We start from the raw sequence: 144,179 nt of genomic DNA, 5'->3' as shown, positions 1-144,179 counted from the left end.
ATAGTGATTGTTTTGCATCCGACAGTGTCGTTTCATCCGATATTTCGTTTTATGCATCCCAATTTACAATATCATGATAATAATATGATATAATATGATATGGTATGATATGATATGGACATTATAATATTGTGTAACATAATTGCATAATATAAGTGTACAATATGTTATGAGTTTCTGCTGAGACCGCTGGATGATTTCTATCGTGTTAACCAATTTCGTAAAAATAGTAAATATAATCATCATAACATATGTGCAGCTAGAAGAGGGTTTGGGGAGAATATTCAAATTTTCATCAAATATATAGTATATTAGATACTTATATCACAGTAAATCTTTTTTTCAATGATCTGATTTAAAAATTAGCTAAGAACCATAAAATTGGTTTACTGCAAAACCATTTCTCTCAAGCAAATTCATCAATTAAGCATAAAAGTAGAACGATTTTAAATTTTAAAATAATTTAAAGTATTTAAGGTTATTAGTTTTTACGTTTGACCAAAAACAAAATCTATTTTGTTAAAAAATTTAAGTGAAAATTCTAATTTTTCCTTTTCTTTATGTTTTTCATTAGAGATTTAAAAATTACTGGACATTTCTTACTTTTGACCCCCAAAGTACCAACTAAATTCACTTTCTACTATAAAAATTCTGAAGCAAGAGATCAGAAAATTCAACTAAAAGGAGATAACAGACAGAAAAAATAACAAAAAAATAAAATAATAATAAAACACACATCACTGAAAAACCAATATCTAAATTTATTTTTGCTCCGTTGATACCCAAAATCATTCCGTCTTATCATATTATATTATTAATAATATATATTTTATACAATTATGTGTGTACAATGAGCTAATTATTTTACATAGATTTAAATGTATTACAACTTCGTGATACACACTGTATATAAATATAAATACACGATTAATTTAGAACGCCTACTAGAAATATTATTGATTGAAAAATCAATCGAATTCCCGCCCACCACGTAGTTTATAGACTATAGATGATCTATTTAATTAGTGGTAGCATATTTAATTATAAAAGGGGATAAACAACAAAACAAGAATTTCGATTTCATTTTAAATTGCAATTGGACTATGGGATTATGATATTTTTTGAGCATCATATGCATTAGTCATAAAAAATGTGCAAAAACATATAATATTACAATATTATTATTAATTTAATTTTTGTACGTTTACATAAAAACATAGGTAGGTAATGAATAAAATTAAAAAATATTTTATAATGGGTAGGTAGAATAGTGTTTTTTTTATTTTAGTTGGCCAAATTTTTTCATTGTTTCATTTAGATAATAGGTAGGTACACAACAATCAAACATACCTAATGATACACATAAAGCTATAACACATCACAGCTCTCATTGGTTATTATCTCAGTTAAATCGATCGTTTGAAATTCTATATTACTTATTACAAATGTACAGCTCTATAATATTATAACTATACTTATACTGCTTAAATAGATAAATGTATGAAATTACCAATCACAGAGAAAAATGCTTTAAAAGTAAAATAAACTATAAAAAAAAGCCATAAATGTTAAAAACATCATGAATTGATTATATATTTTAAGTACAAATTTCAAATTATTTCGAATTATTTAATTTAAAAACTCTAAAGTTTAAGATAGGTAATAAAAATATAAATCACTGGGGGAAGTCGTTCTGCTGTATAGTAGGTGTCGAGTGTTGCTCTTCATTGAGTAGGTCACTGTCATGGAAATGTTAAATTTGAATTCAACGATAAATCATTGTACCCGAAATAAAGAATAAATAATTTAATTTAATAAATATGATTTATTTTCCAGTTGACAAGGTTAAACGAAAAAATCTTACTCCGAGCAAAGATTTTTCTTTTCTATATTGTCAATATACAGAATAACAATTTATATGGCCTGTTAAACTAAACCATTCGAGTGTCCACCATTGGGCGATTGAAAAAAAACCAAAATTTCTTATCCGTTAATGATCGATATTTTTACCAGGAAAATATTATTTTAATTCTTATTTGGTCTTATTGAATGCAGACCAAATGTTGACTACAAATAAAAGTTCACATCACAACAATGTCCCTTTAGATCCGACAATCGAAATGTATACCTAAAGTCTCGATTAAAATATCTTTTAAACATGAGAACAGTCTGATGATACATTGGACTACAACGCAAACGAGTAAGCTTTGCATTGTCACCTTATTTTTTAACATTGAACTCTTATTGTTGTCAGATGCCATTGCAAACAAGACATTTTGTAGATTTCCTCATCAGGTGTCTGCGTCGTGGAGATTAACTTGGAGTATTGCCTTTATTCAATGGTGCATAAAAACCCTGTACCTAAGTATGTTTTATGTGATGAGGGTAACTTATTTAAACCGTTTGCAGAAAAAAAAATTATGTAGACCATACTCTCGTGACAGCCAATAAAGGCAAAACAATCGTACACGTTTCCACCACGAATTGAAGTGATCACCATAATATTATCTCCCATCTATTTTTTTATAGACATCGTAATAATAACAATAACAAGTAGGAGTACGAAATTATAATTTTACATAATATATATTTCAAATGTTTATTATTATTATTATATCTTATTCACGATTGTACGAAGATTCTTCATTGAAAAATACATGAATAATTATCTGGATATACTGCGAATGCAATATTACCAAATTTGTTCAAGTTAAAATTAAACTGTACTACTGTAGAAACATCTTTGGCCTACAGTTAAAAGTGTCTGATAAAGCTTTAAAGTTCAACTGAAAGATTTTTCAGTGTGTAATTTGTAACTAGTACTAGGCAGTAGGCACAAAATATTATGTTTTTCGTCTGCTCATATCAGGTAACGGCGGTTTTTGCGGTCATCAATTTTCAAGCATTCGAAAAATAGTCATTATTATTTATTTTAGTTCCTATACCTATTATTATCATAACATGAATCGTAATATCTTATAATCTAAAGGTGCGAATTAATCTCCACCCTTAACCTAACCTACTCTAACTTAACCACTCGTTTTGGCTGTATTATAGAGTATTAATTTTATTTTTTGTAAATAAAGTATACCTGTACCCATGTTTTTTTTTACCTTACAGGTAGAGCGCGGATTTATATGCATTAAAAATACACTAAAAATCTTAAATATACATAAATATATGCACTGAAATTTTGAAATATGCATGAAAGATAAAAATTATGCATACAAAATAAGCAAAAAATTATATTTTTTGTACATATTTTAATTAAATCAATGTATTTGAAATTATATAACACTATGTACTATAAATACTTTTCTTCGTTTTTGTCTGAAATAATGTCAATGGTCAATGGTCGTAATCGATATTTTCTTATCTTGGTATACGTTTTTTATTTTACCGATTATTGATCTAAGGTCATCTTTGGTAAAACCGATTATACCTACAAGTGTATCTATTAGTTTATTTTTACATGAACCGAAACAATAAAAGTATAATATTTTTTTCTTATATTACAATAGTACATATTTGAAAAATGTATAATAAAATATCGAAATATGCACTAAAAGATGATATATGCAATTAAAATTGTAAAATAAGCCATTAAAATAGAAAAAATGGGTTAATTAAATTGATTCGTAAAAATTTAATATATTAGATTTTTTATGAATCAATTTGACTATTGGATCTATTTTGTGCACGTTATTGAATAATTAGAAAAAAATGTGTTATATTATATTAAAATTGTGCTAATATTTCATAAAAATATTATCATTCACATAGTCTCAATAATAATTGTTCTTCACAGACCCAAGTCTGAAATTACTAATTAGATGTACCTATATTTGTTGTAAGCCGTTACATCACAATATATCTGTGCGTGGTTTTCTAAAACTATATAATTATATAATAATATATTGGCACATGTTTATTAATTTTATATTTTTATATATTCTAATATAAAATAAAAATTAAGTTATTGACGAATGACGAGCACAAAAATGACACACTGTATATTATGTGAAGTGATCGATTTAGCGTTCAACGAGACTATCGTAGGTAATGGCACTCGAATAATGATTGCGTTAAATCGATAACTCTGTATAGGTAGTGTATAACATATTATATACATGACAATGTGTGACTCGTTTTATTTACATTTTGCAAACTGTCAATATCATCGAAGACACGTACTATAATGTTATTATTATTATATTCTATGACACAATGCGTACAGACGCAGTCACAGAGTTTTTCCTAACCGCGCCCGGTTATTCGTTGTGATACAGACGTTTCCGCCGATATCGAAATGCAATTTAAACGATAGAAATATACACTTTACATATATCGTCACTATATTATATTTTATTTGTACCGCTTCGTTCCGAGGACTCGCCGATGAGTTAAGGTTGTAGGTTCATATCTGATGGTCGTGGTAAGCATAATGTTTTTTCGGTGCCTATTTAGTATATTACTCTCGTCTGTAGGTTGTATATTATATTAGATAATATTATTACATTAGTAATTTTATTTTTATAATTTTATACATATAACTTTAAAATTGGTAAATATTTATTTTTCAGCGATTGTCTGAGTTCTGACGAGTTTTACGTTGACAGAAAACGTCTTGTTTGAAGGAACTGCAAGGTGTTACGTTTAGGTTACTATGTATTATACTATACTATAGTACATTCGACTATTATTAGGATCGAAAGTTATTGAATTTGCTAGTTTTTTTTTTTTTATTAGTGTATTTAAATTTATAAGTATAAATGCACGTCACGACACAATGAGTAAAATTAAAAAAGGTATTATCTATAATTTTGTGTATAGATCGTATTGGTAATATGGTAAATTTTTTTTTATTCTTAGTGTATATCTTTTCTAGTATTTAAATTCCTAACCATCATTGTTGTAAATTAAAAGCCCGTACTCATTATGTTGCATGTATTGAACATTTGTAAACAATTTGAAATATTTAAATTAAAAATCTAACAATTATATTATTGTTTTTATTTAAAACTAATAAACATTTATCATGTACAAGTTTCAATATTATATTTTATCGTTACTGAGATGGAATTTTTTTTTTAAATTTTAGTTTCTATGTAATATTATGTTAAATATTCTCATAGTTTAAATAAACAATAATTAAGTATAGTATCAGAGCATTAATAATTTCGAACCCTAATAGTTTATAGACAATATGTACATAAACGTTCACCGAGGCACTGACTTGGTTAATGTCATTCAATTTTTATTCGCGACGAGTTGAACATAATGGTCTTTTATATTTAAAATATGTACGTACGGAAAACGATTACTAAACCATGCGATGATAATGTGTATAGATTTTGTTCCCCAGACCAACGTGTACACTGCCATTCGCATAGACAATACTTAAAGCTGACAATAGCTGATTCAGACGTCATCGGTACATAAGATATAATATTACCGTACAATAATCATTATTATTATTATGAGTTATAACAATACGCGTAAAAGCACGTTTCGGAATCAGACAATCAAAGTTCGAGATATGAATACATAACATATATAATAAAAGTAATAATATGACGTCGTAGGAAGGCTAAACGGTAGACGACCAAAAATTCAGGGATAAAAAAATCCAAGTAAAAATATTTGGTGCATAAAAATGTCCGTTACACATAATCGGGTAAAAGAGAAAATGTTCACTCAAATGCATTTAATAAATAAAATAGGTATTATATTAGTATGTTGAACAACTAATATTCCAATTAGTTCTTACTTCTAATACAACTTAGATTTATTAAAATACATAATAAAACGTTATATTATGCAAATTAGGAAAACATAACACTAAAACTTGAAAAATAGCACTAAAAAGTTAAAATATGCAAAATATGCAAAAAAAAATAGAAGTATAACATTTCATATTTGAAGTATTTTAGGTAGACCCTGGTGCGTAATAAAACAAATTTATAGCTGACTGTGCTATTTTTATTGGTATCCTATAATAATTAGCAAATACTATAAAATCCGAACCCTGGTTATTAGTATACATTTTAATTGAATAATATACATAACAAAATAAACAACTAGGTAATCATGTAATTGTCAATATAATAACTTGTTAAGCGAAAATATTACTATAACTACTTTCTTTGGACTTGGGACGTTTTTGAGAGCAAGCAACACTGTCTATATTTAACTAATAAAATTTGAAATCTGTTTGAAAGCCGATCATAGCTGCAGTCGATAAACGGTCTAGTCCACACTCACAATGTACATACACAGCCGTTAAAACCCACTTAGTGTTTTTGTGAATAAATATCAAAATGAGTCTGACTCAAAACGAGAAAAATGAAAAAAAAACTAAGATACAAAAAAAGTAGGAAAAGCATAAAATGTACATTTTATAATTGATAAAGAATTGTAGTAAATCCAATAAATAATCGGAAAAATATTAAATTAAAATTTTCTCTATTGAATTTTGTGTGATATAAATCAAATGTCTATAAATACGACCAACGAATAGCATAAAAGCATAAAAGCATAAAAATGCAAGTACGTCAAGTCTCCGTCTCTAAAAATAAGTCCACTAAACATATTTGTATTTGTATTTATTTCTTTTCACCATCAAGCTTAGAGGTGGATAAAAACGACGAGTTTCAACAATGTAATTTGGAAATATTTCTTTGATTACTTCGTGAGCTCCTTCATCAAAGTCAAAATGCAATATTTGAACATTAAAAGGTTGAAATATTTTCAAAAGATACTTCTTAATATCGTTGCATGAATTTGATTTGCTTGGTTTGGTATGAAAAACAAACAGTAAGCACATGAAAACCGTTTACGAATATTTGTAATGTGGAAAAGCTGTAAAAAAAATATTCTGGAGCATAATCAGAGGTGCAATCTCCAAAGAATTCGGTTTGTTTAGCCATAAGAATTTAAATTTTGGATTGTCATTATGCAAACAAACTAATCGGTTTCAGAAACAAAAACCAATTTAAAACACACGGTTCCACCGGCATAGGTGTACGTGTATTGACTATTGACACGTGTATTTTATCACAAGTCACCGATAAGTTCGGATATATTATATTTACAGAGGGAGCGGGTCACATGTTCGAATTGCATGTGTTCAATTTCGAATAAAATGTATTTGAAATATAATTTTTTTTTCAAATAGTTATGTATTCGAAGGTTATACATTTGAATCATAAAATAATAATAGAAGTAAGCCAAACGTAAATAGTTTGAGCCTAATTGGTTATTTTTCAATGGTGAGAAAGCTAATGGCACAAATTAACTTGTGTTAGTTAAATTAATTATTCAGTAACATGAACGTTAAGTAATAAGACATGATTTAATAGTAAACGAACAATTTACTTAACTCTTAAAGTTTTAAGTTAATATAGAGACGAATATAGTGGCGTACATACAAATTATTTCCACTATGGGCCAATGTATCACTAGTCAAGCATAGCACGACTATACATTTTTAGGGAGCTGGGTGGTTATAATATTATGACACAGACAATACGAATAAAAATTGCGCAATTTAGTTTTATAATTATTATGTAAAATTAATTTTTTAATTCTATTTTTAAAAATATTGATAATTTTATATATATATTTTAATGTTATATTTCTGTGAATTTAACATCAAAGTCATCAAAGCAATTCCTGACAATCTAACATTTCCTTGTTGATTCCTTAAAAACAATTTTAATCAACCGGCTAAATTAATCATGAAATGCTTTAATTGAACCTGCAATTTCACTATGGGCTCTGGCCTAGGGGGCCTCCCCACTATTTACGCCATTGACGAATATTAACTTTACTCAGTTAAAGAAGGGAATTTTTCATTATTACCACCCGAATCACAAATAGTGATTTTTAATTTTTTCAATAAATTAATTAAACAGTTTTTTTTTTTAATGCATCCTATTATTCCTTTTTATTTCACACCAATTGTAATGGTTTAGGCCATAACGTGTATTCATTAAATCAATTATTTCTATTTAAGATCACTGTTTGCAGCGTGATAATACAAAAAAAATAATCAATAATTTTGTTTTAACTACAACTTATTGTAAGTATCAACATGTTTTTAACTTCCGTATAATTTTTCCAAATTAACTATAAAAGCTAATAGTATAACAATGGATACATCAACTAGTTAAGTTATTAAGTTAGTTAAAAATTAACTAACTGATTAGGATTGTTGAATGTTTTTGACATGTTTAAACTTGCATTAATGCTATCTTTTATTATTTTTATTATAAAACGATTTTTAATATTTTTTAAATATTACCTGAAGTTTAATTTTTTTAAATATTTTCAAATATATTATTAAATTCTTCGAATTCAATTTTTTTTCCATCATCTTGTCTTTTTAAACACCCGAACTGACGCAATTTGAATTGATGTACGTCCCCACCCCCTAAATATATAGCTATATTTTGGGTACCTGTAATACGTGGAACGACCTACGAGAATAAAATGTACTTTGTATGATATATATGGGCAAACGTGAAATTTCGTAATTAAATCAAAAATCCGTTTTAAAATGTATATTCAAAATAATTGCAATAGGTTGGATTATTGATATACACTCGACGGTTTATGCTTACTTTTCGGCCTAGGGGATTTATTGTGGCACCGCGTCGTAATAACACACATGTCGTACGTAATAGTACACAGACACAGACACACACACACACACACACACACACACACACACGTCACACATAATATATAAATAAAATCCGAGGAAAACATTTGTATCGTATATACCTATACGTAAGTATTATGTAATGCTCAAGTCAAAGACTTATCCTGGCGCTGGTTTACGGGTGCAGGCAGGTACAGGGGTAAGCTTGTGCACTCATATAGTAGTATGACCGAGACGAAAGAAGATTTATCGAAAACTCATTACCTTTTCATACACGGCGTCTGCCTACATAGCTCAATAGCTGTATATAAATGTACCTATACATACGTACGATAACAGTCGTACCTCGCGCGATTCGTCACTATACACTGTGCAATAATACATAATACATGTACATAATGTCGTGTAGTCCCGCAGTCCCTTTAAAAGGCGTTAAATCTGGGCTTTATACTTTGAGTATTGTCGAAGACGAATTCGATGTTTTGTACATTATATGCAATAATATATTATGTATAATATTATACCTTGTTATACCTGGCAAGTAACAAAAGTGGATGGTTACATACTTCCATAATATAATTCCGGAAGGGTCGCGCTAAGTATAAAAAGAAAATTGCGCCTTAAAATACACCCGAAAACTGATAGACCATAATTTACAAAAGGCAACACGATTCACGAAAAAAATTTCTTGAGAAAACATGGCAAATTCGTAGTTGAATAATGAAGTTTGAAATACAGTAATCTAAGTGGAAATTTTACGTAGAAGTGCATGGCGTGTAGTTTTGAAATCATTTCGAACAATATCAACAGAATTATAACCAATTTAACTAGAAACTATTGTAGCGTATTTTCAACATTTTATTAGATAATATTCCTCGCGGCCCGCATTAAAATGCACTATCTGACACCTATGGCAACCAACAAAGAAAAAAAAAAGAAAAAAGATCATTGTAAAACCAATATGTTTCCGAAATAATGGGGTAACAACAAACAATGAGTGATATCCCAACTAAAACACTCCGCCATATTCCATGTAAAAAAATGCTCTAAAAGTTCAAGTTGTGATATCATTTTATAGGTACGTACCTATAAGTCTTTGAACAATAGTCTATAAATACCATTTATGTTAAAATAATCTGCTAAAAATTGAACTTAGCTTGATTTTACTATACATTATTTAGCAGATAATTTTATCATAAATGATATCTATAGTTTTAAAGACTTAGCCATACCTATAAAATGATACTTTTAGAACCGTTTTTTTATATGAAGTATGGTGTAGTGTTTTCGTTGGGATACATTGTAATTATACGAACAACAATATCGGAAAAATGAATCCATGTTGATAAATTGCCTATACAAGACGCCGTGTTACTACGGTTAATTACATCAATGTAATAAAAATACAATGTATATAAATATCAGCATATTATTATAATAGTCATAACTCATACAATTATTATTATTATTTTGTTTATCAAATACATACATAGTTAAAAATAAATATATAATACAATTTGATTAATTTAGCCCAATAAGCGTAGCTATACAATTATATTACCTTTAACTCTTTAAGTGGTTAATACGCCGATTTTATACAAAATAAAATAAACCACAGTTACTCGATAACTGTACAATATTATTTATATAGATCAGCATTTTCCAAACTGTGATCCACTGACCCCTAGGGGTCCTTCGGGGGCCGAAGGGTGTCCGCGAATTATTATTCGATTATTATATTGTTAGGTTAGGTTATTTTTATTACGGAGTCCACAATTATTTTTACTATACTCTAAGGTGTCCGGTGGAGGAATATTTTGGGAAACGCTGATATAGAGCAAAGACGTGTGAACAGATGTCGCCAACCAATCCTACAACTCATCATTAGCGCCACACAATTAATTAATTGTGCAGCATAAAATGTACTCTATATGCATAATAATAATATATCAACTACTGAAATAATAGTTACTAAATGGATACTACCATGGTCGTATAATCAACGATGAAAAAAATACGAGTAAAAATATTATATCCATTTTCATTTTTAGTTATTACATGCTCCAAAAAATCGTATTTGAGTGCAAACACTTATAAGTTGTAGATACGTTTTATGAAGCAGTCAGTCTGTAATATAGTCGTTTAAGCGTGGATATGTTTTTCATCGTTTTCAATATTGTTGGTCGTTGATGAAGACGTTATTCACGTAATAGACGCACACACATCAAATAGGAGTAGATACGCAACATACGTGTCATTTAATATTATAGCTGCGTCGTTATCCACACATATTATTTATCACTTTGTTGCTGTTATTTCTATATAATAACGGGCCAAATGAATAATTTATATTATAATATACGTAATACCTGTTGTAATATTTTTGCTCAATCTATTCGAGTCCGTCGCAAATCGCAATGCCCTTGTATCTGTTGTAGTTTATTCAGCCATATATGAGGAGTTCTTACATCGTTATTTATTTCTGATTTCATGCCACCGCCGACCACCATGTGTGTACATGACATGTTAAAAGAGCTCGCGATTGTCTTGAAATCTGATATTATATTTTAAGCTTATTTAAAAAAAAACCAATTATCTTTTGTTTAACTGTGGTACATAAAGGCAAAAGTGCTGTTTTAATATTGAGTACGAAATCTAGAATAAATAATCATAAGTTCGAACAATTTGTTAAATACAATATTATAATAATATCGATTGTCGAATTCGTTTGCATATACTATACAGAACGCGGCGCGCAGTACGATAGTAAATAATACTATATATAGTTGTTTTTAATATAATAAAGTCACGTAGTTTTTAAATTAACGCCATAATCAATGTTAATACTAAACGACTCGCAATTTATTTTAAACGCATTCGAAACTTTTAACCGCAGAATAACAAATCTTCAACGCCGCACCTTCCTGACTGTAATTTATGTTAATTGACAATCATACTTTTGAATCCCCCGTAAAAATATACATAGAACTCAGACGTGACGTTTATTATGCCCTGAGGTGTAAATTTGTAGGGGAAACCAATGTGTAAAACTGTAAACGTCGTATTAAGTGGCACAATTAAGAGGTACTTTAGAGATTCCAAGCCGCCCTCCACTGCAAAAAAAAAAAAAATCAATTTTAAACAATTATTTTTACTATCATTGTAATAATATTATTAAAAAAACAAATAGATAAAATAATATTTAGAAATTTAATACGCGTACCTAATAAGTACCTATAATAAATTGGCTTTGAAACACGATTTTACTCAATACCCCTGTGTATACTTGTTTGATTTGTGTTTAGATCATTTTTCAAAACAACAATAAAAATCTTATATCATCCAGTGAAATTTACCTGTATCGTTTATACATAGGTATTTCACTGGATGATATAAAATTTTTATTATTTGTTGTATATATGGTGAAGTATATGCATTTTATCGTTTAATATATTGCGTTTATTGAGAACTGGATATACTCGCAAAGGTAGATAATAAATGAAAAATGAGCAGTTCCTATTTGTTAAATATTGATATCCTTAAGTATTTTAAAATTTACTTAGAACTAGTTGTCACTTTTTATAATTTTTTCTCACATTTATATATATTTAAACGAGAACGTAAACGGTTTTTCGAACTACTAATTCACTGAATTGTTTAGATGTTAACTCGGTTAGTAATATCTTAAGAATAAATATTATAAATTTAAAATAAATACTAGTTTGCGTCAAAAGATTAAACATAAACTTAAAGAGCAGTACAGTACAATGAACATCTCTCATAACTAGAATTGCCATCGGATATAATATACTCAATTCGCAAATAATTTATGCGACTGGGTCATACGAGTATTATTGTTATAGTTCTTTGTACATTATATTATTATAATCCTGCATTTGAGGATGTGGAGTAGGGAAAAAACTTTCATTTTGAAAGATATTGGATTATGAAAACGTCTTTTGAATTGCGAGAAAATAATTATAATATATAATTATATAATATGTATTTGAATCTGTATAATATTTTTCTACTATTATAAGAAACACATGAGTTCACGCCATAATATATTATGTAATACGTAGAGATTATACCTACTTATATTTGAAATTTAAGACTTTTAGTATTTCTTGTTGACTTATAACTCACATGATCAATACTTTGTTGGTAAATCAATTGCAAATTGTACTGTTTGCGAAAACAAGTGGTGGGAGGGGGAGGGAAATCCTTAATTCGCCGATGCACATAAAGTGATTAAAACACATTCCAAATAATTATTATTCATAACTATAATATTCATGCATACGTCTCGATTCAGGCACATATGGTTAGAAAAATATTAATATTGTTGTTTATATTTAGTACGAATTCAATCCTATCGCTCCGTATATACGAGTATTTATTTAATTCAACGAATCGTTATCAAAAAAAAATAGTATATGAAGACTTTGCTTTCCATCTGGCGGCTTTCATTTCCTGTCGTCGGTCTCATAGAAAAATTTAATTCGATTTGCGAATTACATCGCAGTCGTATATTTCCAGCAAATAATGTCAGAGATATAATATATAGCAATATTGTAGCATAATATATATTATTATATATTTGACGCGTATACGACAAGACATTTGCAACGTTTTATTTTATATAAAATAATAATATGTTTGCGTACCTACCACTTAAATACAGGGACGATGTAGAATTAGATGTCCACTGCCAACGGTATATATTGTTCACTATAGCTACTTTAGCATTATTGTAGATATTATATTGTATATTTTGTATCCAATATTGATGACAACAATAATATATGTACATTTAATTTACGACTGAATAATCATATTTTAAAACTCGTAAAATGTCGAGTTTTTGAATACTGATGCACCCCATTTGGATCATTCAAACATTATGAGTACTATCATCTAACTAATAATTGATTATAACTACTTCAAAATCCAATGCATCAAAATTGTATTTAATTTCGTAAACACAAATTTACAGAATATATATTATACGTGTAATATACTATACCTATATATATGTGGAATTTAAAACTAATACACCGTTCATTTTTATTTTTTGTTTATATTTTATAAATATTATAAAAAGGTAAAAATCAATGATGAATGGCGAATATAATTTAGAACGCACTCAATTGTCGTTATCAATTTTCTTATATTATCTACTAAACATTTTTAATATAATTTAGACCGGCTTTTCAGTTGTACTAGCTATATTCGTTTTTATATATTATTATTGTGTTTATCGATACACAAAACCTTTGGTGCCGACTCGGTTTTTTTGCGTTTACCGTCAAGGTAATTCATGGGATATTAAAAATATTATTTCCACAAAAACCATTTACATTTTTAGATGCGATCGTATAATATGTATATTACTGTTATTTACATAATACATTTACAATATTGTTATAATATTTGTGCATAATGCTAACGGTATGGAATTACGATATTATTTCTCTTTGAAAACGATATTATGTTTAAATTTTTTATGTGGCTGGTTTTCTCCAAGCCATTAATAATATTATAATATTAAATATATTAGGCGCATTTTCCAGGTATTCAGACCCAACCAGTGTCATTATATACCAATCATATTATTATTTACGTGTATTCTACAATAGCGTTTGGTTTAGAGGAAAATCGATGAATCAAATAAACACCAACGATCTAATCTTGTAAGATAACACGCCGGTATTTCAATATTTCTTCGCAGGTAGCTGTAAATATTTTTATAATATTATATTTGATGTGTTTTGTATTATAACTATAAATATTTATGAGCATGACCTATAAATACAATGTTCGAAATGAATGTTTCATTTTCTTTTTCTTCCAATTGAAGTTGTTTCGGCGTTTAAAAAATTATTTTTATGATTCACCGATCGACAAAACATTTAAACTACACGAAAGTAAGTCAATATAGTTATACAGTATTACTTACCAAATTAATTAAATTATATTTAACGAATTTCTGTGTAATGCAAATTTTTTTTGTTATCAATGAGACTTCGTAATACATGGAAGTTTCACAATATGGTAGAGACACTGCACGAACGCATAATATTAATTGCCTATTGTACCTACCTAAGTCGTATTATGTGTATATTAAATATTAATAAGCCCAGTATAATTATAATATGCAATAATATTATGTACCTAATAATTATGGTACCTAAGTCGTGTGTATATTGAAGTTCGCAATAATACCATAAATGCATCACCACTGTAGTATGAAACTCAAACACTTGTTATATTATAATATGACGTATAAATACCAATGCATAATATTCCTAAAACTATAGTTGTACGTATATAATATTATATCCGTCGTCGAATTACATTTTCTGAATTCCATCTGAATTAGTCTGTGTAGTATCGCAATTTGTACATATTATTGAAATACCACTAAAATACACCTATACAATGTCTAATAATTGGCATGACCTATGAACCGTTGCCTAGTCGACGGTGCAATTATGATTGTTTAAAAAAAATCATCTACCCGTAGGTATACCACCCCGCCCCATTCAATGTTTATTATTTTTTTTTTTTGGTTCAATTTATTAAAGATTTAGTTTTAAACTATCATGATAAGAATCTAATAGATAACAATCCATATTCTGTGTTTGACGACTATTTGTGTTAAAATAAAATTAAAGAAATTGTATGTGTTGATAAATTGCATTACGAAAAATGTTGTATTAATAAGCGATTTTAATGTAGTTATAAGTATTTTCTGTTGATACTAGTTTCTCTCAATTTTTCAGAAAAATGTAAATCTTTTTATCTGCATCACATCATTCTAATCCAAAAACTCAATAGCAATATCAACCTATCCTGTGAAATGTTTAGTTTTTTTCTAAACCATCTAAAATCGACCTGAATACCTTACCAGGTGAAGTAATATTACTATGTATTGTTTAAAGTTCAAACTACAGGTATAATAGCATAATATTATAATATATATTTTGTGGATACGTATTAAACTATAACGTACGGAATGTGACAATATTGATAATTAACATGTTGATATTATCGAAAGCCAGGCATATCACGATGATAATATGATATATCCACAAAACGTATTGATATATCGTTTTTATAAATCCCCCAGTACTGTGTGATGCAATATAATATATTATAATATATTATTTAGGTATAATAGTGTGTGTAAGGTATACTTCGATAGTTCGATGGTATACGCACAGCGCGTTTAACTGTTTGCAATAATGCTGATACGCTACCGTCTGGTATTAATGCTACAGTACTTACCTCTGTAAAACGATGGCCTAAATAGCATTTAGCTAAATTCACACCCACCGGTCATCACACACCCTCCACGTGTTTTCATACCCGCACGCAATGCTGAATATAATATAATATTATATTAGATTATTAACATACGATATAAATGATATTATGAGTGAGTGTAGTTTAAAATTTCGTAGGTCCCCGTGGGTAAATAACAAAAATAAATTTTTCGATTACAAGACGTATACTTTCAATTTGTAGAATGTAGGTATAATATGTGCGTTCTAAGTTGAAAAACTTTTTCACACATTTTCTTGCTTTCTTAAAACCATATACTCTAAAACGAAACATTAAAATCAGAACTCTACTGAATTAAAAATAAAATTCTGGTCTATTTGCAAAAGTAAGTTTAAATTTTCTCAGTTACCTCGAAAAACAATAAATCATGGACATAATATATTCATATTAAAAAAAAAACAGTAAAGTAGATATTATGCATAATATTATTTTTCAAAGTTTAAATAGTTGTCAATCTTACAGTGATCGTTGTTCCGCGGCAAAAACTTAAGATTCTACAATATTATTGTAATAGGTAATGCGTTATGTATCAATTCGTAGTTCCTTTTAATTTATGATTTTGAATTTTATTTTATTGAATAGCAATATTAATTATTATTATTATTGTAATTTAATCATAATAATATTATCTATGTAATAAAACTCTAGCATTTTTTTTTTTTTTTTGTCATTCCAATAACTCCTCCTGTATCCATAGAAAAGGGGAAATAAATATAACATTGGAAAGGTCTAGTCGAGCAGAGTTGCACAAAAAAATTCTACACATAATATTATGTAAAATATGAAAATAGAAATACAACAGTGGTGTCAATGGCCATTTTTCCAGTAAAATGACATTTAAAAATGATTAAAAAAAAATTGTCCTGATCAAAGTCGGGTAGTATACGAAATATAAAAAGCAGTAACCTATATCCAATTTATATAATAAAAAAACAAATAGTCCACTGTTAGTTATTCGGATGTACATCAAAAGACTAAAATAAGAAATACCGCTATTCCAATAAAAAAACGTTCATACGAATAAAAAAAGAAGAAGCACAAACGCCGAACAGTGTGTGCGATAAGAAAGGCAATATTTCATACCTTGTTGATTTTCCTATTAAAATGGTTTTTCTCGTCGAATTTCGACCAATGGACGATGCTATAGTAATCATTATTCTCCGAACCAAAAGTGTTACATAATATATAAAATTGCAAGACATACCAGACTGCGCAAATTAACAATTGGTCCCTTCACCAATCTTATAACAGATATAATACTACATATATTATGATGTATCTGTCTCTGACCTCCAATTTCGCGGTTATCTTTGTTTTTGTTTTTTCATTTAATTTTTACGAGTAAGTTGATACAATTTTCCGTCGAATAACGACGAGATTAATTATTTGGATAATATTTGCAGTTCAGCGACATCTGAGCACCCGCTGAAAACAAGAAACCGCAAATGCCTTTGAAACCAATCATTTCTGCACACAGTCCACAATGTATTAATACATACATATATATATATACATACCATACCACACCACAAGACAAGGGCAACCTCGACGAATTGGTCGATGAAAGGGAGATGGATCACAATATATTTACGAAAAAGCTATTGTCTCTATATATATTATTATATACGTATTACGTTTACTCGCGTCATTGTCACCTCGCTTTATTTGTTATTATATACATTTCAAAGGGAATCGCGTTAAACCGTTATGGAAATATTGTCGCCACACGTCATAATAATAATATTTATATTGCGAGACACGTTTTTAATGTTTTGAAGTTTTTTCGGTCCAGCTCAATACTTTTATAGTACCTATAATCTATATACACATACAACGTTAGAATATGGGACGATTCTTCTACCAATAGATTGTGTGATTAAATCATAAATGTATTAATATTCCGATTCTTCGACAATATTCTAAAATAGTGTTCGGATGTATATTATATAGGTAAGTCGTTATAGTATATTTAAGATAGATTAGTCTATCGAATATTTTAATATGTTAGTATTAAATAATAGTAGCCATTCGCGGTACAACATAAAATTTGTATTTGTAATATTTTTATGATAAACGTCAATAAAGGACTTAACGTCTTGTAGAGTGTCATCAATCATATTTCGAATAAATGCATGACTTTAACATAAAAATGGGGGTGAACGCGGTTAAAAACATCAGCTTGTGTATATATTTATACCTTATGTCTGATTTACCATGCATGTGCACCCCCATTTTATCGTTTAACAATGCACTTATTCAATTACAATAACTATTATAAGTATTTGAATTTTTATGTATACCTACAACATTAGGGACCATATTTTAAAATAATCAGAAATTTATACATTTTAAGGAGTAATACTGTGGTGATACAAAATTCTTAATTTTTAAATTATCACCGCCCTTCTTTACTATAATTTGAAAACTAATAGTTTCAGTTTTAATTCAGATGCCTAAACATCAAAAAACAAACTGCAGCTTAATCATTTACAGTAAAAAAGCTGGTGCTTGTTATTTGAAAAAAATAATTTTATAACGCCACAGGAGTACAAGACACTTCTTAAATAGTGTAACATAATGATAATAATATTGTACAATAATTTAAATACATTAATTGTCAAAAAATAAAAAGGGGTGAGCATACCGGGTTATAATCACCCTGTATATTATTTTTAAATGTGTGTTTGTGTGTGCGTGTAAGGCAGTAGCTCTTCGCTATATCGCCTTAAACAAAACCTCAATCGATGTAATTGAAAAAAACACTAACGTCTAATCAATTTTTAATATAATTTATTTATTAGCGTGCTACCCACTCTGCGGGTCGGCCGTTGCTCTTGCAAGCCAAGATTTGGTAAACGCCACAGGAATCTCAGTTTACTTTTCAATCTATTTTCGGAACATAGTCAGGATAAGGGGGTGGGGGGGCGAGTCTTTGGCTGTCGTTTGCCGGTTGGGTTTATTTTTGAATAGTAGAAGACTGTAGCTCAGAAAAATCGACTGGACCCGATCAATGAGCGGAAAAAGAGACGAAAATATGTCGCAAATAATTACCAAATTATATTAAATGTGCTGTTCCGCAGTTCCACCGTGTTCGTATATACATATTAATTATTATGTACCAATGTATACAAGTTACGAGTTTACTACTCTCCAAAAATCTGCACCAGTGCGTCTTTATACTGATCATACATTAGTTTAATTATTATGTATACGTATTATGATCGGTGATGGAAATCAGATGATTTTATTTTTTTTTAACGTAAAACACACTCAATCAATTGTACTTGTATTTTGAAAAAATTCTATCACTCGTCGGTTTTTTACTGTATAGTGCATTTTTTAGTACCTTACTTACTCAAACCACTGATTTATATTTTTTTTCTAAATCGAAATAATTTTTCTGAAAATGTATATGCTTCAATATCGAACGTCAGACCCTCGACGATGCCTTATTATTTATAAGCATTTAAAGTTTACAGATAAGAGGAGTGGAATGGCTACAACAGCTGATACCCTAAACTTTAAATGCATATAAATAATAAACTATCAGTTTGGTGTAATATTTTACTATGTATATATTATATTGAAGTTTTCATGACTACCCTTTTCCGGAGTATAAAATTAAAAACAAGCAGTAACGGCGATAGCCTTTAAAGAAAGTTTAATAGAAACCTAAAAAGAATCATCGTCTTAAGATACCATAAGACAAATTCGATTAGTTTATATTTTTCAAATAAGTATACTTTATCATATTACTTGGTAATAGTTTGCTGCTATATTGTACAGTATGTACCTGGATGTCCTAATTTAGGGTTACAGCGCGCAGCTTTAACTATGCGTACAATTAGAATATTATGCCCGCCTACAGTGGCATAACTATAAATATAAAAAAAGTGGGAGGGACACACTGATAAAAGCCCAAATTCCTTGGGAAGTGTCTGTTATATGATATGAATTTTCACGTCGTGTGTCTGATCAGTTATATTTTTTTATTTTTTTTTTTTTGGGGGGGGGGCTTACACATATTATGTTATATTGTATTATACAAACACGGATCAATGGTGGACTGGCCCCTTCGCAATCACCTAATCCCCACAATTTACAGTACTATTGTAACGCAAAACTTGAAACACCCTGGTATATAGCTGGTTAGTACCGTCTGCAACTATATAGATAATTAATACGGTTACATGGTGACGTTAAAACCATTTAAATGGACGGGTAGGTACTCTCTTTCTTACTTATTTTATTAACCAGTAAAAATCCAATTCTCAGTGGATTTAAAACCGTTTTAACGTTGTCGTGTGAATGTAGTAATTATTATTTATTACACAAATACATCTCCGGACGACGATGTACTATGCAATAATAAGTGGTTCGTTATAAACTTATAAGTGTCGTAAAAGTATAGAAGAAAAATAAAATAAAAGAACGATATACACACCTACTGTTGCTATATACGAGGCCACGAACCTATTGCACCGCTTAAGTGCAAATAGTATCTTCTTCGTAATATAACGATTTAATATTGATAATTTTTCCAAAATAAATTTGTATAATAAGCGACTATACCTTACAATATAAATAATTACTATTAGAAATACTCAACGTATTTTGTGAGAGTAATAAAACACGCGTTTCTATTATATAACAATTTCTGGGTAATATAACATACGGGCTCGGATGCAGTGCTTACATAGTAGTGTAATATAATATGTTGTATTGTAATAGGTATTTAGGTAATATTTTAAAGCCAAATACTAATGCTTTTATGAATAATTTTTCAATGGAATAATAAAATTTTGATCTCACGGCGTCTTGGATAGGCAATTTGGCTACATCGATGTCGAGAGTCCATTAATTAATGGTAGGTAAGGACCTAATACAGTAATATTGTTGAATTTCAGATCTTGTAAGTTTTTTAATAAATTATAATTTGTTATATACCACGAGGCATGAATGGATTATTCATTTGTTGCTCGTTGGAGGCATGAGTTCAATTTTGGTATCTTATAGAGTCATAAGTAATAAGTCGCACTTTTAAATATTTTATTTTAGATTCTGAATGGAGCGATAAGTGTATTATTTTTACAATATTGTAATATGAAATTGGTTTATAAATATTTTCATAACTATAAGGCTTGAAAATGTAATATAACATAGTTATCAACATTACGTTCTTGTGTTAAACAACGAAATCATCATATTTTATAAAACTGTTTTATTAAGATAAATACAATACCTATAAGTATAATGTAATACACAGTACCTACTAAATATGATCATCGAATCGTGTTATAACTTATAAGTTACAATAGCGTAATATCAGCTATCAACAATACATACTTAAACGACTAAACCTTCTTTCATCCTCGCTACTCAAAGTATATAGTAACGTCACAGTATAATCATGGCCATCGGACATTTCAAAATGTACATTGTATATAGATGTAATCTTAGAAAAAAATTTCATATAAAAATGTTTCATATTTCTTATACGGTTTACATAATAACAGCTGAATCTATTTTCGATTTGATTAATTTTATCTTTGTCGGTATCATCATTGTTGGTCCCCTTAGGGTTCTCTGGATTCGTTTCAACAGTAGTTTGAATTCAATTTGTATTCAAATCACAGTCGTGAAGTCTATACAGGATCCAACGCAGACGCTTTCCATAAGACCTGGTTTTATGTATCGATGTAATTATAGTTCTATGACTATTATATCTGTATGGAGTATTTTCCATACAACTATCGGTTTTAATATCGCATCAATTTATCGATATACGCAGCTGTTGGCTATCACTATAGTAACTATTATAGTAACAATGCAATAATAATTTATAATTTTGAATCATGTTTCAAGGATTTTTTTTTTTTTTTTTGTTATTTTTTATATTATACAGACATTTGTGTACATCATAAACTAACGCAACCATGCAGCCGCAGGGAAGAGCTTTGCTCTTTTTACTTAAAAAAAAATGATCATACACAATATTTTGTTTAACCTCTACACAGCCTTGTTTACATTTTTAATTAGTTTAAATAAGATTAGTGATAACACATGTACAACGTACATATTTGTTAAAAATTATACATAAGTCCATAACCGATAAATTATTCGCACTGACTCGCATCCATAGTAAAAACATCAAAATTTCTCAAATTTTATTTATGTTATTAGAAAAAAAATGGACTCAAATTTTATTTTTTTTTTATTTATTAAGATACTGTAAATACAGCCACTAAGTAGTGGTTTCACGCTATTTTTAACTCAATACTACCCATAACCATTGACGCAAATAGGGTCCCTCCAAATGTCGGTCAAGTCCCCCCAGTCCAAAATCTCGTAATTAGTACTAATTTTTATATTCTGTGGTACTAAGCAATATGGTCTATGGGGAGGGGGCTTGAGTCCCCCTCCAAAAAATTTAGTCAATTTGCGCCTATGCCCATAGGCAACAAATATTGTATTAAACACTACACACAGTGTGTAATGCACACTTAAAAATAGGCACCCGAGTCGTGTTTTATGATAATTTGTTGTCTTCTGTCGGTCATCATCATAGGTATCTTTTCCGGTTTCCGTAGGTTCCAGCGTATAAGCCGCGGACCGCGATGAGAAAAATATTACTAACGAATAACAACTTCCAACGGTGGCTGCTGTTATAGACCATCTACCATCGTTCACTAATAACAGTAAAATTAGTACGTGAGTTCTGGAGAGCTCGGAAATATTACAAAAAACGCGAAACATCATAAAATCCCCCGTCGACTATTTTTATCGAGAAATTTCCTTACATTTTTTCTCATCGTGAACCACTCCGTAGACGTCACCTTCGCCATCGTCGTCATCGGCGCATACCTCCCAACAATTATAATTATTGAGTTGTGCGCCCTATTTTTGACGTTCTAATTGCGTTTTAATTGGATTTCGACCTTTGCAGGACGAGGCGAGCCCGCGGACAGAAACGCAGCGAGATAGATTATATAATAGTGTGTGCTTACGAGAGTAAGATGCTGTAGAGTCCCAGACTGGATGGCTGGTCGACAGACAACGCGATAATTATTTATTTTACGACGGTCGTGAATCGTGATAGTATACGTGCACACAATTTCGTCCGTTGGAGAGTACATTATAATAATAATAATAATAATAATAACTCGCACAAAACACAATATGATAATATAATATTATAAACTGGATGACCGCTAGTAGGTATAGGTGATTCTAGTAAAAACTATATAATTTATATCGAAAAGTACTAAAGGTTATACTAAGAACATTTTTTTTTACTTAATTTTAACCGTAAAAACAACATTTAAAATACATATTATATATTTTTAATCGTTATTATTTTTTAAATTTTTACATTCTGAATGAAATCACGTAATTTTAATTGCATAATATGCCAAAACAAAATATTATATATTTGAGTAAGTTTAGATACATTCAAATTTAATTACCTTTACAGGTGAATAATTATTGTAACTTGTAGTTAATTAGTTATTTATTTTTTACAATAAAAGATTTGTTTGAAATGATTATACATGAATCAATTATTTATTAAAATTAAATGTCTTAACTTATAATATTTTATTATAAGTAAAATTGAAGGGACTTGTAATAAAAAAATATTTTTACGATGTTTTTTAGTAACATTTAATTATTTTTAACCATAAAAAGTATTTTATTAAAAAATCCTATAACCCGTTTCATCCTGTGAAATGTTTTGATTATTCTGGTTTATTCGTCTAAAGCACCGCCTGGCCACCAAATATATGTGTGAGGAAAGAATAGTTTCTTTATGTTATGTAGGATTTTTTTTATTTGACACTTTTATTAAAAAATAACAATTCAAAAAGAGGCTTTTTCTAACTTAAGCTAGTCAAATTGCAGTTACAATTCCAATAAGTTCTGTAACACGTGAACGCAGTTTTCAATTATGCAATAGGGCATATTAAAAATTGGTTGAGTATTACAGCTACAGTTTACAGACTTGTCCATTTTAAATATTAAGAGAAATGTTGGCATTTTGCAAATTACATAAAAACAGAATCAATGTTGGATATTTACAAAAACAAGAAAAATAGTTTTAAAATAATACATTATATTCTTATTAACCAGTATCAAACATAATATATTAGTATTAGTATATATATTAGTATACTTATTAGTATTAGTTATAACTTATAATATAGGTAGATAATATTGTTAAATTGTAATAATAAGACAATTCTCTGTTTTTTATGTACCTATAACAATTTATTAGTTAGTATACAAATAAATAATAATGTTAAAGTTGTGTTACAACAATAAGTTATTAATGGCTTTGAAGTGTATAGGTGGTGTGGTGGGCAAAGCCTCTAACGGGTTAGTGAGATAGGTCATAGCCATTATGGGTATACAATATACACAATTTTAGCAACTCCTAAAATTTAGGTCTAGTTATGACCATGCCTATGCATGTGTAAACCCCCCACAAGGTACATTATTTATATTTTATTATTATAGTGCACCTCTACCTGCATATAATATTATGTTATATAACTAGCTGGTCCTGTATGACGTTGCCAGTGACAAATTAAATTCCCGTGGATTTACAACTTCTTGAAATTTGTAATATGAATTCTCCACAGATTTTTAATGCAGATTTCGGGTTGTTTTAATAAAAAATAAAAACGGGGTTGATTTTGTTCGTCTTTTATAGCAACTTTAAGAAGTGGAAAATCGTACAATTATATTCATTGTATTTTGTTTGTATTATATAATACATTTCAACTGAAGGAAAACGGAAAACCGTATTGAAAGATCAATTAATTTTAACCCGGGGAAAGTCGAGTAATACAGCTGTAAAGTAATTTATAAATTCTGTGTAGGCGTATATATAATATGAAGAACATATAATATTATAATATATGAAAATGTACATCGTCGCTTCCTGGAAATGACACTCTGATAGTGTGTTACAACAAAGGATATTATACAACTCGCGGCAAGTGCTTATTTCGACGGGTAAACCGTTAAAAAAAAAATTACAAGAATGTATAATGTACTGTAAATAGTCTGTAATGGTTTACAGAGAATAACTGACTCGTTGTTTATGTCACACTTAGCGAATTTCCTTAGGTTTACCGGGACGTCGAGCTCATACCAATATATTATTCACATATTATACCGCGGTATATTCACGCTTGGATCGCGAACTAGACTGACGCAATCCGCGCATTAGTTTACAATCGATTTACTTTGGGCTGTTTAATAACCGACCTTAAATAGAGAAATAATAATAAACATCGACGTCTTAATAATATATTATTTATAAATAGAATTGTTCAACTCGTATACCACCTATCATCCCGCTATACCTACTCCTGCGCTGTTCGCAATACCACTACCGCAAGACCGTACGGTTACTGTGCAGGTAACAGTGTACCACATTATCGCATTACCATGTCAGACATCAAATAAAATATCTATGCATAAGCTGCAATATCGCGGTATTCGACTGTGTTATAGTTTGAACGCGGGTCATAAGTTTCTGTACGACTACTATTTGAACTCGTAAAATATATAATTTTCTTTATATCGGCCCCAACAACCTGCGCAGGTTCGTTTAGTGTGAAATAGCCGACCAACTATTATAAGTATTATACTGCTTACCTGGTTAGGATCAGTCACAGATATCGACAGCCACCTGTGGTTCGAAGGAACGAGGGAGACGCGTCACAATATATAAACGTCATAAATAATGGTTAATTTTTCGCTCAGATTATACCATAGCCGGTATAGCTGGTACAGCCCGTGCTACATATTATTTTAAATAAAATGTTTACTTTATTTTTAAGTGAGTGTCATTAGTGGATGGTTTCTCACCTCAACTGTAGCCTGCTGTAATTTACTCTAACCACATAAACTTATTGTGCCCCTAAGGTACAGATTGTTTATCTCAAATAAAAAAAAAACAAACTTTATTTTTAATAACGGTGATTTTAAAAGTCGTTTTTGATCCTGACTTTCCGTTAGTAATTTATATTTTCAACCCCATTCATTCTGAAGCAGAATAGATTAATCAAAACGTTAATGTTCTCGCCTATATAATATTATAGGTATAATATTTAATAATTAATGACTCGTCGAATATTGAACAGATATGGGTATTTGGTTTATTATTTATACGCCTTTAGGGTACCAGATGTTGCCACTCCGCTAGCCTCGACTCGGTAAACTTCAAAGTTTGCACGCAAATATAAATAATAAAATATAATAAATAAAATAAAAATGCAGATGCGAGTTTTCGATATTGGCCCAAGTCCATCTAGGACACGTCTCGTTAGCCGTTTGTACAAAATACGTACAGTGATATTATTACATAATATAATGTATAATATGTATGCAAAAGCGTCTCGACGTCGTCATAAAAAAATTTAGCTATGATAATAAAATAAATATATTTCATTTCATGATTATTTACACAATAATTATTATAAACGAAGCCAAATACGAATGGAAGTATTATGCCAAAGCGCCAGACAAAATATGATAACCAGCTGCCATATATTATATTATATTTAGTCCTGTATAATACGTGACGTCATCGAGTTCAAAATAAGTGTACCTATATAGACTATATAATATGATATGTATTTTCGTGCACGTCGTGCATATTATTATTATTAAGAATATTGTAAAGATACCTAACCTTGCCCAAACTTATGCTGATCATCTTTAGCAAAAATATGCGTTTGCACGTTACGGCAAAACAAATAGATATATTTACTTAGGTGCCTATAATAATATACAATGATATTATACGTCTAAAAAACTATTTTCAAAGTATACCAACCTGGCTAATGGCTACCCACCTACTTTAAAAATAATTTGGATCATGACTATTATTAAAGTCAATGCTAAAAAATTATACACAATATTTTTAGGTTGTAACACGATTGCTTCCGTCCTGCCTATTTTTACATGCAGAAAACGCAACACGATTGCGCTCCGTGAAATATATGTCTTGCCCTTATGAATATAGGTCTTTGCCCAATACACTTTTTAAAAATACAGTCGAAGTGGTAAACTCCAAGTTGAAGTTAAGACTTCGAGTTGACCAGGTTCGACTGTTCGACAATCGTGTTGCGGTTTTTGCATGTAAAAAGGTAGGACGGGCGCAATCGTATTTCACCAATATTTTTAATAATTATAAATAATCTATTTAAAAAGAAAAAAATTATACTTCGTTTAAGCTTAAAAATGTTTTTTAGACCACATTCATAAATTCATAATCTTCGATGGGCATTGGGGTGGTACATATGGGCCTAAGTGTTATGCTACTTATAGTATTAAAAATACCAAATAGTCTTATTAAATACTTTATAAATTAAGTATTTAGAAAGTATTTTGAATACTGTCTTGAACGTATTTGTATTAAATATCAAAATATTTTACGGAAATACTTTTAAAAAGAATTACTATTCACATTTATTGTTTTTTTTTTTTTTAATCATTAGGTATATTATAACAAAGTAATTAAACATTTACTTGAGTATAATATTTATTTATTTTATATTTAATTAACAACCATTTATTGTTCAGTTAATATTTAAGTAGGTACATCAGAGTTAAAATATAACAATTTTTTATTTATTTTCATTTTTCAGTATAAAATGAAATAACTGAAGTAGGTAGTATAAAGTTATTCTAAGTTCTAAACTTCTAATGATACTTAAATGTGACATTACAATTTTAAATTAGTATTTACTAATTACAAAATTAATTTTCTTACCATCTTGTAGACAATAAATAAATACAATTTCAAAAGTATTCAAGTACAATACGACTGAACATACCAGTAGCCAGTAGATATTTCAAGTATTAATTGTATATTATTTGCTCTTAAATACTTTCTGAATGGATGTAGTTAAATACAATAATTATTCTAAAAGCAATTTTTACAAAACTGCTATTATATTGTCGTTAAATTATGAACATAGGACAAGTTTAGAAAATAATATATATAAATATTGTAATAATATATTTTATAGGCGTACTTGCGGGTGACTTTATAGTATAACTATGTAATATTATAACGATGTGCTTTTATACGCCTGAAACTTTATCTCGGTTTATCTAAAGAGTTTAGGCGTACGTGGTATTATAATATAATAATTAATAATATATTCAAAGTAATTTTGCCACGGAGATGATATTTTATTTAAGGCAAAACCCGTAATTATATACATAGGTATAGGTACTATAATACAAGCAGGCGATCGGTTTTTAAACAGTCCATTATGCTCGACCGCCTCTTCTGTAGTATTATTATATTATAGGTACTTGGGCACGTGACGTACAAATAACTTAGGTATTACATAATTACTGGATACATACCTACGCGAATAATAAAATGCCAGATGAATTTTGAACATAAATAATGTATAATTAATTATTCCCGAATAAAATGAGTATACGCTTATTGGATGTTGCTGATATCCTAAGATTACAAATTATGGCTACTAAGCATAAGTGAAAACATTGTGGACTTGAATGAACCTATAATGAACCTCCCTCGTGGCGTCATCCCGTAAAATAAATTACTCGTTTCTCATATATTTATCCATAATGCAATTTATGCGCGTCATTTTGCTTCTATTAACTGGTTGATTCCGTAAAAGACCTTTTTTGTTTATCATCATACCTGCCGTTTACCTTCTTATAAATTTAATACAAATCATAAACTTTTCACAAATATTGAAAATAAATGCACAATTAACAATAAAAACTATCAATAGATGGATTGCACTTGAGGGTCGCGTAATTTATTTTACGTACTTGCTATTTTTCCATATATTACCTATGTTTTAATTAGCTCTGATTTCGAATACTTAGAGCCATTTGAGTCATAAAGTGATTATGAATAATTTAGAATAATTTAGAATAATCGGACATTTGTTCTTAACCCACGCATGCATTCCTAATTACCCACCTAGTAAGGATTCAATAGCACCCATATTATGCACTATAATCTTAATTCCTAGTTTACTAATAAGCTATAACCATACAACATAATATCAATTTAAGGATGCCCAGAATTTCAAAATATACGAAATACTAATTATCGAGACCATTTACCAGACAACTTAGAAGAAGCTTTCAATGAGGACAATCACACAAAAATCCAACCAAAATTAATATTTTAAACTTATTTTGAAACATGCGTTTTTAAATTATATCTTAGACCCAAATTTAAAACCATATAATAAACCCACTAATATGAACAAGGACGTAGCCAAGGGGGTCTGGGGCGAGCAATTTCCCCCCTCCCTGCAGTCCATGGCTGACAAATATATTTATGTTTAACGACATTTTAAATTGGGGAACTGAATGGACTTTAAAATACATGTCTTGATAATTGTTCCCCCCCCCCATCTGATGAAATTTCTAACTACGCCATTGAATATTATTAATATGTAATAGTACCCCTACCTATGTATATATATATATATATATAATGTACACACGACTTATAACCTTAGATGCTACAGACTAATAATTAATAAAAAAAATATATAAAAAATATGATTTGGTTAAATAATATTTTTTGATTCTATGAACCAGTGATCCACATTAACTCACTGTATACTTAATATCTATTATAGTATAGTGGTATAAATTGGTACCTGTCTATAGTTTAAATATTATTTCATAAATATTTTGAGTTATATTTATATCATGTCTAGGAAACGTTAGGATAAAAATTACATGTTAAAAATATCGAATTCCTAATGTTATTAATTTTTTAATCATAACAAGAAAAAAACAACTTTGATTTTGCTTATAACTGCAGGGTGCGCGTAAATATTCCCATTTTTTCCTATTATTTTAAATAGTAGGGGACTTACCAAACCTACCTACTTATGACGGGATTTGACATTGTGGTATCATATTAGCATTTGTGACATATTATTACTTTAAAGCGATAAAAAAAGATGGGAAAGCTTTGTTAATCGTCGATTTGTTTTATAAAATTCCATTTATTTTTATTTCCGAACAAACTATATTTTAATTGAAAGTTATTTTATGTTTATTGTTTAGTGTGACTAGTGACCACTCAACCACTGAGTTCTTTGAGGGAGGCTAATATTTCTCTGTGACTCTGTTAGTAAGTTTTGAGCAAGCTTAGCCCCCTAAATTTTCGATAAATATACGACAATATATGAATGTATGAACGCAACTCTAGTTTTTGACAAAATTGATTATGTTTAAAAATATATAAAATAATAAATTCCTAGTAGGGACATGACTACCTAAATGTGAAAATAAATTATTAAAATTGACTTTCAAGTAAATAACAATTTTTTTTTTTTATTAATTAATTTATAGGGATACAGAAAATAGAAAAATAAATTACTAATAGTACCTACCTAGATAATAAAAATATATCATTAGAATAAAATAGGTAGGTAATTATAGACGTTGACACAAATACACAATGACACACCGTTTCACACCGCTCAGAACTGTTTATAATTTATTTTCTTAATAGGTTACCACTTGTTATTGTAGTAGTGTTGTAGTACCAACCTATCTGTTTTACCTACTAATACAGTACACAACAGAACAAATTCCCAGTTTGTTTCACAATTAGCACCTACATAATATATTAGTCAAAAGTTAAGTCGAGTGAATAGTGATACAAATCATTTAATAAAAATAAATGCATTAATATTTCATACTAAATATTGTAAAATGTAAAATGTCTCAATCAGGGCAGGCGAAAGACAATTATTTTGCATTTCTGCATATCGATGAATTTCCTTATGAATTCAAAAATATAAGTGGGATACAAATTTGAATCAAGAAATTGACATTCCAAGAACAAAAAAAAAATTAAAAAAACACATTATTGTAAAATCAATACATTTGTCACTCCGCTCAGAATCTAAAATGTACATACCTATTTCTCATATTATAGATGTTACTATATTATATAAATTATAAATTCATAGACAACAGAGCTGGTTTTTTGTGAAAAATCATGTATTATGTATAATTTGTAAGTCATTTATAATACCTATAATCTATATACCTATTAACTATTTGAATAATTTGATGGGTAATAGGTAAATATAAAATGATTATTTTGCATAAATTACTTCAATACCTAATGGCAAATACATACATTAACTTTAACTACACAGTTACCTATAATAGACTATTAATGTTGAGGTTTTTTAAAACTCCATCAAATAGTCCGGCAGTCTATAATATAAGGTTGTGATAATATGCAAGATAAATGTACATATTCAATAAATTTTTATGCTGACTGCATATCTACTATCTAGCATGAAAATTGTGCTGAATGAATAGATAAACAATGAGAATTCCATTGCAATGACATAATGTATAAATGTAAAATCAAATTAAATACAAACAGCTTTGTCATATACATTTTTTTATTTTATATTTTATGAGCTATTAGTAGGGACTATGACAGCTCGACAATTAAATATGTTATCTACATTCTACATAGTTAATAAATAAATATGGTTTATTATTATATGGTCAATTTATTTTAATTTATCATGTTTAACTTTAACAATTAATCATCTTGAATTGTTACAGTGGTGCATTTAATGTTTTTTATAAGCAGTGATTCATTATTCTATTTTATTTCAACACTATGTTATTATAGTTTGAATATGGACTCCACTAGTTTTATTTGGTCGGTAGTTGATATTCTCTAAGGGAACTTTAAAAAATACTTTATACAGTTATTAATTTAAAACATTTTAAGAAAAAAAAAATAACCAGTAACTAAATTATTATATATTTTATTTTTGTGTGCATTCATCTTTCTGCCAATAGGCGGTTCTAGATTAAGGGTCAATGCCATGGACTTAACAATTTTTGCCACTACCCCGACACAAAACAATAGTAATGTTTAAATTTAAGAGCATAAAAGTTATTATTTAAACAATTTAAGGTCATGATATTCATATTTTATAAATTATTTTTAAAAATCATATAGTAAATGTTTCTTTTGCACCTAGGTTATACGGCCCAGCCAACAGGATGCACAAAAGAATTATTTTTAAAAATGACACCAGTCTGCACCTTAAACTATACCAATAGTTTGTTTGAAGTTCTACAATCATTTTGAATTCATAACTGAAAATTAGTCTATAAGTTATCTAATTTCTATTATTAGTACTTATGAAAACAATATTTGATAGATAGAACTCATATAACATTTTATACTATAGGTACCCAACAAAAGCACTTTTGGGTGTATACACAATTTATTATGTAATATACTATAATGTCATAAATTTTGATTTTTACATTATCTTTATAATTTTGCTAATACCTACACCAAAGACAATACTTGTTCTACCTCCTGTACAATTTAATCGTAAAAACTTATAAACATATAACAAATAGCCATTAGGGAATAAATAAAACAATAAGTGCATTATCATAATAATTTTAGAAATATCTATTTTCGGTTCCAAATTCTATGATGCTAAACTTAAAAACATATATGTACACAATTCAATAATAGTAATAATAATATCTTTATAAATTTAAACAACATAATCAACACCATCGATAGATAACTAATAAAGTTGAAACAGTCATATAATAGTATTAAGACAAATTTCAAGGTAAATTTTAGATAAAAAAAAAATCTGTAACAATATTCTATTTACAATAAAAAAAAATTAATAATAATAAACATTAACAATATTGGTTAATAATATGAATATAATATAATATACGATGAAATTAGTCATGTAAGTGTATTATACTTGTCTACAGCAACACATAATAAGCCTACGATTTTTTTCTATACAACGTAGCTCATCTAGACATTCTATATTACAATAATTGTATTATTAATGTATTTATTTGCTGTTCAATTTTAAATACATGTATATTTTATCCATACTCGATGTAAATACGATATGATTGATAAAAAAAAAAATTATAATAATTAGGATGATCAATTTCATTAAACTAATTTTTCTTTTCTTTTTGAAAACATTTTTGATTTGTTTGTGCAAAACGTTTCAGCAAACAAACACAAGTGCTTTTAGTCAAACATGATAGGTAGCTGCACCGAATAGAATAACAAGCGACATTGCAAATCGACATTTAACATATAGAAAGGAATGTAGGCTAATTTTTTAAATATTATAAAATACTAGGTTAGGACATTTTATAACAAATTTGTAAACCCCAATAAAATGTCATCTGTTAAATCTAGGTCCTTTTTAAATGATTTTCATCAATTGAATACCATTTAAACAAAACCACAAAGTTGCAAACATGCCGTGCAAAAAAATAATGTTACATTATATTATATAAGTTTCATTTCCTGACATTTTAGTATGTGCAAGGAATGAAAATATATACAAATACCGTACACTTTTTTTTTTGCTTTCTATGAGAGTAAATTTATAAATTAAGGAATTTAAAAATATGTACTTATTCATAAACAAAATTAACGCAAATCTGGAGTGTCATTTACCAGTTTCTTAATGCGCAATAGTATTGTTGTGTACCATTGGTCCAACCGTGATATGGAATCGTAATCTTTAACAGCTTCAGTAAAACCATCAGCATTTTGCTCTTGAATATGATTTAACAACACCTTAAGGAAAAAAAATGAATTTAAAAACAAATCTTAAGGTGTACTATAACATAAGCTAAGTTTTAATTTTTTTTTTTTACAACTTTATTATATTTTCCTTAATTAACACGCATAAAGTCTTTCTATCTAATATTATGTATACATGGAACAGACTTAAATACTTTATTATGCTCTTTGTCAGCCCTATGAAAATAGCAATAGGAGATTATTATTCAAAATACCAAACAAATTTTTATAGTTCAAAACAGTATTATAAAGATAGAATAAGGTTTTCAACTTTTAATAGAATGTCTAATAGTTTTTGAAAATAAAAACCATTGTTATGAGTTAAGTGATAACATAATACATATTATTATAGTTGTAAAAATATTTAATACCTATATGGCTATATTTAAAATAAGAAGACGTTGTTTTGTAAAAGTTATATGTATGAATGTACATTGTATTAGGCATCAGTTAGTTATTCTAAAATAATTATTTACAGAAACAAAATATAATTTTCAATATTATTATTTACCTGTAGTAATTTGTATTCTCTACTATCTTGGAATGCCGGGTATCGTTCAGTGTATTGATTCATGGCCAGTTGAGCATTAAGCACGTCAACACACAAATGACACAAAGCTGCTCGGAAGTAATATTCTTTTGCGCTGTACTTCAACAAAGAACTGTCCAATGATGTCCCAGCAACCTATAACAGCACATTGATATAAAATAATATAATATACATTAACCAATTGAGACCAATGTTCCACATCAGCTACAATATTATACCTCTTCGTATATCTGAATAGCTCGGTCATAGTCTTCCAGTTGTGCAGCATACTGTGCCACCTTAAGTTTGCACTTGTTAGCTGAACTCTTGCTTTCTTCAGCCATAAAATAATCTGAGGCCTTTTCATAGTTGGTTATAGCACGTTCTAGATCAACAGCTTCAGTCTCATACATTTCCGCTATATTTTGATGTTGTTTCGCAGCCATCGTAAAACGACCCATATCAGTATAGATGTCGATAGCTTTTTCTAGACATGTTGCCGCTTCTATAACAAAAAAAAAAAAATAACAAACAATTTAATATCATATAATTATAGCAGTTGTATGCAAAATAAAGATATAAAAGACAGTAACAACCATTACTAGTAATACCTATATAAAAACAGTAATTTAACATTTTAGTGCTCACATAAAATAAAATATAAGTATAAACTTCATAAGGAGATCCAATTGTATATGTGATTAGGTACCTACTTAGATATGGTTCTTTTTTAAGACTTAAATTAATAACATAAAATCCGTAATAAGCTTATAGAATATTTAAATAGTTTAGAATGTTTGAGTTATACTCGAATAAAAGCAAAAATAAAAAATATATAACTATAATACTTTAATTTATGTTCATGAGTCACACTATCAAAAATGAAATACTTAGGATTAAATATACAATCATACCATTTGGATCAGTTTTTTTAAAGCAGTTTGCAGAGTCTACATAATTTGTAGCAGCATCATGTTTACGGCCCGATTTAGAGTTGAGATCAGCAGCCAAAATAAATGCTCTACCAGCTTGTGACCATTTTTTTGCCATCTTAAATAAATTTGCAGCACGTTGATAGCAATCAATGGCATCTTCTACCTTAGAAACATTCCTAAACAAAAAATTTAAAAAAATAACAATTAGATAACAATTTATAATTACCTAATCATAGTAGGCATAAAAGTACATATATTTTATATAAAACTGATTTGAATGTTAACTATCAATTGATAGATATTAAAAATATAAATGTTTGTTAGGTACATACTGTCCAAAAATTGTTTTCATTTTTCTACAGGTCATTAAAAAAAATTATATTATATAAAATGTATCATTTTTCCTATACTATAGGTAGTACTCAATTTGGAATAGACCAGAGATAGTTAAAATATAATATATTAGGTACATGTAGAAAACGAGTACCTACCCATGGTGAGTAATTGGAAGTTTTTCAACTTTGGAGCACTAAGTACCTCGGTAAGTACACTAAGATACTTCTTTTTTTTATAAACAATTCACGACAATTCATTTACCATAGATATTATTTGAATTACTTTATTTTAATATAATAACAATTTTAAATTTTGATTGCCTAATTTTTGTTTTATAATTCAAAATGTTGATAACTTTATACAAAGTAAAAAGACTCTGACATTGTGGGCAGTTGAAGTACATTTAATTTAGGTTATCAAAATTAGTTATAGTTGTAATTGCTACAAGGGCAAATACATTTTTCATACTATAACAGATGGACACTTTCAAGTTTTACTTTGGTGTTCAAACTATTTATATAATAAGCCTAGGTATATAGCACAATAAATATTAAACTGTAGATACCTACATTCTAACACAACATTATTCTTCATCTCACCTTGCTTATAGTGTTTATCCAGTGACATAATGTATTTTTAAGTGTTTCAATTACAAAGTCCAATTATAAATTATGTTTTAGATGAAAGTTAACAATATTAACATTGTATAGGTATTTTAATAGAAATTAAAACAACAATACGTGCATACAGGTAGTGAATCAAACGGAGTGAAAACCAGTAGATATACCAAAAACATGAGAACTTTCTGATCACAAATTATCGTTGGTATAAAATCTACGAAGTGTCGGCGTTTAAGGAAATTAGCACAGCGTGTGATTTTGACTCTGTAGGTAGGAATAATCAGAATTTTCAGTTTCTCAAAAAATACCTAACCGTGATGGATTTTATCCGACAATCAAAATGATTGAAAACAGATTGGAAGCGCTGTGATATCTGCAATTGAAAAATACGGACGGAAAGTGGCATTTTGATGGCTCCTCGCCTCCCTTTCACCAGATAAGAGAAGAAAAAAACATATGCATACTCGTCGCCACGCCACGATAACTTTCCAAAACAGTTACGACTCGAAAACTTCGACACCTGAAACCCCCACCCCACGGCAAACTAGATCGAAAATCGAGTTTTGCGATGTACGACCACCCTTTACCGAAATAGAGAACACTCACCCGAATAACGAGGAAAACAGTCCTTTTGACGAGTTGAGTTTCTTGTCCGCTTCGGTCAACAGGGCGATGGCTTTTTCCTCGTTGCTCGACATGTCGACTTGTGGACGGTGAGAAAAAAATTGAAGAAAACGCAAACGGTAGACCGACGCGACCTTTCCGTTGGTTGTATTAACTGTGTAATACGCGCGGGCAATCGGTAGTTCGTATTTATTTATCTTTAAAGCACGTTTTTTTCACCACAAGGTAGATCTGATCGTACTGCAATCCAAGAAAACAGATCGATCGCTTTCGCTTTGTACTTATTAGTTGTAACGAAACGGCGACCAAATAAAGCGCACTATAATTCACCCAACAGACACTGACTCAGAGCTGACTGTCGTCGACTATCCGCGAAAATATTGATAAAATGATTGTGTTGCAACGTCACAAGAGAGCGCTACCACTGATACGGCGGGCACACAGCCATACAAACCTTTTGTTCCACTCGTTTTTTTTCCAAGTCAACTTATTCCAACGACATTAATGTTTTCCATGTTTCAGTGTTTCACCTTTGTTCCTATTTACAAATTATTTTGTTTCAATGCACATTAGTTGTTAAAAGAAATTTTTTGCATTGACAATTTGTAGCATGGACATTTTTTCCCGATTACCAATGTTCTATCTTCTATGAATAATAATTTTTCACGTACACGTCCTTAATTTAGTTTGTTCTAGACATTGAACTATATGATAACATATATCTAGTTCAATGGTTCTAGAGAGCTTATATAGTTTGTTCCGATGAACATTTGTTACAAATTTACGATAGTTTATTTGTACCACAGGATTTAGTATATATAACACATTATGGAACAAATGTTCATTCGCATATAAGAGTTTTGGAGTAAAAATTAATCAGAAAATAAATGCGCGGAAAAACATTTGAACTTCATTTTTGGTTTGTGCAATTACGTGATACTCAATGAGGTACTTACAAGTTACCTATATGGGCTTATTGCTGGGTAATCTCAAAAAGGGCCAAGGGGGGCTTAATCACACAATGATATTCTACCGCCCCCCCCCCACAAAAAAAAAATAATAAAAATATTGTCTATGTCCGTATGTTTGTTATATTTATCTGTTTCTTATAATTTTTCAGTAATAAAAACTATACCAACATTATCGCCAGTCGTGTTTGAGTATGACACGTCAAGTTTCGCATATTTTTGGTATTTATAAGAGGAGGCAACGCATAATAATATATTGTCTCCGCCTTACAAACGCACAACATAGAAAATGTGTGTTCAGAAGTTCCAATTTAGCGTAGTGACATTTAATAGTGGTACAGTGAATTTATCTACTATAAAACTTTAAGGTAAAAACATTATACTTGCTTTCATACGGTTATTTTACAATATTTTAATTGTTAAGCAAGATGGTATGATAATTTTTAAATTGTTATATTTTACAAGTTCACATAACTTTTGCTTAAAAATTAAAATATCGCCAAAAACCCTTTTTTTTAAGTTAAAACACATATAATGTTTTTACCTTTAAGCTCGGTGTTATATTGTCATTCGCTCTATTAATAAAGATTACGAAATACACAAAAATCTGAACACAATTATTTTGAGAACACACTGTGACCACACGTGCGGGTCATCCTCATTGCTGAAAGAAAAATAAACGGTTGCTGTGGCCGTTTGAAACATTTTGTACCGGAATTTGGTGCAGATTTTTTTCAACCGATAACCAAGTGTCGGTGAGAAAATATTTTTTTACATTATGCACATATTTTGAGTGCATAAATTAAAAATGTTAGTGCATATAAAATGCTTATTAATTCTAAATTTGTTAGTGCATATTTGTTCAATGTTTAGTGCATTAATTCATGCATAGTAGCTAATTTATGTATTTTTTAGGGTATGAACTTACGAGGCCATGGATCTATGTAGTTACATCGTAAAACGATAATTAAGATAAAATTACACTACACCATAGGCGCAATTAGAGGTGGCTTGGGCCGCTTGGGGGCCACAGTTTTTAATCATATTTTAATAAGAAGTCTGCGGAGTCTAGCATTTACGAACTAAAATAGTAATACGATAATATAATATACCTTAGTACATCAGCTAGTTCATGCTATTACGTACCATATACCTTATACTTACTTTATAATATGGTATTATGGTCATTATTAATTATAATAATCAATGAATAAGGTAAAAACTTTATGTTACGTAGTAATACGTACCTACATATATTTATCAGTTCATTCAGTTCCATAAAGTATTAAAGTACTGGGGTATAGTGGGTCGTCGGGCAGACATGGACAGATCACAGACGTAAGTTGATAGCGTATTCGATTTAGCCAATATTCTGTGAACTGGTGTCACCAGTCTGGTGCAATGTTTTGTATTCAATTTATTGCACTGGCAATAATCGTGCGCACTTTCTGCAACTCTGCACCGCCTATTTTGTCAGTGTAATTATACTGCAATGGGTGGATTTTATAAATATGAACAGTTTTTCAGAATTATCATCTAATTTCCTATTTATCATATTATAGTTAAATTTATAATTATACTATTTATTATTTATATCTGATAATAATGTTTTTTTCTTATTCGATTTATAGAACATTTTATAGCATTAGACTAGTGCGACACGCGCGTAGTACTAGTGGAATTTCAGTGCACTATATTTTCACTATTCTGTCAAATCGAAAACGCGGCTATTAGGTGGAACCGTATTTACCATAGACCTATAAACTATTTATTTTTTATGGGTTTTTTAAATAGGTTTATTGGTTTATGATATTCTGTGGTATTTACGTCTTGTACGTGTTATCACCATAGATAAGAAATATTCATATAATATTATCTATTATCTATCGCGCCACAGTATTATTTTTTGTAGTCTAGCGCGTTATCAGCGTATTGCGTCAAAGTGCCCAAAAAAATTAATTAGTACGCAGCGAGACGAACGCTGAAGCTCTCTGAAGTCCAAGTCTGGACTCTGGATACTTCGTCGACCTTACCCACTCCGTCAACGTCTTCATCCGGAATTCCTGAGCAGCAAGCATAACCTGGTCGCTCGTCCGCCATGAGCACCAACAAGGTGCAAAAGCAGGACGTGCTGCAGGCCGTGGTGGTGGCCAGCTTCTTCCACAAGAACTTCTGGCCGGCCGCCGACGGGGACAGCGCGTGCCTGATGCCGCTCGTCAACCGGCCGCTGCTCCACTACACGCTCGACATGCTCGAGTCTTCGGGTATCGTGGACGTTGTCGTGTTCTGCTCCAGTGGAAGCGTAGACCGCATCAAAGATTCCGTACAGCTCGCGACCGGCGCCCGTCGGCTGAACGTCGTCTACACCACATCGGACACCTGCCGGTCGTTTGGGGACGTGCTCCGGCACTTGGACTCATGTGCGCTTATACGAAACGACTTTGTGCTGCTGTGGGGCAACGTCGTGGGCCAACTGCCTCTGTTGCCGCTCGTCAAGCGTTTCAAGACCCTGCGGCAAAGTGGTGACAGGGGCGCCGTCATGACCATTATCTACCAACGGTCCGGTGACCCGAACGCCGCCTCGGTCGGGGACCAGACGATCGTGTTGGCCGCCGACACGGGCAGGGTGCTGTTTCACAACAGGGCCCGAGGTAAGATCAGCCTGCCACTGGAGCTGGTGCTCGACAGCACGGTGGACATCAGGCGAGACCTGGTCGACACGAACGTTGTCATCTGTTCGACGGCCGTGCCGCCGCTGTTCGCCGACAACTTTGACTTCCAGACCAAGGACGACTTCGTCAAGGGGTTGCTCATCAACGAGGAGATATTGAACAGCACGCTCTACGCCCATGTGGTGGACGGAGATGGGTACGCTGGCGAGGTGTTCGACTGGCCGTCGTACCAGCGGGTCACCCGGGACGTGTTGCACCGGTGGACATACCCCCAGGTTCCGGAAGTGGTTGACAAATACAGCCTCAGGTACGGAAACGTCTACATAGGCGAGAACTTGAAGCTGGCCCTGACCTGTAATTTGGGTAACGACACGGTCGTGGGATCTGACTCGAAATTTGGTAGCGGCACACGCATATCCAACACGGTCATTGGCAAAAATTGTACAATCGGCAATAATGTCACAATAGAAAACTCTTATATTTTTAATGGCGTCACCATCAAGGACAGATCAGTCATACGGTTTTCAGTCGTTGGAGATAACAGTATGATCAAAGAGAACAGCCACATCACGGACAGCTGTATTCTTGGAAGTGGAGTCGTGATCGAACCGAACATAGATATGAAGCAGTTACGAATACTCAGTTCCGACTCAACTAACAAGTCCAAAAAGTTAAGTGCTAAAGCTTATGCGTACAACGCTGAAGATGATTCTGATTCGGAAGACGATCAAGATGTGAAAGGCCTGACGTTTCGCAAGAGGACTTGGTCAATTAATAGTTGCTCTTCGTCGGACGATGACACGGCATCAGTGGCAGCGTCCATACCCGATGACACGTGCATGTTCTACTCTGAAGTTGTGGATTCGTTGATCAGAGGTTTTGAAGATCACGTACACTGCGATAATCTAATATTAGAAATTAATTCATCGCGATACGCCTACAATATCAATTATAGAGAAGCAAACTTTCAAGTAATTCGAGCGATGTTGACGCTGAACAGCAAAGCTGAGCTTGAGGCTCTGAACCAAGTACGGTATTATACACAACTGCAGTCTAAATTAGACTACTTTCTGCCAGTACTGAGAAATTACATCAAATCTACGGATTCGTGTGAAGACTGTCTGTCTGCAATCGAAGACATTGCCAAAGGTGAGGAGCTGCTCAACACAGTTATAGTCAAGGTAATACATCATCTATATAACATGAACATACTGAGCGAAGAGTCAATTCTCAAGTGGCATGAAAAAGAAGAGGACACTCAGTTTGCAAAAACCATAAGAGAAAAAGCAAACAAACTAATTGATTGGTTAAAAGACGCAGAAGAAGAAACAGATTCTGATGATGATGATAGTTCGTAATATTTTTTATAAAACTTTTGTTTAACGTGGCATATACATATAAATATATATATATTTACAAAAATAAATACAAATCTTTTTTGTTCTTAAAGCAAGAAATCGACAGAATACATTTTTAAGTAGTAAAATTAAATAGTTAATGTTAGTTGTACATAATTTTTGATAACATATAAATATTTACATAAATAACTTAAATATAATATGGCTTGGTAATGAAAATAAATTGTGTTAAACTTAAAAAAAAATATATCAAAACAATGCAGTATTGACAACAAAAAAAAATCAACAATGCACAGCCATAAATAAAACCAATTAATTTCTGAAGATGTGATTTTTTTAATATAAATAGTAATGCTGGCCTGTGTCTTATGGTAACATTATAAAGAACTTGGTTCAGAAATCTGTAGTATTTTATGAACAATACAAATACAGTACATAACTAACTTAAATTGACTAAACAAGTAGTAGGTGGTACAATAATGTGATTATACAGTAAAAATGTCAAATAATAATAATAATAATATTAAATTATAGTCTTTTGTAAATGGGATACATGGTGGGAGAAAGGGACAAGGAAAAAATGTATGGTTTATCATTCGAACAGATGAGACATGACAAACATAACTGTTATTCCAGCAACTATCAACGTAAACTGTTTGATTGATTCTCTTGGGTTCTCTTCGAGTAGAAGCTCGGGCAACACTGTAACCAAAGAAATGTGAAGAAAACCGCCAGCTGTAAACGGCATAATCCAAGATGTCTTTGCCTCTGAAAAATAAAGTATTCGTCATTCTTAAGTTCTAATCATTTATAATACAATTAGTACAATAAAAAAAGCTTTGTCAATCATGAATTCAAGTAGTAAATAGATATTTTTCCATTAACATTATACTCTGTGTCACGAGAGAATGCAACCGCTCGTTGACCAAATTATGTTCAGTCCGCACATTTTCCGCTGAAAACCAGTCTAAAGCACACCGCGGCGGCCACTAGTTAGTCGTGACATATTGTACAGTGACTAGTGACCGCTTGGAGGTGGAAAATTGGCCTTGTGGCTGCTCGAGTGAATCATTCGGTTACGTAAAGCAGTTGTGTTCTCTCACGAAGAGGAGTATAATTCTAGTTTATATAATAGTGCAATATAATGTAAGAATCCAAGTACAAAGTGTCAGACTAAAAAAATTGTTTAGAGTAGGCATAGAGATAAGAGTAGTTATTTTATTACAATAGTACCTACAAAGCTTATAATTTAAATCTTGGGACATTTTCTTAGTAATGCAGTATACATAAATATTTTGTTTGTTTAACAATCAAATTTTTTTCCATAGAACCATGAGGCTGCCCATAATTAGCTTGTATAAGGATACAGGATAATCCAAAGTTTACTTTTCACAAATATGAATTATTTTGTAACATATATAGTTACATATATTAGTTTAAAAAAATATCTAACGGACACTACCTAACATTTTTAAGTTAAATTATAACAAGAAAAATCCGATTTACTTACCAACATCATCAGAAACTCCACTACAGTATATGGCCGTAAGGGCTCCAAATATGCCAGCAGAAGCAGTATATACTTGAGCACATGCAGCTTGCCAACGACTAAACCCAGACTTCAAAAGAATAGCAAAATCACCAACTTCATGCGGAATCTCGTGAACTATAGAGAAAAAACAAAGAACATTTTTATATCAATTCTATTCAATAATTATTGATAAGACTGTTAGATAATAAATATTTTTCGCATTACCTAATATTGCCAATGTGGTGAACATACCAACTCTTGGGGATATGAGGAAACTTCCTCCTAATGCCAAACCATGAGTGAAATTGTCGATGCAATTGGCTAACAAGTTTAAATAACCACTTATCTAAAAAAAAAAAATACATCAAATGATTATATTTTTGTCTTGGGATGTTGATTCAACATAAATACTAATTATAACTCACTTGAATGTGATTTTTTCCTTTGGTCACCACATCAATACATTTAGTTATTTTCCCTAGATCCTTATGGTTGTTATTGACTGAGTTTATGTCAGTAGACACTTTTTTATGAATGGCTTCATCAGTGTCTTCATTATCTGACAATGAAAACAATTTTTCAACTATAATGAATACTAATAAACCAGCCAGAACCCACCAGCCATCCCGTATCCAGTCTTTATGTCTATCTATGAAAAATAAACAAATAAAATGTGATTATCAGATACCAATAGCAGATATTTATTATGAAACATACCTTTAGAAGAAATCCACACTTCAGGTAAAACGTGTAAAAATACATCACCCAGCATACCACCAACGGAAAAACTCAATAACAGACGTAAATGTTTACTGCCAGCTAAAAAAAGTTTCATTATTCATGTAGGTATATTCTAATTTAAATTTTAAAATAATTATAAATGTATTTATTTTTTAATACATTTCAACAAAAATTCAAAACCTAACATTTTAACTAAAAATTTAACTTTTATTAATTGTTCTATTTGTATGAAACAGTTGAATGCAGCTTTATCTATTTAATTATCATATTTCTATAATAACTACTTATGTATCATTGATATTTTAATGTAACCTCAGTAATAAATACAGTAAAATCCACTTAAAGGGGATACCTGCTTAATGGGGACATTAATGACAGTCTCGAATGAATTTATTGTATGTAAAATTATTCGGTTTATCGGGACAGTCGGATAATGGGGACAAATAGGTCACCGCCTGATGTGTCCCAAAAGTGGATTCGACTGTATTAAGTTATGGAAATTTATGAAACCCAAAGATATTATCATTGATTATAAATATAACAGGTAATTATATCTGACCACAGCCAGGGGCGGACTTAGAATAAAAATTGGCCCCGGAGAAACAGAAAATTTGGCCCAATTTTGGGCTAATAATAAAATATTTATAAGTTATTGGCCCAAATTTATTCAAGCAGTCCAAATTTTTGGGCGGGGTTTCAAATCGCTCACCTGCCACTCTAACCATACAGCCCCTGACTGCAGCGGTTTATAGTGGCAAACATGTAGAGAATTTTACCCGGTTGCCGGCAATGAGTAATCCATAGTATTTATAATCAATGATATTAATTAACAAATAAAAAATAGCCGCAGCCAATAAAATTAAAAAAAATCCTATTGTTATTTCTTTATTTGTTTACTAATAAATATTAAATTATAATAATTGTATAAATAAATGAGTCATTAAAAACTATTATTAAAGCCCCATGTTAAAACTTTCGAAATAAAAACCAGTATGCCAATAATTATAATTCAAACAAACAAACTCTTTAGGATACATATTCTAATAATATATATGATTAATGAATGTCTTTTGATCACAGCCATATAAAATGAAACTCAGAAAGACAATGAAATAAAATCAGTATAGTATGATGTAAGTACCAACTATAACACGTGTAAAAATATTTTATAATTTTATTTTTAATTAATTACCTTTTAATAAACACAAACTGTAACACATGTTCAATTACAGCTGTAATCTACTAAATTTACTAGTTAGTACTTGCGTCAATAAAGGCAATATTTAATGTGGAAATTATAATAGTTAATAGTTTGAATAGCACCTAATTATGAATCCAAAAGTTGATTTCAATAGTTGAAACATGCCAGATATTTGCAATAGTCAAAAATTAGAAAAATTATCTTGTTATTTGAATAACCTTGTAAAAATGTAGACAGCGTAAATTGCATAAATAGTTCACTAGTATTAAGTTAATGCAGGGGTTTTATGAAAAGAAAAATAACAATCTATTCAAACAAAATGTTAAGACTAAATAAATGTATTCTAACTTTATATAAAACCATAAAATAATATTAGACTTATATTGTATTATTTAATCCTATTTAGTATTGTATTTATTTAGCAATTTATCCTCATAAGTAGAATCATGATTTTTATGCTCCCAAAAAGATGGTGAATGGTGCTAATTGCTAATAATACCTATATGCTCTAAAATATTCTCTAAAATTAGAAAAATTAGGTTTTTATAGATAAATGAACATCAAAATATGGTTTAAATGAAAATTTTAAATATATAATTTTTTAATAAAAATATGAACATAAAAACAGTCTGGCGACCTGACAATTCTGCGATAATATTGAAGTGTCAAATTTTTAGGATATACCAAAATATGCAAAAGCGCTCCACTTATAAGTTATAATATTTATTATTTATTATAACAAATCAACAAATTTTAAGCAAAAAAAAATTAAATATATACTTATATAGTAGTACATTACTGTATATTTTCTAGACTAAGAGTTTGTGTACCTTGTTAAAACTCAAACATACTTTTAATATAAAACATGAAACAATGCACATGTATTCTGCAAATATTTTAAATACAGCTGTCTAAGTAATTAATATACGCATGAACTAGTTGATTTTTTTCTTAAAGCTAGTTTGATGATTGCTACTGACATTATCATGTAATTAAGTACAATGCACCATAAAATAGATTACAACACAGTTACTCGCATAGACATAGATTCAACTAGGTTTCAATTCTTTCCTCACTTACTCAAAACCACTACGTTAATTGTATGGCTGGATGCACACATTATTGACTAATATTATTTAGTTATTCAATGCCAAAATTGTTCATTTGTGTTACTACCACAACTAATAAGTTTTTTACTGAATTTGTAGGTACACAATATTTTATAACATAATCAACGTGAAAGTGTCTATTGAATATGATGTTTATTAATAATAATGAACAATTAATTTGCTAAAAGTCTATACCTCAAACAGGATGTATTTAATCGAAAGTGTATCTAATCTGTAGACATGCACAACTGTCAATCATCTTCAAGGCCAACTAGAGGATCTTGGACATTTATGCTAAGTTTATTTGTAAGGTTGTAAGGCCATTATAGATTTCTTTGTTGAAACAATATTTGTATTCTGATTTGTAAGAACAGCATCAAAAATATACCTAACTTAATTTATATAAAATGTATCTAATATTTCATTTGTAATAAGATGACTTTTTATAAATATTTAAAAAAAAATCATAATTGGGTATATGGTCATTAGTTGTTAAAATACAATATTCTACTTCTCACAGAACTATGTTGCAAATTGTATTAACAATTTATTTTGAACCAAATGTATAAACCACTATAATATAAGAATATAGCAAGTAATAGAAATTGTATACATATTATATGAAGTGAAATAACTAATAAATTGTTTGAAATAATGTATCATTTTTATTTTTTATATGTATAGCACAATAATTATTGTACAATACTGGTAGACAAAGACTGGCCTAGAAAACATAACAATTTACCTATAGAAAAATAGCACAACTTGAACAATGAACATTCAAATAGTAATTTGGATTAGTATTTGCGCATGTGAATATTATAATATGTGTCAGAAATTCAATAAATCAAACAGCCATACCAAATCTACGTAAATAAAAAGATAAAATAATTATTATTAGGTAACTAAGTACTATATTCTTTCAAGTATAATTATTTTCCCGTTTTTGCTAATATCTAAAACCTAACCACCAAGTTAGTTTATTGTTATACTGTTGAGTGCACACCACCAGTAGAGTAGGGTATACTAATTATAAATTATTTAAATTAATTATACCTATTCAAGCATTTATTACAAAATTATATTGGTAAACTAAAAGCACCTTTATCTTATTATTACTTTTGAGATAACAGTTAATATTATATTATGTCAATGAGAACAACTAAACATCACTATCTAGTTTAGAACGAAAACATTGATTAAAACAGAAACTATTCAGTTTGATTAGAAACCTAGTTAGTAATGATTTCATAACAGTCATTTCCTCGGTCGTTTCACTATGAATTAATAGAAAATAAGTTTTTATCATAGAATATGAATACTTACGACCAGTTTTTAGAGAAATTGAGTCATTGACTGGCAATATGAGCAGAGGGAAAAGTCCGCTGAGGCCCACGACAATGGACCCAATCACGGACATAAGGATCGGCTGATACTGGGTGGACAGGAACATTGTTGCAGCCGTTTCCATGATATTTGAGTAACAATCGCCAAACAATCCGTGACCAAACAGCGTAGAGTTCTGGACGTTGTATACAACGGGAGCGGTATTCATGTGATATGCACTCATAACGTTACAACTTTGATATGTGCAGTTTTAAATTAAAATAAAATCCACGTGTAAGTGTGTGTTGGACGGGGAGGTGGATGTCCAAGACTGCTATGAATGCTTCTGACACCGCACAGCAATCTCAACAACAGAGAATAGGTTGTCGAGTTGTTTTTTATTTTTATCAGCTCACTTCACCTGAAAAAAAAAAAGTACCCAATAATAATAAACATGAGAAGAGCAGCAACATTAATCTAAAACGCAAATAAATGATTTATAATCGTCTCTAATAGACTCTCACACATGCCACTCTCTTCTCTCTCTCTGTGTACCTATATATACCTACATATTATATATATATTTCGCAGCAGTTGTATAGGTATCTCTCCTAAACACCGTGTTTACTACTCGATACGACAATACGCAATATTTACATAAATGAGCATAAGTGTAGATAGTAATTAGAGTAGTTATTAATATTACTATTTATTACTGCCTAGTCGGTTTTTGTCTTGCACCTACGACCTACCTATTCGCACTTCGCGTCCGGCCGATGATGATTAAGCCGGCTAATTATAATATTATTATTATTATACCTGCCTACTTATTACTTATTATTATTATTATTACCAATGACCGGGTTATCAGCTCGCCGCGCAGCACTCGTCCGCCGATTAGGCGGGCGATTTGTCGTCGCTGCCGGCACGTCCGCCACAGGCGATTCCCATGTCCTTAACAATATTGTTGTTTTCGCTTGAAGGCGTTTCGGACACTAAAAGGTTCTTCGGGCGCGAGCGCGTCTTTCCCGGTCGGCTCCGGGTGGATAATTGGATTTTATGATGTACTTTACCGCGACAACCGTGGTTATCGGTCCGCGTACAATATATTACCGGACGGTCACGACAGAATATTATACGTCTTAATACGCGAACGACGGAATTAGGCGAAAGGAGTACAATCAGTGGCGGTGCATCGGCGGATGGTACACACGGCGCGGCTGCTGCAGACTGCTGTGTTATTGCTTATTGTTGTTGTTGTGCTGTCGGTGGTGGCCGGCGGGGATGGCGGGGTGGTGATAGGAGCCAAGGTCGCGACGACGATCGACCAACCGCGACGCGAGACGGGCAGAGCTCGCCGCGCCGCAGCGACAGGAAATGAACGGACAAAAGCGAGACGGCCCTTCCTCTTTCGCTCGGACCATAACGACGACTTCTATTATATTTTATATTATTATTATTGTTGCGAACATATTATTATGTGATAAAAATATATAATATTATTGTAAATTAGATTTTATTTTGAAAATTATCTAAAGTTCGGACCGCCGTCGTGGTCGCTCTATCTAGCGGTCGTCAATCTGATCTTGTGCACATTCCCCAGTCCCCACACACGATCGAATCGCTCACTATAATAGAACATTAATCGTGGTCCAGGACGACTATAATAATATATTTTTTATCTAGATAACGTCTTAGAAAATAGTTGTGAGAGATTCACATTTTTTTACTCAACAGGTTTTAGGAACAAAATATATAACCTACCACGGTGCACTGCAGAAGACAGATTGTATGTCTGTAGTAGTAATGTAGTGTAGTTTACCTGTATAGTTAATATTGTAATTTTTAATAATTCTACCTATGATAGTATATTATGATAGCAAAAAATAACAATCAAATTGTATGTTTTTTTTTTTAAATTTTTAATACAAAAAAAAACATTAGATACGTCATTTGTATTAACATACAACTCATTAAGACTTACATGTAAGTCAATAGTACCCACATATAAGTCTGATCAACTATCATGGTAATACCTAATAATTTCCTTTTAGCCCTTGAGAGTTTTAGTTTAACAAATTGTTAAAAAATGCGTGTTTTTTATTTGTATAGGCACCTAATAAAATAAATACTTCAATCATTAACTTTGGATGTTGTTTCTGCATTCTGTTTGTACTTAAGGTCAAAAGTAAAAAATCCCTCTATTATTAATAAAATATTTAAAAAAAACTAATAGAAAAGTGAAATATTTACAAAACAACAATTTTTTCATTAAATTGATTTTTTCATTTGACTTATTTAGTTGTAAATAAAAACGAATAATATTGTAGATATAGGTACTTAAAACTTTCGTCAAATATTATAATGGCATTCTCTAGAGTTTAGACATGGTATAATTTTCAAAATATTTTGGTTCTTTTTTAGCTACCTACGCGTATTTATAGACATTTGAAATTTTCCACTTTCTTTAATGGTACCTACTTACTCTTTTTTCATAAATATGGTCTATTGATAAAAAAAATTTAAGCTCTGTCAAAAAGATTGAAAATGTAATGCTCTGTTTTTATTGGAATTAAAAAATAAGTTGAAAATAAATACATATTAACAGCCCCGGCTCAAGGGGTAAGCGACATAGGCCCACGCTTAGGCTGGAACTTTATTGAGAGGTGGCATTTACAAAACTGTGAAAATATTATTATTTCTGGGGTGACAAAATTTGATTTAGCCTAGTTCACTATTTTCGCTTGAGTCGGCCCTGCATTTCAAGTATTCACGAGCATTTTATGTCAGAATTATGCCAAAAGACGTAAAAATCGTAAAAATGTGCTCATTATTTTGTAGTTCCAATTCATAGCTATAATATTTTGACTAGTACGACTTGACAATTTAATAAAAAAACTATTCAATACTCATAATACGTTCTGCTTATTAGAATTTAAAAGAAAGTTTAGACAGTATACATATAAGTCGCATTCATTTTTTATTAATTATGAGCGTTTGGATGTTCTAATTTTTATGAAATTGCAGGATATTCAAAACATATAACAACCATTTATCCTTAAACAGTTTATGTTATAATTCTAAAAATATTAATCGTAAAAATTTGAAAAATTCAACTATTACTTAAATTATCTTTTTTTTTACACAATGACATAATTTTAAAAATATTGCCATTAATTTACCACGAACCTATAAACACAGTCCTTCGGTAGGTATATCGAGATTGACTTTGTGAAATAAATAAAGCTTTATAGTTTATATACGCTACGCTCAGAATCATTTTTCGTGTAGCTACCAAAAGAAATTTTAAAAATGTATCTGTAACTCGGTAACCGAATGTCAAATTGTCGACTGCAGTTTAACGAAACACAAAGAAAATAAAACAATATTCCCGATCAAACTCATTTAGAAATTAATAATTAGAAATTTTAAATCAATCGAATTAATAATAATAACTGTAAATAATATGTAGATGCATTACCTATATACTTTACAGCTAATAACCATTTTTTTAAGAGCCATTGATGAATAAAAAAAAATTAGATAGGTATGAGTTTAAAAAAATGTAATTATACTGGGAGATAACACGTAAAATGACACTTATTACCTGGCGACTGGTGGGATAATGTTGCACAGTACTATAAATATAATAATATAATATAAACACCGATATAGCGATACGCCACTACATACATATAGTGTAGTATAATATGTTATGTATTTTATTATTTATTAATTATTATCATCATATTATGCACATTGTGATTTCGAAAACTCATTTTTAATTGATTTTATTATGTAATATAATATAGGTAAGTACTTAATGGAAATTAATGATAGTAACATTGTATAATTTAACAGAAAAAAAATCACATTTATCATTATTAGAAACTGTAGTAGGTACAAAATGTCTTTAAAATAATACAAGTGCATGCCTAGACCAAACTGTTATTTTGGTATATTTAACGGCCGTTTGGGAAGCACTCGCTGCTTAAAGTCTATTGTCTGTAGAGTGAAGTTGATCGTTGAAATCTGCTGGATATATAACGTAGTTGTAGGTAGTAGGTATATAATAATAAGAATAATAATAATATATTATAATATTATTCTCCAGCATTAAAATAAAATATGTTAAGTTTCAAGATCAAGAAATAGAAACCGGTGCCCGGTAGGTTCAAACCCGGTTTTGTATAACCCGAAATATTTCGTAACATGCGCGTGAACCTACCTATAATATATTATGTAGTCATAGTATAGGTGTATAGAAATAGTGGTGAATGAAGAGAATCCATTTAAATTTTAGAGTCAACGAAAACTGAAAAGAATTAACATGCATTCCTATGCACATCATAGGACATACCCACCTACAGGACGAACCTATACTGCTGCACTATGCTATAGAACACAGCAATATGGCGCATATATTATGTAAAAATTAAAAAGTGGATTTGAATAGTTTTTTTTTATATTCCTGGAAATACGAAAGCAAGAGAAATATTGTATATTCATAGTATATCTATATTACTTTAAACCTATGTGGCTTCATATGTATAATTGTATAAACACGTAGGCACAAAACATTTAATAATTTGGTACGTTTAAATTTTTGAGTACCGAAAATTAACTATTTTAAAATAAATGTTTTATATAATATGATTTTGGGCACGATGAAAATATTATATTTCTGACCGATTTTTCGAAAGGGTTTCGTTGTCATCGTTACTTATATTAATAAAAACATATATTAGGATTCAAAGATTTTCCTTGTAGAGGAAAAATTTATCGAGCAGAGTTCTATGGTTTTTTTTTCATTGGGTAGATAATAGATATCTTTATGACTGAGTTTATAGGACGCCTCTAGTCTCAAGTATTTAATTTCGAAAACTTTAGACTAACATGCAGCGCACAAAATATACATGCAGCAAGTACTTGGCATTTGTAAGACCAAACCCTCAGAATCACAAAATGTATTACCTATTAATAGTTAAAAGGTATTAATAGATTTAGATATAAAGGTTCTTACGCAATATATATAAGTAATATAATATATCAAAATAAATATTATGTATAGGTACCTATATTTAATATTTATACATATTTGAGGTACTCATCAATGAATTTTATATATTTTTATTACATACCATTTTTGAAATTTAAATTTCCTTTTCTTTTCATCCGTGACCCACGATAAGACTAAAAAATAATTCAAAAATTAAAATTAACACTTATTGGTAAATTAAAACATTTAAGACTTTGTATATTATATTATTATTAATATTTTCTTAAACTCACGAGTAAGTTCCACAAATAGCTAACAAATCGCGATTGACATTAGTTTTAATTTTCTAATTAAAAATGTAGTTCAATGATCCAATATTGACCAAGAGACTGGGTTTTTATATCCTTGGTTTATTTTCCCCGGCTACCATTATAGATTACGAAGTTAACAATAATGCATAATATTATTATAATATGACAATTGACAACAACGTTCTTTATAATATCCATTAACCTCAATAATAGGGGACTACCTACTAACCACATTACAAATTACGAATTCTTGACTTAATATATAATTTATATAGTTATCTCTATTTCAATGCATTTATGCACTTCATTCTAATTTGCAATTTTATCAACACTGGTCGTCATGGACAATGTATGCTTATATAGGTATTGGTAAAAACTTGAGCGTTCCACACTTCCACGGCTGGTATACATTGGCGCAACTAGGGGGGCTAGAAGGGGCTTAGCCCCCCCCCCCCCAAAAAAAAAAATATTCCCTATTGATTTAGATATAAGCCTCCTATAGGTTATTTTTAATAAATAGTTTTGTTAGCCCCCCCCCCCAAAAATTTTAACCCTAGTTGCGCTTATGCTGGTATACCTGTGTATACCTAAATGTTACAGGCAAAATAGGAAATTCTGGTATTGTATTACAATTCCCGAACATTTTGGGAAATGTAAGAATGATCATTTTAATAATCTAATTATTCTTACATTAACCGAGTATTGTACGAGAGATCCCGTGCAAAAATTACGGGCCTGTCCAGATTCAAGTGGGCAAAGTGAATTAAATATTATAGTGTACAGCGCACACTTCAAATGGTATTCATACGACGTAACAAGTACCTACAGCTATATACATACTTTATTTGTTGGATACCACAACTTGAGAGATACCTATCTAATGTAAGAACAAATTAAATATACTTGCATGTATACTATTATGTAACATTACGTTGTATTATGAATTAATTAAAATAACTATAATTTAATATAGGTAATAGTAAACAATATTAATTTTATTTGTATATAGAACCACCTTTAGATAATCATAAAAGTCCTTCAATAGTAGGAGGTACTAGGTATCTAACAATGATTCAACGGATTATATATTTAAAATGAATAGTTAGGTGACTAATGTTTGAGGCATCTATTTTCAAGTAATTTTATGTTCATTAAGATGTTTTGCTTGGTTTTCAATATTTAATCGACAATGCCCAAATGTAATTTGGCACTGTCTGTCTGTCTACAATTCTCTGACAATGTAAACGGTTTCTTACTTTGTCCTAGAAAATCGGACATTGTGATACAATATCCGACTTTCTACTTTACCCGTAACATATTATATGTATATGACTATGAATAGATCAGTGCGACCGCCACCAATCATAGTAATTGTAGTGCCTATATTTAAAATTATTGTTAACACATTATTTGTAATAGGTAACAAACACTTTGGATTAAAAAATAATTAAATTAATAATTCAAACAAATTCTTGAAAAACTTTTAAATTACATTAATTTGGTCATGGAATCATTGAGATTAGTCATTGGATGTATCTACATAAAAAATATGATTTCGTATAGTTTTATCCTAATAACGATCTAAACTATTCAAACTGAAATAGATTTTTTCTAGAAAATTTTTTAATTCGATTATTAAAGAAGATACGTAGTAAACATTTATATAAGAACTGCAGGTACATATACTTTTACAATTACTAATTATCATGGGTAAATTACTGTGGAAAATATAAATTATTCAGTACTTTAGTAGTTTTCGGAGTGTGAAACATTGGAACGATAAATATAATAGCCAAAATAAAATTGCTTCCGTTCAACGCCGCTTATTATAGTATGTGTATAACAACAGCTATTAATATTTTTCTCTGTGTTGAAAAATTCATATTGAAAATTGTATTGCTTATCGAATAATAGGTATTTACTATTCACTGTTTATGTACATAATTACTATGAATAAAATGTAATCAATTTATAAATCCAGCACATTATTGATAAATCAAAATAAATTATAGGTAGGTAGGTACGTCTTATTAATCCTCCAACTGATTGTTTTTTTTTCAATTTTTTATAAGTCAAAATATAGTCAATCAACAATTTATTTAAAACAAGATAGTATAAAATTATATACAGAATGTAACAGAAATATAACTGATGGATGTAATTAACTAACTACCTACATATGTACCTAATAAGTAAGAACTTTTATTCTTATCAATTTAAAAAAAAATCATTTATTAAATGACTATTGTTAGTTATTATACCTATGAATAAAATTAAAATCGATACTGCTAAAACAAAGGTTATTACATGTTTACTTAATTTCTGTAGGTATATAGGAACTTTATGTCTATAGCCCAAAGGTATATATGCACGGCGAACACAATGTGCAGTAGCTATATAAGTCTAACATCTATAACGCTAAAATATTGTCACACATTAAGTATACATTTATTTTCTTAGAAAATTCTATTTAAAAAAAATCTTTTATTGTTTAGTATTTTTCTGTTGTTATAATGATTAATCATATAATAAAATGCTTAGATTACTTAACAAGTGCTCTAAGTAGGTAGGTACCCATTTTAATGAATCGTGTATTAGTGTATCCACTTATTTATTAATACGATTTTTTTGTTTGATGGTTGGTATTTTTATTCATAGTCTTACAAACAAATGAATGATAACAAGTATAATAATATAGGTAGGTACCTATACTAAGAATAAATGTGCAAAAAACATTTCTCAACATTAATTATTATTGTATACTATCCGTCTATACATATTTTATAGTTTGTAAGATAGGTATGTATTAAATTCGTTATCAAAAAACATTATACAAATAACAAATGACAAAAACGTTAACACTTAATAGTAATAATAAATATTAAATTACACACATATTTACACTATATTATATACATTATAAATGTAATATTTATACCTGCTATTTTATGTATTACAAAAATTGTATTTTTAATTGATAAATTAATTACTATCAATTCACTCAACTCGCAAGACCACTTATTTACATAAATATAATAGTTATCACTTATCAGTGATAAGAATGTATACCTTCGTCCTTCCTAATTTACATATATTTTTCGATTTAAATTCAAAGTCAAATAATTCCCATAACTAATTACCTACCAAGTACCTATACATAGGTACCTACCTAATTTATAAAGAAATGGTAATTTCCATTGATATTCATACTATTAGGTGTTTATTATAATATAGTATGTACAATATATACCGATTATACCTAAATAAAATGGTTATAAAGTTATAATTGAGTAAGATATATTTTGATGAACACATTTAGAATTTTAAACCTAAAAATATTTTTTATAAATAAGTTAATAGTTTAAATTAATTTTAATTTGTATAAATCAAAGTTAATAGTTAGGTATGTCCAAAATAATTACAATACAAATAAGCTATTGATATAACTGATATAAGTAATGCTAGATAAAAATAAATTACACTACGTTAAACTCATCATACATTTTTATTTAATATTATTAATAATATTTTTTCATCATTTGTGGTAAAGCACATTATTATATTAATATATTATAATGTGGGTACCTACATGGCTACATCGTAGATGTAAATTGTTTAATACGCATGAAAAAATACTAGTTGAAGTTTTTGTGTTTGAAAATGGCTTAGTTCCAAAGAATTTAACAAAACATTTTAAGAACTTGATAATTTGATATAAGTACTACCATGTAGATATAGTGTGGTTAAAAATATAAAATTATACATCTATATGAGAATATAAAACAAGATAAACTATAAAAACGATAAAAGATTATCTATAATAATTAATATTATTAATTATAATATCTAAACGATTAAGCAACTAGAGATCGATCGTATTTTAATAATATAATATTGTATTCGTACCTATACTGTTCACAAATTAAATAATGTAACCAACTGCTTAAAATGTATTCAAACTTGAAATGTAAGAACAGACACAATGAAAACGTTCACAATTAATATTTTCCTTCTCACTAGATGATTTATTTATTTTTATATTACCATTTTAATAGTTGAGAATGTGAATAACATACGAGGAATTAATATTATAATGTTAATGGTACAAAGAGTGAAGGTAACGTGAGAATTATTATTGTTTTTAATTTAATTACATACTATAAATATAGTCAATAGGCAAGTAGATTGAGTAGGTATATTGACTATTGAATACCTATACGATATTTCAATATTGATACGTTCTAGCACATCAATATTGTTATGTTATGTGCTTCCAGCTTGCAAGGAAAAAATGTGTGTTTTTAGAAAAAGTATAATCGCAAACTGTTATAAAGTGTATATTTTTTACGAGTTAAAAAGAATATTTAATAACATTTTGCGAAAACACTATAAATAATAACTAAAGTTGGACATTTCTATTACTTCCCATTTCCCACCCAACACGTCTACTAATAATTATATACTAATATACGATACCTATAATATATTATATGATAATTGATCACAATAGTCAATTATGATGGTAAAATAATTATAAGTAATAAATATATTGTAAATTTGTAACAGTTTAATTCGTCCTCTTAACAGATCGGAAACCGACCACAGTTTCAATTCAAACGAATATAATTTCTCGATTGTTTTTCAGTTTTAGTTTGAGTTTTCAGTTGTTCAGAAAATTGTAGAAAACATCGTTGGAATTACAGTTACAATCGTACATTATACATAGACATAGTGTAGGCATCGACACCAGTCTTTACTAAAATTTTACATTTATTATTTATTTTTTCATAAGAACTAAATACTTATACTATGATATTATATTATAAGCTGCAGCACAAAATCCAAATTAAAATTAAAATTATTTACCTTGGTAAAGTGCTACGTTAAATAATTTTATAAATATTATATTAATAATTTATATTTTAGTTTAACTATATTTCTGTACATCTTATATACTTCTTTATTCATATTCATAAAAGGATTGCGACCCACTTTCGCACTCGCAGATACGATAATCTTCCACTTATATTAGCTGTTAGCGCCTTAATTTAATTGTTTATATTTTTTTTAACTTACTATTCATCCCATTATTTCAAGTGACCCCTGATGACGTACAAAACGAAAATGGTGTAGTTTCTTCTAACTGAACCTTCTAATTGAATAAAAAATAATAACGCAACAGTAATGCCATGACTTCTGTCAACGTATAACTCGGCCATCGGTCATCAGTCATCACAAACATTTATTATAAAAATAAATATTCACAGATTGTATGAATTTACTATATTATTATCTAAAATGTTATGAGTATACTATTATTGTGTAGTAATATTCGCTGACTATATGATGTTAAAACCATGGTGGGAGAGGTTTGAATACCCCCACCCACACCAAACGAGTGTACGCCACTGATTAAAATATCAAATATATCAATATTTTTTTTTGTACGAGTTAATGACCAATCAAATCAGTGGTTACGATGAACGACAATATTAGTGAATTATTAAACATACAACATACTTGTATGGTTATATACTTTATTGCGTGTTTACTGTGCATTATAATTTAAGTATGACAATCAATATATCATATAATTTATGTAAGCTATATTATCATTTGAAAAGAAAGACAGTAAGATAACTAATAAGTATAGGTACTTATATTTGTATAATATGTTATAGTTAATATTAATTATATTACCTATTAGTTGATACACGACATTACGCCTATAGAATTTACTTATTTGTATGTGTAATTGCCACCGTGTGACTTGTGTCAGGCGCCGTGATAAAGAGGAAGCTATAACACCTGTCATTTTCAGCTGCAAAACACGTTCACGAAAAACAAAAGAAGCCGCATTAAAAAGTGATCTTAGAATAAAACATCTGTTATTACATTTAAAGAAAATAATATTTAGGAGGGATCTTCATCGTTGTTTTTTTTGAAACATTAACTATTCAAAAAGTTACGTGTATAACTTAATCTAAGGAAACCACTGTATTGTTTATACATAGGTTACTAATATTTTATTATTTTATAATCTGATAACCCAGAATTTGATGCTGCACCACAAATAAAAAAAAAAAGTTACAGATTTTTAAAATGTGTAAAATTAAAGATTTTTGTACCTGTCATATCGCTTTCATTATACTTTTCTAAAAACAGGTATTAGTTATTCATTGACCGATTCGGGTTATTTAAGAGGGCCAAGCCCCCCTCCGATCACCGTCTATGTGTGTATAAATAATATTATTAACTTAGCAAGAGTAAAAATATATTATATTTCAAATAAAATTATATACTTTTAAACTTTATTCGGAAGTTTGTTGGTTTTTCAGTGACTTGCAATAAATTTGAAATTTCTATGTGGGAAAGGAGTGCGGCGGAATTGGGTAAATATTATTTGAATCTATTTTTAAACGATCATACCTTTGCCTATGCTATACAATATTTTTTAGGACTGGTAGGAGGATATGAAGGCAAATTTCGCCTTACCATCTGCCAAGTCGTTAAACGTACATAATAATAAGCTTTCTCGTACAGGTAGAATGTGTTTATTTGGATTATATTATGAACTGCGTCATGACATACGCGTAGTTATGATTATATAACGCTAAAGTTCTTTTTTTCTTAGTCACTTAATCAAGGTAAAAAAACACCGTGGATTGCTTCATAAGCACTAAGATTTTCCGGGTCAATAGAAAAAAAAATTGGTGGTGAGTGTCTATATTAAATTTATAATTTTGCTACATATATCTTGGAATGAACCTCGGCGCCACTGTATTACTTTGTTAGGTTCCATATTATGTGATACTGTAATTTTTTAAATACCTAATTAATAAGCTACTAATATTTTAATTTAAAAATAATATTAATAATCTTATTGTATGCATATTTTTAACGTAAAATCAAAGCAATAAAAAATATATGGAATGACTAATTTGTTTTTACCAATGAACAGTTCTAAACTACGAATAATAATAATTGAACATGTATAAGTAAATGTTACGGAAATACAGCATGTTGCCTATATCACCTAATACGTTCGAGTAACAGTCATCTCGTAAACGCTATTTCAATATTAAAAATATATCCATAGTATATCAATGTATAAATTGTTTATATTTTCATTATCAGTATTATAATATATCAAATCACGGTAGATAGATGACAGACGAAATATTTTGCTAGGCGGTACCCACTCTGTTGGGAAAACAGTTGATAATTTTACTATTTTTTATTTTATTATTAGTACATAATAGTATATTGCATGTACAAATACCCTAAATGAATAAACAATACACAGTGAATTGTTCAACAACTTTCATTGTTCGTAAATCTATAACTGCACGTTAATACTAATTATTATAAAGCAGCAAGGCACTTATATGACGTAAAGATACCTAATATGTATTTGTTTATTTTATTTCCTTAACTTACAGAGAAATACTCTCGCGGAAACTCATGGACTGTTATAATATAGTCGCTGTTTGTAATTCAAATTATATTATTATTACCACCTATAATATTATTTATAAGTTGAGCAATGATAAGCATCCAATTATATAGTATTTTGGAAACTTCATAATATTTTTATTTCAATGTAGTTGTGTATGTATACCAAGTAAAACGTATATAAGTATGGGTACTATGCAACTACGGAATAGTATTCCGGGCCACTTGGTTATAGTAATTCAAAAATTAGATGACTTTTCAATTATTTCATTATACCACTAGTTATATACTTTTAAAATAATAAGTTATAAAACACTAAATGCTCGGACTTTTATATTTTATTTGATGTTTTTATACAACGCGTGGTTAAATATCATTGTAGACATTTGTCTATACTCTGTAATTTACATTGGTAATTATATAATTTCACACTCAAATACAATTTGTCAAATTATATTTTGTATTTTACTTAATATGTTTTATATTGCCGAATCGTGTAAATTGCCACCTATCGAGTAGGTAGACCTTACCGTATGGAAAAGCATTAAAGCAGTGCTAATAACGCGCAGTTCCCCCTCGTTAGCGGTTCTAAACAGATAAAAAAACATATCCTATGGACGTTTAATTATGCTATTATATAATATATATTATATAGTTTAAAGTTTTACACTTATTTAGTTTTTTTTTATTCATAATAACCACTTAAAAATATGTTTTTTTTTTCTTACGATATAATATAATATGAAATGTAATATACATAATACACAATATAATTAATCATTATAAGTACAGAAAATATTGTAAAATTAGTTTTTTAAAACATTTATTTCATACTATAATACTATATTATCTTCTATTAAGGATTTAACCGTAATTTATAATCCTATTACAATATAAAATCTGCTGCAGTAGACTCATACTATACCGAATATAGCCATTTAGGACGTAGGGCGGCTACCTATATTATAGTTTAAAATTTTAAAATATGGGATGAATTATTATTTTTATATTTATTAAATTAAAAACATTTTTTAAAATTTTTTTTTTTATAAAATAATATAATATCATTCTATACGAATTAGTATTTAAAAATGTATATTAATACTGAGTGATCCGTTTTACACAAGACATCACTCATTATTTAAAAAAGTATTAATGTTTTTGAAAATATAATTTTTACATGGTTTCAAGTAGTTTTTTTAAAAATTATATTTTTAAATATTTTCTATCCTTATAATTTATTATTGTTTAAGATTTTTACTTCTTTGAATGACAACATACTGTTTTAATTTCCATCTTCCGAAGTAAAATATTATTTTGGTATTTTGATACTTTCGATTTCGAAAAAAAATTACGAGTAGTTGAGTTATAAGTATTTAAAGTTTAGATGAGCGGAGTTGATTGCACGGTTACCCTGCAAAAAGTTGGTCCACTACTCCGCACATCAAAACTTTAAATATTTATAAGTTTATAACTCATAAAATAAACTACGAGTACTAAATTAGAATTTTATGTATCGGAATTCTGCTTTGTAATATGAAATTAAAACTGTATGTTTTCATTCAAAAAAGTAAAAATTTAAAAAAATGTATTTTTTTTAAAGAATGTTGTTTATAATGACTAGAAACAATATATCTAAATATTTTTTTTTCATAAACGTTAGTACTTTTCGAAATAATAAATGTCTTACTTTAATAAATGGATCACCTGTATAGGTTATAACCGCTGGCGGAAATTGATGTATTTTTGGCGTCTAATACTGTATAATAAGGTTGCAATTTTTTTCACATATTTTTTATAAGTATGACAATCTTTTAAAATAAGGAACTGTCCCGTATAAAACAGGACGTCTGGCCAACCTACATAATATATATGTTTACCCAGTATATATTTCTTATTTTATTTTATATTTCTAAAGTAGTTTTTTTTTTTCTCATATAGTCCATTATAATCGTTTACGGATAGGACATTCATTATTACCTAGTCACTCATTTAAACTTGGACTAAACGACTCGCCACTTTGTACACTTTGCTCACTTCATCCTAATGAGTATATATGTGACCTTCCTCATATTTTATTTAACTGCCCTGCACTCCGACTTAAAAGACTAATTCTTTTCAACACTCTTATGTCTCTTAATATTCCCATCAATCTTTTTTCCATCTTAAACTCTAATTCTGAAACAGCTATCAAAACAATAATTGCCTTCATACAGGCTTTATTATATAGTATATATAAGTACTTAATTTTTTGTTAATCTCAATTCTATATTGTTTTATTCTTACTATGTAATTGTTAAGCTATCATAGTCTATACTAGCGGCTTTTAAATAAATAAAAAAAAAAAAATCATATATTCATAATTTTTAAAATCATTGGTTTGCGTTTATTCTTGTCCTTATACGTTTTATACATGTACGAATATTTTCTGAAAATTGTACCTAGTCCTATACCTGGCTATATCTGTAATTAATATCGTAGTCTGCACTCGGTACCTATATTATACCCTGCAGCACACGTGTAAAAATCAACTAACAGTGACACAGTGGTGTTGTGTGCAAAATTTAAAATTTGAACTACGTATTTAAAAAGTGTAGGTAAAAGTTTACTGAACCAAAAAGAGATAATGCATTGTGGCTTTTTTCTACTTTATAAGTTTCAACTTTAGTCCGTCATCCGACAGTTGGTTGGGATTTCGTTAGTTGACAATAATTGTCGTACGGATTGTATTCTTGTATCTCGAGGCAGTGATGGGGCAAAACGTGCATAGTTGGATGTTTAACAGACAAAATAGCGAGTGAAAAGTTGCACTCAACGGCTCCCGCCAATAACGACTGACGAGTAATGGGTCGATAAATTAATCAATTATAGCGAGGTAATTGTATTTGGCGCTGCTTCTCGGGATCGATACAACTTAAGCATATAGGCATTTAATAAAGTTTAATCGGGGACCTATTGTACCGGGGGCTATATACGTTTATGTAGGTATATTATTAAGCTATATATTATACCATATCTGTAGCTAAACTATATTATTATGTTATTATAATATACTATTCTCCGATGTGTCCTGCGTACGTCACAATAATCGGCACCTCGTCGTATTTATAGTGTTCTAGTATATTCTACCGGTGCTCGCGTCCATCTGTTAATCTATTTTCAGACGTCTCCGAGGCGGTCACAGTCGATGGGATTCGATTGTTCGATACCGTGGGCCCATATTCACGACACCCGAAAATCGGCGATCAGTGTTTCCGGCACAGGCACATTGATCGGACACGACCATCGCGTGCAATGACACAACAACTGCAATGACAGTATAATTATTTTATCTTATTTTATGTACCACGCGGTGATAAATAATTGGTTTGCCATATACCTACTATAGTATTATAACCACAAGAGGAGCCAAATCGCTCACATCCCATAGCCGTGTCAAGTGTCGACTCAACTGCGTAATAGTCCACACTTATTGTAATGGATTCGTGGCTGTCGGTGGACGTGACAACGGCCAATGTCCTGTCCAGAGACAATCGAGGATCCGTCCGCGGAGTCAAGACGGTAAAATATTATAAATAATATTATTATATAATATACATCTATGCGTAGGCTGGCGGAGTTTTCTCTCCGTTCGCTCGCTGTTTTATACAAAAAAAAAAAAACTAACAATAATCGCCGCACACGCGCACAGTTTTACACGGGTCCCCCGATCATTGGCGTGGGTACCCGGTTTTGCGTGTATTTATAGTGTGTAGCACGAATAAAACGAGATTTTTCCTCTTAAAAATCAGTGGCGGCTGGGTCTTTAAAAATAACTTAGCCCGCCAGTTCACCGCGCCATTACGTAAGTACGACGGTATATACGCGACCGGCTGCCCGTCTATCCGATCCGTTTGCCATATTTCTCGTTTTTCGTAAAAGCGCGTTGTATTTCATATTTTACCAGGCATACGATATAATATTATATTATAGTAATATTATTTTTTTGTTTCCAATTCGCCAGCGTACATATTTTCTTCGACTCGACCGCAGACAATGGATATATCGTCAGACGTCAGTATTAAATATTTTTATCAATAATAATAATAATAATAATAACAACAATGATATAATCGAGTCGTATCACATATACATATTATATAGGTCTGGGGGCAGTTAGCATTAGAGGCTTCTCAGGTGTATATCGATGACGGTACAGGAGGACCCGCCAAGAGCCCGTACGCCGGAACGGTAAGACGATGATGAGATGTCTGCATCGCGCCGAACATCGTATTTATAATAATAAATTATTAATTATTATAAATTATTAATTATAATAATTGTAATATAATATTATTAACTGTGATTGTGACCTGCAAATATTTAATGTTGTAAAAAAGGGAGAACATATTAAAATTAACACCGTATACGTTTACTCATATGTTGAAACTATTTTAGCTTAACATACCTAGTATAGCCAAAAATTGAATTTAAAAGACCGTAACATTGTACAAAAAATCAGAAAAACATAAAATAGCAAATATGCAAGTCATAGGAACGACATCTAGACTAGACTTATTATTACAGTTAAATTAAAAAAAAACATAATGTGTAACAGTTTATCAATTTATGGGGTACTCATTCCTAAAAGTGTGTACATTACACATTATCATAGGTGGAGTTTGTGGAGGGGGTCACGAGGGCTCTAACTCCCTCCCCCCAGAAAAAATATTGAGAGGGTAAACTTATCATTTTAAACGGGTCAGTAAATTGTTATGCCACCTATGTTGGCCACCTATAACATTATTGTATTATTTTATGTCATACATTATATATCTACCTATATGTTTGTACAATATTAACTATCCAATATCTATGGAGGGTTTCTGTTCCTTATGGATAAGTTTTTCGTAACCGGGGGTAAAGGGGTTTGATTACTATTGCTAGAGATTTGTATCATTGAGTAGAAAAATTTGGTTTAAAACAATTATCATTTATATAATATTTTAATTAGTAGTTTACTGTATGATCTGAAATGGTTGTAAATAAAATATGTTCCTCTGAATTCGCTCATGTCGATGGTGAATGTCAAACTAACTGTAATGTGTCGTTTTAATAATATTATAGTAATTTAGAAAGAGCCGAATATTGTCGAGTGTGTATATTAATTTGTGTCGGTCAGTTCTGCGCTGTTTAATTAGTGTCTAATTTATATAATATAGAATGTATCGTATTGAATATTAAACGCCACACTGTTTTGTAGTATTATGTACATACCCAGCTTCTGGTGAGGTCTACGCGTTGGCTTCGTATTTTTTGACGATGACGATTTTAACAAAATAAACATTTGAAAGCTTTTGTTAGTGTACAGTAGATAGATGCAGCCCAGCAGGTGCCCTAGATTTTATATCGAGTTTTTAATTAATCCACGAATTTGATGAAATTCAACAAACACTACACTTTTTGTAAGGATAGTGAATAATTTATCAACAACAACTTAATGATTTGGTTTATACGATTGGTAAAACTAAGATAACAAATCAGGAAACTAGCTCGGCTTTGAAATAGATGTAGAGTGAACCTCGCCATTGAATAAGGTCACTGACCACTGTAATTGATGTGCTCAATTTGAGTTCAATGATAAATTAAACGATTGTATTACGATTCTGGTCTGTCAGTATATATTACTATGTATATTTTATTGTGTATAAATATGATATATTATAAAGTGCTATTAGTAATTTATTTTACATTTTGATATTAGAACTTACTGTTCAATTCATTTTTGCCGAAAACATAGCGTTTATTAAATTGTTAATATTATTATAATAATATATATGAATTATTGTTAATAACTTTTGAGTCAATACAGGAATAAGTTCGTGGTATAAATAGGCAATAGCTTAAAATAATTAATCTAAATATTTTGAAAACATGATTGTGTAGTCAAACATTTATAATATACCTGCGTAAAAGTGTCAAGTCTTCATCAATATTTTTATTTTCATTACAAAAAAATAACAAAAATTATTAGTATCTACCTAACTATTTAAAAATACCAAATTTCGTAAACATTTTATGTCTATAAAATACAATTGTATATTTGTATTTTTTTTTAGATTTGTTTGTTTTTGTAAGAACGAAAATTATGAAAAAACTTGTATTACATTTTCAAGCCTAAGTAATTAAAGTTGAAATTTTATACAATTTTGATAATACAAAATAATTTGCAAATTGACGAATTTTATCAAAAATTGAACTTCTAGAAAAATGAACATATGTATATTAAAATTTAATGAATATGTATTGGAACAACTTATGTGGTTATTTGTATTAAATCATCAAACATTTTACCAAGCATAAAATGTTTTATCAACACTTTTAAAAAAATCGAAAAATTCAAAAATACAATTTTAAATCCTTAAATGCTTAGATGCACAATAAAGAACCAATATATTTTGAAAATTATATCACTTATTTTAAATGCTAATATGTAAATTTGGTGAAAAGTAATAGTTCATTCACAAAAAAATAAAATAATATAGGTACATCATTGTTAAACAAATTCATTCAACATTCCGTTCTGTCAAAAATGATTGATGAAAAAATATAACAAAGCTCTAAGAAAGAGTTTGTTTGTATAAAACGATGTTGTTCAGAATAAAATATATTATTTTATACCGCGATGAATTAAAACTATTTTAGTTGACGATCTGTATAAAATAATATGTAAATAATAACATTAAATTAGTAAATTATTTTACTGAAAAGAAAACATAAATAAATACATAATATTTCATATTCAGGTGAATATATTTTGCATATAAGGATGTGTTATTATTTTAAATTTAATTTTTGAAGGTGAGCAAGTTATTACTATTAAATATAAATGGATGAGCTCTATAACATAATCATTGAGTAAACACATTTTTCCCCTTTCTAAAATTATAAAAAAGTTATGATAATAATTATCATAGTAATTACTAACTATATGCAATCCATAGTATAATAAATGTGTTTATCATTAAATTTGACGTTTCCCCATGAAAAATTTAAAAAAAAAACTCGAATAAAATTCAACTAGTTTAATTGTAAAGATTAATTTGAGAACGTGATGTCCTGACAAAAATACATTAATCATTATTATTTACAATTCAGTTGGTTGAAAGTTTAACAATTATTATAGTATTGTAGTCGTGCTTACGTGAATGTATGTTGGAATAATATAATGTGTTGTATCGTTGCCGAGTGTTTAACAAAATTACCTACTTATTTCTTTTCTTATATAGACGATCGAAAAATTGCCGGATAAAGTTTTGCTGAACATATTTTCGTACCTGAGCCACAAAGAAATATGTAGTATGTCAAGAGTGTGTAAAAAGTGGCGCACGATTGCGTATAACACGTCCCTGTGGTACAGCGTATCTCTGAGACCGGAAATATCAGGACTCCACGTCACGTCTCTGGACTTTTTGTTGTCTTTGATCAGGTGACTATAGTGCTTCGGCCGTAGAATAAAAAATATACTATACATCTATTATATTCAAGGTGTAACGGAAAGAAGTGACAAAATATGTATTCAAATAACTGCAGCCTACCAACATGTGATTAAAAATATTTGTCCTAATAACCAATATTTTAAAACTAAACTTTTTTTAAATTTTAATCAGAACAATTGGTATTTCATACAGTGAATGTTAGTGACATTTCTCTGCTGTTCTTTCTGTTATAACCTGTATATTGTGTATAGTGTATACTTTACACAATATACATGTACCTACAACTATAATATTGTGCCCGCGTTGTTCGCCTAACATTGTCAACGTGCGTGTGTGTAATAATATTATTCAGTGTGAGATTCGGCTCTTCGTTGCGCTACATCGAGCTGCCCATCGAGCTTATAACGCACACAGTCTTGCACGAACTGGCCAATAGGTGTCCAAATCTCACTCACATGCTACTCGACTTCTCGACCGCCATGCAACTACACGATTTCAGCGAGCTCCAAGCGTTCCCCACCAAGTTGAAATACCTCTGCGTGTGCCTGTCGGAAGTGATCTTCATGGAAGGGTTCATGAGAAAAATCTACAACTTCATCAACGGACTGGAAATACTTCACCTGATAGGCAAGTCGGGTGCCGCGATATTATATTGTATACGTGGATATTAATTATACACTCACGGCCCGCAGGTACTTACGAAAAAGTCGAGGAGGAAGAAGAAGAGATTTACGAAGTGATAAACGTGCACAAACTCAAATCGGCGACGCCAAACTTGAGGGTCATAAACTTGTACGGGATAAACTTCATCGACGACAGTCACATTGACGCGTTCAGCTCCAATTGTATACAACTTGAGTGTCTGGCCGTGAACTATTGTTCCAAGGTCACGGGATCTACAATGAAAACGTTATTTCAGAGAAGCAAAAGGCTCAGGTGCCTCTTAATGAATCAAACGAGTAATTACAATATTGTACTTAACGGCACAACAACGCACAATTAAAAATCGTTTGACGAATGCAATTTACTTTAGATCTCATCAGCGAGTATTTAATGCAAGTGGAATGGGAAAAATCTTCGATTCAAGAATTAGACATATCTGGGACCGATCTCTCTACCGAATGTCTAATCGATATGTTAGTTCGGATACCGAATTTGAAGTTTCTGAGCGCAGGCCAGATGAACGGATTCAACGACACTGTGTTAAGTTCGTTCATGGAACAGGGTAACGTCAGGAATCTGATCGCGCTAAACTTGGACTATTCGGACAATTTGTCGGACGAGGGACTTTATAAATTTTTGTCCCGTTATGGACATCAGCTACAGGGGCTTTCTTTGGCCGGCATGCCACATATTACCGATCAACTGTGGAACACAGTCCTACCGGTTCTCAACAATGTCATGTAAATATAATTATTATCATTCACGTAAAGTGTATATATATAATATAAGTATATAGGTATACAATATACAAATGGTTGATTTAAATATCAAAAATAAAAAAATACAATACATTTGGTTAATTATCATGCAAATATCTTATAAATATATATATGACTATTAATTAGTAATATCTTGACAAAAATATTTCGAAAATAAAGAAAATTCCAAAAAAATACAAAATCTCGAAAGACGAAAAATTAATATAAGTACGCAATGTTGATTTATTTCAGAATTATGGTTATGGGCACTCAAGAGAGACTATCTGGTAACGTATTAGTAGATCAACTTATGGACGGTATAGCTACAAATTGTCCGAGATTAGAAAGACTCGAATTGAAATGGGATCCGGATAATTTAAGATTTTCGGATAAAAGCCAAAAAGCGATTGATATTTTTCGAGTGAAATGTTTGAAACTCAAATGCTTGGTTTTAAGGTAACGCGCAATAACAATATTAAATTGTGCAATCAAAACAAATTATTTTTTATTTTCCAACACGAATGTACTTTTTTTTGTACTTATGTTTGTTTTCTTTTTCAGCGATGGAAGGTATTACGAAATAGTGAAAGCAAACTTCGAAAGAGCAGATAGACTAACGGTGGTTAGAACCACTACATGTTGTAGTGTCTCCAATTATTACCTACTACAAAATTACAAAGATTTAATATTTAATTGATTCCAGATCATTTATAATTTATAAAATTAATTAAGTTATCAAAATGTAAATAATTATGTTTCCGACGGTATATAATATTATTATAGTGTCAACCATATATTATAGTCTAAGCACCTTAAACAATAATAAAGTATACATATTTCATAACGTATCGGTCTTCGTAATTACGCAAGAGAAAGTGAATTAGTTTACACATTACTTTCACTTCCCCCAAGAACAAGTTTAGGAGAAAGTATAGTTTAAAAGAAGAAAACGATCATACTGATCAAATTCAATTCAGTCGAGTCGCACTTCACAACTGGACTACAACGTTGTCTGCTTGCTTTATAGAAAAACAAATTTAACATTTATTTCATATTATAGTATATACATTTTTAAAGATGTATATAAAGTACGAAAATCTTGAGGATAAAATCGCTAAGAGACTGGACGATTTGTTCGGCGTCAAAGACTGTCTGATCGAAGTCAACCCAGGAAAATGTATACTTCCGCCCAAGTACAAGGATTTGGGCCAGAGAATTAAAAACATGGAGGTCAGACCTGATGATGTGTGGCTTGTATCGTATCCAAGAACAGGTAATAGTTTTAGTAATTTACTTCCGGATGTTTAACGAGATGTGAACAACGACACTGCATTTTACAACAATAGTGCGGAGTTGTTTGTGGGCATGACTAATACTTTGACACTGATTACAATTTTTTTGTCTCTATTAAATTTATCATAGGAAGTACCTGGGCTCAAGAAATGGTTTGGTGTATTTGCAATGACTTGGATTTTGTAAAAGCCAAGAGCATGATTGGACAACTAAGGACACCGTTATTAGAGTGAGATACACCTTCAACAAATTCTATACTTATTAGTTATTACTATGCTTATATTTTACTATAAAACAAACTTTTCATTGACATCTATTAAAATATATTATATTATATCCTATTATAAATACGGAAATAACATTGATATATAATATATAAATTATTGACCATATTTTAATAAAATATAATATGCTATAACTATTTACCATATAAAAACGATTTAATTATAACACCGTCTACACTGCGATTAACTATAATGTATATACTTAGTTAAATATGTCGTTGATTTATTATTATAAAATGTGTTGTGGATAAAAAATGTAAAAACATATAAACGTATTTTTTATGAAATCAAATTTACTGCTTTATCTTAAAAACCAAAATATTTTAATTATTTTTGTGGAGATAAATAATTACATATTGTATTTATTTATTTACCTACATAATCGGTTTAATCAAAAATAATGGTCAAAGGCAACCGACCTATTAATAAAATATGACTCCTTATTTTAACGAGGATAATAATATTTTGCACCAAAATAATTAATGACACAAAATCGAATATCGCGGCGCGTTAATCACAAATCGCACAGGTTGTCGGAACCGGCTCAATCCGACTTAACTACAGCAATTACCGTATTCCGTAATCGTATGATAATATACTTACGCCAGTTTTCGATACGTTTGTCGTCTTACAGTACGATATAATTTATATTATACCTATACCTACCTACATCGATTCGATATATGATTTAGGTTAACAGCTCTTATGGGCAACGACACGAGCAAATTGAAAGACGAACTGGGCAACTCGGTGGAACAGGTGGAGAACATGGCGTCGCCCAGGTTCATAAAAACACATTTGCCAGTCCCGTTGTTGCCCGAACAGTTGGACAACGTGAAACCGAAAATCGTCTACGTGACACGCAACCCAAAGGACATGTGCGTGTCTTATTACCACTATTGCAAACTAATACACGGCTTACACGGGTCGTTCGAAGAGTTTTGCGATCTCTTCATACAGGGCAAGACACCGATCGGTCCCATTTGGGATCACATACTGGGCTTCTGGGAGCAAAGAGACGAGCCCAACGTGCTGTTCATCAAGTACGAGGACATGAAAAAGGTGAGATCGAGGGTCGTGCAGGTGGTTATTGTCTATGATGTCGAAATTACTGACTGTGCCTACTATAGGCAGTCGTCATAAGCTGGGCTCACTAATGGATTCGCATAAACCTACTAATATGTAGCTCGGAATGTAAATAAAAGAAATCTGATTTGATAAAAAAAACCGTGTCTCGAATCTCGAAAAATTTAAAAATATTTAATGCTTATTTTTTGGGGGGGTTTTATTTTTAATGAATATAATTTTGTGTGTACCTATTGGTTTTATTGCATGGTAGGTATTTTATAACTTTTTAATAATTTAAAGGATAAATACATTTTACCATTTTAAATACCATTGATTTTATTGTCATGATATAATATATAAATCATCAATATTTAGTAATATTTTTATAAAAAGATTATAAATGTATAAATTTACTTTAAAAAATAAATTTTATTCTTTAAATTTTTAGCAAAAAATAATTTTCATATTTCTCTTATATAATAATATTTAAATAGAAAATTTTTAAAACATTGGCTTACTTCACTACACTACTAGTCTACATGTATTATTAATGGTGCATGTTTAGTTGCATATCACCACTTTTTTAGGTGTCTATATCATTAATTTATATGTAGAAAATTTAATTTAATTATATTTTTATTGATCCTCAATTATATGTATTAAAAATATCTAATAATAATAACGTCTTGGTTGTACAATATTATAGGACCTGAAAGGAGCCATCAGACAGGTATCAGATTTTCTCGACAAACACTTGACTGATGAACAGGTTTCTGCTCTGGAAGATCATTTGAGCTTCAACAGCATGAAGAAGAACCCTGCTTTGAATTTGGAACCAATACTTGCTATGATGGAAAAACAACCATCGAAAGAGACGAATCCCGACGAAACATTTATTAGGAAGGGAAAAGTTGGGGACTGGAAAAACTACATGTCGGAAGAGCTATCGGCAAAATTCGACAAATTCACAGAGGAAAATTTGAAAGGGACTGACCTAGCTTTTGAGACAAATTGATATAATTGACACTATTTATATATATGAAAATTATTTTTGTATCACTCTTAGTTTATAAGCATCCAGACAATAAGAACTACGTATAATAAACATGTATAAAACGTTAAATGTACAAATTATATTATTAAATAACAATTTAAAGTTTTAATGAAAATTCTAAATTCTTCTTTGCTATTTTTGAAAGATTTTACTGATTATCATCGCTCAGTTCAAAATGTTAAATCCTATATAATAGTTTTCCTGAATTTATATCCATCCACTTAAAGAGAATTAAAGTAAATTAAAACGAAAATATAAGTCATTATAGGCTTACCGGCGTAGGTACCTACTAACTCTTTTTCATAGATTTGGAATCAGTTCCAAATAACAGACATTTTTTTACTAAATTATCCATGCTACAAAAAAATCAAAATCTTACAGCCTAAAATACGTTACACCGACTTTACATTAAAATACATACAATTTAAATATTTTAAAAGAGAAACATCTTATAGACGCACAAACCTTCAACTAAAAATAATTTGGTGTTATTTTAATAATGCCGATCAACAATTTAAACTCACACAATGACCTATCATATTAATTATTATAATATACTATTAAGTTTGTATTTAACCAAAGAGTGTTTTTAATGAATGACTGCTTTCCTCAAACATTGACACGCATCATTTTTATAATATAATTATTTTAATTATATTTAATTAATTTAATATCAATATGTTTATTGTACTACGGTCTTAAAGGTATATAGAGATATTATATTGCAAATAATAAATATTTATTCTTTTTTTCAATCCAATTTTAATAAAAAAATATTATATTATAAAACTACATATTGTCATATTAATAAATTCTTGTTCTAATTTCAAGTAGTTAAAATATATAGATATTAACAAGACTCATACCTCCAACCATTGGTTATAATCAGCTAGTAATTTATACTAGTTATAGTCAATAGGACTCACTAATTTTCTAGTAAACATTTTAAATATTTTAGTTTATTGCTTAATATTATGAACTATATGATAATATATTTATATTATATATAGCGAGTTCCGAATAATGTGAAAAGTGATGACAGTAGTGCAGGTAATTTGGTGCTCCTAACTAAAGGTTGATTCCATATAACATATTTATTTTTTTAACTATTCTTTATTATCATACTTAAAAATATAACAAAATTAAACCACATTACACATACAGGGTAATGGAAACAGTTAACTATATAGAAAAAACGCTATCAATAATAGATTGCATTTGAGCATCGCGTATTTTTAAATACTCGCCTAAAATTACATAAATATTAAAATGTTATTTAATAAATGTTAAAAATGAATATGAATTTATGATAATATTGTAATCAGCTTTGATTTTGACGACCTGTTGATCATAAAGATGATTAATTTATCCAGTAATGACTCTCAAAAAATGTAATTTTAACATTATAAACTTATAACTAGAATAGTATTAGTATAATATTAATATTATAGTATTATTTTAATTTAATTTTAGTTTTAATTATTAGGTATTTATCACATTAAACTGAGTTTAAACTGTTTTGAATGCATAAATATTACATTATACATACATATTATAATGATATAAGTTATAATGGTGTATAACACATATTTTAAAATTTAAAATTTAAGTATAACTCTGGACGCTGGTAGGAATTTAAGTATTTAGTAACCTTTACTTTGAAATACAAATAAACTGCGATACACTATATATATTATACCCACCCATAAAAAATTGATATTATGTTGGCTATATAGTAAATAAATATAAGTGTAATACAGTGCTGGCTAAAAAGAGACTATATTGTTTTGTGCCTATACGTAAATGTTTAATCGAATAGAATTTATTTGTTTATTTGTACCGTAATATTTTCAACGGTGAATTGTTTCAAATGTATCCAATTAGTTTTATTTTTATTTTTTATTTTTTAATTTTAGATTTAATATCGAGTGTTTAAACTTAAAAGTAAAGTTATAAATGAATTTAATTGTTTTCCCTCTACTTAAAACAATCAAAATTAAACACTGCAGGCCGTACGGAAGTTGTCAAAGTAATTCGCAAGAAGTTCCAGCTACGTCGTCGATACCGAAAAAAGAAAAGGTCGTACGGAAGTCCTTATTTTAATGCTCTCTCCCATATCGCTGGTTATGATTAGAAAATGCATGAGTGAGAATTTTAATTTTTAATTTTTTACGCATTATTAGTAGTTCTCAATGGGAATGAAATTAATAATAATGCATTAATGGTTTAAAAATATTTCACAATAATACATATAAATGAAAATAGTTGATGACGAGGATAGTATTTTAAATGTTATAATTAGGGCTCAGAAGTTGTAGGACTGAAGGAGTTGTATATTATTCTATATTGTCGATTTATAGAACACTAAGCTAAAAAAATCCAAGCTATACAATGGTCAGTCTAAAAATTGAATATTGAAAATGCATATTTCGCAAATTTCGTTAATTTTTAATTTTTATTAGTTTAAAGTGTTCCTGACACACAAGGTCATCTAACTTAATGATAAAATAGTAACGATAATTAACATTTAGACAGTTGATAAGCGTAATTAATTACAATTATTTTCAACAAATTTCGGGCATTTACATCGATAAATATATATAATGATACAATAAAAAGAATTGTAAATTTAAAGGTGAAGTATTTTTTTTAATATTATTGGAGTTGAGATAGGGCGTCATGAGGACGTCCGCGTTTGAAACGCCGGAGGGTAGGCTTATCACTTAGTTTGAAATGTTTTGCGCTACTGGCGTTGTTTAGTTGGCTAAAAAAATTGATCGTAGATCTTGTATGTAGTCTTTGATTGATGGGAGTTTGAAGTCTGTGCGGAGTGCTTCGTTTCTGATGAACCAAGGGGCGTTGGATATTGTGCGTAATATCTTGGATTGGAATACTTGGATCTTATTGATGTGAGTTTTGGCACAGTTTCCCCAGATAGGGGCAGCATAGAGAACTAAAGGTCGTAGAATTTGCTTGTAAAGAAGCAGGGAGCAATTCCAGCTTAAGGCGGTTTGACGGTTGATTGAGGGGTAAAGAATTTTAAGACGTTGGTAACCTTGTTGTAGTTTCAAAGAAATGTGCGGGTTCCAAGTTAGTTTTTTATCTAGGATTACCTATTTGAAAAAAAATTAACTGATTTTTTTCTTTTTTAAGCTGTGTATTTTAATAATAATATTGAATATATAACTCCATATTATGAATGTAGGTAGGTATTTATTGTTATCACCACAATATATCGACTATTCGTTTAAGTTCTAACGAAAACGGTGCGATACGCATTTTATTCCGATATACTATCTTTACGAATATATTTTTTTCAGTTCAATAAAATGTCAAAATTCCATGCAGTTTTTCACCATATTTTAAATATTATAAATGTATTTTTTCAAATTTTACTTTTCTTTTAGTACAATTTAATAACAACAGAAAATGGATTTTTTGGAGTTTAAAATTTTATCAAACTATTTTGCATATTTGACATTTTTTTCATGCATATTTTACAATTTTTTTGTGCATATTTTTCTTTATTTAGCTCCGACAACTTCCGAGCACTATTGTTATAACTTATACCTTATAATATACATATTTTTACAGGCAGCTCCTTTACAAGAGTTTAAGTGCAAATTAAGTGTCAATTTAATTTATTTAAAATTACTTGAATGGTTTATATATTTATTGCCACTATTCTAACGTTGGTTTATTGTAACTGTTACATTTTTCACCAATATCCATATGGGTGTATTAAAAAAAGTCAAGTTCCTAATTTAAATGAACCCGTGTAACTTATAAATTTACGAGTGTTGGCAGAAAAAATTAACAGTACCTATTAAAATAAATTATTTTCAATAATAATTCACCAGTGCGTGTGTTTAATAATTTAAATAATTAAAGTCTAGTAATGTTGCCTATTGATTTAAAATGAAATCCACAGATTCGCCATATAAAAAAAAACTCAAGCTGCATCCATCGAATTCCCAAATGTCTAATCCAATCATGGACAGACTTTTGCAAATTTTACCATCATTACATAATTATTTTTCTTATTATTGTCAATCGTGATGATCTTTCGTCAAAACACATACCTATAAAACATTTCTTATATAGATACATTAAAAACAAACTTATCCACCATTGATCATTAACAGTAAATTACTTTGTGGTGAAAGTGTGGATAAAATTTGAAGCTTTATTTGTACGTGTGGATTAGGCCTTAACGGGGATACCACAATAAAAAAAACGTGCCATGTGTAATACCTCATGCATTTAAACGGACTTCATTATTCCAATGTTGCCGTTTTTCGCAAAGGTGGTGTGGAAATTTGCACACAACTTCCTGTTGAATAAATAAGGATAATACTGGAGTCTTTAAACTCCCCTTAAGATTACCGTCACCCTCAGTGCCAAATGAATGTGCACATAATATAGTTATAAAGTTATATCAAACTAACTACCTATATTCATTCAGCATTTAATTTTAGATTTTGATGAGCGGAGCAATTAGATAATATTAATCCTTTGAAATCAGTACCTAAATGCGCTCGTACAGGCAGGGTGGCTATGTCGTTGTTACGACGTTTATACCTACGTTGGAACAATATTATTCACTCGTGGTTCAATATAATATAATATGTGATTGTCTCTTTCTAGACCTTGAGTAGCTTATGGAGAAAGTGGAGCTGAAAACGTTTGGTTTCGATTGTTTTGAATCAAATGTATGTGTATAATATGATTATAATCATTTTTACATTTTCGAGGCATATGAATAGAGGACGCCACACGTCCATATTTCTATAGTCAAAATACCGCAGGAACCTAGAACAGACATCATTTAGTATATTATGTACATTTTTTATAGTAGAAAATTCAAATTTTGTGGCATTCATAAATTATAATATTATATTTTTATGTGAGATTTTTTTTTTTTTTTTTAAACTGCCAATGGCATCTTTATTTAAACGACCGAAAGTCTTTATAAATACAATACATAAAGGGTAGTATACGATAATATTATGAGTAAGTGACAATGATTACTTATATATTATGCGTTAACATGTTTGGGGTTGTACCTCCGGTGAGATAGTCCCTTACCTTAGCTTACGTTACTTAAACTAGGTCATATGGCTTTAAGCGTTTGAGTCGTCTAATGTCTTGCGAGTTGTCAAGAAGTTGTTTTGCACTTGCATTGGGATGCAGCTCGAGTTTTTTCGCATGTTTGTTGGCAAACTTTTTGATTTCATCTTGGATGGATGATATATTCAAGTCTCGATGGATGATTTCATTCCTGTCGTACCGGTATGCTGCAACAATGGTACGAAGGGCGATATTCTGACAGCGTTGGATGACTTCGATGTTGGATTTGCTGGCACAACCCCACAGTTGTATGCCATAAGTCCATATCGGTTTGATAATAGCTATATATAAAAGCCGTTTGCTCGTCAGGTCTAGTGTGGAACGTCTTCCAACTAACCAGTATAGTTTGCGCATTTTTTCTTGAATTTGTAGTTTTTTTTGACGGACGTGATGCTTCCAGTTAAGGCGAGAATCAAGGTGCATACCCAGATATTTCACTGAGTCTTTTTGTGGAATTGACGTGTCATCCAGCAAAATTCGGAGATTTTCAGTTTTACGTAGTGTATAATTTACGTGCATTGACTTATCTTTATTAATCTTGATTTTCCATTTCCTTGTCCAATTAGAGATGTGATTGATTGAGGCCTGTACGTTTTCGGTCGCAGTCTGTTGATTACTGCTTGTTGCTAAAATTGCAGTGTCGTCAGCAAACATAGCTGTCATTGAGTTACCATTGGTTGGGATGTCAGCTGTGTAGAGTAGATAAAGGATTGGTCCCAGTACACTACCTTGTGGAACTCCTGCTAGTGTGTTTTTCCAACTTGTGATCGCTTCTTCGTGTACAACTCTAAATTGTCTTTCGGTCAAATAAGATTCTAAGAGTGCACACCATGTGTGTGGTAGTTGCTCTCGTAGTTTTATAAGTAGTCCTTTGTGCCAAACCTTATCAAAGGCTTGGGCTACATCTAGAAACACTCCGCAGCAGTATTTTTTTTCCTCAAAAGCCTTGCTTATTACATTGGTGACTCGATGAACTTGTTCAATAGTAGAATGTTTGTTCCTAAATCCAAACTGATGGTCTGGTATAAGGTGTCTTGCTTCTATAAGAGGTTTTAAGCGTTTAAGAAGTAGTTTTTCAAAGAGCTTTGACATGCTTGGGAGAAGCGATATTGGTCTGTACGAGGTAGCTTGTTCTGGTGGCTTACCTGGTTTTAGTAGCATGATCACTTGCGCCTTTTTCCATTGCATAGGGAAACTTTCGAGTCGTAAGATTGCGTTGTAAATATGTGTCAAAAGGATAATCGTCTTCTTTGGTAACTCTTTAAGTATGCGTGGGCTGATCTCGTCGAAACCAGGTGCCTTTTTTGGGTTGATGTTGTTATCGATTTCATGGGCGACTTCTAGAGGTGTGAAAAACCGTATTTTTTCTCTTATTTCGTTGAGTGGTGGGCATTGTATTACATCGAGTTCGGATGCGATATCATTTGGTTGAAATACATTCTCAAGGTATTGGGCGTATACTTCAGCTTTGTCTTGCTCACTGCGTGCCCAAGTACCATCTATTTTTCGAATAGGTGGCACGTGGGTATGAGGTCTTTTAATGCGTCTTGTGGCTTTCCATAATGAGTAATCGGTATCATCCGTTGCAGATAGGCCACTCAAGTACGATTTAAATGTTTCGTTTTTCATTTCGTTAATTTTGTCACGTAATATTTTACTAATACGGTTCCAATTAGTTTTATCCTCTGGATGTCGAGTTCTATGCCAGGTTCTTCTCGCCTTACGCTTTTGTTGAACTAGTTCTCTAATTTCAAGCGGGTAGGTGATCTCTCGGTTATTTCCTCCTGGAATTATTGGTGTTGCCACTTTTATTGCTTCCGTGATATCCTTAGTTAGTTTTTGTACTACCACTTCAATGTCTGATGGTGTTTTTAACTTCACTGAAAGCGTGGTGGTTTCTTCGAGGGTAGTCCTAAAGAGGTCCCAATCTGTTCTTTTGTTTGTGAGAAAGATTTTCCGTTCTTTCATAATGACATTTGAACTTAGTGAAAGTAACACAGGAATATGGTCGGACGATAATTCTATTAGTCCCTCAACTTCAACGTAGTTAGGTGAGATATTTTTAACCACGAAAAAATCTAATAGGTCAGGTATCTTATTCGGGTCGGTTGGCCAGTAAGTTGGTTTTCTGGTGGAGATAGTTCCAGCGTTGATAGTATTAATTGTCTTGAACAGGGCACGTCCTTTCTGGGTGATTAGTCTTGATCCCCAGTGAGTGTGTTTTGCATTGTAGTCTCCACCAACAATGAATCTATTTCCTAGCTTGCGGAAGAAGTCAGTGAATTTAGTTTCATCTGCACCTCCCTGTGGTGGGCAGTAGATAGCCGTAACCGTAAGGTCATTGTTTCCATCATTGACCCTAACGGTTGTGGCTTGCAAATATAATTGCGAGTGTTCTTCTAACTCGAAATGTTTAATGGATTCTTTTATAAATATCGCTGTACCTCCACGAGCTTTACCGCTAGGATGGAGAGTGGTATAGATATTATAATTTCTGATTTTTAGAACAGTCCAAGGTGTAAAATGTATTTCTGATACTAGAGCAATATCAATGTTTTCATTGTGCAAGAAGTCATCGAGTTCTTGTTTGCGCTGAACAAGCCCATTGGCGTTCCATGCTATGATTCGCAATATGCGATTCATTACTTTTTCTTTTGACTTTTGTTGTTAGACTTAGATTGATTACTTTCTAATCTATCCAGTCTAGATGTGACTTTTTCTAGCGATTTTGTTATATTAGTAAGTGCAGATAAAATATCTAATAACGAGGGGTCGTTTACGTTGGACTGTTGTTGCTGATTGGACGTTTGAGGCGTTGTATTAATATTAGGAGAGCTTGTCATCTGTGCATAAGAGATGGCCGCTGTGACAGTTTTCGTTGGTTTTTGTTGAATGCGTTGTACTGCAGTGATCTTTTTTGGGTGTACTCTTTCTTCTGCCTTTTTGTAGGCAGAGCAGCCCTTCCAGTTTGCTGTGTGAGCTTCACCACAATTAGCACATTTAGCTTTTGATTTTTTTGACTTTTGGCAGTCTTCTGTTCTATGATCTTCACTACATTTTACACACACTGGTTTTTTGTGGCAGTAATTTTGTGTATGGCCAAAAGACTGACAGTTTTTACACTGTGGCACATCTTTTTTCTTCCTTGGTGGTTCTATTTTGATTTTATGATAACATAGACTATCTAACTTGTAAATATCTTTATTATTTCCTTGTGGAACTAGGTCTACGAAAAATAAAGGCAATCTTATACGCTTGGTTTCACTGTTTTTATCATTGGGATTGAGTTTTTTTTTAATTTGAATGTTTGAGACATCACAAGCGGGAAACCCTTTGTCGAGTAGGTCTCTTTTGATTTCACATATGTCAGTTTCTGGGTGCAATCCACGTATTACGACCCGGAATTTTTTTTCAGCTTTCAATTGAAATCTATGAAACTCGATTTTGTTGATTTCAAGAGCTTTTAGTGTTCGTCTAAACTGCTGTTCGTCCTCTGTAGAGATTTTTATGTCACCGTTAGCGAAAGTTTTTAGTTGCTGTTCGTGGCCGGCGACTTCTTCGCGAGTTAAAATAGTAACTAAGTTTTGTATATCGTTAACACCACATGCTGTGATTGGTGGTGGTTTGTATATTTTTGGTACTGATTGAATGACATCATTATCTGTTAGTTGGGTGTGTTTTGTCTGCGCGTTTGAACTAATCACTGAGCTGTGGCCAGCTCCATTATGTACGTTTTTACTTATAGCAGTGGTAGTATTAGTATTATTGGTAATAGTATTACTCACTTGGATGTCTAGTAGTTGGCTCTGTAATTGTGCATTACTCGCTTGTAATTCCATTACAAGTTTATGCAATGTTTCATTTTCATTTTGCATACGTACCAGTATTGCTTGGTCGACGGAAATTAATGTTGTCGCCGTAGTAGTGTTGTTCGTCGAATCCATTGCTGGACGACGGTCTGAGCCGCCACGATAAGATATCGAATAACGCAGCGATGTATAATAACATGTATTAATTAAGATAAGCGGAACGACCCGCGATAGCGCACAATAACGACGACACGAAGCACACGCGTGTGTTCGCGACGACTGTCGGCACAATACTATGTGAGATTTAGAGTTTTATTTTTTCAATAGTTTACATATCTACAATAATATTATACTATAAACTATTAATCTGCCAAAAATGAATGATTTTATAATTTTTTATTTTACAGTATACAATTATTGAGTTGAAAAAATAAAACCACTATTGGTACATACCTGATAAAATTCTTATTTATTAACTCTGAAAATTTGAATACTCTACAATAGGAATTTATTTATGAATGGTGTCTGTTCGCGCATATCCTTTTACCTGTCTAAATAACGATAACCACTTTGGAACAACCGTGTCACCGTGATGATAACCTAAAGAAGGGTTTACTCTATTATTATACTACAACTACCTTGGACTATTTTAGTTCATATGCGGAATGCTAGAATCGAGCGCCGTTGGAAGTTGGAAGTCAAAACCAAGTAAGTCCTGTTTACTGGCATGCATTTCCATATTTCATTCAACGATACAGTTGGATTTTACCATTTTATCATTCTGTTTTATGTTATTTGTTTTATGTCTTCTCGTACATTAACCATAATATAATGATAATGGTATAATTATGGTAGAGGTACCCATAATCTATATTCTATAAGTACCTATATATGTATTTAAAATTTATCCGAAATAATGTATCATTTATTATTTGTTCAGTGTTTACACGGACTCTCAAAACTAATATTTTGTTTTTATTATGGTTACGGTCATATTATAACCCTGCACACCCCCGTTTCCGTGTGCGTACTTCAGGCAATGTAATTATCCTGATCATGTAGCAATTTTACTCAGAGAACAACCGTTTTTACGAGCATATTTCAGACACTCTAAGTGTCAATTAGCCAAAGTCTTGGCACATATGTTTTCATCATATGAAAAAACTAGCTATGGGATAAACGTTTGTGTGCCAACGCTGGGGAATTTAGACTGCTATTGAAGTATGCTTATAAAAATGTCTGGCTTTGTCATAAACTAAGATCATAGGTGCCACTATTTCAGAACAATTAGATCATCTGCAATATGTACATGAAAACAGATGCTTCTTGAAATACAATTATCAGCTGGCCTAACCAATAAATGAATAAAGATATTAAAGATATATTAAATATGTTATTTAATAAATGTTAAGAATTAATATGGATTTATAATATTGTAATCAGCTATGATTTTGACTACCTATTTAAAGTCATAAAAAAAATTAATTTAGTAGTGACTCTCAAAAAAGGTCAATTTAACAATACAAACTACAAACTACAAAGATATAACTTATAGATAGGTAACCAAATCGGTTAGGTTTTTTAAGTTTTTGATTCCAATTAACGATTGATTCTATGAACTAGTGATCACATTATGTGAAACTCACTGTAGGTATATTTTATTATTTTCCTATGAAATAATTTACGGAACGTATACAAAGTTGAATGACCAATCAAATAAATAAATAATAAAAATAAATAAATAAATAATAATAAAAATAAATAAATAAATAAATATCATTAGTTTTGTTATTACGTTCGCATTAAAAACCGAACACCATAGGCTCTATAGTTAACTATACTTAATTAATTTCATTAAAACTTTAATCCACTTTTGCCCAGACATTTCTCTTCCCATTCGTCAAAAATTTTTACAAACTCCGGTGACATTTTTTGTTTTCCTCCTCCCACTGTACCACTTCTCATAAAACTTCCATCAGCGTCAATTAAATTGTGAGTTTTATTAATCTCAATAACTGGCTCGTAATTGACAGCTCTGTTGTTCTTCATGCTTTCGAAACTTAAATGATCTTCCAAAACCAACACCTGATCGTCAAGCAAATCTTTGCCTAAAAATTGACCTGTTCGACGAATTACCGCACGTAAGTCCTATTCAAACAAATGAAAAAATGTTTTTAAAATAATGTTTATATTATATAATGTTCTTGACTAATGTTAAGTTTAACCATGCCTTTTAGGTTATGGCAACCTTTCGGGTTTCAGTAACTAATGATTAACAATGTGCAACTACGCGTGGCTCATGATCAATAGGCTTACGTAATTTACGTAAAAATAAATAAAAAATATTTGATTACAATTGTTCAATATCAAATCTGATAAATCAAAAAATATTAATTTAACTCGAGACCCGCAGGCTACGACATGGTTTGTTATGTCATATTGTACCGCGGTATCGCAGATACTCTTAAATTCATTAATTGTAGAATTGTAGCCTTGTATAAGTACCTATAATCGACGGTTCGTTAATTGGGTATATTTAAATTATATTATTGCCAAAAATCTGGTGTATTGTAATTAGTAGGTACTATGTTTTAGAAGGGAAAGAAAGTTTGGACCAATCGATAAATACAACCGATTACGACATAATAAGATTAGACCAAATTATAAACACCTAGAGAGTATAGACGGCTGCACAGTTTATATTTGTCACTCATTTGCCTATAAAATATAAAATTACAGGATATAGGTACACTTAATAAAATCTTTTATTTCAAATAGACCCCAACAAGTACATTAGACGGGAAATTTAGTCAAGAATATAATATTATTTATTTATTTATTGGTACCACAGGTTAGGTTCTATTTGGTTTATAATTTATATTAATGATGTATCGCGTATTCAATTTAAAATCTAATATTTAAATCTATCTAATCTATTTAAAAATGTATAAATAACTATCTATGAACTTGAACTATTTTTGTATATGTTTGGAATTTATGTAACTGATAATTATCAGCCTTAACATAATTTATTATAATTCAATAGATTTAAACAAAATTACAATAATTCTCTTATTGTTATTGTTCAACTATACCCCAAAGTCCAATTGTTAAAGTTTTAATATTATTACGTAAATATAATATTGATGAATCAAACTACTTTTAATATTATTTCTTCTTACATTTGAAGTAGTCTCTTCTTTCTTCTCGTGTTAAATAATATTGCTGTATACTATTACATTATGCATTCTTGTTTATTTAAATTATAACTTATCGAAATAACTCATATCATTCACATACAAGCTGTTTGCTTACTTGGCTGAGTTGCAACTTTTATTTATTTAAGTATTACTCTATAATTATATGTATATTATTTTTATATTGCAATAAATTTAACTTATTATTATTATTATTAACTTAGCATGTCGTAAATTAAAAAGTAAATATATGATAAAATGGTGAATTATAAATATTTAAAATGTAACCATTGCTTGTAAATGATCTTTAAATTGTATGGTTATATTGTTATTTGGTCATTATAGACAAAACATATGGTTAAATTTAACGTTAACTTAGCCAGTCATTAGCCAAGCACTGGACATTATCTGTAACACATATATGAGCAAATCAAAATAATACGTTTGATCAATTACCTGTTTCATGTCTTCGTACTTCAAAAAAAGTACTTGCGAATCCTCTCTTCGGTCCCAGTAGCCAAGAATGTGATCAAAAAATGGGCTGAAACAGACTTAATTGCACAAGTTGTTAGTGTACGTTGTTTTACACTTTATATTACATATTTTTACAGAGAATTTACTCACGGGAATCGGAGGTAAACAATTTACAAAAATCTTCAAAATTTCCTGTATATCCCTCTAATAAACAACAATGGTGAAAATATGAAAGGCAAGTGTCTTTTGGATTTCTGGCCACGTAAACGATCTAAAAGATAATACGTATAATGTATATAGTAATATTATTATTTGATGATTTTTCGTGATAATTAGAGCGCGGATTTGTATGCATTTGCATATTTATTCTGGTTGATCGTATGATATGCTAAGTGAACACACAATTTGTTTCATGACATGACAATTTAAAAAATGAAACTTTTTATCGCATATTTTTGCATATTTTGACATTTTTTTATTTTAAGGGCTTATTTTACAATTTTAATAGCATATTTCATCTTTTAGTGCATATTTTGATTTTTTTAGACATTTTTAAAACGTATAGTATTACAATATAAGAAAAAAATATCATATCTTTATAGTTTCGATTAATATCAAAATAAATTAATAGGTATACTTGTCGGTATAAACGGTTTTCCCAAATATGACCTTAGATCAATAGTCGAGGTAATAAAATACATAATAAGATAAAGATTTTAAATACTAAAATTTGTTTTAAGATACATTCTTAATATAAATTGATTCCTATTTTTTTTCTTATAGATTAAAACTACCTGCAAAAAAAAAAGGTAGATAAGTATTTATAGTAGGGTTCGATAATTTTTTTGCTAATTTTATTATGCATATTTTTATTTTTTGTGCATGTTTTAACATTTTAGTGCATATATTTATGCATATTTAGGATTTTTTAGCGTATATTTGGTTGGTTTTTAATGCAAATAAATCCGTGCTCTAATGATAATGAAATGGTTGAACTATATATGGTATATAATGTGTTTCATATAAGCTGCATTAGAGGATGTTACTTACTCTACCAGATTGTTATACAGTTTGTTTTGTGTTAAATGTTTAATAAAAGAATACCAAAACTCTATGATTATAAAGTGAAATAGTCGTGTAGTCCTCGACATAGGAGATTTTGTAATTATTTTTGGTATTTTAACATAGTGTTTAAATAAGTGGTACTCCCAAGAAAAAAATGTAAGCTGAATATTGGGCGACTGTCATCATTCGCGTTGAAGCTTTGAAAGGAATCCTTGAATTTTAATATTGACTAAAAAATATTGTGTAATGTATACCTAATATTCCATGATAAATACATAGAAAAACCAAACATTCAAAACGGATAAACCATAGATAAGAACATAATCGAACCCAATATTTAGTATAATCAACTTGTATTTAAATAACAACCAATACCACACGTCGATTTCTCCTGTAAAATCTAAATTATGTATTTTTATCAACACAACCTAACAGGTCGAGGCTTACAAGTTAAAGTGTCATTTATGTTACCTACCTACATATATATATTAACAATATGTAACCCATTGACAATTATATAACCTATACTAATTATAGTATAGCTATTTTATTGATTATATGGATTACATTGTACTACCTATAGCTGGTAATATACCAATATAATTTATTCAAATCCTACATTTAAGGTATAATTGATTAAGTGCACGTGAGTTTACAAAAAAAAAAGTTTACAAAAATATGTAATATAATATTATTTAAATAATGTGTAACATTGTAATATTAATGTTAAAGGGATTTTGGACACAAAACAGTTGTCAAAAAAAACGATCCTACTATTGTATGTAAATACTCGGAAGTTGGGCCTTACTTTAGCTTTAGTGCTTTGATCTCTAAGTTTTTTTGGCAGAAGTTTGTAAGGTAAATGAGTCTTGATAAATCTCGGAGATTTTAATCCATTTATGAACTCGATCGAATCAGACACGTACAACGGTAGCTTGAGGTCTGGTTTTTCCGGCAGCACTTTTTCATAGTCAAATAGTGGCGTGTGGCTAAAATCAAATCAATAATGTCAATCGTTAAATTAAAATGTACCTACGTTCTTCTGAATAATGACAGATACGTAGTGTATAGTTACTCTAAAAACGGAAATCTTTCGGGCAGAAATTGTTTGGCACCTTCGAAGTCTAAATCTTTTGCAATACACCACGTCATCTCCTGACACCACGTGGTTCCTAGAACACAATAGGTTTCTTTTTTTATACGTTCGGTTGTAGTCACGAAAAACAAACGCCTCCAAGCAATATGATATGACAACAAAAGAAGAATACCACTTTCTTTTTTATTATTATTATTGATTAATGGTATGACATGATATTCGCTTGTCAATCATCGCCTCGCTATATCTATGACATCCTATTCAACAAGTCCATACTTATAATATATACATGTACAATATATAATAATATAATGGTGTAGGTATAATGTTGTTATTTATTACCTTTAGTAATTATGTTAAATTAAAAATACATATATAACAATGTTTTTCAAACCAATACACGTTATTGGGACGGCAAGCATCGTGAATATATATTATTATTTTGATTTTTTTTTTCTCAAGAAAATGTGTCCAATATTATAATAAATAGGTCGTAAATGTAATTGTTGTGTTTTAAATACTTGTTGGGTACTTTGTAATTTGTTTCTGTTACAATACCTATTAAAATGTGAAGATAAAATGCCGGTGTCAAGTATTCGTCTCGCTTCGATCGTCCCGAACAAAATATTCAAAAAAATAATTTTTGAACAGGTCGCTTATTATGTGTATCATATATACTGTATACATGACGTATTGAAGTGTGTCCATATTAAACGTTAATGGTTTTTTATTTATTTCAAAAATTTTAAAACGATTATTCACCGCGTGTTCGCATTCCAAATACGAGGCATTTTAAATATAAGTAAATAATATTATTATACACTTGAATTATGATTTAATTTATTTGTATATATAATTTCTAACCAATACAACTTGTTAGGTACAGTAAAATATTTCTTTTTCAACATTCATTTTAAGTTTCATTTGTAACGTTTACACTATATTTACCAATTAGTAATTACCATAGTATTTAAAGTTAGTATTTCTTATGCTGTTTCGAATGACCTTATTTCATATTTTAGAAATGTAACAAAAATAATAAAATTATAGTGATTTTTTTTAATAAAGACCTAAAGCCTAAGGGACATTCTTTCTATTTGATAAAAATAAAAGAACAAATTATCAAATTGTACAATAGAATAATAATATTTATGACCTGTGTATCAATAAAGAATAACGTATCCACATAGATGTAGACAATAGTCAATATAAATCATTATACAATAAACATGTTTACAAGTACATAGCCAATCGAGTCATGCTCATATATTATTATAATGAACTACTCAAAACCAAGTTTAATTATTTAGTTTTCAACTTGTTTTCATTGTCTTCTGTAGATTATTATAGTTTGGTGAAAATAATTATTGTTAACAGACAACAGTAGGAACTATTAACAATTGATAAATAAATGTATACAATACAAAAAATACTTGCATTTACAATGATAATTATTATGCAGTGATATATATTCTTATGTTGATATTTTAAACTGTACCTACGGAATGCGATGTCAATTAAATTGTTCGTGACAAGTCTTGTTTGATATTTTTCAACTATAATACGTTTTTAATTGGAAATTTAAATAAACTGAAACCTGTTTTTGGATAGCTGCAGACCCAAATGTCATCGTCCCTGATGTCCATGTCCTGTATACGTTGTCCAAACTTCTTGAAGTACACGGGCAGCACGACATCGTTAGCTTTAATGTATCCATTTCGAAAGCTGGTAACGAAACACTTATTCAGAATGTCGGATACTTCGTTGTCCACACTCGAATACGTTATGTCAGCCATGTTTACACGTAAAGCCGGTATATGGTTATGCTCGCGGAGACTTGTTCAATAGAAACTCTATAACATGCGATGATAGCTGTTTTTATACATCTCTATAGAGGCGTGCTGTGTTCTGGAGAGGGTATTCCCATTATATTATTATGTGTTAACAAATATTTCTACTTTGTCATTGAATGCGTTTTATAAATTCATAGCTTGTGGTGCTTATATATTATATTAAATCCTTATGATTATTGTATAGATTAGTAATTTATTTAAATTGTTTAAAGTCATCGTTTTCAATATCTGCAAGCAAATGCAATTTAAATGTGGCTAGAAGGTATACATATACTGGAAAAAAAAACTTTTCTAGCTGTTATAGAGAGTTCAAAATATCGTAGTCAACCATCTCTGCAGGTGATGATTATACAGGTTGATATAGTTGCGGCCTAGATAAAAAAAAAAATACACAAAAATCGAACCGCATTGACGGTATTGAACATAATATATAAGGTTCTTTTGTGGTGATTCATGGTCACCTCTTAAATGATTAATGATTACTGATCAATTTCAGCAAAAACATCTTAGGAATATAAAATTGAATACAATCATTTTGTACATATTATATCGCATAGGATGGGACCAACTGTAAACTCACAATTCATTGTGTTTGTGGGATGAGATGACAATCAAGGCTATAGTACCTACTGTATTATTGACCCTATTATTTCCAAGTTTTAGAGCCTTCAAAGTTTGTACAAACCGAGGTTGAAAATATTTTGATGCCTAGTCTATTTTTTACTAGTTTATACCAGTTACCACCACTACATCCGATGCCCACAGACGAATCAAAACGAGACCCACAATAATCTTACCTTGACCGCTGAGCCAAAGATAAGTTAATTTATTATACAACATTATACGAATACAAATGAAAACAACACGGCGATAAACATAATATAATAATATTATATAGATAGACAAATATTTTTGTTTCAATTACTCTGCAGTATATTAGGTAGGTATTCGTGTAACTGTGTAAGTTGGTTTTACGAAATCATGTATATGATAATACTACATATATAAACACGAATACCAACTCACGGCTTAGAGCAGTTTAGGGCTTGCTTATTTTTCTTAAAACAAAATATTTAATAATTGAATTTCACTGAAGTTGAACGTTTAGCTAAAGTTCTTAAGCATGCATTTGTATATAAAAATGTAAAGTTTCAAATCAACAGTCGTCGAAATGTTTGTAAGAAATTAGAAAATGTGTAATTAAATATCCCTAAACGAACACTGCAGAACTGCATCTTTGCATCAGCTGCATAACAATATATTGTCTACCTATGACATTACATAAAACTATAAAAGGTGCCTACTTAGGTACACACTCTGACTGCGCATTATTATTTGTACCTAATGTATACGTAACCACTATAATATTATCAAGGTTCTCGTTTAATTTTATTAATTTACATGGTTACATCAATAATAATTACCTAGTTTTGCAACTGAGAATGGTTTAAAAATATAATATAATAATATATGATTAGGTAAACATATTAATATGCTTATATGAACTGGTTTATAACATGTGAAGGTATTCAATATTATGTTTTATTATAATATTTAATAATTAATATAATATACCTATTATCTATTGTGTAATGTGTCTAAATAGTTTAAAAAAACTACGATAAGGTTTTTATTCTTCTTTTGTTCCGTATTTCAAATTCCGGAGCAGTAAATTCGATACATGTTTATATCATATAGTATAGGTATACCTACTTATCAATGAGACGAACGCAGAACACCCGGTGAATTATCCGTAATCTTGCTGTACCTAACTATATCTTCTAAATACTTGCTTTAAATCGATTTTTTGATTACGAATTGGATCTCTAACAAACTAAGCCTACGATTGATTTTGGATTAAACAGTTAGTACATATAGGTACTAAAGTAGATGATGACTGTGCGTTCAAATATTTAAAAAAACAACTTCTTCGCGATGCAGCTACCAACATTTAATATTATACAGTTCGAAAAACATGTTATAAAAAGAAAACAGGTTTTTGTTATTGTTATAATACAATACATGTTATTTAAAAAAAATGCAATTCATTATTTATAATTTTCATTCAAATCGTTTTTGTTTGTCCAAAGTAAACAAAATACAAAATATATGCGGTTTTCGTAATGATTTTGAAATGTTTGATTAAAAATTAAATTATGTAAATTTATAAAAATTATATAATTGTATTAAATATACATATACAAATAAACTGAACACTGCACACGAGCTACGAGCTACGATCAAAATGAGTAATAATAACATCGTAGATTATTATACTTATTTAAATTGTTGTGCCGACAGGAAATAAACATAATATCCTCGGACGTAAAAGTACGATTCAAAAATACCCGAGCCAAAATGTACGTACGTTTCAAAAAATACCTAGGCCACAATCTACCGAGTTTATAACACTGTGACCTATTTTTCGGGGACACAATTCATCGACTCCGATTCGATCGGTTCCACACAGTTTGGCAGTACAGGTGTTTTTCGTGCGGCAAATCTAAGCTGGCTGAGAGATCGGGCGATTGTAGTGAACTCGGCCCGGGGAAAAAAAATATTCAAAAGGTCTATTGTAAACTCAGCCCCAGTTTTTTTCAAGTAAAAGTTATTTAGGTGTAAACTCGACCCGGGTTTTTTTCAGGTTAAAACGATTGACGTGTAAACTCGGCCCGTATAAAAATATACGTATATGTACTTATAATATTTTTGAGAACCATTTAGCATTACCCAGAGGACACCGCGAGGAGGCGATTCTCATTATCCACCAAAAATTATTTTCATTTTCCTATCATTGTTCATAGTATGAAATGCGTTATATAAATGTAAAATTGCATCTGTAAAAATTTAAGTAATATGTTTCATATGCAGCTTAAATTATTTCGTAATAGTTATATTTTATTGGTCAAAATTTCCGGGCCGAGCTCACAACAAAAAAAAAAAGGTAACCGCGGGCCCAGTTTACATTTTCCCGAGAAATCTGCCCTACTGTCCTTACTACATACACGCACCAAACATATATGATTTAAATCGTCCCGATTCGTGATACACCCTTGACCAGTTAACACTAAGAAATATGAACTGTAATTGCGCGGTGCTGCGTAGACGATGTTTGGCTGTAACAAAAAAAATGTTTGCAGGTATAGTAAGTACATAAAAAAGTATGGTCGATATAACAATATGAATAAAGTGCAATATTATATTGCATGTTTGTAATACATCTATAACTTATAAGATACAAATTTAAATGATAACAAATAATACAACATCATAAATAATATTTCCTGCAAATAATCATAGTTAGGCAAGTTAATTTAAATAACGAACTTGAGCTAGTTAAGCGCAGTCAAAGTTGAGAATTTTAATCTGTAAGTTAAAAGTTAATTGAGAAAATTTAAAACAAATCAGTTAAAAAGAAGTTCATTCATTTTTTTTTTATTCAACACTACGCGTATGGTGATTGTGTGTAACTTTAAGAGGATGATTCTCTCTGTCTCCCATGCGCAACTACATAGACAAAACGCATTTACGCAGAATCATTTTTTCTATGTTAGGAGGTGAGGGTTAAGGTGAGGTTAAGTAATCTTAGAATAAAATCATCCATTACAAAAAAGATAGAGAGTACCTACAATTTTTGAGGGAATGTCATATCGATTTGTCTAAATGTATCAAAACAATAATTTAAAAATCATTTAAATGTACATTTTTTTGTTTATTTTGAAAGTCGAATACGAAGTCAAATAACAATACAATATAAAATCGATATGTCATTCCCTCAAAAAAATTACCATCCATCTTTTTCATAATGGGTGATTTTACTATACAATTACTTAAAAACATAGAAAAAATGATACTGCGTTAATGTTTCTGTCTATGTTGCGCGTGGGCCAGAGAGAGAAGACAAACAGTGCGCTGACATCCTCTTAAATTTATTTCAGTTGTAACAAAATATTACGTTAACAAATTATATACTATACTATTCTTTCTTATTCCACACTTGAGACTACAATGGTTTAGATAATTAGACTTTGTGTCAACTAAATTTTTAAATTAACGAATATTATTTATTTGTTTATGAGTTTAAAATAGTTTTATATAGGTAGAGTGACTGAGTAAAAAAAAAATTAACTAATTTATAACTAGGGTTAGGATGTCTATGATTTCGCATGGTTTTTTTATGTGTTGCTATCGCGTGTATCTTAGATGAAAATATGTTTCATGATGTCTAGATTCAAATAATAAAATTGTATTTTGTAAGTATACATTTGCGTATGTAGCAGATCATACTTATTATTACAAGTAACCTACCTGTATGATTGTTTTGTTTCTCGCATTCGATAATTCTCTACCAGCGATACCGACTCGTGTATCGTTCGTATTCTGTCGTCGCGTAGGTCTAAGGCATCACACAGACGCTTATTATTATTTTCTCTCCCGATGGAACGAATCTTGTCTTACGAACATCCACTGCAACCGAGTCACGTAGTACGCACGAAAACGCTAGCGGAAGAAAAACACTATGGGACTTTTCATCGTATTGAGTGCATATTGTGGGTATATATCGTACCTACCAAAAACCAATACATACTCATAATGAAGGTAGGTAGAACGCTACATCAGAATCTTGGAAGGTCTTTAGAAGACGACAAGTATACGCCGGGCAACAGATACTACGCTGGGAGCTTCTAAATAATGCAATAAGGCATATTATGCAACAACTATATACAACAGAAAACTTAATAAATAACGATATTGGATACTTGGATAGTAAAAATAATGTACAATAATAATATCTTGAAACTTAAATAATTTAACAAATAAAATGCTTAATACCTTTATACCTTTATCATAACAAAGTTAATAAATGGGTAGGCTAGGTATAGGTATATAAAACATACTATATAGGTAATAATGAAATTCAATCGGTCGTGAAAAATATTTATAATAATATTAACTAATCCACGGTAATAATTGTAATTTGAACACTAGATAGCTCGGCAGTAGGTCTGATACACTAGTATATAATTACTATAAATACTAATATTTATAATCAATGATAGGTATTACTTTTAATAGATATAATTATTATTAATTTATGATTAATAATATTTTGTTGAAAATGTATTATTTTATATAGATAAAACGTACTGACGTGAGTTAAAAATGACAATAGCAATAAATATGTAAATTAATACAATGAAAAACCACTCAGTGTTATCTCATACATAAAATTTGGTTGAGTAGTTAAGTTAATGCATGAAATGTCCAAATATCCAATTTGTAGTTTTTGGCGGGATTTTTAAACGAGTAAGTTCATGTGTAGTAAGTAGTAATTAATAACCAATTACACTTTTATAATTCAATAAGGTCAATTGGGTCCCCCAATTATTTTTTTGTACTAACGGGCCACTATAAACCACAAAAAATACATATTAAAATGTCACCCCAATATCATATTAATCTCTCCTCTTATTACTATCACGCTCGATAAATATATTTTTTTTTAATCTTAATGACAATTTAGATTTGTTCCATGTAAGCGTATCATTTGATAAAGTTTTACTTTGCGAAATTTTTATAACTTAACAACGGTTAGTGACTAACACGCACGTTAGCATGCACGTTAAATATAATAAAACAGATTTATGAGTTACAAAAATAAGGTTGAATTAAAGATTTATATTATCACGTGATAACCGTTTGTAAATATAGACAATTGTAATCATCGTTATCCAAAAAGTGTAGCCATACGACACGATTAAATGAATAATTCCGATGAAAATCAATCGTACCTGTCATTATCAAAGTCACCCCAATCTACAGCACATAATCTATCTTTTACAGTATAATGGATAATGAAATGGTAAATAAGTAAAACGGAATAATAAAAAAAAACTGATGCCAATACAATATTATTAGGCAAGGAAATAAGACGTATACAAAATTTAAACATTTAAAATTCTTAAAGACTTAACCAATAAGTATTGATATTATTGATACATTCTGAGTGATTTATCAAGCTACTCACCCAGTCATTCCTTTTTAATTTTCCATTAACTATGCAGTTACTCAAACTCTGATTTTTTCAATTATTACTTTACATAAAAATCGTATTTTCAGATAAGTATACTTAGAATTTTATACCTAACCTGAGGAATGTCCTGTGGCGCCACAATCTTCTTAAATGTAAATCAGTATCCATCCCTTGTTACTTAGATGTATTTAAATATGAATTTAAATTCAATTTTCTGAGTCATAAATGTATTTACTATAAGTTATAAATCATAATCTTTAATAGTTTTAGGTACATTCAATATAAAATAGTAGTAAGTACCTAATTTTAGTACTTATTATACTCTGACGTCTGACAGCTTATACAAATTTTAAGCATTATAAATTATTGTTTTAGAATCTGAGCGGAATGATAAATGTATTGATTTTACAATGGTGTTTGTTTTTTTTTATCCGGTATTCAAAATGTCTACCAGAAGACGTGCTTTGATTTCAACATAATATAGTATTTTATCTTTTAGAAAATTGGATCAAGATGGTACTTTAGAGAGGTAATTTTTCAATTTTTTCAATAGTTATTTAATGCCACCGGAAAACACCACCGAAAAATTACGAAAAACCACTAAAAACGGGATTTTTAATATCTAACGATTTGTTTATCACCATAGAAACGAATAAAAAGTTGTAATGAATTTAAAAATATTAATGATATTATATAATTGACTTCAAATTTAATACAATCCATTATACAATGACCCACTTGTAACCTACAGTACAGCAGAGCGACATCCACTTACCCGCTTTTTTTTAATTTTTTTTTTTCTGTGACTATCATCGCTGTTTGGGACAGTAACACTGCTTCAATTTTCTCCTACAGTATCTTATTCGACGGAAAAGTGAATCTAGTTGGTGAATTCGGGCAGCCAAAATTTGAAATTCTTAATACCTAGTTTTCAAAATCACAGGGAAAAACATTTTCGATTAAATCAATATTTTGGTCTTTGGTGTAACTCTAGAACAAATAACTGTAGATACAAGAAATTTTCACTGAATGTTTATTATATTAGAATTTTCTATACACGATAAAATGTTCAAAATGTTTTGACTCATTTTGAGCTATTTACGGAATTTTTCAATTTTCAATTTTTGTTGGTTTTTTTTTTATATAAATGTCAATAAATTGTATTTGTTTTTTCAAAAACCGTGAAAATTATTACATGGTTCCTAATATATTGTTACAATGACAGTTGAAAAATAATAAATATACCTACATTGTCACAATTTTTTTTTATAAGCATTTAAAGTTTGCATTTAAAATTCGATTAAATGTATCAAATTAAAATTAAAAAATGTTTTTGTAGTTAGAAATGTATTACATTATAGCTAAGGATTGAACATTTAAAAAACTAACTTATAACTAACTATTTACCTAACTTGAGTAGGTAAATAAATTACTTTATTCCCAATAATATCATCAAATATACTTATAGTAATAAGTAATATATCATAGGCTTATTGACCGTCTTCGCTCATAATCGTTTTTCGTATACAATGATATTATTACATTGAATTCAAATTTAATACAATCCATTATACAGTGACCCACTTGTAACCTACTGTACAGCAGAGCGACACCCACTTGCTCGCCTTTTTAAACATACCTATATAGCAATTATTGTAACAATAATATCTGCCAAATGTGTACTTTTTAAAACCAATTTTTAGAAATAGTATTATATAAATAGGTATAATATAGATGCTATAGAATATCAACTATTTATAAGTTATAACTATTACTACCTACCGTGTAAACATTTTGTGAGTATCTTCACTGAGATTATAATGTTACAAATTATTGAATTTAATAACTATTACGCAATTAGATTATAATGTAACAGATGACACCGTAAAAGTTTAATATTTTTGCATTCGCTTGTATAAATATAATAATTTGCCAATCTAGTGCACTACGAGCGCACTTCAACTCTAAAACTGTATTTTAATCAGCATAATACCCGTGAAGTTACAACGGTATTTATTTATTTTTTTTTTTTTTTTAGTTAAGACATCGCAGCAAACGGTACCGACGTCCTAACCAGATGGTAAACAAAAAACGAATCTGTATAACGTATGTTTAAATATATATTCACAATTCACGGCTGCAGTGTATTCTATAATAACTGCGCATTATTATATCGTTGCTGACATGTTGTGTTGCCTATATCGTGCGTTATTAGTATTTATAATAAATTACAATATTATAATATGCTGTCGAAAATATTATATTTTGTTGGACGTGATTGTAAATCAATGCATTTCGTGTTACTGTAATACATTTCTGATGCTCGAATCACGTTTAAAATTCTGTGCAAGTACCTCTATACTTACTACAAGCTACCTGCGCATGTATAAAACATTAAAAGCGTTATGTACTAAGTAGATTAAAGTAATAATAATAATAATAATAATAATATTTTAAACGATAAAAAAACGTCATGCGCATAAAATATGTATGTAGGTATGTTACATACAACACTGAAACAGTCTAAATTATAATATTCGCCGGAAAATATAGCGTTTAATAAGTCATTGCGACATGGTACAGGTGACATTCAGATTACAGGTGGCATAAACATTTTATGACTGTTAGGATTATATTACTATACGTCAGAAGTGTGTTAGAAAAATTAGTGCGCGCGTAGTGTATGACGCGTGTGACTATCAGACTGTAATATAAAGAAGTATTTTAATATGTGTAGTATTTAGTAATAATTACTTAAAGAAATAAACAGTTGAATGAAATTTATGCATGTCAATATACAATAAAATATTCATGTAGAGAAATAAAAGCAAATTATATAGTTGGAAAATTAAAGTATGCGTGAGAAGGGCTGCAGGTAAGGATTTAAAGTTTAGCACAACTTTAACTTCAATATATTATTTAATTGATAATGCGTTAACACGTTGTGTCATACGAAAAATCATAAGTATTATGTTAAAATTACAAAAAAAATTAAAGGTAATTCTTTATTAGCATATTATTGCAAATATTATATTTACTTACAATAAATGTTGACTTTCACATGACTTATATATATATATATATTTACAAAATATACCTTAGACCTTTAGACTTAAGTTCTTTCAGTTTAGTAAAAACGTAGTATATTATAAACACAGGTATGAACCTACTGGGAAATCAAATTGAGCATTAAAAAAGAATTATGATCGTCGAGAAAACGCCAATGCATTAAATGGTAAAATATGAAATATTTAATATAATGTGATTCCGATGGATAACAAATTGCATTACAATAAGGTATTGTAAATAATAGCATAAAATTGTGTAGATAAATAGTCTTTTAAACTAATGGTAATAGATAGTTTCTGATGTTAAATAAATCAACAATAATAATAGTAATAATAAAAAATAATAAAAGGATGATGTGGATTAAAAAATGGGTATAATAAGCTCAACCATAGTCGAAAACAGACCTTTTATTCAGGAGGATCACCAATGTTTTAATAAATATATTTTTTCAATTTATTTAATTAATAAGTATTATGTTGTATCTATGTGTACAATATACGTATTTTGATATAAATATTCAACTTGAAAAAAATTAGAAACCACTAAAATAATACAAGTGTAAAGTGTTCGTAGGTATATCACTCTTGGGATTTCAAATTTTTTTCGGTCAAAAGCTAGAAAATGTAATACTGATATGACGTCAATTTAAAAATATTGAAAATAGGCATACATTTTATTTATTAAGTATTAGAAATATTTTATTTATTTGATATTTTATAGAAGAATGGCTATTGGTGTTTTTATCTTGAAAAATAAACGTATAGGTACCCTAAGGTTGTACCTATACATTTTATATCGCCGCCAAAGGCAAGTAAATACACTTCTACTATTCATAAAAGAATCACAACTACATATATGCAGGCTATATTATATATAGTCAAACAATAATCGATCCCGAGACCGACTCAAATTTTTTTGAAATAGTCATGGTTCATCATAGTAAACGCTTTACAATTTTCCACATAATTACACCGGCACCGCGTTTCGTAGATGTTTCCATTAATTTGTCAACTGAAATGAGGTCAATATCAAAATAAATAACACGACCAAGTTTTCCTTAAAAAAAAAAAACACTGAAAAAATAATGGAACATAATAAATATTTCAATAGGTTGCAGCTGTATAAATGTAGATAACAGCTATACAGGGCGATTCACCAAATATGCTCAATGGTCCCACCATGTTTTCCTTTGATAATATGATTCTATTCAAATTCTGACTATTGGAATTTTCGTAGTTTACTTATAAGGACCATAGTTATTTTGAATATGAACTTAAATTTGTATATACCATTTATTGAGTGTCCTGTGGTGGTACAAAATTATTTTATTCAAATCAAAATCAACCTTTTTACTGATAATCATTAAGCAGACGAATTTATTGAAAATGTTGTAATTTATATAATATCTAAATCAAAATTCGAACGAGATGCCTCTGAGTTATTAAAATGTATATAAAAACACCAAGGACAATAACCCTTAAAATTGGTTTAAAAAAATATAAAATAGATCTTATACTAAATCTAGTGCTTATTAAAGATACTCAAATTTACAAATTATAAAATATTACACGTAGAGTGTTACTGCTGGGTAGCTACTCACCTCCCGCATTCAAAAGCCATGTAAATAAATTCGGCACATATGCTCATTGTAAATATTATATTACAGATTGTATATAATCTAATAAATGTTTAAAAAAAAAAAAATAAATAAAATATGAATTACTATAATTTTCAAAAAATCATAGGCTCTTTCAAATACTGTTATTATTAACTACTATTATTACAATTCATAAATATACACCAAAGCTTAATAATTCAAGAACAACTCGTTTAATTTTGATTTCGATACATACAAATTAAAAATAATTTATCGGCTTTACAATTTACAGAAAAAAAGGTTGATACTCATTTGAAAAAAAAGAATTTGGTATGTCCCACAGGCCACAGGACATTTGTCAAATGGTATAGGAAATCTAAGTATTTTAAAATAATATAGTCCTTATAAGTATAAACTATAATTAATAATTATTTAAGGAAAATATAATAGTTATTATTATTATTATTATTATTATTAAAATATAATTATAATATTAACATACTTGGTGAATCATCCTGTATATAATAACTTGTGTGAAAATAAAAAATTTCCAAACTCCATACTTCAAACTCCAGATTTCCTACTTAAGAGAGTATTATATGATTACCCGACCGGTTTATCACATTTTTCATTACAATTCTCTGTTTGGTATTTTAATCGTTCATTGACCTGGAAGTACAGTGTCGTAAATAAAATGACTTTTTGGTAGGGTGAAGGTTATTATATTTTATAATTACATTTTTTTTTATAATTCTCATACATACTCTTTTTATTTATAACATGACTTATCAATACGTTGTAGGTACGGCGTGTTTATAATTATATTGGTGGTATTTGATATTAATAAATAATAATATTCGTTACCAATACAATTACAAATTTATAAAATTAAGTTTTTGATTCCGAACTAAACGATTTGTTTATTTATTTATTTATTTTATTATAATTCTCAAAATAAGTTTTTCTTACAGTATCTATTGATTATATTTAAAGTGTATTTATAGAGACTGCAGTGAAGGATCATAATATAGACCCCAGTTTTGGGAAAATTATTTTTAAATAAAAATGTATTTGTATATTAGATTTTTATTAATACTTAAAAACTAAAGATTGTTTTGTAATTATGAAAAAAGATACTAGTCACAGCCATAATCACAAAACCAAAATAACGAACATCAAAACATCGACGACAAAATATCTAAGCATAAAATAGCTAATACACGTACCTAATAGCGAATGATGTTCAAATTTCAAAATGACTAAAATTGTTTGTTTACACAATATAGGTAGGTACGATTTAAAAAGTCAAATATAAAATATGTATTAATAAGTACGAAAATATTATTCAAATCTATTACAATTATGCTATTAGCACTCTTGAGATTACTTTTAAATACAATTTTTGTAGAGCTGTACTGTAGTCTGTAGAGCCTGTTTCAATCAACAAAAACTCCAGTAAAAATATCATACTTCCAATATTTGTGGTTTTTCTCCTAAATCATCCAGAATTGATAGATTTAGTTCCAGAGCCCATGGTATTAATTACGTTATTGTCTGGAGTCGGAATCGTCAAATAATTCGTTTTTAATTGAATACTCTCGTAACTCGGTCATGGCTCACGAATAACATATTTTGATAACGTATATAACATATAGGTATTAGTAATGAACTTATGTATCACAATATTATATCATATCTTAACTAGATATATAGTTTATATAATATATATCTATTATATATTTATATCTTAACTAGCTGATCCCGTGCACCTTTTTGCCCGTAAAAAATATCAACTCTTAAAAAAATTATGATTGTTCAACTCCTTTTGGGCGTAACTCACAGCAGTAAGTGCAACTCATCGTGCACCTTGGTAGACAATGTTTGAAAATTCGATTTGATGCAAGGTTGTACCTGATCTATCCGAATAATCAATGACAACCAATAATAATTTACTACTAATTTCTACCCTTAATCCCTTAAAATCAAAATTTTGCAAAATCATTTCTCAGTGCACGGTGAAATTATAACATTAATCTACCCTCAAAATTTCAAATAAATACATATAGCTCTAATAGGTTATGAATCAGTCATTCAGGACAGTCTCGTTTATATAATTTATTTAGATATATTATAATAATATGTTTAGCCATATAGATACATCAGTCAGTAGTATCGCTAATGATTTTACTTGGTTTATGTTACATTTATTTTCATTCAAGCCTAGATACACCGATATAACTCCGTATTTTATATTTGTAAACTGTTCATTTTTTCCCTGCTGATGTCGGGTTATGGGTTATACAGGTATAGTATGAACCCATAATATTATAAGAGTGGTTTATTTTTTGAGAAATAAAATAATCGATATTTATTGATATTAACCTGTTGACATGACAAAAAAAAATTATTTCAAAAAATCGAACATCACTTTAACATAGGTAATGGGTATTTTAAACAATTTATACGTAGGTCCTGTCATATATTTTGCGGTTGAACACACAATTGTTGAAACTCGTGTCACGTTCATCGAGTCTAATACCAATGATGCTTATCCATTGGAAAAACCAACTATAAAATGTATGTCATTAAGAGGACGCTATACCCGCACGCGTTGTCTCCGTCTTACAAATGTACAACATAGCAAAAAACTGTTTTGCGCGAGATAGAACCACTCCCCTCGGTATTCATAGTAGAATTACCAAAATTCCATAACTCATAGGGAACAACTTTATCTGTGTCGTAGCGTTTTTATTATTTGGATAACATAAATAAAATTAAAGTTATCAGTTTAAGAAAATTAGGATTTTTTTTTGTTTTTTTCATTTAACTATTAAAAACTATTGGTAAGTGCTATCGAAAAAATAAAAACGCTGCGACACAGATAAAGTTGTTCTCTATGCGTTGGTGGAATTTTGATAATTCTACTATAAATACCGAGGGAGTGGTTCTATCCTGCGCAAAACAGTTTTTTGCTATGTTGTACATTTGTAAGACGGAGACAACGCAGCGGGTAAGCGTCTTTCTGAAATATCTACGATTATAGACTCTTTACGTACCACCGACGATTCATCGCTGTTTTTCTAATTGAATGATACACATTTATTCTATTGCTGATATTTTTAACATGAACATATTATTATTTAATTCCTAATAATTCCTAATATATTTTGTACTATCGACCGCGACGTTTATTAATTATTATGTTAATTGTAACTACTAATAAATATTCGACCATTGACATTTTTAAGTAGTATAGGTAGGTACCTTTTTCGTGTTATCGCAACTGAGTAATTTCGTAAGCATTACATCCATACCTCAGCCTCGTCCATTATTGTACACAAATCATACATACAATACGGCATCAAATATTGAAATTTCATTACATTACATTTGAAAATGTCGGGTGGTAGACGGAACAAGCCCAATGCCGTCACTGCAGAGGTCAATTTGACTGGGTGTTTCCGTGCACCCCCGAGGTCTCGTACTAAATTTCTAATTTTCCTGTGCCAGAACTCACAACTCTCGGATTTTGTGCAGTATCTGCCGTGATAGTCGTCCTACCCATGGCTTAAATATACAAGGTTATTGCACACAGCCTATATTGTTATCAAACAAAAATAAAATGGCAGTATAAGGGTAGAGTTCTGCATATCATATAGTGTAGCCAGTATAAGTCGCCCCTTGCGTTCCTATTTTAATTCCTTAACGAGATAAAATTATGTAGTCGGGGTACTATTGCAATAACCTTGTATATATTTAACCCATAGGAAGAAGGATGAAGAGACTTGGTTGGTGGCGCCCCCAAAAAATCGTGATAGCTGGTGTCCAGCTTCAATGCTTCATCTAAGCCACTTTTCCGTGAGTTGTCTCGTACGCAGTTGTCTCAACATCATTGGAGGACATATCATTTACTGACTTGCAGAGCACTCTGTAGAGTCCTTCAAACTCTTGCAGAGCCGTATGCTCCCGGCCATATCTAAGAGAAGGTTGGTAAAAAAAATGGTTACGGATCAGATCTTACATATCGATCGTAGCCAGAGGACACCCGAAGCTCGGGTGTACGTCAGCCCTATTGCGTTCCATCTCGGACATTAGAATAGAGTGTGTCCAACGGTGTCCTATAGGTGCTGGGGCAGTAAAATCAGTGTAGGCTAGCAGCTCTACCCATGTGGTCGAGGTAGTTCTTAAAACAGTCGTGACCCACAATATTTGCAGTGTGCTATTAATTATTATAATATAACAGCTATAATAGTATATGCATTATAGTTATATTATAATATTATACTCAAGTAATTTTATTTTAGTGTGTTTAGAAATATCTCGAGTATCTTGAGCTTATGAATTATGATTAATTATGGCATGGTCTCATTTCATATATCTATAAACATATTGATACGATGAAATGGAGTAGTGTTTAATGTTTATAGTATTATAATAATATTGTATTATTAATGAATATCACAGAAAATGTTTGAAATTCTTTCGTTTTACAGAGTATTATAAAATATTATACATTTAATTGATCCATTTCATATATTATATAGGGTTCGTTCGAGAAACGTATTTAATGGTTTTATAATAAAAATTAATATATATATTTTGGCTACAATGGAAAAAATATAAGTATCATCTATACCTACGTCCTACAATATAATATTAATGTTTGACATTTAACGTGGCATTTAAGCTAATCGATTTAATAATGAGAAGATATTACTATTATAGTGCGCTGCAGATAATACTAATTAAATGATACTCACGTCTCACGAGCATTTAATGAATAAAACATTCGAAAATGTGGAACGATTTTCTACATAAAAATTACCAACTATCAAAATGTAGTAAATAAACTATAAAATAAGATGCTTACATATTGTGTCCACCAGACAGCAGTAAAACCAATTTGTACTATTATATATATTATTAATTCATATAATATTCTCGAGACGTGCATAATTCAATTCATCTCAGAATAATACGTATAATATTATATCGATCTAATTAAATAATTTTTACAATTTTCTCGATTGAAAGTTTTTCAAGTATCATAATAATATTAATAATATATTATTATAGTTTCCCTTTACGATATCGTTCGTACAGGATATCTTTCACCCGTCTAAGGTACATGCCCTGTGTATACCTGCGTGGTAATATGGCAATGTACGTATAAGAACAAGAAGGTCACTCGGAGACGGCAACGAACGACCTTGACATCCACACATCATCCGATCCAAACGCAACCACAGATGCGATTTATGAATATTTTTTTCGAATTTAATGATTTATTTTGATGGATTTTTTTTTAACATAAATATGTTTTTGGGCTGAATACAAGATTTTTTGTTCCTGACCGATTTTACATAAGGTTTTCGTTGTCGTGGTTACTATTATTATCTATTAACAAAAACATATTTATGATTTATAGATTTACCTTGCGGAGGAAAAATATCGAGTAGCGTTTTTTTTTTAGTAATTACAAAAAAACAATATTTAAAATAAAATCTAACAATCTGGATGTACCCATACCATTCATAAAAATACGAATGCACGAGTGAATAACTGTCAAGAATGTAACTTTTAGTCGTTCTTCCATAAAAAAACTTATGACTAATTATTCCGATGGAAGGATAATAATATGATGTATACGTTCATAGTTCCTAGAAAAGTGTTCTGTTTCAGACTGAAATTAAAAATATTTTAATAGATCGATAGATAGAAATAGATCGACCGACCGACAAACCACTAACATAATGATATTACAAGGATGACAGATCAAGACTTAATATTATTTTTTTAGAAGCGTTATTCGTGATGTTAAAAAATTATTGCATATAATAATATTATAAATAAAAAAATACATTTATATAATATTTTATTTCACAAACTCCCTCTGCTGTAAGACACAATGTATTCCCGTAGTTTTAAGACCAATAATATGTAATTGTTACAGGCTATAATTACTTCCGTAGTTTAAGCCTTATTAACCCAATAAAAAAATATTATAAATATGTGTTTGCAAACGAAAATTATGTCATATGAAAACGAATTATTCGTGTCAATAGAGTTGTTGTATGGTTAAAAATAATGTTTAGGTATACTATTATTGGATTCGTGGAATCCCTTAGGACCCCTGGTGCCATTTGCATTCAAATTGTGCTCACGTTATAATATTGTAATAATGTAATGTTGTACAACTGTTGTAATCGAGTCTATTGTGGGTACGAATAAATATAACACTTTGGGGGACTTAATAAACATCGATCGTAATAATACGTCCTAATTGACCGAATTCCGACGACGAAAAGATATTTCGAACGAAATACAGTAATAACGATACGTATTACCTGTACGCGGTCGTCGTCACATTTCTACGAAAATGACGGGCCGAACATAAAAAATAATAATGGCTAACCAGTAACCCGGTCTGCTGTTGTAGCTGTAGTCCGGCGGTATGTCAATGGCCCTACCATAACTGGTTTGTACGCGTTCCGCCGCCGTAACCGCGCGTGGTCGGGTTTACCGCTATTGCTGGTCCTCGGCCGGCGCGTCCCCTCTCTCCTTTCGCAGACGGTCACCACTACCGCGGTGGTAACCGTGGCAGTCATCGGTGGCATCAGTGGCGTCGGGGATGGCGGTGGTGGCGGTGGGGGGGGGGGGGGGGCTGAACATTCGGTTCCGGCAACGACGGCGGACTCGTCCGTCAGCCTCGTCGGTCACATTGCGCACCGTCACAGTCCTCCGATCGACGTCCACCCCGCCACATCGCCCAGCTCGCCATAGACGTTCGCCGTGCCGACTATGTGAAAACGGTTCTTCTCTATAACATTACCACAAATTTTTCACCCGTAATATTCCGTCGCGTTTGCTGGCACCCACCAAGCAGTGTACCGCATCGTATTTTCCAGTCCACCATCGCGTACGACTTTCACCCATCCACTGTCGGACGTCGTCATCATGATCCGGTTACCGTTCAACGCAGCTCTGTTGCTGGCCCTGCTGCTGGCCGGGCCCGCGGTCACGTCCTCGGTGGACAGCAACGGCGTTGACGACGACGAAGAAAACCCGTTCCTGGAAGCGGCCAAGTCGCTGCTGCAAGACTCGCTGGCCAGCGGACAGGGCGGCGGTGCCGGCGGCGGCTTGGGCTCCGTGCTCCAGTCGTTCATGCAGACGGAGGGCGCCAAGTCCGGGCTGGGATCGATCGTTTCCGGTCTGGCGGCGGCCAAGGGTTCCGTCGACCCGCAGGTCATCGGCCAGCTCGTCGGCATGTTCGCCGGTGGCTCGGCTGCGGACAAGTCGTCGTCCGGCAACGACGACGGGCCCGGCGTGGACTGGAGCTCAATGATCGACTTGGCTTCCGGTAAGTCCGTCTCATGATGGTATATAGGTATATTACATATTATGCGATGCAGCACCGCGACCCACACAATTTTCCTTTGCACTTACTATATTATTATATTCGTAAAATATATTATATAGGTACGTATCACAACCATCTAGAGTCTAGACTTAAATATATATCTACGTTTGCAGTGGCGAATTTAAAACTTGACCGATACTGCCCAACTCTTTTTCAAAACTTTTTTCCTTCAATAGTAATATAATTTTTTATTTTATTTAAACTAATACGACAATATTGTAATATCTATATCAATAAGAGGTTATATAGTTAACCGCAGTCTGTAGTGTACAATTTTAAATCTGTAATTTATATTTGGTAAAAAATTTGGGTGGTTTTTTGGGCTGTGTTAAAAATATGTGAAGTTTACATTTAACGGACGTTGACTCAAAAAACCGCTCACTTTTTAAAATTGTTGTATCCAAAAATTACACAATAAATTATAATGATGTATAATCTATTATACTAAAGATATTCGAATATTTATTATAAAATATTATAAATGTTAATTAAATTTAATATCCACAACGCCACGACACCCAGACACGTGATTTGGGTAAGGCAGACATTTGCCCTACCTTAACTTTTAGTAGCACCCATATCAGGTTGATCAAAATCAACACGACGCCGCTTTTTATACTAATTGCACTTAAGAGTTTAAAATATTTGTTTTTTGTTGGAATTTTTTGTTTATTAAAATATAATATAATAATATAAATGTGCGTATAGATATATTATACATTAATGCACCAATATTATGCCAGAATAAATGGTTAGTAGTAGGTATATGTATATAAATTACCTATATACTTTATAGCAAATTTAATACTGAAATAACGCCACTGCAGTACCTACTGTGTGACACCAACCGCATAACTGCAACATGGCACATTTGTAATATGATGGTTATAGCGACTTCAGGCATTTCTTGATCACCCATCACGTGAATTTAGTATCTACGTCTTATATTGAGAACGGTGACCTCTTACTTATAATGCAGCGGAAATAACAATATGACGTCTACGAGTTGTCAAATAGATCGCTTGAAATTATTATAAACCGGACTCACAACAGTAGTATAATATAGTTACTATAATACAAGTATAATAATAATCGTGATATATATATATACTATACGTATATGTATATTAGCCGTAAAGGTATACTCGTTGTGGTGACTGTTGGTGAGTCACTAAAATACTAAATCGGTCGATTTCATCGGTTCGACTGAAACCCGTCGTATAAATCGATAAATGATTGGAAAATTTGTTGACAATTTGTGGAATATATTAATATTAAGTTCAATACGTGGTATATATTTTGAAATCTCGTCGAGTTAACCTATAACCACTATATAGGTAAGCATATCATCGGTGTTACTATAGTGGGTGGAAGGGGCCAGTAGCACAGTTCCTATTGTAAGTCGTATAATGGCTTGTATTGTTATATAGGTTTGAGGTACCCATATGAATTTATACATTTTGTAACATTTTTTATTTTGACACAGATATAGGTTTGGGATGCGTACAACTTTTTTTCTGACCGATTTCGCGTTACAGTACCTACCTATATATTTCCCCTAGAAACCGATGAATAATATAATTACGTTATCAAATAAGCAACGTCATTGATACTTTTTTTTTTTTATCACGATTCAATTTTACTTATTGTTCACATTATAATACTTACATAGATACATTCGAACTCATCTTTATAAATACAATTTTAAAACATAATATCTTTAATTCGTTTTATTTCCACGCAGCGGAGATAATATAAAGTTTTTTTTTGTTACATAAACCTTGGAATTCTCTTATATTATACTCGGGAGTTTGGACTGGCAATGATACGATTATAAAATACTCTGACCGCTCTGGGGCATTATGAATTATAACTGTGAATACAATGTTGTATTTAGTATACCTAAAAATACCTATATTCTAGAGTTAATCGTCTCGTGTAATTTTTCGGTCTAACTGCAGATGTTAACGAACCGTGGAACCGTGGTTTGCGCTATTATTTTAACACAGCATTTAGATTTTTCAACTAGGTTACTTGGTTGTTCTATGAACGACACATAAACATGAACACTTGGCACACATTCTATAACGGTTTTAACCGATCGTTTATAGAAACAGACCTTATAATATTATAGTGTTGTACATTTGATCTACCTTTATACTATAATATATGTAATTGATTAGTAGCGTGTAAACAGGTGTTTTTATATCATCTACTATCCAAAAATACGTCTTGTAAGTCACAATATCATTGAAAAATTCCAAACGAGATCAATACAAATCATTGAGACTTGAGACTATATATATTTATTTTCAATAGTACCTATATATGATACGATATATAATATATAATGTTATATTGTTATGATATATTGTTTAGTATTTTATGATTATAATAAATATTATGTACTTTGTATTTGGTCAAATCCCTGATTTGTAAATAAAATAAAATGTACATAATACATATACCTACCTAGTTACTTGTTTTAAAGATTTCGGTAACTGACCGCTCCGACGTTTTTTTCTTATTTATTACGCGCGTTACATTAAATAGTATTACACGTTATTATGCATGAATACTTGTATATTTTAACCAACTCAAAGTTGTATAATTACCTGCATTTGTGTAAATAAATGATTTGTGCCTATAGTTTTTTGAAACGTACTGACATGAAATATAATAGTGAAAAAAAGGTGGCAGGAGGAATTCATTTTTTTCATTCAACTCTTGATACGGAGGGCTCCGACTCTCCTGCACAAATTGAACTTCTTGAATTCTTTTTTTATCAATATTATGAACTTACTAGACCGAAATCATATTAACCTACCATAATTCGAACAATGACTAATCCACCAGTATATTTCAGCTATTAATATTTACAAATTCAAAAAATCAGTTTTGTTTTCTTATCGACTGAGTAATTTAATATATCCTTTCTTGTACACATATTATTACTTTACGAACTTTTCTTCTTTCTTTTCTCAACTAGTTTTTCACATCCTCACCACACGTATGACAACTGATAGAACTATGTCGTGACAAACAGCACAAACTATTGTTTTTCAAATAGCTTACCATTGATTGTTCGTTAAAAATTTAAACGAAACTCTCTGATTAACATTTTCAAAAAAATATTCATACATATAACTACGACAAAAATATCACGAAATTATTTAATTATATAACAACCTATATATAAGATGTTCAAAAAAACACAACAATACTGAACTAACTAGGTATGAATTCTATTCAAGTTCACTGTGCTAAGTTATATATACAGTGGTCCGGTGATGTACTGATATATACGTAAGTTATCGTAATTTATTACGATCACATATAGATACGATTTGTTGTAAATACGATCGTGACAACTGACAACTGTTGCAGTCGTATAGCTCGCTACTAATCAGTTTTATTATCCGGCCGATACGATATTTTTGTTCACCTATATACAGTTGTAGGTATCTGGTATCTTAGTGTTTATATGACTATATATAATACCCTGCAAACGGCAAGCCGGATTGGTCACAAAATCACAAAGATGATTTTGGTTCAACGATAATATTTTTTTTTACATTTCCATAAAAAAAATCACTATCTTTTCAATGCTGAATGATATGATATTCGATGTATTTATGGGAGTACGGATAATGTCGTTATTTCTATTTTACAAATGTGCAGGTGTGTATCGTTTAGTCACAACGGTTGTTGAGGCCATGCATTTATATTCCACCGTAGTTGGCAAGCAGTACAACTATACACGAGTACATGACCCATAGTTTACGTGCAAAAAATTCCGCATTAGTCGAACGGTTCAACGGTAAATTAACCGTATCGATATAATACATAATAACCTGTTTGCAACTACGCGGTCGCTTGTCTAATATTATATTATTTTTACGAACTTCGTCGATCATTATTGTCTTATTATATAATAAAACAAAAAATTCGATGTTGATCCGTTTTTTTGCTCAAAACATTATAATTTTTTTTTATCAGACACGCGATACGTGACTATATATTTTTTGACGGTGTTTAAAATTATCCAATTATATTTATTGAGTTGTTTACCATTATTTGTTGCAAATAATATTATAAATGATTACGTACTCTAATCAATAACACAAGTAACCAAATCATATCAATACAATTTTTTTACTTTATCGTATCAAATCATGGCTATTATAATCGGTATACTATGGGACTTGGGTGTATTGAATTGTTTTGGCTATTATCAAAACATATTATACAACAATTTAGTTGTGTTGTAAAAAACGTGGGTAAAAAAAATGTAAACCCATTAAGTTTTAGCAGACTTCGTCACATACGTATAATTTTAAAATGATAAAATGGCTATGTTCCGCGTGCGCATCTACTTAAAGTTTATAATGTATAACAATAATATTTCACATTCCCACATATTTATAGAATGAAATAAAAAACGTTTTTCGCTGGTTATTTTTAGGGTTCATGTCGTCGACGGCGGGCGCGGGCGGCCTCCAGGGTTCGTCGATCGAGGGTTTCATGAACGTACTTCCGGTGTTGGTGAACGCGTTCAGTGGCGGTCACAAGCATTCCGACGATCCGGAAGTGGAGGATTTCGAAGAGCACGAGCGTCATGCCAGGGCCTCGACCTTCCTGCCGCCGTTTCTGAGCAGCGCGTACGTGTACTGGGAACACTTCAAAAGCAGTGAGCTCGGCACGACCCTGTGGAAGAACAGCGGCCTGGGCAGCATCCTGAAGCTGTTCATCGACAAGGACGGTCATTTCCAGGTGGACAAGATATTCGAGTCCATGGAGAACTCCACGTTCAGACGGCGGTGGGTCAGGAGTCTGACCAGCTTCGTCGCCGAATGGATGAAACACGTATCGGACCCGAACACGCAGGCCAGGTAATAACCGCATACCCGGTACACGACGCATACATTGCGCAAATGCGTTTAAATATAGGTATAATATGTAATAATATAATCGTAGCGTGGGTATATAGGTACAATCATACTATCATCGTAACTCGACGTATACACGCCTTGTTTCAGACGAACGTAACTGGTTTTGCTCGTAGAGTTCGTTGCCCACTGTTACCTCTATAATAATTTTAGACGGTACATATTCCTAATACAAAAAAAAAATCTGTTACCTTTACGTATAATATATATTTTATGTATTAGTATAGCGTAAAATTTGATTACGAGAACGGAATTATATATAATATATATCATTCAGTATTCTGAAAATATTGGCAATTTATATAATATACGTCTACAAGATGTATCAGAGTTATTCTAAGTAATTATACAGTAACGTCGATCGGTAATATACCTTACATCCTTCTAAATTATATACACTTACTCTTCCTGTTTTATATATACTTATAGGTGTTTATAGGAACACCATAGGTACATAATTGTATGCAATGTAGGTTATTCGCCAGTCATTACTTTAGGTACTATATAATAATAATATCTAAGTTCACAAACCACATTAAGAATCGAATAATTGATCTTATAAAAATCAACTACAAAATATACTTACCTGGTGAAGATATTCATCTTTCCTAATATAAATGCTCCAATATAAAATATTCACCTTTCTTAACACTTAGAATTAAAACGTAATTATTTAGTATACAACCTTAGTCCTTTTCATTGATATTTTTTACTAGTTGTATTTACTTACTACGATATTATTATTCCAAATATGTGGCATAGGGACGTCTGCCAACCACATGCGTAGAAAGTTTACAGTTATCCGTATAAAATAAACAGTTGTTCTGATCTTAACCAACGCAAAATACTTTGTATTCTCGGGTCAAGGTCGTACGAGAAACACTTTTGAAAATAACATATTCGTAGTAGGTACCTACAATAATATATCTTCGTCCTTTAACAGTTTAATCACATCAAATAGAATAACAATATTATATTATATAACATTTGTAGTAATGCTTATATTATACTATTCTATACATTGGTGATTGATATTTTCGCATATAAATATATAGGTACTTAACTTTATTATACTTTACTTGTCGCTATGACGAACCCTTTTAATTTTGAGTTTAATCACAAATATGTAATATAAATTATCTCGAAAACTGCAGTATTATTATTTATTGGGATTCCGGCATACCTATCGACCATATTTTTATTCGTGTGAATAAATAATAATTGTTATTAAAGTCTTTACCCAGCAGGTCAACGTCATCCGCCCCCTCAGTAATACGTATATATTTTACCGTAACATCGACAGGACTATAATATGATGTATATGGAGTAAAATATTTAAGTACCTACCTACTGCTACGTCTTGCTTTATAGGTGTAAGTACCTACAACTCGTTTCGATGCAATCTGTATACAGTTTTTTAAATCATCGAACGTTTAAGTCAGACAATAATTAAGTTAGGTATGCTATATTATGTTTAGCACGCACCGTTTTAATTATGAATAGGTTCGGGATTTCTGCAATGTACAACAGGTGCGTGAATATAAAATAATGTATACATATAAATTGCCATTACAGTTCATTGAACACCTATGGCTACCAAAAATAATGTAATGTTCACGTCGTGGCCAAACGATTTAATAACATAAATTATCTCACACCTATATATAGAAAATATTAACAACACGTCAACTCGCTTCGGTAGGTACATCTTAACATGCCTCTACATACTATTATATTATAATACACACAACCATAACAACTAACAGGTTGTTTATCTTTATTTTTTTCACAAACATACCGGCTGCACCTCCTCGTTTCGTTGGATCTATACATATACTACATTATAGCATCATGTTATAATACGTAGTTTTAAAAATAATAATATAGCGCTGTGGAATTTATTGTAAAATACGCCCATGTCTAAGACACTATATGTCAATGTCCCTACGTATGTTTTTTTCTTCAAGGTGAAGCATATAGCTGTAATTTATAATAGTATTATTATTATAGATTCGAATTAATTGCATTTCCCGACGTATTAACAGTAAGCCGAGTTTGCGACGACTCTGCGGGGGAAATGTTATCGTTGCCCTCGGTATAGAGTATAGCTCTTCTCAGGGTTTACAATTTCCAATTTTTTTTGTCGGTTTCATATAATATACCTAATTATATTGGTACATGAAACTGAAATCAAGGAAATCACAGGTACTTACATATTTACAGGCGACCAATTATATTTACCAACAATGACCATACTCGGCTGCAGTAAATATTTTTCTCGATATTTTTTTTAATTAGATAATACGCGCGCGTACCTAATACCTACGTGTAAATAAAAATAAGATAAGCATCTCGGATTCACTCCCGAAAATCAATATTGGTATGTGTGTCTGTGATAATGTCTCCAGACATAGATAGGTACTATACCTACGTTTTGTTTATGGCGTCAGTCCAGATCCATAAGGTGATAAGATGATACTATATTATAGTGCCTTTCTACCTACCTACCTACCTACTATAATAATACATTATACGATGTAAAATCAGAAAATGTTAAATTTATATTATACCTATACAATCAAAATACGATTTTTGTTTAAGATTGCATTAGGTCCTTCGGGTCACTATAGTTAAAGTACCCAAAAATATAACTATAATACCTATATGTCGTCGTGTTTTACAGATATTTGTCGACGACACAATTCATAATGAATGGATTCTTAAAGTCTCAAGGTTATTCTAAAGCGGCCCAATTCGATTCAGCACGACCAGCAGAATCGCTGAGCTTCCTGGCCGACGCGGTGTTTAAACGACAGTTTGGACTTAAAGTCAATTCCGCTACATACATCAAACCAGCGATAGCATACTTACAAGTACGTATAACACGTTTTAGGCGTATTAAATTAGACAAATGTTACGTTACGTCATAATACGTATCTATATGTGTATGATTGCTTGTTCGTGTAGGATGTGTTTAGGTTGGGTCAAAGCAAAGGATTGAGCTTGCAGCATTTAACTTCCAAGGAAATCGAAGAGAAGCTATCGGAGCTGTTGAATCACGAGTTAATTGACCCGATACTCAGGGTGTGGAGGGTGTACAGGTTCGTGGGCAAGAAACCAGAATGTGATCGTTACTTGGTGTGCAGCATCAATCGCAAAGGTCAATATCCAGATAGCAAAACAGGACTCAAACCAGGTGTCACAAAACTGTCCAGGTATGTGTTAGCTAACCCAAATATATATTTTAAACGCATTGTTAACGCTTAAAACGGTGCATGAATGTATTATTATCTTATTATCGAGCTATTTTAAAACATTTAAGTATATATATAATATTTTTATATTTGTATTTAAAATAATACTAAAAGTTTTTTTTGTACCGGTATTATAGTTAAAAAATATGCAATGAATAATCAACAAGTTGCGTATGTATAGAGCAACACGTGTATGTGTGTGGCAAGGTTTTTGCTACTACGAACCCGGGTGGTCACCCATCCGGGAACTAGTAGCAGTGGACGTTACTTACTCTCAGTCACATTGTGTGACTGATAGCAGCCAACGCATCGCGCCAAGCCTCTATTTATTTTTATAAAGTTTTAAATTTAGCTTAAAGCCAATGTTTATCTTGTTGTATGAATATACCTAAAGGTATAATAAAGTAAAATAATGTTATATAAGCAATTATAACAATAGGTAGTATCGTTTAAACATAGATATGACACTTTATACTATAACTCTCATTTTCTCATTATTTTAATTCTTTGTAATTAATATATTTATAAAATAAAATAAAAACAAAGCTTTTCACCTAACCTACTCATATCAAGTATGATGAGAACTACAATTTACAATTAAACCATAAAATTTATTATAGGCTGTTGTTAAATCAATGATTTACTATAAATAATTTAAGATTCATTTATGGCGGTTACGCGCGTATAATCTCAGGCAGAATTTGGAAAAGATAGTATTTTTAAAACGCATTATTTAAAATACTTACTATATTTTTCCATTCGCTGTCTAGGATACCTAGTTAATATATAATTAATATAACTTCGAAATCGCTCATTTACGACTGTTATTTTGTTTAACAGTTTAATCGCTTCGTGGTTCCTGTCCGGACAAACGAGAACGCCGTTCTGGAAACTTTACAACGCCGCAACCGAAGACCACAATTGTTCGGTAAGTTGTTTTTTTTTATCGGTGAAATCACGATTTTTGTTTTCATCACCAAGATTAATTTTCATATGTGTTGTTTAGACTAAATATTCGGCCAATTGTCAAGAATTCCACGAAGAAGATTTGAAAGCTACGACTGAATATTTCCACAACGAACTCTAATAGCGTGTAAAAACAAACAACAACAAAAAACTATCAAAAATTGCGGATATACATAATAATATGCATAGTTCAAAGGCTGTTTCATCAATTTTGGTTTTTGAACATTTTATAATATTCATATAATATGTATTTTAATTCTAAACGGGGTGTACACTAGGTACTCGGGTACTTAAACCTAGTTTAAGCCACCATTGATATACTACCATAATTTTGTTTTATAATCTTTTATATATATATTATATTTATAATGTTTACATTTACTAAATTATTTTTAGCATACAATTTACTTTTAAGTAGGTAGGTAATGTTTTTTGTGGAACAAAACTGCAATTCACTTTATATAGGTATTTTACCATCCCGAAATATTTTAATAGGGGACCTTATGGAAGTGCAAATGGAACTCAAATGATACATTTTATAATATAGAGTTCCATATGAAATAATTATGTCTTTCGGACTAGATCAAAGTACCGTTTGTTGATAATGGCATCTTAATGGCAAAAAAAGCTAACACAATATTATATTATCGATAAAGTGTACACCTGTATTATTGGTACACCGATTGATAGCTTCATAGAATATCTAATTGGTATTGTAATTCGTTTTCTACAATATATTATGTACTTAAATTATTTGTGTGCCGTTGTTTTTTATGATTGTATACAAAGCAACGAGATAAATATAAATATAATATTATAATAGGTTAGGTACTTACTAAATCAAATTGTTTTCGATTCTAATATTCTATAGTGATGCACTCGTCATCGTCAATGACGATCCTAACAAAATTTTAATCACCAGCTATAGGTACTATGAATGCTGAGTGGTATTAAGCTATTTACGAATCAATCTAATATACGCTGTCAAGTCTTTCGCTAGAATTTTGAATGTGTTGTAAAAAACGAACTCGCTGATATAAAATGCAATACAAATGCACTTACCTACTTATTAGATATAGGAAATGCATATTATGATATGACAACGAACTCATTGCGTGGTTATTTCGCGATAAATAAGCTGGCACCTACCTATACCTACCGATCTTTGTGAAATGTTAAAATAAATCAAATTCTAGTAATTAATATTGTTTTGATGTTTTACCAAGATTTATTGACTTCAGAGAAGTCAAATTATTTAATTTTAATCATAATATAAAACATTCGTATTTCGTCAGTAACATATTCAGTTATAAGAGTTGTAGCTATAGTAGGTAGACATATAGTTATAGATTATTATATAATTTAACTAACATATTATATTGTATAGTATATAGCAGGACTAGATATAAGCAAAAACGTATATTTTAAATATATAATATATTTTTTTTTTTATAATATATATTCGACATGTTTAAAAAAATATGATAATAAAATATTACACTAATTAGTAATTCTTACATATACCTATGAAATAAACTATGGTAATTAATGTGAACAAAATATTCATTAAATGTACATAATTACTTCTTTTTTACATTTTGACTGATCCATTCCAATCCTTCCTAAAAAAAAAAAAAATTGAAAAATAATAATCATATTTTCTTATAATAGTACAACAGATTATACATTTATACTGTAAGTAATATATATTATATTGTTATACATTATAATCTATAACCGTAGATGCGAATCGGGGAGAGGAGATCAAGGGGGCATAGCCTCCCAAAACATTAAATTAGTCACTTCACTTTGTTGTATCTTTAAACAAAAACAAATTTGTTTAAGGTTTGATAGTTTAAAAAAATAGAATATAAATTTTAATCAAAAGTGAAATAAATGTGATCGACGGTGATTAATGAAAACAATATAGTCTATGGAACATTATAATATATTTATATATGTACATGTACAATGCTCATACATTATATTTTACAAATCATTATAAGGTACCTAATATAATTATCAACGAAAATACATTTAAATGTATAATATTTTATGCTTTATTAGAAATTTTTCCGTCGTACGCAGAATAAAAACTTTGAAGAAATATTTCTATTGAAAATCTAATTATTTTAAATAAATTCACAAAACTTTGTCTCTAGAGAACATACTAACAACGTTGTTAAAATATTATTGTATAATATATATAAAAAGTTTTTACATAGTAGATAGTTGGACTAAAATTTTACAAACGTCCTAACTATATTAACACAATTTATTTAAGTATTAATATTAACTGCCGGTTTCGGCCTTTGGTATCTTTAAGTCAAACGAATTGAGTCTATACGTAAGTTTTTGCCCCTCGACGCATACATTTTTTTATTATGATTATAATGCATATCATCTTGACAGGTACTGTTGTTAGTATAACTTTATAATATAAACTAAAGTCAAGTAGGTAAATAAAATAATGCTGTTAGATAATTAAAATGTACATAACAAATTCAAATATGTTTTTTGGTAACGATTGTAATGCTATTATGATACTCACACATCATTATAAAGAATAAATTAAAATTTAACAGACTAATAAATAACGTCATGACTGTCGTAGGTAGAAATCGGACACCCTCGATAATACCATTGTCGCCGACAACAAGAGACGATCCGCAGTATAATACGATCACACGCGATTAAGAAATCGAAACGTATTTTCCGGTAAATGTAAGTTGCTTCCCAAAAAAAAGGTTCCGATAACAATATACGTAAGTTGCGGCCCGGTATTTCTCAGGTACATACGTAAGTTGCGGCCTGTGTTTCTGTCATGTATACGTTAATTGCATCCGACGGAAAATCCGTAGAACTACCGTCAAAACGTGTAAGTGCTTTGCAAAAGTAAATAGTCTTATTGATACTGAAATTGAGATTTTTAATGAACATAAACATAAGCCATTACCAGAAAATATTTTAACTAGACAAAAAATTAGTGACAATTTAAAACGGAAAGCAGTTGATGAAATGTTTATTAGACCATCAAAAATTTTACATTCTGAACAGAAAAATACCCGGGACGCAATTTACATATACCCAAAAAATACTCGGGACGCAATTTATATCAATAAGGTACATTGGGACGCAACTTACAGTCGCCCGTATTTTCAACGGTTAAAAGTAGCCACTTAGGCGTGTGGCTTTCTAATATTGAGCCAGACAAAAGAAATGGTCAAAAAACGGCTTTGCCGGCGTCCGAGTTCAATCTAATTCCCAAATGTGCAAAAAAATTTTGATAAAGTCGCCTGACAATCTCCGGTCAGTATAGAACCGTGTCGTCCCTTTAGCCAGTGCATGGGCACCAGTCGTCTCAGTAACAATAACCTCCCAATACCGAATCCTGCAGCAGTGAGCAACTGCAACTGGACTTTTAGCAGTAATTAGTGGTTTTCGTTATTTCGATTCGTGTATTTAGTGTAATTACTTTGTGTCGCCTAATATACTGCTACAGCTCATGGACAGCTGAGAAGCAGGTTAGACGTTTACTATATATAATATATAATATCCATTAGTCATTTACATATTATTATATTACATCACACGTATTTAACATATAAAATTGTATTATATACGGTGTATTTGATCAAATTTTCGAATACATATTATGACTTTCAAGAGCCTTCCGAATACCCTGAAGAAGACGCGATAGCGTATAGTTTTAATATTTGCATCTGATATTATTCACCCACAGCACTTATAAGCAAGGCTAGGCAAGTTAATGATTTTTTTTTAACTCAGATAAGTTAAGTTTATATGCACCAATAACAAAAAGTTAAAAGTTAATTTAACTATAGGTTCACTTAGTTAAGTTAAAAGTTAATACACACTTTTTGTTAACTTTTTAATAAGTTAAAAAAAAATTAATTTGTTTATACAACGCTAGCGTACTTAATTTTTTTTCCAGCCCAAAACTAAATTATAGGATATAGTGTTAATACTTCATACAGTATTTCCATATAAGTTAGATTCGAATGATATACATTTTTAACTTTAAACAATTTACGATACGTATTTTTTGACATGAAAACGAAATAGACTAAAATAGTGAAATATTATAAAATTAAAAACAAAATAAATTAACTTAACTTACTTCTTAAAATTAAAAATTAACTCATTAATTTCACGTTAATTAAGAAAGAAATTTAGTAAGTCAACAGTTAAGTTAATGAAAAGCCATAAGTAACTAGTTAAGTTAAAAAGTTAAAATTAAATTAACTTTTTAACTTAACTTTAACTTTTTAACTCGTTAATGCCCAGCCTTGCTTATAAGTGTAGAAGATCATACAGGTTATTGACTATTGACAGCTAGAGTCTTATTTACATTTATCTTGATTTTACGTTATTAACGATTAAGAATATTAATTGTAGTGTTTCAATAGTCTACGCGGGTATAGAGATAGAAATTAAAATATCGGATCTTAACGTGCAAGTAAATTTTTTTTTTAATGTTCGTCCAGGGAACTCGTATCTTCTTCGTGTCTTTTTTCTGCCGGAATAAATCCGTATATACCTATGGCACAGCCCAATAATTACTTACTTTGATGCCTTCCCCGCGTATGCCTGAACACGCCTGTATTTGCCAGGGCCGATCACGAATTAGATGCAAGTTGAGTTCTTGCGCTATTTCCGAAGCTTTTGCCGCTAGCGCCAAGTCTTGTTTGTTGGCATATACCAACACTGGTACACCGAGTAATTTGTCGTCGTTGAGCAGTTCGTTCAATTCGAATCCTGTTTCGTCCACACGTTTTCTGTCTGCGCTGTCCACAACGTAAATCTGCCAACACGAACCCAAACAAATATTTATTGAAGTATATAAACCATATAACATACATAATATTTAAAATCACTTTTAATTAATAAACTCGACAATAGCTGTTATTGTCCCGATTCCGTTTATGAAATGTACAAATAGGGTAGGAATTCACTACACCGTGCACGGTCACCTCCATTTCATCCAATAACTGTATCGGTATTTATTAAAATAAATTATTTTTCAGTATTTCAAATTGATATGTGTATGAATTATATTAATATATTTGGACGGTTATATAGTATATACCTAGGTACAGGAATGTAGAACTTTTTATTTCTAAATTCACTTGAAATTATCTTTAAATTCATTCAATTAACAGCATATTTTTGATTAGTTTGAATTGTAACTAGTAGAGCAGTGGTTTTCAACAGATGTAACGCAGAAATTATGTGAAATTAATCACTACCAATAATAAACCTAATAACTATTACATTTAGGTGTCCATATTCAACAGAATTTTACGATCCAGATACAGATTTCGGTGTTTCGTAGTTATTAGTTATTACTTTGTTTCGTGATAGAAGATTGGTAGCAATGAGAAAGCATTATTCTGAAAAGGATTTAGCTAACAATAATAAAAATAATAGATAAGAATGAAAAAGTTCTAATTAAATATATTTTTTTTATTTTATAATTAAAAGGTTCTAAATATTCTAATATTGCAAAGCTTTTTCATACTAAACATTTTATAATTTGTATATCAACCAATACAGCGAATTATTACTATAATGTTGTGAAATCAAACTGTACAAGTTTCTGCGTGCCTTAAAACTTTAATTTTCAAAAAAAGTTGTTCAAATAGTAAAATATTTGAACTCAAACCTTAAAATATTGCTATCACGGACAATTTCATAAAAACGATTTAGAACCTTTTCATTCTAGACCCACGACCTGTACTATACTTACTAGTATATCGGTGAACTCGAAATAGTTGCGCCAATACGGTCTTATCTTGCGCTGCCCGCCAATGTCCCATACGTTCAGTTTCATGCCGTCCGCCTGCACGGACTTAATGTTGAAACCCTGGGTGGGCGTTATGTGCGACACGTCCTCCGACGCGAGTTTCTTCATCAGCGTCGTCTTTCCCGCGTTGTCCAGACCCAGCAGTAGGATGCGAAGCTCCTTGTCCGGGGACGACCGCAACCGCTTCAGCATCGACAACAACCCCTGCAGCATTTTTGTTGTTCGATATTATTGTACTCGTGTATTACGTACTAAAATACAAACTAATAAATAATAATGCGATAAAATAATCATTAATTATCGACGAGAATCACAACGCCAATAATTATTATGCGACCAATATCATTATAATGGGTATATGTATAATATTATTGCAATCGCTGTCGTAAATATTGCATCTATTATAGGTATAGCTATGTAAGTTCTAGTTAAATCAAAAATTATTTGAATTAAACATTCGTAATCTAATACGGGGTGTACATTATTACATTCAATTGTTCGTAAGACAAGACTCTTTATTTCAGAAAACCCTAAACGTTTTTGAAAATATTTCTCTCGCATAATTTTAAGTCATCACAAGACAACATTATTTTTGAAAAAATATATTTTTTACTACCTATTTTTAAGTTTTTACTGTTTTGAATGACAACATACATTTTTTATTTCGAATCGGAATATTACTTACACTAGAAGGAGTATTTTGGTAAATGAAAATCAAATTTCGGATAAGTACTTATAAGCATAAAGTATTTAAAGTAGGCATCGACGAGCGGAGTATTGGACCAACATTTTACGGGGGTACGCCTGTACCGGAGCCGTTCACAAACTACTCGTCAAGTATTCAATTCGTATGTATCGAAGTACTCCAAAAAATACTCTGCTTTAGAATAAGGAATTAAAAATGCATGTTGTTATAATTTTAAAATAGTAAACAACTAAAAAAAATAATAACTTTAAAAAATAGTAAAAATATATATTTTTAATAACAATATTATAATCGTTGTTATTCAAATAATTAGTGTCTTATGTTATAACATACCGGGGATCACTCTGTAGAACAGGATATTCTATTACACCATATTTATTTTACAAACACATTAAAACCTGATCATTGTACATTTTTAACATATTGTATTTACTATTTTTTAAGCAAGTATTTTATCGTTTTTACAATATTATTTTATAATTAAATAGGCATACGTCTTAAGGTCAATGAATTTAATATTTTAGGTACAATAGAATGTAGGTGCTTGTAGATAATGTAAAATTTAAGACTACGACACATCATTTTAAATAAATATATATTTATTCAAAATCCGAATGAGTTGTTTCTTAGTTATTAAAATGTTTTGTACTAAGGGGAAGGGTGAGCATCTTTGATGAATCATCCTGTATATTTAAAACGTACCTAAGGATTTATTTGGACGACTAGAATTGAAGTTTTATCCAACCGATTTGCGTAATTTTTTAAAGCCAGTATGTTCAGTGTGGATTATTTTATATGAATATATTCACGGTGCCACAATATAATATAATATGATATATTTATAATATAGTATAGGTAGTGCATATAATATATATAATATATTAGATACCTGTTATAGTTTACTATTGATAATATACTAAATACTTTATAACGATGTCTAATTTTTACTGTAAAATAATAATACTTACCATTTTTCGATGGGTACTGGTCCGATCACCACAATATGCTTACTCTGCAGTTTCCGTCATATTATTTTTAATTTACTAATGGACAAAATGAACACTAGGCACTTACCTACTATTTATTCTTAACAATAACGAAAGAGAACTATGTCATTTTCTATCGATTCGTGTTGCGTATATCGGTTATGTTTTCTTTTTGTTTTTTGTTTATGTTCTTTGTGGTAATCGTGTTGCTATGGAAATAATAATATAACATTTAAAATTTCTATCACCTGTGTTGTACTGCGGTGTGTACGGCGCGTGTTTGGCAACACAATCATCACAATTTAGCGTACATTATGTTGCCCGAAGACAAATATATTCGGAAAGTGATCCAAGGATGCTCCGAACTGGGAGTGCAAGTCTCCGAGGAACTGGCATCTGTATTTGTAAGTGTTCGCTGCAATTAGACAAGCATCGACAAGAATAATCAAATTTAAGATTAGTATATTTTACCTAATGTATACAATAATAAGGGCAATTTTTTTTAAAAATTCGTTAGTAAGCGATCAACACGGTTGATTAGTTGTGAAAATCTGATAAATATTATGTATAGGAATACGAAGTACATATAGTATTAGTATAGGTACATATAGACATATAGTACCTAAGGGCTATGATCAATGCTAAGACCTAACTATACGACAGACGCACGGCCGCACGGGTGGCTTTATATCTTTTTTTGTCTTAACATTTTTAAATGTTTTTGACATTAATTTCCAACTAATAAAATTATTGAATAACAAATATTTATTTTAGTAAAAATTGTTTAAAAAACTAAATTATTGGATTTAAATTATTTTTTTTCGTACCTAATTACCCAAATTTAACGCATTCGAGTCGGATTAAATTATGAACAAAAAGGTACTTATGTGTAGCTATTATTACTATTGTCTATTATAGCCATGCGTAGATAAATTGTATATAACCCATCCTACATTATAGTATAAAAGTATAAAAGTTTCTTTTATTATTTGTATTTTCTATGGACACGTTACGCTTATACTTTATAATCACATAAGATATAAATAATATGTAAGTCTTCAAATTAATTCTTAATAGTTCCAATTCTAATATTCGGTTGGTGGGCAAACATTTTTTTTTACCACTATCAACTACTAACTAGGTACTCACTACTCTTCTCAATTGTCAATATATGAGTATATACTACAGTCACACTTCCATACTAAGGAGTAAGGATATAATAAGTTATAATTGGGTTAGAATAGGACACATTATTATAACTATTTATAATAACTGGTATGTTACTTCCAAATAAACGATTAATATTTAATATAGGACATAGGTACCGATCACTATATTTTTATTTTACGTAATTGTCTAATACCTAAATCCAATATTGTATTACATATTATTATATAAACAAATTATAATCGAGTAACTAAGCACAGCTTATCCTGACTGCCCTTTGCGCACGCTTGTTTATTTTGTACAAATATATTTTAAAAAATTACAAAAAATTATACACAATTATTATGAGCAATGATCGGAGCAGATATTACATTACCATTATTGTCTACACCTGTTTAAATTTATAAGTATCAACGTCTAAAGAAATATAATACCTATTACACTCTTATATTGTTTCTTATAATTATAATGTAGTTTAAATGCTGGTTGTTAAATCCCACTGTGAAGAATTTACAAAAACAGCCATTAAAGAATACAATGGACAGAATTATAGACCAATGTGTTCATCGTTTATCTGTTCATAAGGACTCAGCCATATTATGCATTAAAATGCAATTACTCATAGAACACGACTATAAAAATAGAGGTAGGTATACAAAAAATTATACAATAAACTAATTAACTCCACATGACCGCATATACCTATCTATATATTTATCTATACTTTTAACAACATTATATTCACAGAATTTATCATAAATAAAGTTAATGAAGAAAATGATCAAAAAATTAGACCATTATTGAACGACATTTTAGATAACGTGGACCACACTGGCAACAAAATGAGCACATATTATAAAAAAATAATACAGTTCATCATTTTATCCAACTATATGGGCGATCCGACTTCACCAATACTCATTCAGGAAATTTCTGGTTAGTAAATAGTAAGTATATCGTCTGATCCAAAGGGTAGTTTTGATCATATTCCGCAATAGCGTAGATATAATATATGTACTATGTAGGTATATACAATATACATATAATAGGTAGTAGGAGAACCCTGGGCAAGACGAGACACTTAATGTTTAACTCGTTGTAGTATGTTGAATTTTTCAGTTAAGTTCTTAATTTATGTACCATTTATAAGTCAATGTTCCTTAGTTTTAAAATGTTTCACTATAAAATATTTAAAAATAATATTGAGCTGCGCTTGTGCGTGCGTGAGATTGTTCTTGGAATTGTAGACTTGTATTATAATAGTACCTATATAATATGTGTAACCTTGCTGATCGATTAGGAACGTATATAGACATATTATAGTAAATTAGTACCTAATGTTCACAATAGTCAGTAATGTTAATTTACTACTCACACAATGGTACAGTTCAAATGTAAGTAGAGGTAGTTACCTACGTGTAATATGGACAACCTAAATATTATTCCTTAAAACATGATACGCTCCAACCAGTCAAACCCCCTTAAATTATTATCCATAATTTTTAGTAGGTATAGGTAACTATAGTAACTATAGTATAATACAAGACAAGTTTTGCAATCGTCGTTCGGACGTAGGTATACCATTTGGGCGAATTTGTCGTTTGGCCAAATACCTAGTTCGGTAATTTGCAGTCATAATATCTGACTCCTGCAGGGCAGCCCACAATCTTATTATATAACCATTATCCATTATAACCTAAAACCTAATCAAAAACCTATTACAACATTTACAACTTGTAAAATATTAATATAAGATTATTATAATCTATAGATATTATCAGTATTTGACATTTAATCATAAGGATACCTTTCATTCTTTCAGATACATTAAATAACGTTTTAAATCAAACAAAATCATCAGAATTTGAAAACCAATTACAGTCTTTAAAAATAAATCAATTGAAAGAAATATCAAACTTGATATGTGGCATTTGGCTTTACAACATGGACCGTAAAGATATTAGAGAAGAAACATTGGATAGTACGTACTTATAAATCAATCGAAAAAAAATCTAGGAACTTGCTCTAACCTAACCTAAATATCAGGCTTCGACTTATGAGTGTACCTCGTCATTGTGTTTACCCAAAGCATACCGGTCACCGTAATATTGGTACCTATAAGTAGGTACTAATACTAATGACTATAATGGATGTTTTAAATTTTAATTCAAATAAGTAATTCAATAGGTTAACCGTAACAATGTAACAGATAATAAATGGTATCTAGTTGAATACGAAAAAAAACTTCCATTTCTTAGAATATTTTATAATATATTATATATTTATAAATTATACTAACTTATATATGAGTAATAGGTAGTACAGGTATTTTATTTATTATAGTAATGATAAGTTGAATTAATTCCGAATTCGTTACTATATTATATTCCCTTGGCATATAGGTAGGTATATATTATCAATGATTATATTATATTTATATAGGTATTAGCTACATTATAAAATTAAATCATATTCAATTTTTTTTTTATTACTTATTAGTAATTTCCTACCATAATAAATATATTTTATATTATACTTTTTTAATTATTATTATACAATACCTATGGTTGTTGACGGTTCGCGGATAGATGTTTTTCATAGAAGCGCTTGAGGATCGCCGATTTATTTTATTTTTTTAGAGATTATTGTACATAGCACAAAATATAATCGATTGCAGACCACAGTGCGCCGATGTATTCACATTTCACATTCAGATTTCAATGTACGGCGGGTTAATACAAAAAATAAATATACAATTTTTGTTTTTAATTTTAATTTTAAAATATTTATTTTATAATGCCTATGTCAGTATATTATAAGTCATAACTCAAAACTATTATAAGGGTTCAAAATCAGGGTAAGACCGGGCCAACTGCTGGGAACGCCACTGCCTATAACCTACTAAGTACGTAACTACAACCTACGTACCTACCTATCACTGTCAATTTTAGTTCATACATAATGTAAAGTTAGAGTTACATTAAACTTGTATAAGTTTTAACTACAAAATATTTGCATATTTTCATGATTCTGACTAATTTGATCAAAATGTTAACATCAAACACGCTTTTAACTACAAGATAGTATTTTTTATATTTTTAACTAGATACTATACATACAAACAGATTTTGTGGAACCACTAAATGTACGGTTTCGTTAACGCAGTCGACTGCACTGGTATTTTGTGACTGCTGCAGTCAACTGCGGAAACAAAACCATACCTTAACTCTTGTTTAAGGGACCATTAGCTCACTTTTAATTGATTTAATATTTAGTGCAACTTGGCATAAATATTTTGAAAATTATATTGTCTGGAAAATGTTAACATAAATATTTGGTACATTTTCATTTTTACGAATATTCCTTTTATAAATTACAACAAAAACAATAATAAATAAATTAAATAAAAACAAAACTGATTTTGTCAACTACTACTGATGTATATAATGTTACAACTTAAAATACATAAGCCAGTAACCAGTTTCGCCATCAATTAAATCAAAATTTATATCAGAAACCATGTCCCAAAGAAAAACACATAAGTGTTAAAATAATATACTATTCACTCCTCCACCAATCTGAAAGAACACTTTAGGTTCTATTCTCCTATATAAATATTGTTTTTTATCTCCGGTATATACTAATACTTACCTTCAAAATGTTTAGTGATAGATACACTTCCTAATGCTGTTGATTTGCTTCTAAAAAATATTGATCAGGAGTTAAGAGATAGTTATAAGAAAGTGATTATGACAACTTCATGGATACTTCAATGCTATAAAGTGTACACCGAGATTTTAGCTCCAATATTTGTTATACGGATAAATTTTGCAACTGTTACAACAAAGAAACTGGACGATTATAAAACTGTATTGGTATTTTATCTACAGTACCAGAAAAATTTAGAGTAGGTCAACGCAAGTATTATCCACATAAAACATTTAAATATTAACATGTCATTAATTACATTTTCAGAATAATCAAAAAAGATTTAAATAAATTAAAAATTGAATTGCCCGTATTACTCATTAAATTCAACACCACATTGAAAGAAATAAAACAATTAAAACATACAAATGACTTTGGTGAGGATACAATCTGTGTGAGTACTAGATTTAGAATACACATTAAATTGTTACGACTTAATTACTGTGCAATTTAAATAAAGTTTAAATTAAATGTTTGATTTATATTGATATGATTAAATTTCCAGCCAGAACTCAACAATGTAACAATTATTTGGAGTGAAATCAGAGGGATTATGAATCACCTGAGCATTACATGTAATTTAATATTGACCATGAAACAATTGACAAATGAAGTAATTTTTATTATAGAAGCAAAAAAAAATATATTGCCTATACATGTTATTTTTAGATTAATAATATTAGTGAGGATATCAATAATATGTCTATCATGGATACAATTCTAACAGATACTGAAGAGCTGTATACAATTATTGAAACATATCCATTACATCCTATGTGTGAATGGCATCCACCTACAACCAGCACAGATGATAGAAGGAACTTATTTGTAAATGTTTAGCATTGTATACAAATTTATATAATAATCAAATAGATATTTATATAGGCAGATGGATATTGTGTGGTCATGATAGTCGAAACCGATGGAACATTAATAAAACATGACAAAAGCTTAGGTGTAATACAGTATTCTGATGAATGGTTTGGTTTTGCGAGTATTCAAGCAGCACTACATTTTGGTACCAAACCAACATAGTAAGTTGTTGCACAACTTTTTACATGTTAAAAAAATCTAAAATGTTAATTTATCATCTTGATATTAAAAATGAATTGTTCTAAAATATCTACATACCCATTGTAAACCTGGTTAAACTATAGTTTTTAAAGGGTCTCAATAATCAATACCATAATGGCATAATTATATTGTATAATTTTATCAATATTTATTACATTATAATTTAATAAATTATAGATTACATATTTAATACAAATATAATATTTCCACAGCTATTTGTACCACTTTTTAAACTTAGTGAGGTCTAAAACACATTTATTATCATTTTTCCACTTATGTGAACAAATGGCAGAAATACAACACAATTCCAATGAACTGTAAGTAGCTTCGTTCTGTAACTTTCATAGAATGCTAAATTTATAATCTATACATGTATAGAATGAGTGAAAAGGACAAGTACAAGGATGCACAAGTACAAACCGCATTTTATCCAAACAACACAAGTGCAATAAATAAAAACATCCATAAAACTAAAGAAATAAAAAAATGTACGAATAAGAAAGTAATTGACACTATCAATACAACATCAAAAGTAGCAACTCAAAGTGCACAAACTATAGATGTCTATAAATCAGTTCAAGTGCAAACTAAATTGTGCGATGTTGGCAGTAACACTATGAGTGAAAAAGCCACCAACACAAATCAGTCAGTTCCTCATTCGTCCGTACGGTTTAAGAACAAGCCTTATGCAGCTCTAGAGTATGATGATATAAACAGTTTTAAGTGTTCAAATACAACAAGGTTCACTAACAATTGTTTAACAAAATTCAAAGACTGAAACAACATCATAGGCATTAAGTTATTATTATTCAATTATAAATTAATTATAATAAAATTATGATGTAGATTAATGTCTTAAAATTATTGTAAAAGTATTCTAAAAACACAAAAATGCTTGTTATAATTGTTTACAAATACGTTTATACATTCAAACATTTATAGCTAGACATTTATACCTAGCAAGTGTGCAAAGTATGAAAAAAAAAGTTTAAAAAAAAATATATTTCACTCAAAAATGACATCAACTTAAATTGCATGCCAAGACCATTTAATTAATTTTTTTTTTTTAGGAATGAAAAATTATAATACTTGAGAAACAGTTTCTCATTGATAAAAAAAAAAAAAATTACCATGAACTTCCACAAATATTGAAGAAACACAAAGGGTAAACATAATTTTAAGATAAATGAAGATATTGGGGAGGGAGGGAGTAGGATATATCAGTAAACATTTTTTTCTAGTACATAAAACAGTTATGATATAAAATGATTTTTTAAGAACTTCATCATACCAAAAGTTCTGAAACGTTTAACTCCAATAACTTTCATCAAATCATCATCACAAATAGCATATTGTTTGTTTGATGGATCCTAAAAATACAAATGTATATTATGAATATAATTTTGTTTATAATCTTAGAATTTATTGTAAAACTTACATAAAGATTTCTCTCTTTAATGATAGCCCACATTTTTTTAACAACTTCGTGACGTGGTAAAGCTTCAGATCCCATAAGAGAAGCAAGTTCAGGACTAAGTGCTACTGATTTTGTGTAACCACTATTACCTCCTCGTTTGGCCTGTAATAATTAAATTGTTATTTAATACAAATTTAACATAATAAATGATTTATTAATTAATATGTTAAATTTGTACCCCAGTTTTTTTTGCTCCTTTTTTGGCTCCTTTCCAATCTTCATCACTGTCACTATCATCCTTCTTCTTACGTCCCCGTTTAGCCACTGGTGCCTTCTTTTTAGATGGGGTACCTTTTTTAGGGCTATAGTCACCGTCATTTTTGTCACCATCATCCTACACAAAATTAAATTTGTAAGAATTATTTAAAATATTGAAAAACTATTCATTTTTATGAATTACTACTTACATCGTCAGATCCAGCACTTTCATCACTGCTATCAGCCTTCTTACGCTTAGGGGCAGCTGCTTTTTTGGCTGGTTTCACTTCTTCTTCCTCCTCTTCTTCATCTTCCTCATCATTTTCTGCATCGTCATCATCATCGTCATTTTCCTCATCACTATCACCTTTGCCATTCTTTTTGGTGGCTTTAGCTTTTTTAATAGCTTCCATTACTAATGTGTCAATTTCTTTTTTCCTACACAATAACAATCATAAATATATGTAAAAAATTTTCAGTTAATAATCAAAAGTAAAATATATTACCGATCATCGAGATCTGCGTCCAATTTTTTTTCAAGTTCCTGTCTAATTTTCTTTGCAGAGGTTTTTGTCAAATCCGCTGATTTTAGGAGAGCTAAAAAAAACAATTTCAAAATTAAAACATATACAGTATACCTAATATAAGTGCTGGAATGAATAATAGTCACAACTAGGGTTGGAATACGTCTCGATTTTTAATATACTTGTCCCGCTTCAATTCTTAGCGGGACGCGTATGTCATGATTTTAATGCGTTTATTAATTTTTGTCCCGTGTCCCGTCTTATAAGCAAGCAGGACAAGAAAGTACCGATTTTATTACAAAGACTTGGAGCAAAATATTTGTAGCAATTAACATTAAAACAATATTGATTTGTTTTTAGATTTTATAACTACTTTTTAAAAATTATAGGAAATACCAGTGTTCGGTTATCGTTATAGTTTAATCTTATCGTATAGACTATAACAACTACCAACCATATTGGCTATTACATTAAATAAGTACCTTTTTGTTATATTATATAGCCAATACACAGAAAGTATGAGTTAGTATAGTATTTTAATAAGGCGGGACATCAATATCCAGATTTTTTTACAGTATTACATTTCAAAAAGTTAGTTCTGCGAATTAAAAAAAAAACCCAACCCTGGTCATAACTTAGAACCACTACTTTTTGGATAACTTATTAACAATAACGATATAGGTATGAAGATATGATTAATTTATCAACAAAAGTTTAAAATCATTAAATCAACAAAATTTGAATCTAATGAACGCATTTCATGATTTAGATAATGTAGGTATGGTACTACAGTGTGTACATTTTCCATTCATAGACACATAGGTTACATTGAACATTCCATAACGATGAAATAAATAAAAACCATAATAATGAAAATAGATACGGACATTTACAAGATTCATTACAAGAAAAAATATTAATTTTAGTAATCTATTGAAAAGAAACCCGACTCTATGGGAGCCCATAGTATAATAATATGCACAAATAACTTGCAAACTATAGTTTAAAGCCGCATCGCGCTTTTTTAGTGGCTATAAACGTAAAGTAAAAATAAAATTTCAACAGAAGGTGAAATTAATAATATGAATAGAACATAATTAATAATGGGCAACATTGGCAATACTTTATTGTGAACGATATTTGATGATGGAAAACGTTTCAAAAAAACGAAAAAGTGGCGGCGGCGGCGTAGCCGTGGAAGCGAATATCATTACGATATTCGGCCGTGGAATAGGAACGGTAGCGTCGCCGCCGCCGGTTTAATTTTTAGGACGCCGCTTTTGTTTACACCTCGGTCGGACGGGGCGCCATCTAGCGGAAATCGGCGGCGCATCGACGGCGGACGTCATTTATAACAATAATTATTCGTCCCCCGCGCGGAAAATGACAAGACGGAAAATCGGCCGGAAAAAATGTATCGGCACGAAACGGCCCGTCCGAAACGTCTAGCCGACGGCCGGGAGGCCCAAAAATCTAAAACACCGGCGACGCCATTGGCACGCCGTCGGGACGCGGGCCGGCGGCGCGCCGCGTTCGGAATTGCCGATAAAAATCGTCGTTGCAAACGGACCAAAAAAGTATATAATATATGATGGACGGCCGGTCAAAAAGCGTCTGAACAAAAACACGGGCGCGCGCGCGGGAACGGTATCGGGTTGGACGATTTAAACGCGCGGCACCGCCGTCGACCATCACGGACAACCCAGCGTGATCGCGCGGTTTCGAACGGAAACCGACGCGAATCGGTGCTTACGGGAAAACCAAGCGACAAACAAAATATTGCGAATAACCGTTGCAGAGCATAACACGGTCGAACAGTAGGTAGTAACCGTAATAATTACCGGCGATCTCTTTCTTCAGCGTTTCCTTGGACACGTCGGACATGATGATGATTGTATTGGAATCGGAGTCGTCGTCGTCGTGAATTGGTTTTCAGTTGCCTAGCGGGAAACTGTGTAAAAATGTAAAAAAAGATTAAAAAACGATTGCGTCGGCAGTTGGTCGACGGTTAATTCACTAGTGGCGGACCGCGAAAATTTCGGCGCACGAAAACCAAGTACCAACGAGCGGATAATATACGAAATGAACGGCGGCGGTGAGTCGTGCTAGTCCGTGTCGGTGTGTGTGTGTGTGTGTGTGTGTGTGTGTGTGTGTGTGTGTGTGCGTGATGAGTTTGGGGCGGGTGAGGTGATGGCGGGTGAACGATAGCGTATAGACAACGGCGGCGGCGGCAGCGACGACGACGCCGCCGCCGAGCGCGCGCTCGATCTCTGGCTGTCGGGGTGCGGGGCGGCCAAACGGTAATCGCGACGTTGCCATGTGCGACCGGCCGTCTGGATGCGGCGCTCCACGGACGCCGACAGTCCGGCAATGCGGCGACCGTCTCGTTTCACGTTCTTAATAATATTTTTTCTCACGGCCAATCGGTCGGGGGCTAAACCGCCTAAACCTAAACAATAATATTTATAAAGATTAAAGACCTTTATATCCTTTATAAAGGTAAATTGGCTTAAAGGAATATTGACGTAAAGTTTTGGCTTCTGTCACTTCGTCCACTCTACTACAACTGCCTTATAACAGCCAACTCTAAAGTCACTTGTCAGAGATAAGTTTATATGTTGGAGTATTGGATAATCACTTATTTTAAAACATTTTCGTTTCTTTCCTTATTTGTCGATTTAACTTGATTTTATTCTTGACTTACTGTACGACTGAATTTTGTACATCCAAATCTGCGATATACTATTTCTGCCATATTAAAATTGTCAGTTTCAATAAGCAATTGTTGTTCGGTCAAAAATGTTTAAAGTCATATTATAATTTATAATCAATTTGAAAATTATTGAAACATCATTATTTATGTGGTCAAAATGAGTATTACTAACTACTGTACATAAAGAAAAAATCCGCGGGCCCATGGTCTGCAATAATGCGAAACACAGTTTAGATGTTATTTAAAAATGGCGGGAACTTTGTTCTTAGTCGGAAGCAAGCCGCAATTTGCTCACATTTCTTGGCTTTTTAAAATAACGTTACGGGAATAAAAACTGTATTCATTAAGGACATCAAACACAACAAAATATGACTATAGTGGATATGAGACTCGAGGTGGTCCATAACTCTATGTAAGTTTAGCCACAATTTTGAATTTTGGTTGTTTCGGCGGCGGCCGTTCGCCGGTTACCCGCGATGAACCACCAGTGCGACGTCACCCTGGTGTACGCTCGCCATAGTGGTCACACTGTAATATCGCATTTGCCGCCAGACCCGGACCCGGCACCACACCGACACCGCCCGACCACCACACCGGCAACCGGTGTAAACTGTAAAGCCCGTAACGACTAACGGTCGTTTTGATAAACCCTCTTCGCGGTAGTTATACTTTTTTTAGTTTTTTATAGTCCCTACGTGAATATTCGGAAAACAATATTTAACCGTCGTGGCGTCACTTACCTCTTCCTTACATCATCATTCATACAACCATGCTCAACCGTCGAACGATTTAATTTTTTCGATGATCGGTTTAAAATTTTACATTTTTACATAGGTACCTATCTACTAATACATATACACACAATACACGGTTTGCCGGTCTGAACCTTTAAATGTAAAAAAACTGAACTACCGATTACTAAACACGTTGAGAGATCTAGCAAAATGTGTTTTATAATCCCCGTCCGGTCTAGAATATATCGCATTTGAATTAAATAAAAAACAGCAATCTGTTATAATTACAAGGAAAAAAACGCTTGCAAAGTCAAGGATCGGCATGTAAACTTTCTTGATTTTTAATTTTTAGAAATTTATTAACTGATATCACTCCCAAGCTTGTAAATTTTATTCGTGTACACATTCATGGATATCTTCTTTTCATATATTAATCTAAAATAGTTTTGTCAAAAATGTCAAATAATGTTTCAGACATAATTATAAAATTACTTTCAATATTATAAGTTGCAATTTTAACAATCGCACGTAGTTTTGGTTTATTATTAAAAATATTGTAAAAAATCAAACGAAAAACGGCAAAAACCACCGGGTACTGAATTAACTGTTTAACAAGAGCATAAATGGGATAAATCCAACTAAGTTCCAAGCGTACCCATATATTGTTACCTAGATAGGTAACTTGTTCCACATTTGCCGATTACAGTGATTAATGATTATCAAATGTGGATATATAAATATGTTAACAGTAAAAATAACCCAATTAAATATTCGTAAATGACAATAATAAGTTAAAAATAATATAATATTATTACGTGTATCCATCGAATTATCACAGCGTTTTCCGTCGAATTAAAAATGCATTGGTTTATATCGGGGCATATAATATACACGACGGACGTAATACGCCGTGTATAGCACGGGAAACCCCGTGGCCCTCTCAAGTATCAAAATGAAAAGGGACCAAACAATTTTAAGCTGATAGTTGATTCACATTAGTTAATAATGTTATTTATGTACATGGGGAGCTTTTTCTGAATTAACTAGAGTTAAAAATAAGTATTATAGAACCAGTCAAACCCAAGAAAACTTAGTTTTTATATATTTATATATTTCGTATCGTCACGAAGGTATAACCATATAGGTACCGTTGGAAATGGAATACAACTTGGAAAATTAGCTACCACCGCGTCCAATCCACTTAAATATTGAAAACATATTTTAGTAAATTTATAATATACATCGTCCGGCTGTGCAAATGTAATTTCGAATAAAATCCATTGGTACTTATATATTATATTATAATTTATAGTATATTAGTTACCTACCGGCTACTGTTCGTAATATTATGTGGACATGTGGTATACAGATGTATATAGGTAGTCTAATAGTCTATAGATATAGAAGACTATTAGGTAAGTACTGCTCTTATTTAATTAAATTTGTCTGAAACTTATAGTCCCGGGAAAACTACCCATATAAATATAATAGTATAATATACCTATAAATAATATTATCTCGAACAAGTAGTATATTAAATTTAATTAATTATTAAAGTTTGTCCAAATATGTATAATATTATATACTCAGTGATCCATTCAACTTAATACAATCATTATTTAAAAACATTTTAAAAAAAAATTGTGTAAGGTTTGCTCTTTACCCCGCAAAATGTCGATCCACTACTTCGGTCATCAAAACTTGATACTTATAGATACTTATAAGTTATAACTATTCAGCTACTTGACCTAAATTTGATTTTTGTAGATTAAAATACTCATAACCTACTAATAGCCTGCTTCAGAATATGGAATAAAAATGTATGTTGTCATTCAAAAGAGTAAAAAACTTAAAAAATAGTAAAAATATCGACTTCAAATTGTGTAACAGAAATATACATTTTCAAAAACGTTAGTATTTTCTGAAATAATAATTATTGAACGTCTTATAAGTTGAATTGATAATCCCGTAAGTACCACGCGTATCATGTTTAATAATATATAATTTTTTTTTTTTTTATTAATAAAACCACGGGAATTTGAGCCTTTTGGCGTTTTTAACTGTGGGAGAGGGTACTGTAGGTTTTTGAAAAAGCACGTGTGTCTTAGTTTGGCAAAATTTTCAAGTGAGGACCTGTAGGTATCTGCCATGCGCGGGTGGGGGATGGCAGCCTCTCTCCAGACACCGTGACTGCCCGAAGAGAAGTGCCACCCGAGACCGAGGTTCGAACCGGCGACGGTGCGCTTATAGTCCGCTCGGCCACTCCGTCCCCTATATAATATTATATCAGTTGATATAATATACATAAGAGCATAATAATAATCTAAAACCGTGCAAAAGAGCATGGCTAAATATTTAGCCATGCATAAGCGAGGACGTGATACCCGCACGCAATTGGTCTAAAATCAATAATAGTTTTAATATACTTAATTGCATTTAACTTTACTTTTTACTTGAAAAATAATATAATATGCGTTCATAAGCGTGCGCAGGTATAATCAGCAGGGGAATCATAGTTAAAATTAGTATTTAGGTAAATTAAGTTTTAAGAGGACGCTATACACACTATTTGAAAAGGACCCATAGGTACCTATTACCATTTTTTAGCCCCTATTTATAAATAAGTATTTACTAACTACTAACTACGTACTGCTTTTGTTTCTTAACATTAATTACATTATACATAAGATATAGTCACATATAAATTATTCACTTTAGGTATTCAATTCAATATATTATTATCATTTATCACTTATAAAATAAATCTGAAGCATTATTTACAAATTTACAATAGTTTATCAATTATACGTTATAACGTCTTATCAATGTTATTAATAATTATCTTTATTCTATAGTATATACTTAGATCATATACTATATGGATGGAGTTACATCGGCAACGTTTTAGATTCTGAGCGAAGCGATGAATGTATTGATTTAACAATGATGCACGGAAAAAAAAAATTACTATAATATTATAGTCAAACAAATTATAGTAAATATAACTATTTAATAGGTAAAATAACTAAAATAATTTACTTATTATTAATATAGAAATATAGTTATTAGTTATGGTTAGGTTTACTATATTTTATAGTTAATGCAGTTTTTAATGTTTGAATTAACTAAACAATATAGCTAAAATAGCATATTTCAGTTCGAATAGCTATAATAACTTGACTATACAATTTTAGTAAATCTGATTAATCTTATCCCTATAGCAATTATAATGTACAGTCAATCCTACTACTTTTATAGTACAAACAACTGTTTTGTTTTTCCCGTGTGTGTGTGTTTTTTTAAAATTTTTTTTTGTGTCTGTCATCACCTTTTAGGACAGTAAAAGTGCTTGGATTTTCTTCAACAGTAACTTTTCTGATAGGAAAGTGAATCTAGTTGGTACTTTGGGGGGGTCAAAAGTAAAAAATTTTCAAACGCGACGTGAAAAACAAAAGAAGGAAAAAACGGGAATTTGTACGCAAAATCTGTTTTTGAGAAAATCGATTTTGGTTTTTGGTGTAACTCTAAAACAAATGACCGTAGGAACATGAAATTTTGACTGAACGTTTACATTAACATTTTTTATACACCATAACATTTTCCAAATATTTTGACTTATTTTGAGCTGTTTACGGACATTTTCAGTTTCCATTTTTTTTAGTTTTTTTTTCTATAAATATCAATAAAATTTTATCTGTTGGGTAAAAAAGCTTGAAAATTTAATAGAAGGCTCCTAGGTTATTGTTTCAAATGTATATGATAAAAATTAAAAATCCTTAGTCACAGTTTTTATTTATAAGCATTTAAAGTTCAATAATACGGAAAAATCACGAAAATTAGCAAATTATTTTGAATTGAGAATTCATAAAAATTTTTCTTTTTAAATCTAAGATTTAAAAATGTAATACAAGATTATCCATAAGTTTGTCTAGCGTTATCAAAAAAAAAATGTTGACAAGAAAGTAAAATTAAATTTTTATGAGCGTTTGAAATTCATATTTTTACAATATTTGATATTCACTCGATATCTCATGTAACGATTTTCTTATTTTGTTGTAATTAAAAAACGTATGACTGTAGATACTTGAAAATTTCACTGAATGTTTGTTTTAGCATTTCCTATTATACACGATAAAATTTTGAAAATAATTTGTCTCTTTTTGAGCTGTGTAAACAGCTTTTTTTTCTATAAATATCAATAAAATTTTATTTGTTGGGTAAAAACTCGTGAAAATTTAATATAAGGCTCCTAATATATTGTTCTAATAGCAGTTGAAAAATATTAAAAATACATAGACACAATTTTTTTTTATAAGCATTTAAAGTTCAAATTTTTAGTTATTTTGTAGTTAAAAATGTATAAAATGTTCAACTTTTATAGCTAAGGATTGAAAATTGAAAACAAGGCTCTTGGGCTCCACGTAAATAGGTTATATATAAATTACTTTTTTCACTATAATATCATCAAATATACTTGGTAATATCATAGGCTGACTGACCGTTTTCGCTCAGAATCGTTTTTCTTATACAATGATATTATATCATTGAATTAAAATTTAACACCATCCATTACAGTGACCCACTTGTAACCTACTGTATAGCAGAGCGACATCCACTTACCCACCTTTTTTTTACTGATTTAATACGCTGTGGCTCCATCAATGGTATATGATCTAAGACTTAAATATGCCACTTACTACTATTATGTCCGAAATTATCATTATAGTAACTAGGTAAGTTGCACTCAATATGGTCATGAATAATATTATGGTTCCTATATGTGAATAACTTATGAATGAGTCGTTTAATACATTTAACAATAATTAGGAAAAAATCGAAAATCACTTGTTGTTTATGTAGAAACATACGAACTGTAAACTTCTGATTTCCCAGTGAGACTGATTTCAGGACGGGTGGCCCTTGCTCGTGTACGTTTTTAAAATAATAATATATACCTACAGTTTTATAATTCATAAGTCATATAATAAGACCGAGGCCCGATATAAATATAACGATAAGCAAGCACAATGTACATAATTTCTTATACTTAAAATCGTGTTCCATCAATATAATATTATATAATAAATAATAATGTACGTATAAGTAGCAAAATATTACCTATGTATATCCTATATAATATGAGTATTGATGATACACCTCGACCTCGGTTGTTTTGAATGGATTTGATTACCTACCTAATTTGTCTGGGTATATCATATACAGATATAGCCATAACCGGGTACCCGTCATATTAATATTATGGTATTATCGCCGTGCATATAAAGCAAGTAAAGGCGGGTTTCCACTGGTACACGTTTGCCGTGTACACGAAAAATGTTCAGCTATGTCCAACAACATACGGTATCGTGATTAATCGTGTGGTAACTTCACCTAACCAACCAATCACAGCAAAGGATCTGTATGCACGCGTACGTCCATATAGTGGAAACCCGCCTTTAAGGGGGATTCAGCGATTCACACTACACCGTGACGTGTAAAATAATCACAGGTACCAGTGTGTAGGTACCGCAGTTACCAAACGATACCGCATAGTTGAATATAACATTAACGGTGTTACATTTATGTGCGGAAGTATTTACTAAAAAAAAATAATATATTATGTTATCATCAGGTACAATATTCATGTCATTGGTATTGCATTTTGGTATAAACATAAAAACACGAAATCACACGACACGGTGTAGTGTCTTTAGGTACAACACGTCTTAAATTATTATTACCGAGTTGTAAAAATGTGCACGTGGATACCGGAGACGTAATACCTAGGCTTGTTGATCACAATACACCTAAACGTGTAAATAAAGTAATAAGTATGCTGATAAATAAGCATCATAATGATACCTATAGACTATAGTTACATAGTTGTTAAATATCTAGCTATGCACTTACTACTTAGATAATTGTTTGTATTTTGAAATACATCTCAAAAGTATTTTTGACAACTATGATATTATGGTTTGTTACTCAACTATGTATTGTATTATATTATAGTACTTACTGCAGTCTACAGGATGGCCCAACGTTCCATCGTTCAACATTAACCTATGAAAACGGGAAATCACAACAGGCCACCTTGTGTTAGGTACCTAATGGTTTCATTTTACTTATTATCTATACGTTTATTGTCAATACTTGATACGAAAAAAACGTTTGAGAATTAAAGTATTTTTGTTCATTATAGTACTAAAAAAGTGTTAATGTATATCGTAATATAATACATCAATACTCAATGTTGTAGTACCTATACCCATACCATACATGATACATCTTGTTTATAATATATATAATACTGATAACACTGCCGTGATGAAACAAATTAATGAGGTGTACACGGACATCATAATACACACGTGCGGTATACTTAAACAAGACGTATAACCTACAAATAATTTAGTACTAAGAACCTATACTAAGATAATATATTATCTATACTAGAACCTGTGCAGTAAGTAATACACTACTTCTGTCTACTAGTAAAGTAGTAACTGTACAAATAGCAGGTTATAGCGTCAATGTGTCATATATTGTAGGAATCGGTCAACAGGTGTTGGAATTTGAGGCCCGTAATGAAAATCGTTAGTCCACAATAACATAACGGACCTATTAACTTACTATTATTTAATAGGTTCATGGTCGATATTATCGAAATGACGAAATACATAGTAATATTATTTTGGACGTATAATTATAAATTAAGATTAAATTAATTTTGTTATAAAATTCATCAAGTCTATAAACCAAAAAAACATTCAGCCTAATTAATCAATAAGTAAGAACACTGAAATGAACAGCCAACAGGTATAATATACTACTTATGCCTATTAATAATTAACGCTTATATAATACTTTTCGGAATTTAAACATATTTAGAAAAACTAAAAATAGGTTATAAATTATAATAATATAGAAGTTGCGATAAACGTTATTATTTATTAAATACTTACCTCCTATAATTAGGAATATAATATATTCTTAGATAGTTAGGTGATAAATGTGCGTGATCATATTGTGGTTCGATCAAAAATTAACTGTTGTACCTTTAGGGCTTTAGCTATAGTTTATATTATAATAAGTAGGTATAATAATATTAATAGTGATATTAGTCTATGATCATTAATTAGGTATAACTAATATAATGTACAAACTGCATTTTAGATCATGTATCCTGTATACATCGTGTTATACTACTATACATTATATTATTATTTATAATAATATCATTATGTGTTCATATACAGAGTGATCCACGGAGCATGCACACCCCTATTTTAGGTTATGAATTATTAATATTCTGATTTTAGAATTTTCAAGTTAGGTTAGGTTAAGTTTGTATGACTTTGTATATATAAATATATTGGATCATATTATTTTCGAATACTTAGATTTTTATACCGTTTAAGAACTGTTTTGTGGACAGTGACGGTTGTACCGGAGTTGGGTCAGAAAATAATGACAGCTCTAAATTGTGTACGAGTTGGGTCCGTGTGAATAAAATATAATATCCTAATTGGGTCAGGCGCATAAAATTATGTGTTCAAAATTGGGTCCGTACAAAATTATATATCTTATCGTAATAATATAATGTGTTACGAATATATGAGTTCCGTACTTTCCTTACTTATCTAAACTATTAAATACAATCATGTTTATGAGGTTAGGTTAGGTTAATGACCAGCATATAAGGTTTTCATATTTTAAATAGAAAAAATGATCGAAATCTCTCTATTACACGAGGTATAAGAGTTTTTCCTGTGACGCGTGTTTTTGGACTAAAAACATGTCAGTTCCGACACTCTTAACTTGTTCCCACTGGGACTTCCTGGCTATGTTTTTTTTTACCAAGATATACCTATATTATGACGAATGTAATTCATTCAGACTATCCTATTACTTAACCAGACATAATTTCTAATTAGAATATTTAAACTTGTCATAAATTGTCCAAATTCGTTATCCATTTTTTTTTTTAATTTGACCTTTTCAACTCTTATGGTTTGAATTTAATTTTGTTGAATAATAATAATTTAAAAATGTTTATTACATCGAACTTAACAAATTAATATTAGAAACCGCAAGAAAGTAATTTTCAAGTCAAATTCATGATAAAATTTTGCAAATGTTCTCTCTTGAAAAAAAAAACAAAA

The 144,179-nt window shown here is 30.3% G+C and overlaps 10 protein-coding genes and 1 long non-coding RNA gene across 19 annotated transcripts; 6 read left to right on the top strand and 5 right to left on the bottom strand.

Moving 5' to 3' along the window:
• Positions 1 to 32,294: 32,294 nt before the first annotated feature.
• On the bottom strand, positions 32,295 to 37,090 carry LOC132947112 (alpha-soluble NSF attachment protein). Its single transcript, XM_061017311.1, has 5 exons — positions 36,701 to 37,090; positions 35,118 to 35,314; positions 34,443 to 34,708; positions 34,186 to 34,359; positions 32,295 to 33,668 (listed from the first exon to the last, which is right to left on the bottom strand). Exons 1-5 carry the CDS (start codon positions 36,790 to 36,792, stop codon positions 33,519 to 33,521), a joined length of 879 nt encoding a protein of 292 aa, XP_060873294.1. The 5' UTR covers positions 36,793 to 37,090; the 3' UTR covers positions 32,295 to 33,518.
• A 2,510-nt stretch (positions 37,091 to 39,600) lies between these two features.
• On the top strand, positions 39,601 to 41,790 carry LOC132946326 (translation initiation factor eIF-2B subunit epsilon). The gene has a single exon (XM_061016274.1). The coding sequence runs from the start codon at positions 39,785 to 39,787 to the stop codon at positions 41,714 to 41,716; it is 1,932 nt and encodes a 643-aa protein (XP_060872257.1). The 5' UTR covers positions 39,601 to 39,784; the 3' UTR covers positions 41,717 to 41,790.
• A 15-nt stretch (positions 41,791 to 41,805) lies between these two features.
• LOC132946327 (zinc transporter ZIP13 homolog) lies at positions 41,806 to 58,212 on the bottom strand. Of its 4 annotated transcripts, XM_061016276.1 has the most exons (8): positions 58,011 to 58,212; positions 52,766 to 52,817; positions 47,625 to 48,045; positions 43,965 to 44,066; positions 43,673 to 43,896; positions 43,473 to 43,593; positions 43,227 to 43,382; positions 41,806 to 42,484 (listed from the first exon to the last, which is right to left on the bottom strand). In XM_061016276.1, the coding sequence occupies exons 3-8, from the start codon at positions 47,866 to 47,868 to the stop codon at positions 42,309 to 42,311; spliced, it is 1,023 nt and encodes a 340-aa protein (XP_060872259.1). In that variant the 5' UTR covers positions 47,869 to 48,045; positions 52,766 to 52,817; positions 58,011 to 58,212; the 3' UTR covers positions 41,806 to 42,308. The 4 variants fall into 4 exon arrangements, with proteins under 4 accessions (XP_060872259.1, XP_060872261.1, XP_060872258.1 ...); XM_061016278.1 differs by lacking the exon at positions 52,766 to 52,817; XM_061016275.1 differs by lacking the exons at positions 52,766 to 52,817; positions 58,011 to 58,212 and adding an exon at positions 48,478 to 48,880.
• Positions 58,213 to 58,476: 264 nt separating this feature from the next.
• Positions 58,477 to 59,431, top strand: LOC132946315 (uncharacterized). Its single transcript, XR_009664696.1, has 3 exons — positions 58,477 to 58,533; positions 59,273 to 59,326; positions 59,393 to 59,431. It is a non-coding gene; the product is annotated as an uncharacterized LOC132946315 (long non-coding RNA).
• A 53-nt stretch (positions 59,432 to 59,484) lies between these two features.
• LOC132946312 (F-box/LRR-repeat protein 2) lies at positions 59,485 to 70,132 on the top strand. Of its 5 annotated transcripts, none has more exons than XM_061016239.1 (10): positions 59,485 to 59,650; positions 63,553 to 63,950; positions 64,393 to 64,442; positions 64,533 to 64,619; positions 67,658 to 67,857; positions 68,220 to 68,494; positions 68,560 to 68,826; positions 68,901 to 69,270; positions 69,541 to 69,744; positions 69,850 to 70,132. In XM_061016239.1, exons 3-10 carry the CDS (start codon positions 64,425 to 64,427, stop codon positions 69,983 to 69,985), a joined length of 1,557 nt encoding a protein of 518 aa, XP_060872222.1. In that variant the 5' UTR covers positions 59,485 to 59,650; positions 63,553 to 63,950; positions 64,393 to 64,424; the 3' UTR covers positions 69,986 to 70,132. The 5 variants fall into 5 exon arrangements, with proteins under 5 accessions (XP_060872222.1, XP_060872223.1, XP_060872226.1 ...); XM_061016240.1 differs by having other exon boundaries at positions 63,501 to 63,950; XM_061016243.1 differs by lacking the exons at positions 64,393 to 64,442; positions 64,533 to 64,619 and having other exon boundaries at positions 63,553 to 63,706; positions 63,778 to 63,950.
• Positions 70,133 to 70,216: 84 nt separating this feature from the next.
• LOC132946314 (luciferin sulfotransferase-like) lies at positions 70,217 to 73,103 on the top strand. Its single transcript, XM_061016244.1, has 4 exons — positions 70,217 to 70,561; positions 70,711 to 70,810; positions 71,558 to 71,927; positions 72,640 to 73,103. Exons 1-4 carry the CDS (start codon positions 70,366 to 70,368, stop codon positions 72,946 to 72,948), a joined length of 975 nt encoding a protein of 324 aa, XP_060872227.1. The 5' UTR covers positions 70,217 to 70,365; the 3' UTR covers positions 72,949 to 73,103.
• A 10,196-nt stretch (positions 73,104 to 83,299) lies between these two features.
• LOC132946890 (luciferin sulfotransferase-like) lies at positions 83,300 to 89,619 on the bottom strand. The gene is made up of 6 exons (XM_061017002.1): positions 89,356 to 89,619; positions 87,738 to 87,834; positions 87,471 to 87,651; positions 85,748 to 85,868; positions 85,580 to 85,674; positions 83,300 to 84,074 (listed from the first exon to the last, which is right to left on the bottom strand). Exons 1-6 carry the CDS (start codon positions 89,552 to 89,554, stop codon positions 83,781 to 83,783), a joined length of 987 nt encoding a protein of 328 aa, XP_060872985.1. The 5' UTR covers positions 89,555 to 89,619; the 3' UTR covers positions 83,300 to 83,780.
• Positions 89,620 to 107,001: 17,382 nt separating this feature from the next.
• On the top strand, positions 107,002 to 117,275 carry LOC132946050 (uncharacterized). The gene is made up of 6 exons (XM_061015871.1): positions 107,002 to 107,671; positions 112,197 to 112,623; positions 115,364 to 115,553; positions 115,648 to 115,895; positions 116,775 to 116,862; positions 116,941 to 117,275. The coding sequence occupies exons 1-6, from the start codon at positions 107,269 to 107,271 to the stop codon at positions 117,019 to 117,021; spliced, it is 1,437 nt and encodes a 478-aa protein (XP_060871854.1). The 5' UTR covers positions 107,002 to 107,268; the 3' UTR covers positions 117,022 to 117,275.
• A 1,107-nt stretch (positions 117,276 to 118,382) lies between these two features.
• Positions 118,383 to 124,559, bottom strand: LOC132946052 (ADP-ribosylation factor-like protein 3). 2 transcript variants are annotated; one of them, XM_061015874.1, is made up of 4 exons: positions 124,402 to 124,559; positions 122,671 to 122,931; positions 121,489 to 121,725; positions 118,383 to 118,522 (listed from the first exon to the last, which is right to left on the bottom strand). In XM_061015874.1, exons 1-4 carry the CDS (start codon positions 124,402 to 124,404, stop codon positions 118,481 to 118,483), a joined length of 543 nt encoding a protein of 180 aa, XP_060871857.1. In that variant the 5' UTR covers positions 124,405 to 124,559; the 3' UTR covers positions 118,383 to 118,480. The 2 variants fall into 2 exon arrangements, with proteins under 2 accessions (XP_060871857.1, XP_060871856.1); XM_061015873.1 differs by lacking the exon at positions 124,402 to 124,559 and having other exon boundaries at positions 122,671 to 122,940.
• Positions 124,560 to 124,695: 136 nt separating this feature from the next.
• Positions 124,696 to 130,689, top strand: LOC132946053 (uncharacterized). The gene is made up of 10 exons (XM_061015875.1): positions 124,696 to 124,823; positions 126,061 to 126,232; positions 126,334 to 126,522; positions 127,409 to 127,567; positions 129,253 to 129,493; positions 129,562 to 129,688; positions 129,800 to 129,907; positions 129,964 to 130,122; positions 130,180 to 130,328; positions 130,581 to 130,689. Exons 1-10 carry the CDS (start codon positions 124,734 to 124,736, stop codon positions 130,687 to 130,689), a joined length of 1,503 nt encoding a protein of 500 aa, XP_060871858.1. The 5' UTR covers positions 124,696 to 124,733.
• Positions 130,690 to 131,149: 460 nt separating this feature from the next.
• On the bottom strand, positions 131,150 to 134,720 carry LOC132946051 (nucleolin). Its single transcript, XM_061015872.1, has 6 exons — positions 134,409 to 134,720; positions 132,550 to 132,640; positions 132,253 to 132,481; positions 132,024 to 132,179; positions 131,807 to 131,947; positions 131,150 to 131,738 (listed from the first exon to the last, which is right to left on the bottom strand). The coding sequence occupies exons 1-6, from the start codon at positions 134,449 to 134,451 to the stop codon at positions 131,622 to 131,624; spliced, it is 777 nt and encodes a 258-aa protein (XP_060871855.1). The 5' UTR covers positions 134,452 to 134,720; the 3' UTR covers positions 131,150 to 131,621.
• Between the last annotated feature and the right edge of the window lie 9,459 nt (positions 134,721 to 144,179).

The sequence above is a fragment of the Metopolophium dirhodum genome, chromosome 6, assembly GCF_019925205.1.
Source record: "Metopolophium dirhodum isolate CAU chromosome 6, ASM1992520v1, whole genome shotgun sequence".
Lineage (NCBI taxonomy): Eukaryota > Metazoa > Arthropoda > Insecta > Hemiptera > Aphididae > Metopolophium > Metopolophium dirhodum.
This window is presented reverse-complemented; position numbering and strand designations above follow the sequence as displayed.

What these genes read in the sequence shown, in the direction of transcription:
- LOC132946052 (XM_061015873.1), bottom strand. Translation starts at nt 122,940, where the DNA reads ATGCTGCAGGGGTTGTTGTCGATGCTGAAGCGGTTGCGGTCGTCCCCG. An exon ending in TCGAGTTCACCGATATACTA is followed by an intron (nt 121,726 to 122,670) that starts GTAAGTATAGTA and finishes TCGTGTTGGCAG; the next exon opens with ATTTACGTTGTGGACAGCGC. An exon ending in TACGCGGGGAAGGCATCAAA is followed by an intron (nt 118,523 to 121,488) that starts GTAAGTAATTAT and finishes TTTTTTTTTTAG; the next exon opens with GAAGGATTGGAATGGATCAG.
- LOC132946053 (XM_061015875.1), top strand. Translation starts at nt 124,734, where the DNA reads ATGTTGCCCGAAGACAAATATATTCGGAAAGTGATCCAAGGATGCTCC. An exon ending in AGGAACTGGCATCTGTATTT is followed by an intron (nt 124,824 to 126,060) that starts GTAAGTGTTCGC and finishes ATTATAATGTAG; the next exon opens with TTTAAATGCTGGTTGTTAAA. An exon ending in TGAAACAATTGACAAATGAA is followed by an intron (nt 129,908 to 129,963) that starts GTAATTTTTATT and finishes TGTTATTTTTAG; the next exon opens with ATTAATAATATTAGTGAGGA.
- LOC132946890 (XM_061017002.1), bottom strand. Translation starts at nt 89,554, where the DNA reads ATGGCTGACATAACGTATTCGAGTGTGGACAACGAAGTATCCGACATT. An exon ending in ATCAAAGCACTAAAGCTAAA is followed by an intron (nt 85,869 to 87,470) that starts GTAAGGCCCAAC and finishes ATTATCTTTTAG; the next exon opens with ATCGTTTACGTGGCCAGAAA. An exon ending in ATTGTTTACCTCCGATTCCC is followed by an intron (nt 85,675 to 85,747) that starts GTGAGTAAATTC and finishes TGTGCAATTAAG; the next exon opens with TCTGTTTCAGCCCATTTTTT.
- LOC132947112 (XM_061017311.1), bottom strand. Translation starts at nt 36,792, where the DNA reads ATGTCGAGCAACGAGGAAAAAGCCATCGCCCTGTTGACCGAAGCGGAC. An exon ending in CTGTTTTCCTCGTTATTCGG is followed by an intron (nt 35,315 to 36,700) that starts GTGAGTGTTCTC and finishes TTTTTTGTTTAG; the next exon opens with GAATGTTTCTAAGGTAGAAG. An exon ending in CTATTCAGATATACGAAGAG is followed by an intron (nt 34,360 to 34,442) that starts GTATAATATTGT and finishes GTGCTGTTATAG; the next exon opens with GTTGCTGGGACATCATTGGA.
- LOC132946327 (XM_061016276.1), bottom strand. Translation starts at nt 47,868, where the DNA reads ATGAGTGCATATCACATGAATACCGCTCCCGTTGTATACAACGTCCAG. An exon ending in AATTTCTCTAAAAACTGGTC is followed by an intron (nt 44,067 to 47,624) that starts GTAAGTATTCAT and finishes AACTTTTTTTAG; the next exon opens with CTGGCAGTAAACATTTACGT. An exon ending in AGTGTGGATTTCTTCTAAAG is followed by an intron (nt 43,897 to 43,964) that starts GTATGTTTCATA and finishes TATTTTTCATAG; the next exon opens with ATAGACATAAAGACTGGATA.
- LOC132946051 (XM_061015872.1), bottom strand. Translation starts at nt 134,451, where the DNA reads ATGTCCGACGTGTCCAAGGAAACGCTGAAGAAAGAGATCGCCG. An exon ending in AAAGTGCTGGATCTGACGAT is followed by an intron (nt 132,180 to 132,252) that starts GTAAGTAGTAAT and finishes AATTTTGTGTAG; the next exon opens with GATGATGGTGACAAAAATGA. An exon ending in TTAAAGAGAGAAATCTTTAT is followed by an intron (nt 131,739 to 131,806) that starts GTAAGTTTTACA and finishes TTGTATTTTTAG; the next exon opens with GATCCATCAAACAAACAATA.
- LOC132946050 (XM_061015871.1), top strand. Translation starts at nt 107,269, where the DNA reads ATGATCCGGTTACCGTTCAACGCAGCTCTGTTGCTGGCCCTGCTGCTG. An exon ending in GACCCGAACACGCAGGCCAG is followed by an intron (nt 112,624 to 115,363) that starts GTAATAACCGCA and finishes CGTGTTTTACAG; the next exon opens with ATATTTGTCGACGACACAAT. An exon ending in CAGCGATAGCATACTTACAA is followed by an intron (nt 115,554 to 115,647) that starts GTACGTATAACA and finishes TTGTTCGTGTAG; the next exon opens with GATGTGTTTAGGTTGGGTCA.
- LOC132946312 (XM_061016239.1), top strand. An exon ending in AGAGCCCGTACGCCGGAACG is followed by an intron (nt 64,620 to 67,657) that starts GTAAGACGATGA and finishes TTTCTTATATAG; the next exon opens with ACGATCGAAAAATTGCCGGA. An exon ending in GGAAATACTTCACCTGATAG is followed by an intron (nt 68,495 to 68,559) that starts GCAAGTCGGGTG and finishes CACGGCCCGCAG; the next exon opens with GTACTTACGAAAAAGTCGAG.
- LOC132946314 (XM_061016244.1), top strand. Translation starts at nt 70,366, where the DNA reads ATGTATATAAAGTACGAAAATCTTGAGGATAAAATCGCTAAGAGACTG. An exon ending in TGTATCGTATCCAAGAACAG is followed by an intron (nt 70,562 to 70,710) that starts GTAATAGTTTTA and finishes AATTTATCATAG; the next exon opens with GAAGTACCTGGGCTCAAGAA. An exon ending in CTAAGGACACCGTTATTAGA is followed by an intron (nt 70,811 to 71,557) that starts GTGAGATACACC and finishes TATATGATTTAG; the next exon opens with GTTAACAGCTCTTATGGGCA.
- LOC132946326 (XM_061016274.1), top strand. Translation starts at nt 39,785, where the DNA reads ATGAGCACCAACAAGGTGCAAAAGCAGGACGTGCTGCAGGCCGTGGTG.